The 135941-nt window shown below is 35.1% G+C and overlaps 13 protein-coding genes, 5 long non-coding RNA genes and 2 pseudogenes across 28 annotated transcripts; 9 read left to right on the top strand and 11 right to left on the bottom strand.

Moving 5' to 3' along the window:
• Window positions 1-2513: 2513 nt before the first annotated feature.
• On the bottom strand, window positions 2514-7767 carry LOC125199472 (pectin acetylesterase 7-like). The gene is made up of 10 exons (XM_089065256.1): window positions 7467-7767; window positions 4649-4729; window positions 3890-3943; window positions 3541-3627; window positions 3384-3463; window positions 3191-3277; window positions 2988-3109; window positions 2840-2897; window positions 2690-2743; window positions 2514-2604 (listed from the first exon to the last, which is right to left on the bottom strand). Exons 1-10 carry the CDS (start codon window positions 7765-7767, stop codon window positions 2521-2523), a joined length of 1008 nt encoding a protein of 335 aa, XP_088921382.1. The 3' UTR covers window positions 2514-2520.
• A 6126-nt stretch (window positions 7768-13893) lies between these two features.
• On the bottom strand, window positions 13894-17455 carry LOC125210537 (pectin acetylesterase 8-like). 2 transcript variants are annotated; one of them, XM_048110102.1, is made up of 13 exons: window positions 17374-17455; window positions 17032-17149; window positions 16866-16948; window positions 15864-16002; window positions 15705-15784; window positions 15512-15598; window positions 15306-15430; window positions 15162-15219; window positions 15021-15074; window positions 14851-14928; window positions 14479-14587; window positions 14256-14395; window positions 13894-14180 (listed from the first exon to the last, which is right to left on the bottom strand). In XM_048110102.1, exons 2-13 carry the CDS (start codon window positions 17060-17062, stop codon window positions 14082-14084), a joined length of 1083 nt encoding a protein of 360 aa, XP_047966059.1. In that variant the 5' UTR covers window positions 17063-17149; window positions 17374-17455; the 3' UTR covers window positions 13894-14081. The 2 variants fall into 2 exon arrangements, with proteins under 2 accessions (XP_047966059.1, XP_088921860.1); XM_089065734.1 differs by having other exon boundaries at window positions 15021-15092.
• A 3091-nt stretch (window positions 17456-20546) lies between these two features.
• LOC125202782 (uncharacterized) lies at window positions 20547-22348 on the bottom strand. The gene is made up of 2 exons (XR_007173190.2): window positions 20890-22348; window positions 20547-20803 (listed from the first exon to the last, which is right to left on the bottom strand). It is a non-coding gene; the product is annotated as an uncharacterized LOC125202782 (long non-coding RNA).
• A 52-nt stretch (window positions 22349-22400) lies between these two features.
• Window positions 22401-23619, top strand: LOC125209095 (uncharacterized). The gene is made up of 2 exons (XR_007174301.2): window positions 22401-22937; window positions 23388-23619. It is a non-coding gene; the product is annotated as an uncharacterized LOC125209095 (long non-coding RNA).
• A 7326-nt stretch (window positions 23620-30945) lies between these two features.
• LOC125212141 (Terpenoid synthases superfamily protein) lies at window positions 30946-33581 on the bottom strand. Of its 5 annotated transcripts, none has more exons than XM_048112231.2 (2): window positions 33357-33526; window positions 30946-32124 (listed from the first exon to the last, which is right to left on the bottom strand). In XM_048112231.2, exon 2 carries the CDS (start codon window positions 32053-32055, stop codon window positions 31144-31146), a length of 912 nt encoding a protein of 303 aa, XP_047968188.1. In that variant the 5' UTR covers window positions 32056-32124; window positions 33357-33526; the 3' UTR covers window positions 30946-31143. The 5 variants fall into 5 exon arrangements, 3 of the variants coding, with proteins under 3 accessions (XP_047968188.1, XP_047968196.1, XP_047968181.1); XM_048112239.2 differs by having other exon boundaries at window positions 30946-32061; window positions 33352-33526; XM_048112224.2 differs by having other exon boundaries at window positions 33352-33525.
• A 504-nt stretch (window positions 33582-34085) lies between these two features.
• Window positions 34086-34796, bottom strand: LOC148932848 (uncharacterized). Its single transcript, XR_016135284.1, has 2 exons — window positions 34440-34796; window positions 34086-34297 (listed from the first exon to the last, which is right to left on the bottom strand). It is a non-coding gene; the product is annotated as an uncharacterized LOC148932848 (long non-coding RNA).
• Window positions 34797-35431: 635 nt separating this feature from the next.
• Window positions 35432-36187, bottom strand: LOC148932849 (uncharacterized). Its single transcript, XR_016135283.1, has 2 exons — window positions 36079-36187; window positions 35432-35664 (listed from the first exon to the last, which is right to left on the bottom strand). It is a non-coding gene; the product is annotated as an uncharacterized LOC148932849 (long non-coding RNA).
• Window positions 35509-35971, top strand: LOC125207950 (uncharacterized). Its single transcript, XR_007174042.2, has 2 exons — window positions 35509-35648; window positions 35718-35971. It is a non-coding gene; the product is annotated as an uncharacterized LOC125207950 (long non-coding RNA).
• Window positions 36188-41942: 5755 nt separating the features above from the next.
• LOC125201087 (protein NLP6-like) lies at window positions 41943-45878 on the top strand. 2 transcript variants are annotated; one of them, XM_089065794.1, is made up of 7 exons: window positions 41943-42629; window positions 42724-42774; window positions 42840-44027; window positions 44103-44174; window positions 44264-44375; window positions 44682-45134; window positions 45230-45878. In XM_089065794.1, exons 1-7 carry the CDS (start codon window positions 41991-41993, stop codon window positions 45661-45663), a joined length of 2949 nt encoding a protein of 982 aa, XP_088921920.1. In that variant the 5' UTR covers window positions 41943-41990; the 3' UTR covers window positions 45664-45878. The 2 variants fall into 2 exon arrangements, with proteins under 2 accessions (XP_088921920.1, XP_088921919.1); XM_089065793.1 differs by having other exon boundaries at window positions 44264-45134.
• An 8808-nt stretch (window positions 45879-54686) lies between these two features.
• LOC148932850 (uncharacterized) lies at window positions 54687-57062 on the top strand. 3 transcript variants are annotated; one of them, XM_089063891.1, is made up of 6 exons: window positions 54687-54839; window positions 55183-55307; window positions 55390-55671; window positions 55751-55823; window positions 56336-56498; window positions 56799-57062. In XM_089063891.1, exons 3-6 carry the CDS (start codon window positions 55506-55508, stop codon window positions 56907-56909), a joined length of 513 nt encoding a protein of 170 aa, XP_088920017.1. In that variant the 5' UTR covers window positions 54687-54839; window positions 55183-55307; window positions 55390-55505; the 3' UTR covers window positions 56910-57062. The 3 variants fall into 3 exon arrangements, with proteins under 3 accessions (XP_088920017.1, XP_088920016.1, XP_088920015.1); XM_089063890.1 differs by having other exon boundaries at window positions 55409-55671; XM_089063889.1 differs by having other exon boundaries at window positions 55183-55671.
• Window positions 57063-61800: 4738 nt separating this feature from the next.
• On the bottom strand, window positions 61801-65650 carry LOC148932851 (xylulose kinase 2-like). 3 transcript variants are annotated; one of them, XM_089063799.1, is made up of 11 exons: window positions 65504-65650; window positions 64515-65169; window positions 64329-64417; window positions 63985-64049; window positions 63383-63438; window positions 63058-63178; window positions 62900-62974; window positions 62768-62821; window positions 62606-62697; window positions 62355-62529; window positions 61801-62183 (listed from the first exon to the last, which is right to left on the bottom strand). In XM_089063799.1, the coding sequence occupies exons 1-11, from the start codon at window positions 65560-65562 to the stop codon at window positions 61951-61953; spliced, it is 1674 nt and encodes a 557-aa protein (XP_088919925.1). In that variant the 5' UTR covers window positions 65563-65650; the 3' UTR covers window positions 61801-61950. The 3 variants fall into 3 exon arrangements, with proteins under 3 accessions (XP_088919925.1, XP_088919924.1, XP_088919926.1); XM_089063798.1 differs by having other exon boundaries at window positions 61801-62207; XM_089063800.1 differs by lacking the exon at window positions 65504-65650 and adding an exon at window positions 65273-65427 and having other exon boundaries at window positions 61801-62207.
• A 931-nt stretch (window positions 65651-66581) lies between these two features.
• Window positions 66582-69967, bottom strand: LOC148932852 (xylulose kinase 2-like). The gene is made up of 11 exons (XM_089063814.1): window positions 69780-69967; window positions 68922-69576; window positions 68730-68818; window positions 68548-68612; window positions 68239-68294; window positions 67817-67937; window positions 67661-67735; window positions 67532-67585; window positions 67363-67457; window positions 67110-67284; window positions 66582-67018 (listed from the first exon to the last, which is right to left on the bottom strand). The coding sequence occupies exons 1-11, from the start codon at window positions 69836-69838 to the stop codon at window positions 66786-66788; spliced, it is 1677 nt and encodes a 558-aa protein (XP_088919940.1). The 5' UTR covers window positions 69839-69967; the 3' UTR covers window positions 66582-66785.
• A 1554-nt stretch (window positions 69968-71521) lies between these two features.
• On the top strand, window positions 71522-72341 carry LOC148932853 (kirola-like). Its single transcript, XM_089066233.1, has 2 exons — window positions 71522-71747; window positions 71940-72341. The coding sequence occupies exons 1-2, from the start codon at window positions 71558-71560 to the stop codon at window positions 72200-72202; spliced, it is 453 nt and encodes a 150-aa protein (XP_088922359.1). The 5' UTR covers window positions 71522-71557; the 3' UTR covers window positions 72203-72341.
• Window positions 72342-72639: 298 nt separating this feature from the next.
• Window positions 72640-76418, bottom strand: LOC148932854 (putative cinnamyl alcohol dehydrogenase; annotated as a pseudogene).
• Window positions 76419-78685: 2267 nt separating this feature from the next.
• Window positions 78686-79535, top strand: LOC148932855 (kirola-like). Its single transcript, XM_089066134.1, has 2 exons — window positions 78686-78963; window positions 79143-79535. Exons 1-2 carry the CDS (start codon window positions 78774-78776, stop codon window positions 79403-79405), a joined length of 453 nt encoding a protein of 150 aa, XP_088922260.1. The 5' UTR covers window positions 78686-78773; the 3' UTR covers window positions 79406-79535.
• A 277-nt stretch (window positions 79536-79812) lies between these two features.
• Window positions 79813-81840, bottom strand: LOC148932856 (putative cinnamyl alcohol dehydrogenase). Its single transcript, XM_089064661.1, has 5 exons — window positions 81681-81840; window positions 81487-81600; window positions 81093-81320; window positions 80463-80902; window positions 79813-80292 (listed from the first exon to the last, which is right to left on the bottom strand). The coding sequence occupies exons 1-5, from the start codon at window positions 81755-81757 to the stop codon at window positions 80087-80089; spliced, it is 1065 nt and encodes a 354-aa protein (XP_088920787.1). The 5' UTR covers window positions 81758-81840; the 3' UTR covers window positions 79813-80086.
• A 5692-nt stretch (window positions 81841-87532) lies between these two features.
• On the top strand, window positions 87533-87985 carry LOC125220544 (uncharacterized). Its single transcript, XM_089065257.1, has one exon. The coding sequence runs from the start codon at window positions 87533-87535 to the stop codon at window positions 87983-87985; it is 453 nt and encodes a 150-aa protein (XP_088921383.1).
• Window positions 87986-90708: 2723 nt separating this feature from the next.
• On the top strand, window positions 90709-93949 carry LOC125194776 (putative late blight resistance protein homolog R1A-10). Its single transcript, XM_089064660.1, has 2 exons — window positions 90709-93263; window positions 93540-93949. Exon 1 carries the CDS (start codon window positions 90786-90788, stop codon window positions 93258-93260), a length of 2475 nt encoding a protein of 824 aa, XP_088920786.1. The 5' UTR covers window positions 90709-90785; the 3' UTR covers window positions 93261-93263; window positions 93540-93949.
• Window positions 93950-94162: 213 nt separating this feature from the next.
• LOC148932857 (putative cinnamyl alcohol dehydrogenase) lies at window positions 94163-103643 on the bottom strand (annotated as a pseudogene).
• LOC148932858 (uncharacterized) lies at window positions 96061-96953 on the top strand. The gene is made up of 2 exons (XM_089063766.1): window positions 96061-96073; window positions 96211-96953. Exons 1-2 carry the CDS (start codon window positions 96061-96063, stop codon window positions 96951-96953), a joined length of 756 nt encoding a protein of 251 aa, XP_088919892.1.
• Window positions 103644-135941: the final 32298 nt, after the last annotated feature.

The following is a 135941-nucleotide window of genomic DNA, read 5'->3' on the forward strand; positions in this document are numbered from 1 at the left end:
TGCGGTGGATGAAAGAACGAATTGCTCGAAGAATTGTGTGTTACGAAAACGTAAATTAGCATTATTCCGAGCTTAATCGAATCGAGAGAGAGTGTACAAAATAAGAATGAAAAAAATCTGCAACAAACTCTGAACCGCTATTTAAATACAAAGTCCAACGACTATATCCAATGGTTGAGATTAGATCTATCATTAATTTTAAACTCGATCTGACGGTTGGTGAAACACAGTGTTGCACGCAGCTAAAATCAGCCCTTGATTCGAGCCATCGCTTATGCTCACAGTAACTTTACATGATTGGTCCATTTCCTCAAAAATTAAAGAGGCATCCTGATGAAATTTATATGTTCCAGATATCATTTATGTGATGCTTGCAAGGCCATTGCAATCACATCAAAAATATCTCAAAATATATGATAATTCAAAACTTACACGTACGAAATACTTATCAAATGCGTTAACCATAATATAATAATCTTCAAACACTCACTTTCGTTGTTTTTAGAATTTATTAATAGAAGTTCTGATGGAAGATAGGCCATTGATAATTACACATCGGAATGGAGACAAGATCAATCAATAAGATAATTTCATAATGGAAGCTAGGTTGTCCGTATGATATTACAGATACAAATTTTTGTTATGAAAAATGAATTCATGATAATTAACACTAGATCTAAAGAATAAGAAATTTAAGTATCCATCAAATAATAAAGTAAATTAGGTATTAGTGTCCCTTTATTAATTTCGTAATACCCAACCATATTTCAGAATATATTTCATTGAGTCACACCATTTTACAATAGAACTATTATACTTATTTTTTATTAGACCTTATTTAGTAGTAATAGAAGTTGGTTGGTGCTGTCACGTAGCTCCAGGTCCGTCGTAGATATATCTCCAAATTGTACCTCCCATATCTTCTGATTCATCGCGGCTCAAGTTGCAAGATTTTCCAACATCGACGGCCAATACGTTGATGAAACAACTGATTTCAACTCTATAAGTTATTGGACCACTACATCTATGTATTATTTCTTCGTATGGACCGTTTGGTCCAGCACATATCGCCTCACGAACTATATCAACACAATACTGTGGCAAGTTTTTGTAGCAATCGGGTCCTGGCGGAGTATATGAGTTCGATTCGTATATAATTGTTGCACATATTACAAGGACCGTCACTATCTTGATCATGGATTTGAACTTCATTACAAATCTTTACTTTCCACAATGGTTCAACTATAATTTTTATTAATCTTTAAATGAACATATATACTAGTTTAGATGGATCTGTTACTAAATTAGTGTTGATACATGAATTTTTATCTGTTACTAAAAATCAATGTTAAAAATTAAATATGCATTTAAGTTTGTAGTCAAGAACACATAACGATCAGAGTCGTTATAATTAACACAAGCTAGAAAAGTTTCAATAAGTTATGATAATAATCATATACTGGTACTACATAAAATTTTACAAATAGAAAATCAAACTAATTAATGTCCGCTAATATACAAGATGAGTCCACATTCCACTAAGTTTTTTCCACCCACTATTTTTATCATTTCTTAAAATATGTGTCGTCAAGAAACAGAGTCCTAATGACAGACGGAAGGAGAACTAGCAACGAGGAGACTAAAAATATGTAAAAATTATTGATTTACATTACTACGGCCGTCTCTATCAGATACATATTAAACATAATCAAACAACAAGACCGGCCAATTATTTTTATGAACGGGGATAACAATATTGTGGGTATATATTAAGAGCATATATCTCTTGAAATATACTTCGATCATAAAATCAATCACCAATAGCTTTTCCTACACTCTGCATCACATTGCATGTCAGACCAAATATTAGTACTAGTATATAAGAAAATCGATCACACTAGTATAAATAAGGTAACATTCTTACTTTATTGTTAAGTACTGGGAAGGATATCCAGTTATAGCTTTGCACGATACGTGTATGAAGATAGCACGAATCCAAAAATACCCCTCTACTCGAAGAGTTATTGAGTTTCATTAATGTCTTCTTGAAAATAGGTCCAAACTCTGAAAATATGAATGCCAATGGTGAGAAATTAACATTTGATTTCACAATTTTAAAATGGAAAAACAAATTACTTAAAACTACCTTTTATTATTCCTATTTGTGTAGCATTGCACAGCTCCAAGGAACGTGAGCAATTTTCCCATTGTTTTGGATCCAGACCAGGAACAGTTAATATGAAGTTGTATCCAATCTGCAATATGTTAGAATAGATATAGATGAATAATAGCAGAGGAAATTATTTATATTTGATGGATAAGAAGACATATAGTATTATTAGTTTTGTTTCTTGGAGTAATTTTTTTTTGAATGAAAAAATGTATGCTTAAGCTAAATGACAAGCAGAGTATATCAAGAATGATAATAATAGAAATAATAACAACTTCTTACAACAATATGATGCATAGAGATGTATCGACTTTGTAGTACACGGTAAACAATACTAAATTCATGTAGTTTCATACTTGGAACGTATCAAAAGCTGATTCAGCTATAAAGAGTGGAGTGGCAACATCTTCAACCAAATACTCGGCAAAAAGACACTAAAAATTAATTTCATTAAAATGTGATCATCATTGTTGTCGTAGTATAAAGGAAAATGTTGTAAACAAAATATAATCATCTCACCAAATTTGGGTCCCTCTTAGATGTGCATGATCTAGGCAATAATGATCTAAGTTCCTGTGCCAAAAAACAGTACAAAATAATTTGTTGTACTGTATGAAAACTTAATTACTAATTTAATTACTAATTAAATAGTAAGAATTAGAATAATACATTTGCAGCAATCACTCCAGCAAAATGGCTTTCTAATTGGTTTGCCAATTCACCTTCCCTGTTAGGAATTTAATTAGGTGACATACCATGTAATTTATTTATATTGCGTATGTATATCAGAAATTAGTTTAAATTTGAATTTACCCGCGTATAAAAAAAACCACTATCCGATATACACTTGACTCTGATATTATTCGGAAACAGGGCTTGGAATCTATCACAATGTAGGATTGTGCTCAATCCACCTGCTGAGAAACCCGTCAAGATAGCCTACAAATAATCAAAATAATGAATATATGTTAATAAATATACATAAATTGATAGTAATAGATTTAAAGCGCAGATATGTACATTGTGAGCATTCCCCGTTCCTTTGTTAAGCAGCTCCTCCATTATAGCAGTATAGATCCTCCCACCTCGGAATGTAAAGTTGTTAGCCTGAACCAATTTTAATTGAATATATAAATAAATTATTTTGATGTAAATAATATAATTTTAATAAAATTGAGATGAAAATACAAATATATATATTTATATGTCTTACAGGATCAACTTGGTCGTCATCGGACAAAAACAATGAGCCATCACAGTAGTGAACAAAAACTTTATGCCAATCGTAGAACTAAAAATAACAAAAAGCAAAAAACATAGTTAACTTGGGGTTAAATTAATAATTAAAATAATTAATTTTATAAACTTACCGGGATTAGATAGACTATCTGAGTCAAGGATTCCTTTGAATGGTAGCCCGTTAATAGGAAAATCAATGTCAGTGCTTCCATAATACTCCTTCCGTCCCGGTTAAGATGACACATTGCTTAGCCGGCACGAGATTTTAGGAGTTATTGGTTAAAGTGTTTAATAGGAGATAGAATGTGGATGTAAGTATTAAAGTAGATAAAGAAAGATGGATATTTTAATAGGAGTAAGAAAAGGTGGTTGAGTGTATTAATTGGAGAGAGAAAGTTACCAAAAAAGGAGATGTGTCATCTTAGTTGGGACAAACTAAAAAAGAAAACGTGTCATCTTAAGCGGGACGGAGAGAGTAGGTTTTTGACCTATTTTGACAGGGCTCTTCCTCTAAATCACACCATTTACCGCCTTTACATGATAAAACCAAATTTCTTTTTAATTTGAATAAATTACATTATACACATGCTCAAAATGTTTTTTTGAAACAAATTATTAATATGCCGTAATACACCAAATTTCTCCATAATTATATTGTTTATATACTATATGAGTTATATTTAAGTGAGAAATGTATATGGGCTTGTTTGACACAACGGCCCATAAAATATTTGAGAATAGCTGAATAGATGTGTTTGATAAGTGAGAAAATGTTCCTTTTGCAGTACCTTTTGCAAACTGCCCCTTGAGTATTGGTTAGGAAAAATTAATAACTTATTAATTAATTACCAATAATTTATTTACTTAATTAATGACAGACTAAGGCAACTTAGTGTTTGTGTTGTGAAAAAAGTGAGGTGTGGAGAAGAGCCCATAGCAAACTAAACTGGTCAAGAACACAAGATTTCCGAACTCGTAAAAACTCTTTGAAATTATGAAAAAGTAAAACAAGAAAGAACATGGGAAAAAAAAAAGATAAATGTATCATCATATGAACATGAACAAAGGAACAAGAAATTAATTTGAGGACACATGCACAAAATCTCCATCAGACACGTCAAATTTGGACAACAACAGGGAGGAACTATGGGAATTTCAAATCAACACAAGATATCATAAACTTCATAATTAATTAAAATATAATGTAAAATTACTAATTAAAGAAAGATATAAATACCTCCAAGAGTACTAGCCAGTTTGTAGATCCATCTCCAAATCCCTCACTGTAGGCATATGCAGGTGGAGTTCCATCCAAACAAACTAAATAATAATTTAATCATTGCAGTTAAGTGTATATGATTAGTTCCATGCTTATGCAGAAGTCAGAACTAAATTTGTTCTGAACAAAGATGAAATAAAATAATACTACAACAATCACGAAATCGCTGAATCTCTACCAAAAATATTCATTACTTGAAAGTTGAAAATAATAAATTAAATACATTATTGGAAATACATTTCTATTTCGCCGAACGCCTATATGTTGTATCGAATGGTTGTTTGGGGTCAAAATAAAATTTCTAAGAGAAGTACTTCTCCGTCTCATAATAGAGAGCACACTTGAGAATTGACTCGAGAATTTGGGCGATGTTGTTTTGTGTGTTAGGTGGAGAGAGAAAAATAGTACTCAGTATATTTTTATTAATGAACTTTTTCCAACAAAGAAAATGTGACATCTTTTATATGACAAACTATAAGGGAAAGTGAGACATCTATTATGAGACAAAGGGAGTATAAAGTTACCCAAATATTATAAAAACATCGATGAGATATTTGAAATAAAGTTATATTTCATTCAACCTCTATTTCATATTCACCTCATAAAGTGACGAAGTATTATATTGCGTCATCAAAAAACAGATAAATTTATAAATGACACATATTTTAATGTACAATTAGTAAATAAGATTGAAATGAGAAAAAGTATGAGTGGGAGAGAGAAAAGGTTGTGGCAAATAGTGGTATTGGATAAGTGATCCACATTATTAGTAGTGTGTAATCGGTTAAAAACATTCCATATTTAAACTTTGGTATAATTTTTGGGGACAACTCAGAATGGTAAAACTTGTCTTTTTTTAGGATGAATTAAGTTAGTATATATCAAAGCCTCGCATTAAAATATTGGACTTTAAATAAATATTTGTATAGTCAATTATATCTTATAAGAGCATTTGGTCCTGCACATATGGCTTCACGAACCTCATCAAAACAATACTTCGGCAAGTTTTTATAGCAATCTGGTCCTAGCAGAGTATATGATTCTCCTAAGATTGTTGCACATATTACAAGGAATATTACAAGGAATATCATCTTAATCATGGATTAGACTTCATTATCAATCTTTCGTTTTGACAAATTTTGTTCAACTATAATTTTTTTATTAGTCTTTATATAAACACACTGCTTTGTATGGATCTGTTACTAAACTAATATTGAAACATAAACTTTTATCTGTTACGAAGTACTAAATTAATGTTGAAAAATTCTATATAATGCATTTTAGTTTGTAATAAAGACATACTGATTTGAGTCATTACAATTAACACAAAATATAAGTTTCTCTTTAACTCTTCATAACATAATCAAGACAAAAATCAAATTAAGTATATTCCGTCATTATACTAGTACTGTAGATTACAAGCACGAGAAATCACAATTAGAAAAGGGTAGAAAGTCTCCCAGTGGTTAGACTAGTTTGAACCCGTGACCTAAAGGTCACCACAACTCCGTGCTACCGTACAACCCGTTGGTTCTTTTCCTTTTTCTTTAATTAGACATTTCATTCTATAAGTTCTTTTTCTTTTTATAATATATTAATTGATCTTAATTTATATTATACTTTTTAGCTAATTTTGTAAATATTCATTCCTAATTTTTTCAATAAATACTTTCCATGAATTTATGAATCAAAATTATCAAAATTAGTAGTATTATTTTTGGTCTATCAATTATAAATAAGTCTAACCTGAAAGAAAGAAAGAAATACTTAAACAATCATCAACAAATCATCATAACTATGTAATAACTTTACATACTTATGATTGGGTCCCCATAATTGTAAGAAATGAAGTGATGCGGTGGATGAAAGAACGAATTGCTCGAAAAATTGGGTATTACGAAAACGTAAATTAGCATTATTCCGAGCTTAATTGAATCGAGAGAGAGTGTACAAAATAAGAATGAAAAAAATCTTCAACAAACTCTGAACCGCTATTTAAACATAAAAGTCCAACGGCTATATCCAACGGTTGAGATTAGATCTATCATTAATTTTAAACTCGATCTGACGGTTGGTGAAACACAGTGTTGCACGCAGCTAAAACTAGCCCTTGATTCGAGCCATCACTTATGCTCACAGTTACTTTACATGATTGGTCCATTTCCTCAAAAATTAAAGAGGCATCCTGATGAAGTTTATATGTTCCAAACATCATTTATGTGATGCTTGCAGGGCCATTGCCATCACATCAAAAATATCTCAAAATATATGATAATTCAAAACTTACCCATACGAAATACTTATCAAATGCATTAACCATAAGATACTTATCAAAAATAAGCTTCAACACTCACTTTCGTTGTTTTTAGAATTTATTAATAGAAGTTCTGATGGAAGATAGGCCATTGATAAGTACACATCGGAATGGAGACAAGATCAATCAATAAGATAATTTCAGAATGGAAGCTAGACTGTCCATATTATATTTACAGATACAATAATTTTTATTATGAAAAATGAATTCATGATAATTAACACTAGATCTAAAGAACCAGAAATTTAAGTATCCATCAAATAATAAAGTAAATTAAGTATTAGTGTCCCTTTATTAATTTGGTAATACCCAACCATATTTCAGAATATATTTCATTGAGTCGCACCATTTTACAATAGAACTATTATACTTATTTTTTGTTACACCTTATTTAGTATTAATAAAAGTTGGTTGGTGCATTCACGTAGCTCCAGGTCCGTCATAGATATATCTCCAAATTTCACCTGCCATATCTACTGATTCATCGCGGCTCAAGTTGCAAGATTTTCCAACATCGATGGCCAATACGTCGATGAAACATTGAATATCAAGTATAGCAGTAATTGGACCGCTACATCTATGTATTATTTCTTCGTATGGACCGTTTGGTCCTGCACATATCGCCTCACGAACTATATCGACACAATTCTGCGGCAAGTTTTTGTAGCAATCGGGTCCTGGCGGAGTATATGAGTTCGATTCGTATACAATTGTTGCACATATTACAAGGACCGTCACTATCTTGATCATGGATTTGAACTTCATTACAAATCTTTCCTTTTCACAATGGTTCAACTATAATTTTTATTAATCTTTATATGAACATATATACTAGTTTAGATGGGATCTGTTACTAAATTAATGTTGATACATAAACTTTTATATGTTACTAAATAAATGTTAAAAATTAAATATGCATTTAAGTTTGCACTCAAGAAGACATAACGATTAGAGTCGTTACAATTAACACAATCTAGGAAAGTTTCAATAAGTTATGATAATAATCATACACATACAATTTTACAAGTAAAAAATCAAACTAATTAAAGTCCGTCAATATACGAGATATGCTCATATTCCACTAACCTTTTCCCACCCACTTTTCTTAACAATTGTTCAAACCCGTGCCGCTACGAGACTAAAAATATATAAAATGAGACTTTTAATGGCGGACGGAAGGTGTCACACCCTAACCCCTCTGACGTATATGTTTATAATAAACAAATACAAATTAAAGTAAAGAAATCACATATTAATCATTTCACCATCCAAAATGCTATAATTACAAAATCCATCATCCATCGCACATATAAATGACATCAAATATCATAAACAATTTCATATCCATAAGTAGGGATGTCAATCGGGCCAGCCCATTGGGTTTCGGGCCAACCCTATTCGGGTTGCGGGTCAATCGGGTGCGGGCTAATCGGGCTGTGATTTTTTCGGGTTATAAAAGTTCAACCCTAACCCTAAAAGCTCGGGTTTCGGACTAGCCCAGTTAATCGGGTTGCTAACGATAAAATTAACATGCGCTCAATCCAATAAATAATAGTGAAAATTAGTTATATTTTTAAAATGTAAAATATTTAATTATGATAAATTTGAGATATATGCTTAAACTCAAACATAAACATGACCAAATACTAATATTTGAGATTTATATAAAATAAAACATAAAATCAAGAAATTTTAAAGCATGTTTTAGAAATTTAAAAGTATATTTTTTTAATGAATTTGAAGTTTCTAATTTATATATCTATTATTATGTTAATAAAATTATTTTTTTAGTAATCTATATTATAAAATAACCAATGCATTGTCGAATTAGAGTCAAACAAATAGAACGATAGAAATCTTATCGGGTTTCCGGGCCAGCCCATCGGGTTTTCGGGCCTGGCCCTAACGGGTTGCGGGTTAATCGGGTGCGGGCTAATCGGGCTGTAATTTTATCGGGCTAGAAATTTTCAGCCCTAACCCTGTAAATTTGGCGGGCTATTCGGACCGGCCCACGGGTTACGGGCTACATTGACATCCCTATCCATATGCATATGTCTCTCTATTCAATTGATTATTCTGTGACAAATCAAGCCTGGTATCTGCCTGGGATTTCCATTATATACGACCCGAAGGTCCCTTTTAATTATTTGACCTTTCCACGAAGGCCCCTCTTTGCATATTGACCTTTCCACGAAGTCCCTTCTTTGATTTGACCTTTCCATGAAGGTCCCTCTTTGCATATTTTCTTTGACTCGTAGGTCCATTATCATTGTATATGACTCGTAGGTCTATTTTCATTATCATTGATATCAGACCCATGGCAAGACTGTCACCTATCATCTTTAATCCAATGATGCATATAATTCTAATGCTATATAAAAATATGTCCATTGCATCACTCACATATCCATATCGTATTCGTACATAAGACTCATTTACATTTTCTCTCTCTGTGCCCTATCATCTGAGTATATATCGTAACGTTCCATTCCTTTAGTAGCTCGCTACAAGTGGCACACAAGTGTGAACTGTCCAAATTTTCATGTTGTTGGTCATACCGACGCTTCTAGTTGGTGCATCGTTTCTGGCTGTATGCCTGTCATGTGTATCTATACGAAATTAAGTTTATGCCTTTCATGAGAGTCTTGTGTTAAGAACTCGACGATTAATCGATCAGTCTTAACTTGGATAGGATCTGATACTACATAGAAGAAGCATGATTAAAAATTTCTTTAATTTGGAAGGGCTCTAGAGTAGCCAAGGGGACAAGAATAACATCTCTAGTTCGATTCTTATGGATTTTTATCATCGAGTTGCGACAATTTATTTGAAGGCAACCACTAAGTTCAATTGAACTTATCATGTCCATTCAGAGAACTACGTGGTTCAAATGGTTTTAGATAAACCCATTGAATTGTGAACTCACTTCTGATGAAAGCTTGAAAGAACATAAGATAGATCATGAAAATAGGGTGAAGTTGTATAGGATAGTTCAACTGTATGCTCAAATTGAAAAGATCTGAACATTAAGAATGACGATTTCAACATGTCAAGGCCTGAGATGATCAACCATGGGAGGGTTTAGAAATATACGCAATTGCCACGAATCAATATTGGTCATGGTTCAGCGACATCATACTATGAGATCATGGAAACAAATCAATGGATTCGCAGGTTTGGTTAGAGGCAACCAAGGTTAAAGAAACTTTTTAAAACGATCAAATAGATCCAATCCGTCAAGGAAAATGCAATACACTAGCCTTAACTTAGTGTTGCTGAAAGAAATTTACGAGCTAAAAACAATATATGTGATGGAACTGAGCTAAAAGAATTTCACTCATGTAAGAAAGATATCGCCACAAACATGGTTGCAACATAAAGAGGTGAACAAAGGTTCTAATATAATATGCCATCCTCTGAAGATAAATGCCTGAACGTCGAGATTATTTTGGAGTTTATAAATGGTGGGTCATAAAAGACGACAATCAATCAAGGTGCTTGAGAATATATGAGCAATCCAATTTCGGAAACTGAAAGTGAGTCACTACTTCCGTGGAAAAATGAAATAGTGAATGTATTACTTGCAAAAAATGTCAGTCAATCCAAAGTCTAAAATAAACAAGGGGCACTGTTAAGGAGGTTCAGAATCCAAGTAAGTACTGTTGATTAAAATCGTCTTATATTAACCTCGGAGGTGACATTCCCTTGTTCATCTTTCGAGAGTTGGAACATTATAAGATTGTTCTAGGGAATCCAAAGTTCTAAATTGGGATTTATCGCATTGCTACAACTAGAATTTATAGTTGAAGGTCAAATCTTCATTGTTTTCTTGGAAGTTCATAACGATCTTTCTTGCGAAATCTCATAGCTCTCGTGTGTGCTCGATGTGTAAAAAGGAGGCGTTCCTATGACGCGTCGCCACTGGTAACTTAAAATGAGAGATTAGAAATTTTCATTGGATCGTAGGTACGATCTATCATTGTTGCAGGGATACACCACCTAGCATATTTCCATGTCTCAATTTCCAAATCGTATGCCACTTATTTTCGTATTCTAAGTGTTCTTATCGTTCATGGAAAACGATAGGGAATTGTAATCATTAATCTAAGTTCGAGCTTGAACAAAAATCTCCGTTTTTCCTATTACTTGGGAAAGTGATGTTACAGTTGTCCACTTACAACTACTTGTTCAAACGTGTTGCAGCCTAACATACTTTCTTAGGCGCTCTATGTTCGCATACATAGTCCCGAATACAAGTCATTAACATCGTCACAATATGTTCAAAGATCACATATTTGATCATGCCTAACACATTACACTTAGTGTCAAAATGCAACTCATAAAGTTTCGTGAAAGATACATTTTCCTCAAAAAGGTGGCACAGCTTTTGCATGACTAAGAATATTTTTCCTTAGAAACTTCAAGAAACATAGGTATTTACCTCCTTTGCTGTGGTTGAACGTGACGAGTTGAGGTGTTGGGTCCCTTTAAACTTTCCATTTTAGTTATATTCTAGCCTAGTACTATCATTCTAGACTAAGGCTTGAAAGAAGGTTCTTGGGTCCAGAGCGAAAGAACGGTGCTCTGGTACCACTCTGTCACGACCACAACTCCCTAGTGCTAGTGAGCGTAGCTATTTCGCGACTAAACAATTCTCAATGATCAAGGGACAACATAAAAAGGGTGAAATCACTTAAAGCAATAGTCTTAAAGGCATATGGGTACATAGTCAAAATGAATTCAGCGTATCAAGACTAAGTTCATAACTTTGTAGAACATAACTCTAGATTGCAGCGGAAGAGTCCAAGACAAAATAGCACGTATGAAGACATGCTACTTTGGGCTACCTAACTTCTTAGATAATCATAAAACAAAACATGACATGACTAACATACTTGGAAATAATACTTAATTAGGCTTAAGAAGCCAAATGAACTCAAACGTGAATGCACCCTAAGTGCATGATCATTTTATTCCTTTTTCCTTAATTCATAAGAAGTCCTTGAGCATTAAATAAATCATACGATTTAGTTTGATGTGGAGGTCTACCAATTATTCGTTTAACGAAAGAGCGTTACCTCCTATATAAATTATTCAAGCATAAAAATATTCACCCGAGATCTACTCGTCATTTCCCATAAATTATTCGATTGAGCAACATAGGAGGGCCCGTGATTTAATCAGCAATAAAGCAGCCCAAAATTCAATCTAACTCCGGCCCAAGACTATTTCATAGTTGGCCCAAGTACTAAATTAAAAGAAGGGCATTACCAATACTCTTCACCTCCATCGATCTCATCTCTCCCATTTCATCCGGTCCGGATCACCTACGACTTTTCCTACAACATCCTCTACTCCACCCCTCACAAACATAATTAATAGGCCCACTGGCCCACCATCATATTTTATATTTGTGAGGGGTGGATTAGGGGATGTTGTAGAAAAAGTTGTAGGATCCGGAGTGCATGTCATCTCTTCACTTTCAATTTCCCAATTCACAAAACAAATCCCCAATCTGGTCCCTCACGCCACACTCTCTCTCTACTGCTCCATCGCTCTTGTTCGATCTCCAGCCACGCCGCCACCACCGTCCTCGTTTCGACACTCAATCGAGACCCCGCCGCCGGGACCTCAAGGCAACACCTAGGCGTTCACTTTAACTGACCGGGATTTGGTCGATTTCTCGGCCACCACATAGCTCCGCCGTCAGCCGTCAGCTCTAGGCCTACGACGATAGTCATCTAACCGCAGGAACAAGTTTTCCAGGCCTACGATTTCCTCTTGCAAAAGACAGTGGCTTAAAATCTGATTTCGAAAGTTCTCAAAGTTGTGAGCTTGAGTTGAGCATGAAAATACTTGTGGGAAGGAAAAAGTAATTGTTACCTATGGGTGTGGGAGTTGTCTGTAAGACTCTGCACAGACTCTTCTCCTAGCTCACTCACTCTCAACCTTGCTATGTTGCTGGAAAAAGTTTCAAAGTGTAGGAGAGTGTTCAAAGGTGGTGTGGAGGGGATTTTATAGGCACAAATGTGTACTCGTGTAGCCTTTATTGTATTTCTTTGTTATTTTCCTGCAGCAAATCTCCCTTTTCTTTGATTCTTGCAGTAACTTTAACAGAATTTGGTGGTATCTATGCATTTATGTTATTTGTAGTACTAGATACTTGGCTGTTTACTTCATCTTGTTCTCATATGGCCACCTAGTGACCGGTACATAAACATTTCAGGTGCTGCCATATGGTGTGAAGGATTTCAGAATTTGACTTGCCCTCTTTGCTGAATTTTTGGTCTCCTATTGTCAAAGAAGGGTTGTTTCTTTTTCTTCTAATAGTAGTTCCTTAATTTCCCACAATTAACACTTGTTTTATCTTGTAGGAGGAAGAAACAACTTGGCTGCCACTCAGCTGTCCCAGAATGTGGGCCCGACGGGCTGATCGGATACGGGCCGCGGTGGGGGTGCGACATGGGCTCGGGAGAAAGAGGCCCAAAGAACTTTTCCTTTGTATTTTACATTCTTTCTTCTAATTTCATGTTTCAATTATGTAAGATAAATAGTAAGTCCAGAGATGCGTACATAAATTTTCATTCGTGACATGGACTTTTATCAATGCAATAAACATGGGTTCGTTTTTAATTCACTTGTTGCTCCCTTTCATTCAATGCACAAATATTCTATTTATATTTTCATGCATGTACACCACTATATATATTCATATTAGATAACGAAACTAATTTAATTACTAACTAAATATATATCTATTTTTATGTTTCGTTCATATATAAATAAAAATAATTTGAATACTAACCATGATATATTATGCCAACTCCACATAACGTCTTTTATAATATCGGAAGAATATATTTGAAGAGGCATAGAGAATACAATACGCAATAACAACACAAAAAGAAAATATATATTGCTATGCAAAATTTATGTTTTAGGTTAGAGATGTTACGGAAGATCTACTAAGATCTACTAGTAAGGAGACTAAAAATATGTAAGAGATATTGATATACATTACAACTGCCGTCTCTATCGGATACGCATACTTAACATAATCAAAAAATTAGACCGGCCCATTATTTAGGATAACATGATTGTGGACATAAATTAAGAGCATCTATCTCTTGGAATGCACTTCGATCATAAAACCAATCACCAATAGCTTTTCCTACACTCTGCATCACATAGTATGTCACACCAAATATTAGTACTACTAATATAGAAGAAAATTGATCAAGTAATATTCTTACTTTATTGTCAAGCACCGGGTATTTTATCCAGTTATAGCTTTGGAAGATATGCGTATGAAGATAGCACGAATCCAAGAATACCCCCCTACTTGAAGAGTTATCGAGTTTCATTAATGTCTTCTTGAAAATAGGTCCAAAATCTGAAAATATGAATGCCAATGGTGAGAAATTAACATTTGATTTCACAATTTTAAAAATGGAAAAACAAATTACTTAAAACTACCTTTTATTATTTCTATTTGTGTAGCATTGCACTCCTCCAAGAAACGTGAGCAATTTCGCCATTGAATTGGATCCAGACCAGGAATAGTTAGTATGAAGTTGTATCCAATCTGCAATATGTTAGAATAGAAATAGATGAATAATAGCAGAGGATATTATTTATATTTGATGGATAAGAAGACATATAGTATTATTATTTTTGTTTCTTCGAGTAATTTTTTTGTGAATGAAAATGTATGCTTAAGCTAAATGGCAAGCAGGGTATGATAATAATAGAAATAATAGCAACAACTTCTTACAACAATATGATGCATACAGATGTATCGATTTTGCAGTACACAGTAAATAATACTAAATTCATGTAGTTTCATACCTGGAACGAATCAAAAGCTGATTCAGCTATAAAGAGTGGAGTGGCAACATCTTCAACCAAATACTCGGCAAAGAGACACTAAAAATTAATTTCATTAAAATGTGATTATCATCGTTGTTGTATTGTGTAGTATAAAGGAAAATGTTTTAAACAAAATATAATCATCTCACCAAATTGGGGTCCCTCTTAGATGTGCATGATCTAGGCAATAATGCTCTAAGTTCCTGTGCCAAAAAACAGTACTACAAATTAATTTAGTGTACTATTTGAAAACTTAATTATTAATTAAATAGTAAGAATTAGAATAATACATTTGCAGCAATCGCTCCAGCAAAATGCCTTTCTGATTGGTTTGCCAATTCACCTTCCCTGTTAGGAAATTAAGTAGGTGACTTAACATGTAATCTATTTGTATTGCGTATGTATATCAGAAATTAGTTTAAATTTGAATTTACCCGCGTATAAAAAAACCACTATCCGATACACACTTGACTCTTGTAGTATTCGAAAAGAGGGCTCGGAATCTATCACAATGTAGGATTGTGCTCAATCCACCTGCTGAGAAACCCGTCAAGATAGCCTACAAATAATCAAAATAATGAATATATGTTAATAAATATACATAAATTGATAGTAATAGATTTAAGGCGCAGATATGTACATTGTGAGCAATCCCCATTCCTTTGTTAAGCAGCTCCTCCATTATAGCATTATAGATCCTCCCACCTCGGAATGTGAGGCTGTTAGTCTGAACCAATTTTAATTGAATATATAAATTAATTATTTTGATGTAAATGACATAGTTTTAATAAAATTGAGATAAAAATACAAATATATATATTTATATGTCTTACAGGATCAACTTGGTCGACGTCCGACAAAAACAACGAGCCATCACAATAGTGAACAAAAACTTTATGCCAATCGTAGAAATCTAAAAACAACAAAAAGCAAAAGACATAGTTAACTTGGGGTTAAATTAATAATTAAAATAATTAATTTTGTAAACTTACCGGGATTAGCTTGACTATTTGAGTCAAGTATTCCTTTGAATAGTATCCCGTCAATAGGAAATTCATGGTCAGTGCTGCCATAGTAGGTTTTTGACCTATTTTGACAGGTCTCTTCCTCTAAATCACACCATCTTCCACCCTTACATGATAAAACCAATTTTTTTTTTAATTTGAATAAATTACATTATACACATGCTCAAAATATTTTTTTTGAAACAAATTAATAATATACCGTAATACACCTATTTTAAAAAACAAAACAGCACCTATAAGATTCTCATTTTCTCCATAATTATATTGTTTATATACTATATGAGTAATATTTAAGTTGAGATAAATTATACTGCATCAATTAACAACCAATGTTTCCAGAAAATAGACATCCAGAAATAGACACAATGGCCCAGAAAATAACAGCAAGAATTTATTTGAGAATTGTTTTTAAGTCTCTTAGAAAAGCCTTTTTTTGTGGGTTTGGTAAGTGAGAAAATGTATATGGGCTTGTTTGACAATATTTGAGAATAGCTGAATAGATGTGTTTGATAAGTGAGAAAATGTTCCTTTTGCAGTACCTTTTGCAAACTGCCCCTTGATGATTTGTTAGGAAAAATTAATAATTTATTAATTAATTACCAATAATTAATGTATTTAATTAATGACAGACTAAGGTAACCTTAGTGTTTGTGTTGTGAAAAAAGTGAGGTGTGGAGAAGAGCACATAGCAAAACTGGTGAAAACTTGTGAAAATTATGACTTGTGAAAACTTGTGGGAATTCCAAACTAGTGAAACCTATTGAAATTATGAAAATTTAAAAAAAGAAAAGAACATGAACAAGGGAACAAGAAATTAATTTGAGGAAACATGCACAAAATTAAACTCCATCAAACTCATCAAATTTGGACAACAACAGGGAGGATCTATGATAATTTTAAATCAACACATAATATTATAATTAATTTAAACATAATATAAAATTACTAATTAAAGAAAGATTTAAATACCTCCAAGAGTACTACCCAGTTTGTAGATCCATCTCCAAATCCCTTACTGTAGGCATATGCTGGTGGAGTTCCGTCCAAACAAACTAAATAATAATTTAATTAATGAGTAATTATCATGATAATTAGTACTCCAATATTTACAAAATATATAAGTATAATTAATTACCTGCCCCTTTTGGAACGGCCGAGTATAGCATAGTGTAGTTGACTTTCTCTACGCAGATGCTTCAAGTGTACACAACAGTATCATGAAGCAAGTGATCATCATGTGTTTACCCATGATTCTTCACATACAAAAGAAAAAAAAAATAGATTAGTACAATTGAAATGCTCATTTATAAACAAATTTGCTATAGATTATTTACCACGTCACTAAAATCTTGTGTTAATTAAAAACAAATGACTTTGATTTCATTTTTTTGGGGCTTCTAACAAGTTTCTCTAAACACTAAATTGAAAAAAAAAATATTAAAATCGAAATTTAGGGAGGGCCGGCGGCGGATTGTACCTGCAGGTGGCCGGCGGCAGCGTCGGAGAGTGTGTGTGAGAGAGAGGGTGAGTGCAGAGTTTAGAGTTAGAATGAGAGTGAGGGGAGAGTCGAAGAAGGAGTACTATTTATCAACAAATTGTTCAAGAAGGTCACATGAGCTTTTAATTTGAAATTAAAAATTATTGGGTTTGTATGTGTGATAAATGTAGAATTGAAAATTGAAAATTACTAAGTTTGTATGTTTGGTAGTAATATTGAAAATTTTCGCTTTTATTAAAATGGGGAAAACAATCATTTCTATCACAGCTCCATTATTACTCTCTGTATATATGTATATGCAAATTTTTACTATCACCAAACCTCATTATTTGGTTGGAGCATTATAACATATCAGTATATATGAAGAATACCAGTCACACCATGTATAATAAAATTGAAAATTATTGGGTATGTATGTTTGGTAAATGTTGAAAATTAAAATAACATAACATCATGTATGTTTGGTAAATGTATATCATGATTGGTAAATGTTGAAAATTAAAATAACATAACATGTATATATGTTGGGAACTAATTAAGTTTATATATATCCAAATATAATCCACGGAATCCACCATATGATTCATTCTCACTCTCATATTATTGTCATCATTCTCCAATGAGTAAAAAGCCTCTCATCACTCATCAGGGAAAAACGTACAATTAATGAAAATAGTTCAATCACATTTTTTGGTTATTTAATTAAATGAGAAGTATTTCAAAATATAAAAAAAAATTGGCAACACAATTATTAGAGTAATTTGTGTATCGATTCCCATTTCACTTATCCAGATATATCTAATCATCTTCTAACTACAATATACTTTCAATTTAGGTGTCAAAGACTTGTTGGAACATATTCACAATTTAATAGTAATAGTACTAACATATAGAGAATAGGTGTCAAGACTTATTAGGTACATGAAACAAGACACACATGTAACAAAAATAAAGGACATGCAAATTAATAAAAGTAGACATCTTAAACAATAGTAATAAGTGTATGCATATGATCTGAACAATGATTATATGAAGTAATTTGAATTTTAGTTTACTATATCTATGAATCATTTTGAAAAATTTACATATATTAATTTGTGGGAATATTTTGCCAATGGAAATACAAACAATATTTAAATATTTACTTTAAATCTATGCATACATAGATAAGAAAAAAATCAGAAGGTGCATTTAATTCTTACTATAATAAGCAGGCATCCATTTGATCCATATATCTAGGTCCCCAAAGTGGGTATCACTTTCTAGTGTAATTTCAATTCTATTGGAGTAGGTATAGTTTCTTGTGATTTTTCTGACAATATTTATCATGATTTAGAAATTTCTGTATTAAATTTTTTTCACTAATAGTCTTTTCTACTCTTCACATACCAAATAAAAAAAAAATAGACCAGTACAGTTGAAATGCTCATTTATAAACAAATTTGATTCTACACTCCATAAATATAGATATATTATTTACCACGTCACTAAAATCCAGTGTTAACTAAAACAAATGACTTTAATTTCGTTTTTTTAGGGTTTCTAGCAAGATTCATTAAACACTAAATTGAAGAAAAAATTTGATGGAATAAGAATAATTAAAAGAGGGGGAAAAGAAGTTCAGAAAATAGGAAAAAACAAGTGAACTTAATTACTCGGTTGATTTTTTTAAAGGAGCTTTGAAGCAGTCATGGCAATAATTCATTAGATTTTTAAAAAATTCATTTCCCAGTTTAGAATATCATAAATAAAGTGGTACCTTTTGGATTTTGCCTGAGATTGGTAAATATTTAAACTGTATTGTGTAAATTCAGTCTCATGTCTGCCTAATAATTTAAACACAATAATTGATCCGATGCAAAATTTCAAAATGAAAATTTTAACTCAAAAAAGTGTAGGTGTATTCACTCAATTTTCCTTGTAAAATGAAAAAGTGGTCCATTGAAAAAATGGTTGAATGGGAGAATTTAGAAGTAACTCTCTACAAAGGCTGATTTTGTTAGAACCAAGAAATAGGTCATTAACCCATGCCTAATAATGTACTTATAAACCTAACTTTACTAAAAGTGAGATAAACTACACATTTGGACTCCCCATTCTCCAAATTCTAAAGTCCTGCTCAATAATATTCACCTAATCACCCATGCCTAATAACTATAAATCTAATCACCGTAATAATTAAATTGATATGTTGGGTTTGTAAGTTTGGTAAATATAATTTTTTTATGAAATGGGAAAACACAAATCTAATGTACTTAAAATACATGATTATCATATATTTAAGAAAACAATTAATTAGTCCAAGAACAAAACACACATAATTCCATTAACATGAAATTTTGAATACAGCTGCTGAGACTGCATAAGGAATTTCAAATTGATCATCAACAAGATGTCTTAAATAACAGGAGAATTAATAGGTAGAGATTTCAATGTGTATATGCCATGAAGGTAAGAAAATTTCATCATGTGCATTTTATTAGACGCTATATGCCTATGCTATCAATACTGAATGTCGAGCTCATTTATGTTATTTAATATTTCTAAATCAAATTAGGTCCAAATTAAATATCATTGATTAAGTTAATTTATGCCATAATTGCAATAAACACCTCTTTTTTCTAATATGTGCACGTAAGTATCACCGTAAAAATATTTTTTTATAAAAAGCATAGGAATTACTCAGAGGCGGACCCACATGGTGCCTTGGTGTCCGATGAAACCCCAACTTTGTTATCTTTCGTATATATATATTAGGTTCGAAGTTGGTGCATGTGTGTTAGATGGTACAGGTGGTCTTACCTCAGCCTTCCATTGTATAGGTCCAAGTTCGAATCGTGATGAAGGCAACTTTATTATGTTCACATTTCTTCTTTCTTTTTTAATAGATAAGTTACGTCTTTTTTTTTTTTTTTTTTTTGGGAGAACACTTCCTATTTTGCTATCTTTTTATTTTTATTTTTTAAATTTTATTAACAGTTTCCATTTTCAATTCTCATTTGTAATACCCGCACCCTTACTTTTCTTTTCCCTCGCCATTTTAATATCGAACTAAGGATGTGAAGTTCCCCGTTCATGAAGAATTAATGAAACTCGAGCTTTTGTTGTGAATTTTTAAACTTTTAGTTACAAGTAAAAGCTAAGTAAATCAATTGAACTAAGAATTGGAAATTTACATTGTAGAATATCATGAATTTTCGAATAACATTTCTAATACAATAAACGAACAATTAATGTCAAAAATACTACAATATGTGGATCGAGGCTTCAAAGAAAGAAAACAAAGAAAATAAAATTTAGATGCTTTTCGGGCCTTCCCCCTCAGGCCCAAATCGTGGCCCGTTCGAGCAACCCATCGGCCGAACGGCGGGCCGAGTCCGAGAACATCAAGGTAGCCAAGGTGACCCACCTGCAATATGAGATAAAGCCTTAAGTTTCAGCTAGGGAACAGGAGGTTAAATGGAGTTTTTGTTTAAGGAATTGAGACAATCCTACCTTAGTGATAGAGGACTAAGGACCTATCCAAATGAGGAAAGCCAAATCTGCCTTTATATCTTAGTCACAAACCACCAAAGTGAGTAAATGAGAGGTCCTCTGTCCTTAGCAAAACACCAAGTTCCTTCAAACAAGAGTAGTGGAGATCAAGGAAGTGAGAGATTTCCTGCAGCTTGCAAACAAATAAAGTTATGAACCAAAGTACTATGAGAGCATGTGAGAACAAGTTAAATTAATTAGTCAAACTCTAGTACTCCAAGTAGCACCAAAATGTGTCAAGTAAAGTTGCTGCAAAGGATCAAGAAAAGAGAGATATGCTGCTGGATAGAAACAAGAGTTTCAGCAGCCTCATTTAAGGCTCACAAGTACACCAATCTGCCTATAAATTTCCCTCCACACCACATTCAACTCCCTTTCACACACACTTCAAAATTTCAGCACAAACCGAGAGTAGAGGGTGGAACAAGGTGAACGGCAGCAAAGACAGCCATTCCTTCGATTTTTCCAGAGGTAATACACCTCCATCTTCCTTCCCCAATAGCTTTACATATCATCATATAGAGGCACCACAACTTAGGAAGCACAATCAAAGTAACACAAGCACACTCTCTGCCCTTGTTTAGAACATCATGCTAGCTCAAGGATGTAGAATTTGCTAGAGAAATCTCATAGCAGTAGTAGCCTTTGAAGAACTTTAACTCATAAATGGAACAAGAGCACAATAGGCTGCCCTCATGCTAATTTTCAGTAGCAAACTGTAACCTTTTCAAGATCAATCTCTTTCCAGTAAACTAAAGTATATATCCAAGATCACCACCTCAAATCACAACAATCAAAACGTTTCCAACATTGCTACAGCCCAACTTTTGATCAAAATACTAATAAACAAAAGGGGTGAAAGGACTTAGCTTTTACGATTTGCACTTGGGTTGCCCGATCGGGACGGTGGCGGAGGACTGCAAGGCGGCACTACTCGCCGAAGTTGGGGGCGAGGGCAGCCGCGGGAACATTCACGGCGAGCCTAAGCTCCTGAGGTGAAGAAGGCAGCGGCGAATCGCCGGAGAAGAGGGGAGGAGGGAAATGGCTGGAGCGGCGCCAAGTGACGCAGCAGGCGGCAGCCCTGCTCGTCGGGCAGCCGAGGGCTTCTCCGACCTCGACAGAGAGACGGGAGTTCCCACTGACGGAGCTCTAATTTTCCACCGAGGATGAGCGGCGCAAAACGACGCAGCGGGCGGCAGCCCTGCTCGTCGGGCAGCCGGAATAAGGGCGGCCGCGAGGCGGCGAAGAAATTAAGGTCGGACGTGCTTTGAAATTGGGGATTTTTGTTCTAAGAAGAGATTAAGACCGAGGGTTTGTGAGGAAGGACATCGGAACCTCCGGCGACGCAAGGGAGGCGCCGGCCGGAGCTCCTAGCGACGGGCGACGAGGAGGCGCCGCTACATTTCTTCCGCTGAGGGTTTCGGTCAAGAGGGTGAAGGAGTGAGAGAGAGATGTCGATGGTTATGGGTTAGGGAGAAATTGGGCTTCTCCCCTTTTTCTTTGTTTTGGGCCTCTTATTTATTTTGGATTGGGCCACCAACAAATTAATGAATGCACTAAGAATTTAATTAAATCATGGACTCTCCTATGTAGGGATTTAAATAATGGCCCGCTATTTATTGTCACGAGGATAAGTCTAATTTTCCGGAATTTAGTTTGAGTGCTCAAATAATTAATTCTAAGAGACTACGATACGCTAACGATGAATAGACCTCGAGCTTTTAGTGTGCTCAAATAAATGGCATAGGAGGTAGCACCCTCTGGTTAAGTGGATAATTTTCGCTAATTTAATTAAATCTACTGATTTAATTAATATTTAAGAATTCTAGAACTCTTCTAGAAAATTTAGAGGAAGAATAAAGTGATCCCGCACCTAGGATGCATTCACGTTTAAGCTTAATCAACTTATCAAAGTCTAATTAAATATTATGTCTTTTACTAAAGGAGCGTCTTCGAACGTCGTCTAAGGCCAAGTTAAGGAAATTTCGGAATGAGCTTTAGCTTTTGAGGTGGGCATTCTTTCAAAACGTGATTTCAGTATGAAAATGTGAATTTTTGCTCAAGTATGTTGTCATGCCATGTTTTGTTTTATGATTACCTATCTGCTTGGCTATGCCAATTTAAGTTAAATCAAATTCGGGTCCCAGTAGGGCCGCAAACCCTACTCGGACTAGTGTACACATAAGGGGATCGTGAGCTAACAAAGGAGTTGGCCGGTCCAGTGACCGTCGTGGAATGTGGCCACATTCCCGGTTCACATCAGTTTCAGATATGGTATATCTATGTTATGTGATTGCGCAATCAAATCTTTACTAAAGGAAAAGTATTTTAGTGACTCGGGTCTTTTAAGTAAAACCCCGTGATCACTCAACTGTGGCATTGACAATTAAAGATAGAACCATTTTTGGCAATGTGCCCACTGAGTATATCAAATACTCAGCCCTGCATGTTATTTTCAGGTTGAACGTGGACGAGCAGGCGAAGGTGTTGGGACAGGCTTTTTTTAAATAAGAAGTTAGGTAGCCCAAAGTAGCATGTCTTCATACGTGCTATTTTATCTTGGACTCTTCCGCTGCAAATTTAGAGTTGTGTGCTAGAAAGCTATGAACTTAGTCTTGATACTCTGAACACGTTTTGACTATGTACCCATATGCCTTTGATACTTTTGATTTAAGTGATTTCATCCTTTTATTGTTGTCCCTTGATTTTTGAGAATTGTTTAGTCGCGAAATAGTTACGCTCACTAGCACTAGGGAGTTGTGGTCGTGACATCATTCCTCTTTTTTTTTAAATTTTGTCAACAGTTTCTATTTTTCAACTATTTTTAAAGATCATATATATCATTCATTAGTCATTGTCATCAACATTTTATTATTTGTTAATTACTACTCCCTCCATCCACGAATAGGAGTCCCGTTTTTTCATTTTAGTCCATCCACGAATAGGAGTCTCGGTTCATAATTACCATATATGGTAAAAAGGTCTCACATTCCACTAACTCATTCCCCTCACACATCATTTAAAACTGATATATACAAGTGGGACTCTTTTATCACTAACTTTCTTCCACCCATTTTTCTTAACATTTCTTAAAACTCGTGCCGGAAACAAATGAGACTCATGCATATTCGTGGACGGGGAGAGTATAATCTATATATGCCACAACTTCCTAATCACTCATGCCACAACTACTTGCAGTGAAATTAATATCGAAAAATACTTTGTAACTGTTAATAGTAATTTGGACCCCAGAGTTGAAATCCTGCGTTCGCCACTGGAATTACTTATTTGACTGATATGAGTCTTATCTTATTCTAGGATTTTAATTAATGCTATCAAAATAGGACATACGCAAATAAAATGAATGAAAAATATAATCTACTTATTTTAGGCCTTTACCCTTTCGGAATATGATTATATGAAGTAATTTGAATTTTAGTTTACTATCTATGAATCATTTTGAAATATTTACCTATATTAATTCGTGAGAATATTTTGCCAACAAAAATACAAGCCATATTTAAATATTTAAATTAATGCATACATACTTAAGAAAAAAGAAGCTGCATTTAATTTGTTAAGCATTCATTTGATCCGTATACCTAGGTCATCAAAGTGGTATCACTTTCTAGTGTAATTTCAATTCTATTGGAGTAGTACTATTTGTAGATCGTTGTATAGTTTCTTGTGATTTTTCTAGCAATATTTATCATGATTTAAAAATTAAATATTAATTTTTTTTTACCAATAGTCCTTTCTACTATGTATGTGCTATTCGTATATATATAACCATTTACTATGTCACTATAGTCTAGTATTGTAAATTGGATCCGGTTTGACCAGTAATGCCATTCGTCTACGAATCAAAAGTTGTCGAGTCTAATGTGAGAAATGAATGCAAAGAACAGAAGATAAGAGAGAAGAGCAAATTATATATGATTTCTAACAGGAGAAGGTGAGAAATAGAAATAAAAAATGGAGTAGAAAAATATAAAAGACAAGACTTACATCTTTCAATGTGAAGTACGTAGTAGAACATTTCTATGCAAATATGAAAAGTGTAGGTTTATTAATGTTGATTTTCTTGAACTTTACAGTTTCATTGTAAAATGAAAAAGTGGTGCACTAGAATTATTGATTATGATAGGGTCCCTCCTATGACACAATATCAGTTCACTACATTCCCTTAACTAAAATCACATGAATTAGGTCTGTAGTGTTCTGATATAATGTTACGATATTAAAAAAATAAAGTGAAAAAGAAAAAAACCCCTATAGGAAAATAAGCAATATAGTATACCCAACACATGTTTCTATATTGGGAGATATAATTCAATAGCTAAAAAGAAACACGAATCAATCAAATTGAAATTCAGTATACCAAACTTGTTGCCACTTTAATTTTTCCCCCATCTTTCTATACGTTAATTTTAACACTAGAGGACACATAATTTGATCCGATATATTTTGCAATATTAAAAGAATCTTGTACAAATACATGACAGAATTAAACTATGAAAACATATTAACTACTCTACAAACTATGAAAATGCAGCTAAAGATCCATTTTTCTTGGTGTGAGCCAAGATATCACAATAATTACTTAATTAACTCCAGGAATTTTCAGAGTACCCATCCATTCCTTAGAAACTAGACAACAATCGAAACGATACGAGTTTTAATGCACAATTAGTAAAACATGAGAGAGATTGAAAAAAAAAGTGATTAAAGTTTTGTTATTGGAGAATGAACTCACCTTATTAGAGATAGAAAAAATAAAAAAAATAAAATAGTCTATTTTTATGGGAAATTTCAAAATGACAAATGTGGTTATTTTGAAGGGGGGGGGGGGGGGAGTATTTATCAAATAATGAAGTAAATTAAGTTGAATAGTGTTCATTTATTATTTAATTTAGTAATATCCAGCTGTATTTCAAAATATATTACAATGAGTCGCAACATTTTACTCTAGTAAAAACCTTTACTCTAGTGTAAAGGTTTGGTGGTGCAGACACATTGTATCTTAACAATATCCATAATTGATAAATCTCCAAATAGGACCTACTAACAATGTTGTACACAACAGTATGATGAAGCAAGTGATCATCATCAGAGGCGGAGCTATGGTGGGGCCGGGGGGCCCTTAGGCCCTTCTTCCATTGGCGTAATACCTATATATATTATATGTATGCAGTTTCAAACGTGCTATGAGCTAGAGTAGTTGGTCTGAATTTTAGCCTCATGACCGGGAGGTCGTGTGGTCGATTCCCTCTTGCACTATTTTTATTATTTAGGAACTTGTTCTTTCTATTATGGGTTCATTTTTGTTTTTATAAATTCATATTCTATTAGATTTGAAATACTAGTAAAATTGTTTTAGGAATTTGTTCTTTCTATTATGGATTCATTTTTGTTTATTAAATTCATATTCTATTAGATTTATAATATTAGTAAAATTGTTTTTAAAGCTATGCTTGCAGTTCATTTGCTTTATTTTTTTTTTACTAATTAGTACCTTTTTGTTGATTTTTTCACATTCATTTATATTTCATGGATTTGTTATGCTCGCAGTTCATTTGCTTTATTTTTTTCTTTTCTAATTAGTACCTTTCTGTTGATTTTTTCACATTCATTTATATTTCATGGATTTTCTCACGTCAGAAACTTCCATTAATGTTTTTTACAAGTAATTTTGTATAAATCATTTTATCAAAAAAAATGATTTTTATAGTTTAAGAATAAAAAATAGTTCTTCTATCGCATAAATATTTTAAAATATTATATGATTAGTAAAATCAAATTTAATGTGATGCCCTTTATTATAAAATATTTGGAATAGAAAATAACACTTTGATGTAATAAATATATGTTATTATTAGTAAAATTGGTGCTATGCTCTAAAATTTTTAATGACTAATTACTTTTCTCGTCCTTCATTTTTCACATGTGGCTTTTTATATTGCTCACATTCGAGTTATTTTCGTGCCGTTTGTATTGAACACACTCAATAAACTTTTAAGTGGTAGTTTGAACCCCCCACCATTAAATTTCTGGCTCCGCCACTAATCATCATATTTTTACCCATTTTTCACATACAAAAGAAAATAAAACAGATTAGTAAAGTTGAAATGCTCATTAATACACAAATTTGATTCTACGGGTCTGTAGATGTAGATTATTTACTACGTCACTAAATTCAGTGTTAATTAAAAACAAATGACTTTAATTTCAATTTATTCGGGGTTTTCTAACAAGATTCTTTAAACACTAATTTGAAGAAAAAAATTGATGGAATATAGAATAATTAAAGAGGGAAAGCAAGTTCAGAAAATGGGATTTACTCGGTTGATTTTGGTAGAAGCGTTGGAAGAATAGAACTTGAATAGAGTTGGTTTTTTCAAAGGTTTTTATTGAATACACTATAGTATTCTTAAGAAGAATAATTGGGATATGAGAGAATGAGAGGTTGAGAGAGAGAGCTTCGAAGCAGTCATGATAATAATTCATTAGATCTTTTGAAAATTCATTTCCTAATTTAGAATTTCATAAATAGAGGAGTAATTTTTGTTTTTTGTCTGAGATTGGTAAATATTTAAATTATATTGTGTAAATTCAGTCACATGTCTGCCTAATAATTTAAATACAATAATTGATCCGATGCAAAATTTCAAAATGAAAATTTAACTCAAAAAAGTGTAGGTGTATTCACTCAATTTTCCTCGTAAAATGATAAAGTGGTCCACTGAAAAAATGGTGAAATGGGAGAATTTAGAAGTAATCTTCTACAAGGGTTGAATTTGTTAGAACCAAGAAATAGGTCATTAACCCATGCCTATTAATGTATAAACCTAACTTTACTATAAGTGAGATAAACTACACATTTGGACACCCCATTCTCCAAATTCTAATGTCCTGCTCAATACAAATATAATATATATATTCACCTAATCACCCATCCCTAGTAGTAATAACTATAAATCTAATGACCGTAATAATTAAATTAATTGGGTTTGTAAATTGTAATTTTGGTAAATAGATTTTTTTTTAATAAATGGGAAAACACAAATTCTAATGTACTTAAAATACATGATTATCATATCATGTACATATTTCAGTAAAACAATTAGTCCAAGAACAAAACACACATACTTTCATTGACATGAAATTTTTAATACTGTGATTGCATAAGGAACTTCAAATTGAATATCAACAAGATATCTTAAATACCAATTAAGAGATCAATTAATAGATAGAGATTTCAATGTATATATGCCATGAAGGTAAGAAAATTTCATCATGTGCATTTTATAAGACACTATATGCTATCCTATCAATACTGAATGTCGAGCTCGTTTATGTTATATAATATTTTTAATCTCAATTTAGGTCCAAATTAAAGATCATTGATTAAGTTAAGTAGACACTCCGGGTTAATTTATGCCATAATTGCAATAAACACCTTTCTTTTTTAATCAATTGGGTATGTGCACGTCAGAATCACCGAAAAAATAATCAATTTTCTTTTTATAAAAAGCATAGGAATTACTTATTTGATTAATATGACTCTTACCTAATTGTAGGATTTTAATTACTGCCATCAAAATAAGACATACACAAATAAAGTGAATGAAAAATACAGTCTTCTTATTTCAGGCCTTTACTCTTTCGGAATATGATCATATGATGTAATTTGAATTTTAGTTTACTAGATTATATCTATAAATCATTTTGAAATATTTACATATATTCATTCGTGGGAATATTTTGTCAATCTATGCATACATACATAAGAAAAAAATATATAGAAGGTGCATTTAAGTCGTTACTATAATAAGCAAGCATCATTTGATCCATATACCTAGGTCACCAAAGTGGGTATCACTTTCTAGTGTAATTTCAATTATTGGAGTAGGTGTATAGTTTCTTGTGATTTTTCTGACAATATTTATCATGATTTATAAATTTAAAATTAAACTTTTTACCAATGGTCTTTTCTACTAATAGTGTAATTTCAATTCTATTGAGTAGTAGTACTATTTGGTAGATCGTTGTATAGTTTTTTATGATTTTTCTGAAAATATTTATCATGATTTAGAAATTTAATATTATATTTTTTTTACCAATGATCTTTTCTACTATGTGTGTGCCATTCGTAGATATTAGACTATTTACCATGTCACTAAAGTCCAGTGTTGTAAAATCAGACCCGATTTGACCAGTATGCGATTCATCTATGAATCAGAAATTATCGATTCTAATATGAGAAATGAATACGAAGAACATAAAATAAGAGAGAAAGCAAACAATAGATGATTTCTGACAGGAGAAGGTGATAAATGGGAATAAAAAATGGAGTAAAATCGATATGAAGTTTCTATGCAAAACTAGAAAGTGTAGGTGCAGTAATGTTGATCTTCTTGAACTTTATAGTTTCATTTTATCACATTATAGGTCCAAATTAAACAAAGTTGAATCATTGATTTAAGTATAATTAGTAGACACTCCGGGTTTATGCCATAATTGCAATAAACACTTCTCTTTTCTAATCAATTGGGTATGTGCATGTCAGTATCACCGAAAAAATAATCAAATTTTTTTTATATAAAAAGCATAGGAATTACTTATTTGATTAATATGACTCTTACCTAATTGTAGGATTTTAATTAATGCTATCAAAATAAGACATACACAAATAAAATTAATGGAAAATACAGTCTTCTTATTTTAGGCCTTTACCCTTTCGGAATATAATTATACGAAGTAATTTGAATTTTAGCTTACTATGAATCATTTTGAAATTACTATGATTATACGAAGTAATTTCGGAAAATACAGTCTTCTTATTTTAGACTCTTACCCTTTCGGAATATCTATGAATCATTTTGAAATTACACATATATATTAATTCGTGGGAAAAATTTGACAATGAAAATACAGACCATATTTAAATATTTAAATCTCCTGCATACTTAATACTCCCTTCGTCTGCCAATGGAGTCTCATTCATGGGCGACACGAGTTTTAAAAAATGTTAAGAAAAGTGGGTGGAAAAAAGTGAGTGGAATAGAGGTCTCACTTATATATATTAGTTTTAAATAAAATGTGAGTAGAATGAGTTAGTGGAAGGTGAGAGACCCTATTACCATTTATGGTAAAAGTGAACCGGGACACCTATTCGCGAACGGATTAAAATAGAAAAACGAGACTCCTATTCACGGATGGAGGGAGTAAGAAATAAAGAGAAGGTGCATTTAATTCATTACTATAATAAACAAGCATTCGTTTGATCCGTATACCTAGGTCACCAAAGTGGGTATTACTTTATAGTGTATTTCAATTTTATTGGAGTAGTACTATTTGTACCACTAATTTCAATTCTATTGAGTAGTAACTATTTGTAGATTGATTCTATAGCTTTTTGTGATTTTTCTACAATATTTATCATGATTTACAAATTTTTAATCTTAATTTTTTTTACCAATGGTCTTTTCTACTATGTGTGTGCCATTTGTAGATATAGACTATTTACTGCATCAATAAAGTTCAGTGTTCTAAATGGGACTCGGTAGTTCAGTGTTCTAAATGGGACTCGGTTTGACAAGTAATGCAGTTTGTCTACGAATCAAAAGTTGTCGATTCTAACACGAGAAATGAATACGAAGAATAGAAAATAAGAAAGGAGCGAATTATATGCATTTAAGTTTGCATTCAAGACACAACGATTGGAGTCATTACAATTAAAACGAACTAAAAATAGTATTTCTTTAAATTGTGTTTTGCCATTAAAGTGTTTAAACATTTTTCTGCCGAACTCCATTGGATTAAATGTGTTTTGGGGTATAATACAGCTCATTTCTCTGCCAAACTCCATTAATGTGTTTTGGTAACTTTTACTGTGATCTTTCTTTACAAGACCGAAGTAACAAAGACATCAACATCTTTTAACTTTAATAAAATGGGAAAACAAATAAAATGGGAAAACAGACACCAAACAATTCCATTTGTGCTCTGTGTATATATTATATGCAACTTTATCATGGAGTAGTTTGTTATTAAACTGCAAATGATACAATGTGGCTTATTGAGAAGATCTGGATCATGTTCAACAAAAAGAAAAATGCTCTTGGTATAGTCATTAAAAAATTCCACATTATTCATGTTAAAATGGAATTAATTTGGGGAAAAGCCATCCCAATTCACAAAACTGGACAGCTCTCAGTATTTCCCTCTCCATGAAAACCACTTGAGTTTCAACTGATACCACAAAGGAGAAACCCCTAACACACCTTGTGCCAGTCTTGGATCAAACACATCAAACTGCACGCGGCTTAACGAATCGAGAATCACCTGCGTGGGCACAGCAGGCAGCAGTACCGGATGAGCCTCACGGGGCACTGTCTTAGCCAATGCACGAGCTTTCTGCATATGCGCGTTGGCTACAGATGCCATCTCAAAGACAGCATTGCACAGCTCCTCGCGAGAGTCCATACGGATTTCAGATTGTCCACTCTGATTCACCAGCAGCCCGTGTTTCTCTGCGATCTCAGCGGGTATGTAGGAAAAATGGCGGTTCCGGCTGGCATGATATGGCAAGGATTTGATAAGCAATGCGAGGCCACTTGCCTTGCCGATGTGAGACGCAGCATGGTCTGCTGCAGAGGACTTAATACCGCTTGCTTCGAGCGTCGAGTATAAGATGGTTGACATGGTGTCCTCGCCATATCTCTCCAGTTCTTCCATGGTTTTTGGAATATCAGTAGGCTCTCTTCGGGCATCGATGATCCTAGCTTCGACCGATCTCTTCAACCAGATCTTGCTAGCTTTGTTTTGGGATGCCACGGAAGCAAGCGCCTGCGCTACTGGATGCTCGATTAACTTGTTGGAGAAGATCTTGTCGATGGCTTCTTGCCACCAAAGCAACCGCATCAGACCAATTCTGGGGTCAGAAGCCACATCCATTGCTCTCGCTGTCTCAACATTAAACGCCCGGAGCGCGAAGGCGGATTTACGCACGTTTGGTGGAAGCTCGAGAAGGCACAGGTAGTGGTGGTAATCATAGTTTCGTACTTGTTGAACGCAGTAGGAGAGAGCTGCTCGTACACCACTTGAACTGGAAGCACTGCTCATTGATGTCTGATGTCAGATGTCAAGTTCTCATCAGTTTGGTGCTTCACAGAAGCTGTTATGCTGAAGGCACTGGCATTCAAGCAAATTATTGTTCAATATTAAGAAATGATAGGTTTAATGACAACCAAAGGCAGCCATGAGACTCCGGCCGAGAAAGATATGAGGCAGGACAAGAAGCAGTCAAGAATATTAGACAGCTGAACCCCTAGCAAGAAATATCACCTTCTTTTCAGTACTGCAATGTTAGGAGGAATTTTTCAGAATTTTAACACTTAACTGGTAATTTTACATGACTTTTAAAATGATGCAAGTGCAATTTCGAATGCAATTGTTCATTTTTCATATCAGTCAACATACAGCTACTAATGTGGAATTCTTACTTGCAAAAGTAGTCTGCAATTTTTATGACTCCATACAATATACAACAAAAGATGACATGATCCATATAACATTCAAAACATAGCAGTAACACAAAAAGCACATGATACTTGCATGATCACAAAATTGTTGCAGATTGTTATGAAAGAAGACTAGTAAATACAAACAACAAGATGAACACACAGATTTTCATAGAAACCAAGACCCAAAAAAGCCACCGGCAAAGGAGAGTTTCACCATGAGTCGAAAAACAAGGCATAAATCATCAAAAAGTGCATAACGCTAGAACCTAGATTTAAGTCCTGCTCTATTTATACAGGTCCATAACGCGGGGGCCTTCCTCGACCACGTAGCGGAAAAAGGTCTCTCGGACTCAACCTAAACAATTCGGGTAACTAATAACAACAATAGTCCTTCTACAGCTACTATACTACCAAACTTACAAAATCAACATAATAGGGCATTTATTCAACAGTTAAAGAGGGGAAATGCTACCAAAAGCTCAAATTAGATTAAGACTTGATGGATCTTCAAAAGCAACTAAGTAAAATGTCGAGCAAAGTCATGTTATCTACAGGAACAACTCTGAATAAAAAACAAAAATATTTGCTGCATCGCAATTACCTCAACATTGCAGTTTTTTTTCCCAATACATGTGAATTCAGCTATGGTAATTTTGGGTGAAAGTTCAGCTAATCCATTTTCTTCTACAAATTCAAATTGCAAAACCTAAAATGCAGTAAGAATTTTGCTCCAAACCAGTCCTATTTGCGTTTTTCAGCTAGTTTTGAATAGTAGAATCGCATATTGGGGTTTCTACTATTCCAAACGCAGTCAATTTGTTTAATTTTTGAAATACTGAATCCAAGTATCAAATGCTTTGTGAATTGAAAAGCTCAGAGAAGTGAAGAGAAATACCGTACTGAAGAAGACGAGGAGAATCTGGTGAAGAAGAGCTGCTCGGATCCGATTTTAAGGATTATTTCTGATTTTGATAGAGGAAATGGGAATTGAAATGGACTTGCTCAAAGAAGACGAAAGCTTCAGGTTTTCTTCTCTTTGTTTACGTCATTGCAAATTTCTTTTCTTTTCCTTTTCGAAGCAAAATTGTGATTTAAGTTAAATAACATGGTAATTTACGAATCATTAATCCATTTAAATCTCGATTTTTTAGCGTATGCAATAATGAAGTAATTTACTAATCATTTACAAATATTCACAATATTTTTCAACGTCAAAATTTACTTTGGACATAGTACTTATTTTGAAAGAAGGCTTAATTTTCTGAATTTAAATTCTTTATTTCAACTTTAATTTTGTCTGCAGATAAATCTCTTTCTTGAGTCCATACTCGTATTCTCTTTCATTTATTTTCGAGGCCGGCCGACCATTTGCGCTCCCTTCACTAGCCTTAAAATTTTCCGTGGTAGCCCGTTCTTTCCCTTTTCTCTATCTTTATTCAACCAAGCCCCCAAATACCAATCTAATTAAATCACTCTAGGCCCAAATACCAAAATGAGTTCGCAGCGGTCTGTCCTTGTCACGATCGCACTTTGCTAAGGATAGCAAAGCCGGGAACCCGTGACTAGGGGTGGGGAGTAAGAATAGGGGAACAGAAAGGGGATAAACAATGGCTAATATTCATTTAGAAATAAAGGGGAAAACAACTCAAACAAACTCTTAATCACCAGAACTTAAATATAAATCTTACTTTTCAATAAATAATTATCAGAGTATAGAAGAACAATACGCAGCGGAATGAACACGGTCACATGTATGGAGACATGCACCTCTGAGAGCCTCTACTTAAAATATAAAGAAAATCATAAACTCTGCTCAGCATTCCCCACCGTCACTGCTCAACCTGTACATTTAGAAATATATGCAGGGCTGAGTATAAAAATACTCAGTGAACACATTGCCGAAATATACATACATAAAATAAAAATATTGTCATGCCATCACAGTAACACTCGAGGATTTTCTCTTAAAAGGCCCGAGCTTACTAAATTCTTTGTGAGTTAAAGTTCGACTGATCAGTCTAAGTTCTTTCTGTACTTTTGCCATATCTGAACACCAAGTGTCGTGGAGATGTTGCTCTCCCACGGTCACCTACCTTTTTCTCCAACCGGGGAGGTGGCCACCTCCCAACGGCCTCCACTATATCATCTTTGTGCCGTGGAAGGTGGCCACCTTCCACGGTCACCTGTGTACACTAGTCCGAGTAGGGACACCACCCTCACTCGAACCCGAATTCGATTCTTACGTTCCAACCAAACAGATAGGCATAAAACAAATCATTTATGGCAAGACAACATCATTTTCACAAATAACAAAACATAAGTTTATATTTTTATCCACATTAGTATGTAGGATAAAAAAATTCACCTTTTTGCTTTTCCACGATTCTCGTAAATCATTCTCTCATTTCTCATCATTTCTTTTCTCAAGAGTCTTCACATTTAGAAATAAAATAACAAGCTAACTTCAGTTTCAAGAAAGATACTAGCTTGATGATATGCATTCTATTCTCTTCTACGTTCCCTTTTAGTTTTGAGTTGCAAACTAATCCGTGAATTAATTTATAAAAATGTAAGACCGAAACAAAGGATTTCTCATTCTCACATCTATTCTTTACTTAGAGATTCGATCTTGTATAATAAGAAATTACTTTATTACTGTCGGGGTGATTGTCCTTACTCGGATCCAACACTTTAATTTCACGGATCACTTATTAATTCAAAATTAATTATTTAATTAAATAGGAAGATTTAATCACGAAGGCGATAATTTATACTAGCTCATGGATTTATTTTAAAATTAGGCCAAGGAATTATTTGGTTTATTTAACAAGTAAAACCAGCCCAAATCAAAATTATTATGGCCCAACATTGAGTCCAATTAATACTCGCCCTTCGTCCTCTCGACTCCTCTCCGATCAAATCCCTAGCTTGACAAATCTGGTTTCTCTCTCTTTCCTTCGATTTTTGCTGCGGCCATGGCATCACCGGTGGCGACGCCGGTTGCCTCTCGCGATCTGTCTACCGTACCTCTCGATCGCCGCCATCGCTGCTCTCTCTCTTCCCTCCATCAACACCACCGCCATCCAACGCCTTCGACCACTCCCACCGCCTTCTGCCCTCGTCGGATCTACTCGACGCCGCTATGGCCAGCCCCTCCTTCACGTAATCACGTGTGCTGTCAGCCTTGTCAAGGTGAAGTTCTTTCCTTCTGTTTCATTAAATTTTAGCTTTAGATCTATTCATTTACATCCTAAAACTCAGATTGGATAGATCGTGAAACTGTCGCTATCGGGATTGGCTCGGCGTAGCTGCCGCCCTCTTACTGCCGGTGTGCCGTCGCTGGAGCGCCATGCCGGAAATCCGGGAAGCCCTCTAACCATGTAGTTATTTAATTCCATAGGCCTTTGCTTATTACTCTCATGTTTTTAGGCTACTTAGAGCATATTTATTGAATATTTATTGAACAAATCATAAGTTTGGTGTTCTTAAATCTTGGTTTGGAAGTTGTATGTAAATTGTGTATTACTGTTAGAATATTTAGGTTTTAGGCAGATTCTCTATTTTCTTCATATGCTGCTATATGATGCATAATCATACAAAAAGAACTCTACCAATTACTTACTTAAACTTATTGAAGAAGAACTTGCTCTCTACTTCTCTGAAATTCCCCTCCATGTTTCTCTCGTTGCTCTCTACTTCTCTAAAATTCCTCCTCCATGTTTCTCTCGGTTATCATGTGTATAGCAGCTGAAAATCGGGAAGGCTAACTTCTTTTATATCCAAGGATAATTTTGACAAGTGTCCCTATTCTTGACAAGTGTTAAATATTCTGACATGTGGCATTTAGGAGAGCTCCAAGAAAACTTTTTATTTAATATAGGAAATTTTTTTATGTCGTTTTCCAGGAGTTATAAATAATAACAATAATAATAATAATAATAATAATAATAATTTGTAACCTAAGATTCATAGCTTAAGGAGTCATACAAAAACTTGGGATGTTACAGTCCTTGCCGACGGATGCCGTCCGGGCCAGCGGCAAGGCGACCGCTACTTGCCGCTGCACATTGTCCGTCCGTGCCAGCGGCAGGGCGGTGCTCTTAAATAAGAGTACGTTCGTGCCGTTGAGCAGGCTTACGTGGCGGGCTGCGATTGGCCAACGAAGTTATTTTTCAATTTCCTCCCATTCGAAGTTATTTTTCAATTTCCTCCCATTCAATTTTAATTATGTAATTTTTATATTTTAATATATTTTTATATTGTAGAAATGTTTTTAGTAATTAAAGTATTTAAATTGAATAATAGAATGGTGGGGCCTTGTCCTCGTAGAAGAGCAAGGATGTGGATGTTGTGTTTTTGTCTAAGGACAGAGAGTAAAAGTGGATCCGAACCACCTCTTTGTTGTTAAATAAGAGCATGGATGGAGATGCTCTTATTATTGAAAAGTCAAATCATCAACACATTGTTCTTTTCTTCTCCAAAGCTCACGTCTCAATTTCTACTTCTCACTCACTCCGTCACTGATCTTCTCCCTCAATCTCAAAAGTAAATCCCAAAACTGTTTTTTTCCAACCAAATTGAGAATCTCAAACTCTCCATCGATCACGCTCCTTTCTTCTTTCTTTTCCCTTTTATCGTTGTGAAAATCGTGTGAGAGATGATATACGTGTATATATACTTGAATCTGTTGCCGATATTCCTAATTTTCGGGTATTGTTGATGATCACATATTATGGCCAGATTTCTTGGTAAGAGATTTGAGTGGAAGAATATCTCATGTGTTTAAATTTTGATTGGGCTTCTCCAAAATTGGACTAAAAAATAAGTGTTTTGGGCTCTTAATAATTGGATTTCAAATTGGGCTAGGAAATAATAATTGTTTGGCTCAAAAAAAAGTAAAATCCTTCTCTCGACAAAAGAAATAAAGGCGAAAAATTTTGCAGGTGCACAAACGACGTCCTCTCATGAACAATTAAAAAGGTAGAAAAACTCGGGGTGTTAATTATGATAAGGGAGAAGAATTGGTAAAGTAAGATAGAGGAAATGAAAAACGAGTCAAGTAAGAGAGAGGAAGAGAAAAAGTAGTGAAAGTAGAGTTAGTGGATTGTGGGATCCATGTCATAAAATAGAAAGATTCTAAAGTTTCTATTTTTAAGGAACGATCTAAAATGAAAATAGTTTTTATTTTTAAAAAATGGAGGGAGTAAGATATATACATAAAAGGATGCCGAGCAATGGTCAAAGAGAAAATATATCTACACATTCTATAATATATCTACACATTCAGATGCGAGTAATATATCTACACATTCTATATAATCTACAGTACTTGATATTTATATATACTACTGTCTTTTATCCAAAGTAGTAATACATAAAACTAGCTAATCCTAGCCCAACTATTGACCTTCATTATATGCTACGTGCATTCCGTTTAATTCGATTATATAAATAAAATTTATAAAATCTCAAAATTTATGTGTTTAGATTTTTTAAATTAATAGGCAAATCTGTTATGGTCATGAACTTTGACGCAGATTACCCAACAAATTGATAAAAATAGTTTGGTAAAAAGAGTTTAAAAAAAATTATGTTGATCCTAACAAATAATTATATTGATCCTCTCACACATTCACGCATTTAGTTTTCACTTTTGAAAATTCCAGATTTCTTAATTCTTATATGCCTATTTGATTCGAAATATTGAAACTTTTAAGCATTTTTGTACATTTAATAGTACATCTTAATTTTTCTTATAAAAAGAATTTTAAAAATATTAATATGGACTGAATTGAAAATCCATGTCCACTGGGCTTTTGTTAAGCCCAATCGTAAAAAGACATGGAGTTGATGTCACATTAAGCAACCAAATTTTATGGACTTCAAACTAGCTGGAATTTTCCTTTTTTTTTTCTTCTGAAATGTGTTCGAAGATAGTATATAGCGAATAGTATCAAGTAATATAGTAAACGATTAGATTTACAAAATATTTGAAAAATAAAAAAAAATGCACAAGGCCATTTTTGGAAAAAAAAAATGTTTAGGATAAATTATTACAATGCATGCTTGAATTTTTTCGGTTAGATTTATCAAACATAGTACTATCATTCGAATAGGCTACGCGTTATATATTTTTCATTTGAATAGACTACGTGTTATATATTTCAGTATCAGTTCATATTGGCTACTCCTATTTAAGTTTCGAATAGATAAACATAGTACTATCATTCGAATAGGCTACGCGTTATATATTTCAGTATCAATTCCTACATATCATGATAGACTATGACTGATTATCATGATTATTCATTTAGAATTCAGTTGTAAGATTCATTCTCATAGCCCAAATATACTACTGTACAATGGCGGACATATGTAGAGCATTGGGGGACAAGAATTTCAAATTTCGTTATGTATATTTTATATCCATTAGATTTATGTGTTAATTTATCAGCCCAAGTGGTCTTTTTTATGATTTCAATTTGTCTTTACACCAAAAAAAAAGTAATACTCCTCCTATATTAGTACTTCATTAATTAACCCATTTCAAAATTTATCCATAATTGATAGTATCAATTTTTCCTTATGTTATTTGTGATTGGCTTTTATTATTTCAATGTCTTTACACAAAAAAAAAATAAAAATAAATCATACTCCTATATTAGTATACTACATTAATAAACCTATCTTAAAATTTATCCATAATTGATAGTATCAATTTTTCCTTATGTTATTTGTGATGATTTTTTATTTTTCTACAACTATTATAAATAAAAAAATTCAGATTTTATACTTCATTAATTAAATTATTACAAAATTTATATCGAGTTTTCGTATTATTTAATTATTTCTATTCCATTACTTATTTTTACTCGCAATTTTCGCCAATGCTAGCATAAAAAATATATCCTATAATTGTTACCAATAAATTGGACCCCCCAACGTCAAAATCCTGCGTCCGCCACTGCTATTGTACATATTTAATCACGAGATATAATTTGGCACACCGAATAACCTTGTAGTGTTATCATTATACAATAATTCGATTTTGGAAACCATTCCTCCGATCTTCAAATGGCATTCCGCATTCAACAACAATTTGAATATGAATGTCACTTTGCATCAGTCATCAGACAAAGAAAAACAACGTAATTCAGTAAATGATTATATTAAAGCAAGGACAGCCTAATTGTTTAAAGCATGGATTTAATAATTCAACTCCCACCCAATTATTTAAAGCATTACAGCTATCTTCCATTTGGAATTAACAGTGTCTAAATGTTAATTCATTATTTCCATAATTAGACAGCCTCAGTTTAAAAAATATGCACGCCAATCCATCATCGTGCCTAGCACGGGATAACATAAGATACTACCACGGTTCCTTATTTAATTCTATTGTAAAATTTCAGATTTGCTCGCACAAATTTGAGAGATTTCGGAAAAAGGGACTCCATTCGCAGGCCTTTCGATATTTAGGATTAAATTCGCTGACCTTTCGGAATATGAGATTGTGGCATGCGAATTTTTCGGAATAAGGGATTTTCGAATTTTTATGTGTTTTGTTTTCTTTTTTCTTATTATTGCTCTCACAATATTTATGAATGGTCTAAATTATCCCTAATATTTCACCACAATTTTAATTTTTTACTCCAATTTTACTAAAGCAAGGACAATATATTCATTATTCACTACAGCTATCTTCCATTTGGAACTATCAGTTTCTAATAGTATATTCATTATTCAGTATTTGCATTGTTAAAAGGTCTCAGTTTTCAAATACATGCACGACATTCCATCATCGTGCCTAACACGGGATACCATAGGACACTACCACGATTCCTTATTTAATTCTATTGTAAGATTTCAGATTTGCTCTCATAAATTTTTGTTTGTTGTATTCAAAGATATTACTCCCTTCATAGTCCGAATATGCACTCTTTCATTTTTAGTCTGTCTCACAATGATGTGCACTTTCCAATTTTGAAAATTCTTTTCACTCTCTATTTAAATGAGACTCGTTCTCCACTAACAATACTTTAATTACATTTTCTCTCTACCTTTCTCTTACTTATTTTCCCAATTTTACATTGAAACTCGTATCGAATCCAAGATACATATTCTTCAGGAACAGAGGGGAGTAATATATACACTCGTTTAAGACCAACTTTTTATTCACATTTACGATACTTACAAATTTGTTGTGCATGGCCCACCATTTTTCACTTTCCACACACTATACCTAATAAAGTTTTGCAGATTTCTTAAAAAAAAAAAATTTGCAGATATAAATTTATTATGCATGACCCACCATTTTTCACTTTCAACACACTATACCTAATAAAAGGGGCATTCTTCTCCACTTGCAATATAAATTTGCTTAATATATCTACTATGTAAACATGTGTACTTTGTCTCTATAGACTCACATCATCACCATACATTATGGAATTTAATTTTAACCGGAGATTACGAAAAAAGGAATCCAAAGTGCATGACATTTAAAATTAGGAAAAAGTTAGATATAATATGGAGTACGTACTCCCTCCATCCGCGAATAAGAGTCCCGTTTTTTCATTTTAGTTTGTCTGCAAATAGAAGTCTCGGTTCACTTTTACCATAAATGGTAATATGGTCTCACATTTCACTACATTTCATTTAAAACTAATATATGTAAGTGGGATTCATTACCCGCTAACTGTTTTCCACCCACTTTTCTTAACATATTATAAAACTCGTGCCGTTAGAAAATAAGACTACTAATAACGGACGAAGGGAGTATATCATAATTTTAGGAAAATTATTCTAAACCATTGATATTTTCGATACAATAGAAATACACCAACTTTTTGAAAGCCGGCAAAAATACAAAGTTGCTCAACAGTTTTTCACAATGCAACTCCATGAACTCATCTACCAAAAACTCATAGCCAAATAGACCCACAACAACTGAAAATATACAATCAAGATTCATCAAAGATGAATATCATAAACCTAACTTAAACTAACAAAAAACATTGTATGATGAGTTATCATACTAATTTAAAGAAACAAACACCAACAAGAATGGTAAAAAAAAGCCTCACACTAAACAAAAAACACAGCGGATCTACTCATTTTATATTTTTTTCTATCTAAACTAATTCTTGAAAACTAAAAGTAATTAGTAAACAATAATTATAGTAATTAGACTCTAAAGATATAGAACTATAATGCCTCTTTCATATATAATGTTGCTAAAATGACTTTTCAACTATTTCATGATCTTTTTATCTTTTTGGTATATTTTTTTTATCGATGAGACATTTTTATACTTTTGCATCAATTATTATCTCTCCGTTTTATATATTATTGGATAATTCAAAGACTAAATTTGTAGTTCTTATAATTGTATATATACAAAAATGTCCATTAGATCGAAAAGGGTCAAAGAAATAGTAGACAGTGACTTACAATAATAATTAAGCTATAAAGTCAGCTTCCTTGGTAGAATTAATCGCAGCAAAACACTTTCCCTCAATTATTGAGTTTGAGATGGATGATGAACTCAGAGGTGTGTTGTCAATCTTAAGAGGAGAAGACGGATGGTCTGACTTGTATTCTTCAATAACAGATTTCAAGCAGAATTTGGGTGAAGAGGCTTTGCTACATGAGGAATTAGCAGGAGGATGGGTTTTGTATGAGACACCATTAAGCCAACTCAAAATCATGTTTCTGCTCAGATTCATTGCATCGCCAAGCAATTGGATGATACACTTTCATTGTTTGATGCAATTTTGGAGAGTCGTGGAAGTGGAAGGGAGCCATCACTACCTCTCTTGTTCACACCACCCTTTTTATGCTAGAACTCTCACCAAGGGATTATGTAGGCTCAGGAAGCTATGTATCGATCAGCAGTATGTTGCCGGAGGAGATGACGGGCAGCAGCGTGGAGGAGTGGGACGAGTGTATCGGAACATGCTACCCGAATCCACACCGGATCTGAGACTATACTCCGCCAATGAATTTCCGATGCGGGATGAAGCTGTTCGCTGCGGTTTCAGAGCTTACATGGCACTGCCTCTATTTGATTCCCACACATATCAATACTATGGTGTGTTGGAGATCTTTCAAAGATATAATTCTCTTGAACTGATGAATCATTTACTATCTCTGCTGGATGGAGCACTGCAGGTACCTTTAATTATAAGATTTGCCAACTGATTTGTGCTTTATCGTCATTTATAACATGCTAATTCATTACTAAAACTAAACGGGCATACATCAGTTCGCAGGGTTGAGATGCAATCACAAATCCATTGCTATTACAAAAGAAATGGTAAACATAGTAGTTTCTCATTTCAGTGATTGCAGTTTCTCATTTTGTAACCTTAATATAAACAGAGGCAGCCTGAAAATGAAATATCAAAGGTACTTGAATTGGCTATGAAGACAATCCCGCAAATATATATGGCACAAGTTTGGATCCCTTGTAACAAGCAATGTGTTAACATTACCAACTTATGCTGCATGGAGATGGTGTCATTCATAGATTCTAAAACTAAGATATTCAATTCGTGGTTTGATATCGATAATGATATGCGTGACTATCTTCAAGCTTGTGAGTTTCACAGACTTCAAATAGATCTTCACAGTTTCCATTCAACTTTATGTGGTCTCACTATATCTGAAAATTCGATGGCTCACTATGTCCAACGGGCTAGGATGTCCCATTGTATTGCAGTTTCTCATGAGAGCAATGACAATAACTACGTCATTCAAATTTTTCTTCGACCAAAGTATACACGAGATGATCATTCTCTACGCTTGCTCTTAAGGATATTGGAGATCAATCTCAAGAGTGTGAGTGTAATGTTTGTATCTGGAAAATCACTTCTAGAGGAATATGTAAGGCCTAATGCAATTGAATGCGAGTCAATTGATAGTTTCTGTTTGTCAAAGTCTTACAAGCAAAACCTTTTGGAGTTGGACATGACAACATACTTGAAGACGATCAACTCATGTTGCCTAATACCGTCCTCTGTGGGTACGGGCAAAGGATGGGTTTTTTGTTTACCAGTTGAACAAAGTGTATGCGAAGAACATGCTGAAAGTGACTCGTCGTTGGTCAAGGAGAAGATGGAAGGTTTAATGGAGAAAATAGCAACAAAATCTTGGAAACACAATAATTGGATAGTCCAATTTTGGGTGCCCAAAATGGAGAATAATAGGTGTTGTCTGAAAACTTCAGATCAACCTTATGTTGTTGGCTGTCTTGCAAAGGGTGTAGCTTCCTTTAGGAAACAATGTATGGAAAATTACTATTACGTTGACGACAAAACCAAACAAGATGAACTCGGACCCCCTGGGCGTGTCTTCACATTTAAACATCCTGAAATTAGCCCATACCTCTTCTACTACACTAGAGAAGAATTTCCAATAAGAAACTTTGCTATGCTTTGTTGCAATCGTGGATACTTGGCTTTACCTGTATTTGAGAATGAAGGTATAGCAAGTCACAAGATTGTGGGCGTGCTAGAGTTCCTAGGATTTTATCATTCTGACCTTCCAATCATCAAAAAACTAATGAAGGTATCATCTCTTGCCATTTTTGATTTGTTATTATATACTAAAATTGTTGTGAAAACAATGTACCTGTCAATGCAGGCAACAAAACTATGCTCGACTCACATACACTACCACCCGAGATTCTTAGCAAATGAACCTGTCAATGTCAATGTATGCTATAATACAATAGCTTGTAATTCTATCACTAACATGTTTGTATGCATGTCTTTATTCGAGTTAATTTGTTTTATTTGAATCAGATTTTCAATGGCACGGAAAAAGCTTTGACCGAAATCGATCATGTCCTTAACATAATCAAACCCATTCCCCAACTCCATATGGCAAACGTTTGGGTCCCTACGGGAGATTGTGGTAATACTACTAATAGTAATAGTAGTTGCATGAAGCTAACATTGTCTACTAATTATTTGATGAAATCTACGGCTACAAATTCAGTTCACCATATTCATGTTCAAGGTAAAAAAGGGATGATTGGGATGGTATTGGCATCTGAAAACAAATCATGTTTTTGTCCAAATTCAAGTGAGTTTAGCATAGTTGACCAGCCCACGTCACACTATGACATGCTTGATCGACGTGATGTTTGTTTTACAATTTGTTTGCAAAGTTCAGATACCGGTAGCCTTGTTTATGTTATGGAGTTCTTTCTCTACCCAGGTCCTGCAACACATTTGTATGTTGGGTCCTTCTTGAGCCTTCTATTGCCAATATTAAAGCATGAATTAAAATCATTTAAGCTGGCATGTGGGAAGCAACTAGGAGAAGAATTGGTGGTTGAAGTTATTGAATTTTCTGATGCAAACAAACTTGATTCCTTTGAATTAGAGCCTGCATGTGTGTATCCAATCATATTTAAAAAGGTGCAGTACAATCAAAAGGGGTGCCATCACACTGAAGTACAACAACCGAATGAGTATCATCATATCGAAGAAGAACAACACGCAGGAGAATGCAATGAAGAACAACAACATGCAGAAGAAAGGGCCGTTGGTTATTCATATTTCAGTACACGAGAAAGAGAGAAGAGAAAAAACTCCTTCAGTCTTAGCGCTGAGGTTCTCGAATCACATTTTGGGAAGAAGCTAAAAGATGTTGCTAAAGAACTTGGTGGTGAGTATATAGTACTATAAACTATGGTTCAGTCTGTTGTGAAACTAAATGTTGATTATCTACTTACATGAATGAGTATTAACTTGTTCTTACAGTTGGAAGGTCAACAATAAAGCGCGCATGCCGGGAACATGGCATTCGGAGGTGGCCAAATAGGATAGAGCACAAGAAAAATCCATCCATTTTTGAAGAACAAAGTGCTGCAAATTCAGAGCAAGACATGTTGCCATCAACCGATAACTTTCATCCGTTGAATAATGTGACACAAATAAACACAGGAAGGGTGATTGTAAAGGTGAATTATAAAGAAGATTTAATAAAATTTGAGTTGTCTCTGTTATTATTAGGATTGGCAAAGCTTAGTGAAGAAGTGGCGAAGAGTCTAAATCTGGAGATGGGTAGTTTCAAGTTGAAATACATGGATGAAGATGGTGATGAGATTTTAATAAGCAGAGATGTTGATTTGCAACTCTGTCCAAAGACTCAAACAGCAACGGGCGAGACACTCATCCAACTGTTGGTTCGATGACAATACTAGCTCCACTTTTTTCTTTCATTTCATTTATGAACAAACGTCTTTATAAGTTTCTGGACTGATTTGGCTTACACATTCTGCTCTGTCAAAACTTTGTTTGTATCTTTCTCTTCATAGGAACAGATCTTGAATTAGTTCATTACCGATTATCTTAATACATATGTGTGTCAGTTTCTAATCTTCAAATAAATGTTCTTCCTTCTATGCTATACATGCTGCATTGTTCATAATTAAAAGAATCGTGTTATTTCTAGATCGCATTTTCATGATTTTTTGTAGCAATTTTATTGTGAATAAATCTGTGTAGAATACAATGGTGGAGATTTGGGACTCTGTTTTTATTGTTTTCTCAATTTTAGCTGAGGATTGCAATTTGAATCACCGCTATTGGCAGTTGGTCATATCTGAGTTAGAGTTTAGGATATTGGATCTGCATTTGAGTATAAGTATTGCTGAACAAGGTTTTAGTAATTTTTTTTTTTGAAAGTTTAAGCAAAATTTGAAGAGAGCAATATCTGGTTTTTGTGGTTTTCTACTTGTTTTGAGTTAATATCTATTTATTACCTGAAATGTAAACAGAGGGAGAACATTTCTTTGAAAATTTGGAATCCACACACATATGTGAAAAGATAAATTGTCAATTAACTAATGAGTTAAGGCCAAAAATGGTCCCTAACATATGGTTGTTTTACGAATTTGGTCTCTAACATTACCTTTTTGATTATTTGGTCCCCCACACATTAACTTTGACCCGAATTGGTCCCAAATTGACGGGACCTCTATTAGAAATGGGTCACTCACCCCTTAAAAGGCTTCATAGGGGGAGGATTATCCACACTTATATAGAGAAGCTAAGATCATCACCAAGTCGATGTGGGACAATGATTTGGAGAATTTAACAACCTTCAATAATAGACGGAGCAGCGGCAGCGGATGAGCGACGGTGATGTCTGGTGAGGGTGAGGCAACGACCATTGGTGGTGACCGGCGACGAAGGCAGCGGATTTGAAGAGTTTGAAATTTGGGGATTTCCGATTTGGTCAATCTGGGGGAAGATCTCTTCGAATTGGAGATGCACCTCAACCGACGGAGGCCTGAACCATCGGAGTACCTCCGGCATGGCGTCGGAGCAGTGATGACGTAGGGAGGACGACGGTTGTGGAGTTCACCTCCTTGAGGAGCTCTGATTTGGGAGCAGATGAAACAAGTTTCTAACCTAGAAACTTGTTTTACGAAGTCGGCGCAGCGGCGGCGGCGGGCCGATGACAGCACCGGCAGTTTTCAGCCGGCGGCGGTGCCGCTGCTCCGTCTATTATTGATGGTCCTGTCAATTTGGGACCAATTCGGGTCAGAGTTAATATGTGGGGGACCAAATAATCAAAAAGGTAATGTTAGGGACCAAATTCGTAAAATAACCATATGTTAGGGACCATTTTTGGCCTTAACTCTTAACTAATTCCAGTTCTGGTCCGTGTGCTAAAATAGGCGAGTTCTCCTAAACCATGGCCGTCCTTTTCATGGCGTGGCTTTATTTCCTATGAGATTCAAGTTTTGTTACATTTCATTGCTTTTGATCAACTTGAATTTATGTTTAACTACACATGTTATGTCATTTAGTAACCTAAAGACTATGTGGATACATGTATCTGTTCATATGTATATATGTTTTCTCTACAATTGTTGGCATTCAAAGCAATATTCTGTTACTTGATTTTTTCTACAATTGTGTTTGACCATCTTTTCTATGGCATTTGTAGTGACTGAAGCCTCAGTGAGATAGATCATTGATTCTTCAATGTTTCGTGTTGGCAAAGGTAATCTAATTATTCCTTAGAAAACATTGCATACCATCTGTATTGATATTCATCATCCTATCTGTAATAATTTTTGGGCTGTTCTTTTTTGTATTCTGTCCATGAATCTCTGCACAATTCAGCTCCTTACTATTTATGATTTTCTGTTGATTAATCTAAGGAAATTTTATTTAATTAATGCTCTTGTAAATGTTACCCCTTAGAGAAATATTTAAATTTTGATAAATTTGCATGATACTAAAAATACGTCTTTGATTGAACTTGCAATCTAAAAATTGATACTCCATCCGTCCCACAACTGGCGGAGCTCCCAAGCCATTTTTGTGTTGGATAATATATATATTCAGAATGTGAACTGTAATAAATTGGTAGCACAGCTGGCATGCGATGTTGGCTACATATCATTGTTCCAAGGGAGGTGGTGAGTTCGATTCTCACCCATGACTGACTTCCATTTTTTTAAGAATATTTGCCCAATGTTAGTAAGTCATTTTTTGTCAAATTATGTGCTATAAGTATTTACCCAATAACTTTTACTGTCAATTCATATTTTAGAGACGTGTTCACTTCATGATTTTTAAAGGGTATAGTTTAAAAGGATATTATTTATTCAATAACTTGTATTATAAATATTGTAATATAATTAGAAGTTTTATCAAAAAAAATTTAGAAGGTGCATTTAAACAATTTGCTTTACCTATTAAAAATTAACTTTATTAGTAGGTAAAGTTCTTTTTAAGATCATCACAAAGTGCTTATACCAATTATTCTAGATTAGATTAAATTTTTTTGATATGCATTTATTTCTTGGGTACTAAATATCTGAAAACATTCCTTTAAGATCTTCTAATTCTAAATGATGAAAAAAAGGTAAAACATAAAAGGGTTCCTACGACTAATTTCGATGACAAAATCATCGAGAGATAGCGAGATACCTATAACTATTAACAGTGAATGCTAAAAAAAAATTCTTCTTGGACCCCCCCACCACAAAATTTCTGGCTCTGCCACTGGGCACGGGTTTTACGAAATGTAAAGAAAAGTTGATTGGAAAAGTTAGCGGAACGTGTGACTCACTTTTTTATATTGATTTTATAATAAAATGTAAGTGAAGTAAGTTAGGGTAATATATGACCTACTTATTATTTATGGTAAAAATGAAGTGTGACAATTATTGTGGTACGGAGGGAGTACTATATTAAAAATATGTATTCGACACAAATTGCTTCATCATTAGATATAAAATTTTCATAATAATAAAAAGAAGAGAAAAAAAGAAATCGTTGCTAATATAATAACCACAAATCAAGACTTATACTTACTAAACTTAACAATAACTCGAACAAAACTGAAAATATTGCACAGATTTATTCACAATAAAATATGTAGAATCAGCACGATACACTTTATTATGAGCTTGTACTCCCTCTATCCCAAGGAAGATGATCCCTTTCTTGGGCGGCACGAGATTTTATGCAACTTTATTTTGTGTACTAAATGGAGAGAGTAAAGTAAGAGAGAGGGGATAAAGTAGAGATAAAAGGGTTTCCATTTTAAGTAATGGGTCATCTTGGTTGGAACAAACCAAAAAGAAAAGTGAGTCATCTTTAATGGGACGGAGAGAGTATAACATAATAGGAATCTCACGAGAACTTCATGTCTACTTTAATCACATTGAATCAAATCCAATCCAATCCAATCAAAATGGATAACAAACAATAGTGAGTGCTATGAATCTCAATTGAACAATCATTTCATCGATTGCATTAATGAATGATGAATGGAAAAAGGTAGAATTAAAAAGGCGAGGAAGGAAGCATAGTGGTGATTTTGGAGTAAACGGCGAGGCGAAGAGCCCAAATATCGAAGAATCCGAACCACAGCGAAACTAATCGGAGAGTGCCCACCAGCATCAACCACCACCCTATTAATCTGTCATCCCACACACATAGAAGCAAGTATCAATATTGCTCAACAGTTATAATCCCTCCGTCCCGAGTATTAGACTCACTTCTTTTGGGCACATGTTTTAAGGAATTGATATTTAAATAGTTAAAGTGGAGAGAGTAAAGTATGAGAGAGGGAAAAAGTAGGGGAGAGAAGAGAGAAAAAAGTAGGTAGAGAATAAAATAAGATAGATGCTTTTTGCTAAAAAAAGAAATGAGTCTAATATGTTGGGACATCCCAAAAAGGAAAGTTGGTCTAATACCTTGGGACGGAGGGAGTATTTGTTTCCTCAAAATCGACTTCATAAACATCACAAATGAAAGCATGAAAATGGTTCATACTACAACAGATGATGTCCTGTTATTCGTCAGCATCGAATATCTAAAAAGCACAAACCTACTTATGTAAGAGCTCTGTTGGCAATTGAAACTAAAAATTAATATACTTAGAACTATCCCACATCGATGTACAAAGAGAACTGAAATCATCAGTATATAAATCTCATAGGCCCTCCTCCTATCACCAATTGGTTTTAGGATGGAACCCATGGATTTCTATCGTGGTACCCGAGCAAAGGCTCAGAACAAAATCATCATAGCCTGAGAATACCAAAATCTCGGCCATGGCAGATCAAGAAGACAACAAGGAGAAACCAAACAATCATAGCCTGAGAATACCAAAATCTCGGCCATGGCAGAAGCTGATGAGAATAGCAATTGGAGGCAGGAGAGCACTCCAGCATCTCACGGGCATATCAGCGCCACCAGAACCGAGGGCGAAGGGCTACACCGAATGGGAAGAAACTGACATGATCGTGTTCTCATGGATAATCGACAATATCGAAACTGATATTGTTGTCGACTTCGCGCACCACCGACTACGCAGGCGCTATGGGAGAGTCTATCTGTCACGTTTGCAAGCACCACCGATCCTTACCTGTTGTACGATTTGGAGGAAAGAGCAAGTAAGATAGTTCAAGGAGAGCCGATCCTTACCTGTTGTACGATTTGGAGGAAAGAGCAAGTAAGATAGTTCAAGGAGAACAGGGACTCGAAACTTACTGGCGTCGTCTCCATGGGATCTGGATAGAGATAGATCGATGTGAGAATGGGATCTGGATAGAGATAGATCGATGTGAGAATCGCCCAATTGATTGCTGCGACAAAGGAGTCGGCCAATTCCGGATGTATATAGGAACGAGACGCTTGTTCAAGTTCCTCACAGGATTGAACGAACGATATGATGGGATCCGGCGCGACATCCTCAAAGAAGATCCACTACCCTCAGCCGAAACCGCGTACGAACGAATAAAACGAGAGGCTACACGGCTCAAAATCATGCCGCCGGCAGCAAACTCGAATTCTCCATCCGACACGGCTAACGACGACCCATCATCGGGTCAAGTGGGACTAGGGTTCGCGGTCAGGAATCAACAACAACAACGCCCAAATCAACCACCGTCGCAACGGACCGCCACTCAACCGCCCAACCGCAGAGTAGGTTTCAAAACCGACAAATCCAGATTGTGGTGCTCACATTGTGCGAAGAATAAACATACCAGAGAGACATGCTTTCTCCTCGTCGGATTTCCGGAATGGTGGGATGAAAATCAAAAGGCCAAAGCTCGATTGGCGGTTGGAATCGAGGACGGCAACAGGTTGTTCCCGCAAGGGGGAGGCAATCGGGAGATTCGCCGTCGCTCGTGGGAGGACGGGAGAAGCCGTCTAGCAGCCGGGCGGAGGCGGCAGGGCCGACGACGGGGGTGGAATCGGAGAGGCAGGATTTGGAGGTACCGGACCCCAATTTAATTTACAAATTGGACCCTCAAATGTTTATGATACTGAAATTAGACCCCATGGCATGAATTGTTCTCATTTTAGTCCTCTTAATTCTAAGCATGTGCAATTAAGACCTCATAATAGGGAAATTCGGATCAGGCCCCCAAAACTTTCTGAAAAATCCTTTTTTAGCCCTAATCGTTTTGCACTCTTAGAACATATTGGAATTGCTTGTGTTGCTCAAAATAAAATTGATCCAAAGGAGAGCGGGTGGATTTTTGATTGTGGAGCCACTGATACGATGTCTTATGATAAAAATGATTTTTCTGAATTTGATGGAGCAACCAAAAGCCATATACAAACTGCCGATGGAGAATTAACTGTTGTGGGTGGGAGTGGAACCATTGAAATTTCTCCTGCCTTGAAACTCACAAATTGTCTCTGTGTGCCCAAACTGTCCCATAAACTCATGTCTATTAGCCATGTGACGAAAGAATTAAACTGTACATTACTGATGCATCCAAACTTCTGTGTATTACAGGATATCAGGACGAGGAGGATAATTGGGCGTGGCACTGAGCGTCAAGGCCTCTATTATGTGGATGAGATTGCTCAACAAGGTGGCACCGCGATGCTTGCTCACGGATCTGCAAATCGGGAAGCTTGGCTGTGGCACCGCAAATTGGGGCATCCATCCTCGGGTTATTTAAAATTGCCTTTTCCGAAGTTTTCTCATTTTAAAAACATTACTTGTGAATCTTGCGTTTTGGCAAAAAGTCACAGACAATCCTTTAGATCTAATGATACTCGCGTTGAGACTATTTTTTCTTTAGTGCATGCTGATGTTTGGGATCCGGCTCCTATTTTAGGAGATCATGGTTTCAAATATTTTCTTATTTTTGTGGATGATTGCACTAGGCTGACTTGGATATATTTTCTCTTTTCCACGACCTCAATTGAATCCACTCCACTCCAATTCAAATTATTCAATTCCGCCTCAATTGAATCCCTAATTACTCAATAATTTCCCTTTTCCACCAATATTTCCACATCCAGATCGAAACAATTATAAACTGATAATCATTAATCACCTCTTCTTCGTATTTATCGGTATAATTTTCTTCCTCATTCGCGTCCTCGTCCATTTCCTGGTCGATTTTGCGCTTCTTTGAGGGCTTTCCGGCCCTGTCGGAGCAGGAGGCGCGGCGATCAGTTGACTCTTGGAGCTTGAGCAGGAGGTCGAGCTTCTTCTCCCTCCGGCTCTGGTCATCGTCGTCGACATGACCTCATCCTCGTCGAAGTAGTCGTCGAGGTCGAAGACGTACTTGACGCTCCGGCGGCGGTGGCTCCGGCGCAGGTCGCGCTCCGCGGCGCGATCTGCCTTGGGAGGTCTACCTTTCTTCTTCTTCTTCACGATCTGTTTCTCTCTCTAAAAAAAAAACCCTAAACAATTATTTATTTCTAATTTTAAATGAAAATTTACTAAAATAATTAAGGAATTAATTTTTGAGTAAAAAATCAGAATTAAAAGTCTAATTTGGTCAAAATTGGGATTAAGTCCGTTGACCGTTAGTTTTTTAACGAAACAGTTAGTCCAGGACCAAAATGATCAAATTTCCATATGTTCAGGACCAAAAAATTCAAAAGATAATATTTAGGACAAAAAACGTAAAATAGCCATATATTCAGTATCAATTTTGCCCTTTACTCTAATCTCGACTTTTTAGTCAAGGGTAATAGTACCGTAGGTAATTTGATTTTAAAAAAAATATATTAAATTCAAATATACAATGAGAATATAAAATTCAATAACTGTAAATTTAAAATACTACATTAAAAGTTTATTTTTTATTATACCAACTTCATCCATAAAAAATAAATTAAATTACGTTAAAAAATGAATTAAATTACGTTGATGTGAATTTTAACGTATAATTGATAAAGTAGAAAAATAAATTAAATTATGTTGATATGAATTTTAATGTATAATTGATAAAGTAGAAAAGATCGAGAAGAAAGGTAATTCATGTATTGTTAAAAAAAATTAGACTCGTAAGATTGAAAAAACACAATGACTAAAAATAGATAAAGGTCAATTTTTATGAATAACCAAAAACAAAAAATATTAGTATTGTTTTTTACGAACAGATGTAGTAATAAAGTGGAATGTATATTAGGGGAAAAGTTAAGCTCCTGTAGTTGATTGTATTGAATTAGGGGTTAAATTTTCGACATTATACCGAATTTGACGCGAACACGAACTAAAACAAAAATTAATGGGTTTAGTAAATTCAGATAAAATAGTGAAATTTGGTTAAAAGTTACCAACTAGTTGCCCCAGATGCTGATACGTCTAAAGAGGAAGTCGTCACCAAGGAAATGGTCAAGGCTGAGGCCGAAGGAGCCGAGGACAGCGGATGCGGCTCGTGTCGTGCTCGTGTTACACGTTAAGAAATAATATTAATATATTATAATATTATTATTTTTTAATTATTTTAAAATTTAAATTAGGTTTAGTCTAATGGAGCACAGAGCACACAGTATTAGCATGAAAATAGATTTTTCACGCTAATGGGTTCGTGTTCGTGTTTCGAGTTTTTTTAATGAGCCGTGTTCGTGTCGTGTTGACCCAAAGTGGTTCGTGTCGTGTTCGTGTGTGAGAATAGTGGGTCGTGTCTGTGTTCGTGTTTGGAGTTTTCTTAACGAGTCGTGTTCGTATTTGTTGTAATCGTGTCGGCACGATTTTCCACCCCTACTTGACACTGTCAGGTTCCTGAAGGGCATTTTTGGGTTGTTGGGGATAACTCAGCTTGTAGCCTTGACTCAAGATCTTTTGGCCCGGTATAGTACTACAAACAAACACATCTCTTCCCAAACAAACACTAAATTGTCCCCAACTCAAAGTCAACACACTTCATGAAGCATGCCGGCGGTTCGTCACTCCCGCCCGGCGCGAAGCTATCGTGCGTGGAATCCTCTCCTCTTTCCTTGGCTATCTCCATCCCAACTAAGCATCTTTGTGATCATCGAAATACATGTGTTCAAAAATATACGGAGCTGTTGTGAGGACTTGATTGAATGAATTATAGTTCGGTTTGTGCTTTGGATTCCAAACTAATCCTCTCTACTAATAACATTATAACTTACACTTTTGTTTGAGAGGTTGGGTTTGTAATCTTATTGTTTTCTCTTTTCCGAGTGAACTTTGTTGCATTGTTCGTGGCGTTAGGTTGCATCCCTCGTGCTTGTGTTTTTTTAATAAATTCCGATTAAAAAAATTATTGGTATGAGCCCAACAATTTAGCATTACATGTCATTTAACCTTATTCGAATATATAAAAAAAAAAAAATTTAAAAATCAAGAACATCACTTAGCTCTTTTATTATGAGTATTTATATAGTCTAAAATTGATCTCGTATAATATGATTATATTATTTGTATTTTCTTTTACTAATAATATTTTAATAGTAGAATTTAATTTAATCTTATCCGTTACCGATAACATAAACCCGCGGCTCAAACTGAGTGCCCTAGCCGTGCCGCCGCTCATCGCCGATGCGCTTAACAACTTGATGCAGCCGTAGTTGCGCCTCCTTAACCCTCTCCTGGAGACATCCTGTAATTTTGGAGGTGAATTTTGTTACTGAAAATCAACAATTTAATAGAGTGATGAAAACTGCGTTCTGATCAATATGATGTAAAATTTCCTAATTTCTGGAATATGAATCAATTAATAGAAGAAATGTTTTACATTTAGACATCGCAGAGCTGTTGTATTGATGGCGCACTGAAATTCCTTTTCAATTTGCAAAAAAATTAGTTTTAGGAACTTATTAGTGGTTTTGCTGAAACTTGATAATTTATTCCAGGCTTGTGATTTTTTAGTTGCTAAGGAAATGCTTCAAGAGAAATGAGTTTGATATTTGCGGTATTCTACCATTTGTCTCATTATCTTGTGCAAAAACTGATACAGATGAAGTACTTGAAGCCATTGAAATGGTAAAGAGGCTGTTTGCTTGGCTTGGATTGGATGTGGGTGATAAAGTACCCAGGCCTCTCTGTTTCTTATGCTAATAAAATAACTGCATCGCCCTTAAGGTTAAGGACGTGCTTGTGTAGTTTAATTGCTAGCTCTTAAGTTTAATTTTTAACATATCTAAACACCTTGACTTTGCCCTAGTTGAAACCTCTGATCTCAGGATTTTTCATACTTGAAGTCATCCCCAAACCAAACATCTCTCATCCGTTCCGAGGTGGCCAGCTGCCTTCTTGGGCAGCTATTCCTGAATTCGAATTATGTCTCCTAAAATATTTCTATTGGATTTAGCCAAAAAATATTTCACCGCAGGCGTAGTTTGCCTCACGATTTCCGACCGATATGCTAGCTTTACTGCTGTTCGTGGTTCGTCCATGTCTCCGACTTTCAACCCCCATACTGACAGTACTACCGGAATTTCATTTGGTAAAATTTCTAATTCATTTTTCATAAATGTCCCTTCATCTCCCCTCAATTTGGGGCTTGATTGTGTGTTTGCTTGCAGATGACTGCGTATTGGTTGAGAAATTCTGCCTTATCAAGTACAAGTTCACACGTGGCGATGTCGTCGTTTTTCGGTAATTTTTTGTTTCTCGAGCGACATTATCATATTGCTTGATGCTTTTGTTTCAGATTTATAGGTGTTATTTTTTGGGGAAATGTTGATAAACAATATATGCGCTGTAGAATTAATTCTTAGATTTGTAACATAGTTTCGTTAGAGCTAAACATTGGTTTGGTGTTATCTGTTTCAAGAGTCATTATAGCTTAAATAGATTGCTGCAATTTGATGCAACACTTTGAATCTGTAGAGTTTGATAATGTGTTCAGTACAATGTCATCAATGATTCCTTCGAATGCACCTGAGTTACTTCATATGGTAAAGACATAATGTTTTCCTCTCGAGCCTTTTTGTTGTCGTTGTAGGACTTATATAAAGATACTCAATTTGTTCTTTGTTTAAAATGACTAAGATTTACATATACCATGAAGTAGTAGTACAATATGCTAATTTTTTAAGACTAACTTTCTTCTATTTTCACTTATGAGATGCCATGATGAGTACGTACGTGTGTGTTTCTCTTTACAGTTCCCCAAGTAATTATAAGGAGAAAAACATAAAAAGAATCGTTGGCTTGCCAGGCGACTGGATTGATGTCCCTTCACTTGACACTGTGAGGGTTCCCGAAGGGCATTGTTGGGTTGTTGGGGATAACTCAGCTTGTAGCCTTGACTCAAGATCTTTTGGCCCGGTATGGTGCTCGATATTTGTTATGAAAACATATTTATATGTTTGTGTGCAAGTCAGTTTAGGAAGAATTAAGTCACAAGAATGTCCTAGAAAGTGTTAACTACAGAATTTTGACCATCTTGGTATCTTGCTTTCTTTCTACCATGTTAATGGGTGATTAACATTATATTTTCGATTAGTTAAGATATGCCTAGTATCCAGTGGCGTTGTTGGTGTTTGCTTGTGTTCAGAATCGTATATGATAGTTTGACGGGCTTTTGCACGAGACTCTTAACTTTCGTCTCCCTAAATGTTGTGGCAGATTCCTCTGGGTTTGATTTGCGGGCGTGTCACGCATACTGTGTGGCCTCCTCACAGAATTGGTGGAGTTGAAAACAGAACCCATACGTTGCCAGTTCATGTTGAAGAATAAACTTTTCTTTTTTAGTTCTTTATTTAACAATAGAGGCTTTGATTAATTTATTGATACTAGTATTCTTATGAATTTTCAGGATAAGTTTCATTTGTTTCATTGTAAATTGTTTTATTGATGCAAGTTTATATATTGATTATTTTTGTTCGGATTGATTAGGTAAACATAGTATCTCCTTTTTTGTTGATAGATATACAAATGTCGAGCATATTACGCCTTGTGTATAAGAAAAAATATTTAAACCAAGAGACTTAGGGAGCTTATAGTCCATGCAAAGCAAAATATAAAAATACGAAAGATAAGCTAGATGACAACTAAATCAACATCTACTACCATATTTTAAAATTATTATTTATTTTCAAAAGATAATCAACAGTTATTCTAATTTACTTTGCTAAGATTTGAATTTCAAACTTATTGAATATAGGAAAAGTGTTTTACTAACTAAATTCTGCATCCTCATCGTCCTCGTGACTATTTTATTTATTGGTCTACTTTTTATTAATATTTATGTTTGTTTTTAACTATTGCAATCGATATTGCGCGTTTACATATGTGTCCAAGGAGAGACTTGTAGTTAGGTTCGATTTTATGATTTTCAGTTTTTTTTTCAAATATAAATAAATTAATTAACAAGTCCCTAGATAAATCATAAAAATCAAATTTATCTATATAAATTTCAAAATTCAAGGAAGTTTTGTTATACAACTAAAAGTTTTCAGCGGCATCTTTCTCTTACAAACAAATAATGACATTTTCTGAGAGCTAACGTCGTATCTGCTGCACTGCAATAAGTGAATTAATTGGAATACTTATCATTTAAATATTAAAAATGCAATACTTAAATGATTTCCAAAATTATATAGTAGGATGATTAGTTATAAATAATTACTACGAAGTAAATTAAACTATAGTATTTTTTAAAATTTCAAAACCAGGAGCATTAAATACGTTAACCTAAAATATCTACTACTCCTATATGGGGAGTAGTAAGAAACTTTAGACATATAACATTGTAGTAAAAAGAAAATGGAAAATGGAAAATGGAAAATACAATGTAATAGTACTAATTACAATATACACCTAGTAAGTCAGATTGTGAAATTAATTATTCTGATTTTAGTCAAACTTTTTTTTGCAGAAGCAGATTGAAATGTCAATTGCGCCCTCACTTGTCGGTGTTGATCTTTGCTCAAAACTAATTTGACTACAAACTGCAAATAAAGTTTGTGGTAGGCCAAAATTAAGTCCAATGACTTATCATCAGTTAGCATAGTCATGTCACAATTCATATTGAATTTACAATTGGTAATAAGAACGTACAATATTTATAAAAAATAATGTTATTGTAACGCATTTACATATCACTTTATGGTCTTTTTCGTATATGATTCATGTCGCTACAACAATACGTTTTTATTTTGTGTAAAAGTACTAACCCAATGTTGGATTTATAAAATCGTAATAACATGATTATCGTTATATAATGTAACTAGGGCTGATAATTCAGTTAAGAAATTGAGAATCGAACTGAATTTTTTCGCTTAGAGCATCTCCAACGGCGGACGTCGCGGAAGTCCGACCGGACGTCAGCCGTAGTGAAGAAAAAGGTAGGACACGGACGTCCCGTGAGGACGTCGGATGGGCTCGGATATCAGACCGACGGGCGGGCGGACGTCCGCCATTGTGGCGTGGGTTGGACGTCGAGGTCGGACGTCCGACTAAAAATTATTATTATTATTTTTATAAAAAAACTATAAATATGGCTCGTTGAACTTCATTTAATTCCGTAAATTTTAATTCCGTAAATTGAATAATTGTGAATTTAATTGCGGGAAGTCCTAGTGATGTGGCAGTGGAATGAGAAGTCCTAGTGATGACGTGGCAGGAAGTTTTTGTGGGAAGTCCTAATGGGAAGGGCGCCACCGGAGATGCTCTTATGGCGGGACAAATAACTGATTTAGTGGTTTTCAATTCGGTCTTGATTCTGCATTTCTGGGTGCGTCGGTCGTACTCAGAAGCTAGAATTAATTTGTAATTATTTTTGTGTGTACAATTAATTTTAGTAATTTTGTTTTTTAAATATAAATATAGTCTTACAAATAATTATCACACGGATGAAAATGGTCTAACGATATAGTTATTGCTTAGATAGCCCATCCTTATTTTTTTTTGGAATGAATTTTGACAAGAGGAATATGTAGTTAGTTAAGAATAAGGGAACATCATTGAAAATGGCCTTTCACCGGCATTTCTCCATTTAAACTAATTTCCTCAATCTCTCCATCCTAGAATCTCCAATCCCAACACACACACACGCAAACACAGTTTTGACGTTTACACAAACTAATCAAAATCCAATCTTTCTCTCTCTAGCATTTCAAAGACTAGATTTTTACAGAGTGGAGTGAGAGAGAAGGGAAATCTTGAAGCCCATTTGCTGAACAAGAATGGAAGGTGGGGCGGCGGCGGTTCTTGGGTGGAATGACGAGGTTGCCCTTTTGATGGAAGACTGTAACACTGTGAATCTGAGGTGTTTATGGGGTCTTTCATAGGTGATGGAGAAAGAAATGCTTCCTTTTTTTTAGCTGGTTGAAGGCAAACAGGATGGAGCCAGGCATTTTTACAGTTTTTTGTTCTCTAAAATATTGGAAATTGAAAAAAAGGAGACTCTTTTATGGAGTTTATATATATTATTGGCCCTCTTTCTTCTCTTTTTTCCTATTGGCTAATCTAATGAGGAGAAATAGAGTTAATTTGGAAGTTTAACATTTTCATGGAGAGTGCTGATGAGGAGATAGGAGGATTTGCCAATGCTCAGAATTTGGAAATGAAGCATTTTGGGATTTGGTGGTATACATAGATTTTGTGTATTTATCTCAGGAAAAAGGAGACTAGACAGTACTGTACTTGAATTGAAATGATGATTATGATTAATTGATGATGATGGTATCTAGTTTATGCTTTCATTTTTCATGTCCCTTTTTCTAATTCTTCTTGTTGGTTAATTTAGCTACTTCCTTTCTGATAATGCCGGCCTTTGATCATCCAATTTCCTTTTATTTTCTTTGCCTTTTGAGTAAAGGAAGGGTGCTTCTGCTTCTTCAACAAATTCAAATGTAATCTTGGTTTCCAAATGTTTTCAATTAGACCTCTATGATTTATTGAAAGGCTTCATCTTAATCTTTAGTATTGATATTTGGAGCAATGGCTGCAACAGATGGTTTTATTTCAATGAGCAAGTTTTGGATTTATTGTTAAAGAATCAAACAGAAGGATGCTTTAGTTTAAGGGCTTATGAAGTCACAAATTCACTTCCTTCCACTTGAAGGTTGGGAGTCGTTTTCCGATAATAGAGGATAACGAATCTGGTTAACATCTGTATTATGCTAATCAGTTGGCCGGGGCATTGTGATGCCGCCTGCAGCCTCTATTGTAGACAACTTCACATATTAGGTGAAATTCATTTGCCAATCATGATGATCAATCTTGCATATCTTGATCAGATGATTATTAATATTTCTAGCTTGCATTTATATTTCTTGGTTCCGTGACCATGTTTCTTTAGATTCAATATCATATGATCTGTTTTGTTCAAGCTGCATCTTTGTCTTCTATATATACATCTTAGAAAATGACCAAAGCGAACTTGAGTCATCGAGAGTCTATAGCTCACTTGATTACGTTTTGAGGTCTCGAGCTCTTTAGCCGTGCTAGTTGATGATATGTTTTACTTTGTTGCATTAGCATGAAACTTTTTCTGCAATAACTTATGATCATAAATTCATATGTATAGATGAATCAACAAACATCTGCTTTGTACATGATGCCTCATTAAGGAGTTCTATAAAGGTATCCAACTAAAATTTACCATGGCATTAATGCAGTGAAAATTTATGAGATCAAAGATGTTTATTCACTCATATTTAATTTTTTTCTGATGTAATTTGAAGTAGTAACTGTGCACAATTTGAAATCAGTTTTCAGCAGCTCTGCCACAAAAAAAGGACTCTATTAATTCTTCTGTTATTATAGTTCATTGTTCTGTGCAATTCTTACAGCTACGGATAAGAATGCAGGTAAATGTCTAATTCCACTTTTTGCCTCCTGCAGTTTGTGGAATTAATTATTTTTGTATTCTCTTTTTTGTGGTTGTGGGTTAATACTAATAATAATAATTAGTATAATCTTGGAAGACATGGAATTTAGGAAAGTGTTTTCTTGACCTAAAAGTAATTATTGAGACTTGACAAAGATGAGCTCTTATTTTTCTCCCAAAAATAAATGGGATATGAGAATGTATAATTTTTAATTTTGGAAACAATATGAGTTGAAAAAACATTGTTAGAATTAGTAAGTTTTTTTTTAAAAAAAGGGAATAGAATCAATATGATATATAAAGATAAAGTTGATAAATTTCAAAATTTGGATTAGATTTGATAAAACAATGATGGTCATGATAAATTTGATCATTAACCATTACCAAATAAATTTAAACAGATGAATCCATTTACAAGACTATATATATTATACTATTGTTTCTAAAATAGCAAGAAGTGTTTGAAGGAAAAAAAAAGATATAATATCTTTAGATTTTCTCCCCAAAGAAAAGAAAAAACAAAAACAAAAACAAGATCCAGTGAATTTATCCTCTTATATATCTTTAGTTTTATTTTTAATTCAAATTCTTACACAAGTTGAACCTTGGAAATGAACCACAAAAGGATAGATAAGAGGTTCAAATCTTCAATTACTAAATGAAGAAACAAGCAGCTGTGGTCCAGGAATTTAGGTATACCTTGATTGATTTTATTATAGGTGTACGTTTTGTGAACAAAATTAAATTAAATAGATTTAATTATTTCCAATAATTATATTCAAATAGCAAAGATGAACACAACTAAGTTAGATGGTTTTGAAATTCTAACTGTAAGTAACATTATTACTACATGAAACACAAACATAAAAAATTGATGCAAACAACGATCATAACAAACTATGGCAAATGGCAATCAACTTACCTTGTCAATCTTCAATCTTTTCAAACCCGTCCTAGTTTATGAACCAGGTCCTTCTCGATTTCACCTCGTTTCTTCATCATCAACGTGTACTTATCAACGAGTTCTTGATCACCAGCCTGTGCTGAAAGCTTGCAGTTGAGAGAGGTGTGCTCCAATCTATCCGTATACATGCTTCTGATAGGAACGAAAGCTCCCTTCTCGTTGCACAACCATCCGTGCGCAGCCCTCAACGCAGCCCCTAACGAAGCTGAGTCTGCCAAGAACATGTGATCTAATCCTAATCAAATCCTAATTGTGATTAATATAAGTAATTATTTGTCTATAAATACATGAACTTTCAATCCGAAAATCCAAAGTTCATGTATTAAAAATTTAAAATCAGAATCCATTTCTCTTATTTTTCTTAATTAAATGTAAGCATTACCTGGCCTTTGAACTGTATACACATTGCACCCAAAAATGGAAGCTATCAAGCTTAGTATGCACTCATTTGCAGATGCTCCACCGGTGGCGATTATTCTCCTTGGAGGAGAAGGCATCCCGATTCTTTCTGCATGAGCACGCATGGAGAGTAACTGCCCCTCGATCAATGCTCGAATCTGCAAAGTTGTAGCTATAGTAGAGCTTTTCAGTTAATAAATTCAATCGAATTAGTATCATTGGATGGATGCCAACCTCAGAAGGAGGATCAAACTCCGCGACACTGACCTCCTTTATTCCAGAGAGAGGGTCGTTAATGTTTTCAAGAACGTAACGATGCTCACCAACTGCATTCATTGCAGCAAGAAAATATTGAGCAAGCAAAAAATTGATAAATATAAAGAAAAATACACTAACTTGGAAGTGGTGGAAGAATTTCATGCTCCTTGTAGTAAAAGCCTATCTTCCCATCTGTAGCACGAAACGGGATTAGAACTAACAAAACCGAAACATTTTCGTTTTGATATGGTAGTAGCATGCTTTACCAACCATTCAGAGGCGGTGTTTGGTTCAGATATGTATTGAAAAGTTCCCATGATTCTTGGGCACACCTATTACGAATGTCTATCAAGTCGTAGTCACATTACCAAAACGGACCTCCAAAATAGATTTCTCATGAATGTAAGCACCGGACATGAGAATGGTACCTTCACGGGTCAAGGACCCGTTCTTGTAGACCAACATTACCATATAGTCTTCTGTATCAACCGGATTAGGAAATGTATGCCCGTCGAGGCTGGGCTTATGTTCACTGGATATCCCAAACACCTGAGATATTGTTTAAGCCAACACATTTATAGTCATCCACTATTTGTTTCCTTCCACAGGTAATCAAGTGAAGACGAGCGTCTTTGATGTATGCATAAAAACCGATGATGGTTAACGACTAAGTAGCATAATATTAATGACCTTGTAATGTTCATACATATCTAAAAGGAAAAAAACGAACCCAACTCTCGATGATTGACTTACAGTATCGCTAGTGCCGAGACTTATAGCCAGATCTCCGGGAGTATTAAGAGTCAACCCTATGGATATGCCAAAAAAGAAAATGCACCATACACAGATAAATTAGTAAGGAGTATATTAGAATTGGTGGAACAATTCTAGAAACATATTGTTCATTTGAGAAGATAGGGAATCATCAAAATACATTTCTTCGACTTCTTTGGTCATATTATATTATGCAACTATACCATAGAACAAAATTGAAAACAATCAACGAACATATAAGCAGGAAGCAATGGCCAAAGAGTCCATAGGCATCGATCAGATATTCATTTTCGACGATTCAACATCTTTGATTAGTATCAGGTAGAAGTTAAGCACAGATTCTGTCAATTATGTTTGAAATGTTGATGAGACTTGAAAAACCAACGAATATTTTCATTAAACACTAAAATGCATTTTAGAGCATAAACACTTGCATTGATTTAGTTATGTTGAGGTAAATATTCGATTTTTCAATGTAGCACATAGAAAGGGATTACTGTCTTACGGGTTGTTAGCATAATTTAATCACGATGGCGAGTCTCTTTAGCCAAGATCATTTCAATCAGTTATGGATAACCCACCTGCCAAGCTATTAGGATTGTCCCCGGACCATTGAACAACAATACAACTTCTCTTGAAACGATATCTGAAAGCAATACCGAACATCACCTTAATTAAGCCAGTAGATATAAGTATCAATGCTCGTGAATGCGTCAACCTCAAATCAAAATGACTAATTTTGTCATTAGCTTATCACAAGGGATGCCCTTTAAATCATGGGAAAGCATATGTGTAGCAATATTCAGATTACAAGACATAAGTAAGCTAAAAATCAATCTTGATTTTAGAAATTGCTGCCTTCAATATTTATATAGACAATGTATTAAGGACTATTGAGTAGACTGTGAATAGAAGAGTTTCCAACCTTTGCACGAAATAGTTCGACAAGAAACCAGCAACAGCATGTGCTGGTGCTAAATCTCCAAGTTTCTTCTCCAAACCTGGAGCTACGGCCTGAAAAATCGAAAAACACCAACATTAACAAACTACCAATAGCTTTAACATCACAAAAATATGATGAGAAGTCGACCACATCGTGCATGACACAGACCTCCAACGCTATCTTAGACCAAGACTTTGATTTAATATCCATTAGGTTCATTCCCGCCCCATCCGTGTGGTCTATACAAGCATAACCCCCAATCAAAAGCAAGGCCATGAAGGAGCTAACAAGCGAGACCCTCTCTGTATTCTCATAAACCTCCGGCTGTGTCTCAAATATCTTCCGAATTTGTGGTCCCACATACCTCTCATGAGCACACGAACCGGTGAGCTTGGACAGCTCCAACGCACCTCCAACCGCTTCCTCAATGGCCCTGCACTGTCGCGTGGTGCTACAGTCCATCCAAACAGGCGATTCCTCAGCCGAAAACGCACCACCAAGCTGTGCCACCAACGGCCTCTCAGAGTCCAACGATGCTAACACCACCGAACTCCCCTTCTTCCAGTACACACTTCCGTGTTGCTGTGCACTGCCGGAAACAGCCACAACCCTTCCGAAATCAAACTGCGATTTCTCAAGCTTTTGCAATATGAGGTCCAACGCTTCCACCCACATCAAAGGAGGCGAAACGATCCTCCCATCGACCACAGGGTCCCGATGAACACCACCCTTGGTTTTGTAATGGGGCAATTCATCATCAAAATTCACAACCTCTGTAGCAAATGTTCTGAGGTTTTGATCTAAGACAGTTGCCTTCAGCGACCTAAACAAGAAATCAACACCATATATTCAACCTTTGCACTCATCATTCCAAATTCATTAACAAAATTCACAACCACTGTAGCAAATTAAATTAATTTTTTTACCTAATAAATTAAATAATACAATCATGCGCTCAAATAATTAAAGATTCAATTTTTGCACAAGTTTCTTTATCATCATCATCATCATCAAAGATTTCTGCAATTTTACAAGCAACAGAATATGCCGTTTTAAACAGGTGCAAGTGCTAAAGCAGAGATGCATAAACAAATAGTACTAATAAAACTAGTGTAAATTAGGTGGTGATTAAGATTTTAAGGGAAGAATTGACTCACTGAGTGGAACAGTCAAAACCAAGAAACAGAGACCGCAGAGGGAGAGAAGAATACTCCATTAGAATCTGAGATGAATCAAAATGTTTCAATTTCAATCAAATTTCAATTGCATATATTCTCTAAATTTTAAATTAAATTAAATGCTGATTATTCTTCTTAATATTCCTATGAATTTGTTTGTTTATTTCTTAGACTAGGGTGTCTATGTATGTTAATGTTTGTTTTTCTCTTTGTTTAATTAGGATTTATCAAGCTTTATTTAATGGTAACATTAATTTTCAATTACACAATCATCTAATTTTGGCACATCCAGGTGATTAGGTATTTCATAAATGTGAATGGCGTCTGGTCGAAATGATTATGTAGTTTGTTTACTAAAAGAAAGTAGTCAAAATAAAATAAAATAAAATGTTTGATAGTAATAGACAGTCCTTAATTTATTTCGTAATGACATACAGTATTTCTTTGTAGGCTTGATACTAGACCTTTTTCTAGTTTAATAAGTAAATATTTTTTAAAATCTGAAATATTTGAACACTTATTTTATGATTTTGATGTATATCACCTTTAGTGTTCGGTTTGTAAGATTGTATCCGGGATTAAATTTGTAGTGTGTTTGGTTCATAAGATTCAACCCCACAACTCAATCCTAGATGGATAATCATGAGATAATTAGTCATAGCTAACCCCATATGACTAAAATAATCTCACAATTCAATCATAAATTGTATCTTGATATTATTTTATCTTGGAAACCGAACACCAATTTAATATACTCATAAGAAAATACACGAACCGTGGATTATTTTCAAAACCTTAAGTTCAAAAGATAATCAGAGTTTTTCATTGCTATGTTAGCGTTAATTTGATATTTCTTAGACCATATTCATTTGCATCCCTCATTCAACTTACTCCTAATTAGACTTTTAATAAAATATTTATTTTTCTCTCACCCACTTATAAAACCTCCAACTAACTAGTAATTATTTATTCCATAAGAAAATAATATGCAATATAAAAGGGATCGTGCTAGAGATTATCAACTTTGTATCTATTATATTTAACAATAATATCATCATAAACAAATGGGTTATCCATAGTAATTACTACTACTTTTAAAAATCGAGTTATTTTTAAGACAAACTGTAATAAAATATAAAGAGAAACCAACATCTATACAAGTTGGATTATTGGAAAAAGTTCATCAAAATCCCAAACCTAAAAACTAAAAAGAGCATAAGTAACTCATGTGAACCCAGTGTATTAAAAACCGGACCGGTTTTCACAATCGCCCGAGCTTTTGCACAAGGCGATTTTCGATTTCTACTCTCTTCTTCATCAACAAACCATACTTGGAGACGAGGTCGTGGCCTCCAGCAGCAACGGCGAGTTGGCAGTTGAGAGAGGTCTTTTCCAAGTTGCCCGAATACATGGACGAAATCGGAACAAAACTGCCCTTCTTGCTGCACAACCAACCATGAGCAGCCCTTAAAGCAGCTCCCATGGAAGCCGAGTCTGAACAAGACATTCCATAATCAAATATCAATACCCATCACCAGAATCCCATATTGATATGGTGGAAAGAGAAGATTGAGCAAGAACTTGCCTGAGCTTTGGATTTTATAGACGTTGCACCCGAAAACTGAAGCTACTTCCTTGAGAATGCTGTTATTTGCCGATGCTCCACCAGTTGCAATTATGCGTTTTGGTGGTGAAGGTAGTCCGAATCTCTCAGCATGAGCTCTCATAGAGAGGAACTGACCTTCAACTAATGCTCGAACCTGAAGGAGCCTCGGTTAAGTGTGTGGTTGAGTGTTACTCCATAATGTATGTTAAGAGGCAAATTTTAATCCACCAACCTCGGAGGCAGCATCAAATTCCGTAACCTCAGTTTCTTTCACTCCGTCTAATGTATCTCCTTTGAAGTTCTCAAGAACATAGCGATGGAACCCAACTGCAATTATAGGACAATCATGTGTGTATCTTTGATGGAAAATACAGCACATTTACTAAGTCGAGTATGCTAACCTGGTAACGGGGGAATAATTTCATGGTCTTTGTAATAAAATCCCAACTTTCCACCTGAAAAAAGTAGACATTATAAGCATCTCACTAATGCAAAATTTGATTAAGTAGGCATAAATTAGATGCACTCACCGTTTAGAGGTTGTGTCCGCTGCAAATATTCGCTGAAAACATCCCAAGACTTATCCGCACACTTGTTCCGTATCTCTGCCAGTTAAAGCAAAAAACTCAATGTACGTCTCATTATACTTTCAGGAAAGATAGCATTGTGTTAGTGTTTGTTCTTACCTTCACGGGTCAAGGAGCCATTCTTATAGCATAGCATAACCATGTAGCCTTTTGTATCCACTGGATTAGGAAAAACATGCCCTTCTAAGCATGCCTTGTGCTCATTAGTAATGGCAAAAACCTATAGAAAAAGCGTGATAGATCAAGCTCTACCCAACTGAATTCTTGAATGTCATATATCCAGACTTTTTAAAACTCCGCATTCTAATGCAGATATATAAACACTATATTGTCGTATGCATGAACAAAAACAAATCAAAAGAAGTGCGAAGAAGATCCTGATTTAGATTGGTAAAGAACAGCTTTATCTTTCTTACTCACAAATTTCACAGTATGAAGACCCGAGATAATGGACAAAAATGGAAAAAATCAATGTCAGGAATATCATAAGGGGAAAAGGGGACACGACCAAGCTAACTTACAGTGTCACTGGTGCCAAGACTGATTGCCAAATCCCCAGGACTGTTGAGAGTCAAACCTGACAGAGTAAAGAAACACAATTTGTCGATTAATTCCACAGTTCAATCCCCAATAAAACTATAAACTAGTATTACTATCTCATCATCAGGTAAGTAAACTGAAACAAATAGAAAAGTTCAATCAACAACTAGGAATCAACAAACTGATGCAGTGTAATTGGGCAAGTAATGAAAGGTCGGAGCAAGTAATATATTCATTATGAGTGACTTACATTTTACGAGGAAGAATGATACACATAAATAAACATTTACCTGCTAGGCTGTTAGGATTATCACCAGACCACTGAATGACTAGACAGTTTTTGTCGAAATGATACCTGAAAAAATTTACGAGAAGACATAGATAATTAGTATCGAGAAAGAAATGCATATCACATTAAAATACTGCATAGGGCCGTCATTGAGATTCCAGATTAGGATGCGATGCCACCCACCTCTCTACAAAGTAAGGAGCGATTTTACCGGCAACATCATATGCAGGCGCCAACTTCCCTAGTTTTTCCTCCAAACTCGGTGCTGTGGCCTAAGAAAATCGAAGATTTAAAACTGAGATTAGAGGCTAGCTGCATACAATATTACAATTGACCTGAAAACCTCACAAAATCACATAATGCAGCAAAAGAGACCTCCAAAATCTTCTTCGACCAAGCTCTCGCCTTAATGTCCATCAAATTCATCCCGGCTCCATCAGTGTGATCGATAGCAGCATAGCTCCCAATAAGAAGCGAAGCCATGAATGAGCTAACCAAAGAGATTCTCTCTGTACTCTTATAAGCCTCAGGCTGCGTCTCAAAGATTCTCCTAATCTGTGGGCCGGTGAACCTCTCATAAGCACGCGAGCCAGTGAGGCTCGACAGCTCCATGGCGCCACCCACAGCTTTCTCAATGGCCCTACATTGCTCCGTGGTGCTGCTGTCCATCCATATAGGCGACTCCTTCACCGAGAAGGCGTCGCCAAGCTGATCCGCCAACTGCTTTTTCGGATCCAGGGACGACAACAGCCTCGAGCTCCCGGTTTTCCAATACACACTGCCGTGCTGCTGCCCACTGCCGGAGACAGCAACGATTTTCCCAAAATCAAGGCCCGATTTGTGGAGCCTCTCAAGGATTAGGTCTAATGCCTCCACCCACATTATGGTGGGAGAAACGATTCTACCATTAACACTAGGGTCTCGATAAACACCATCTTTGGTCTTGTAATGTGATAATTCTGAATCAAAATTGACAATTTCCTGAGCTACAATGTTTAAGCTCGCATCCAAAACAGTTGCTTTCAGTGACCTACATGGCACCATGATCATCAATTTCATCTCAATTTCAAATCAACATCTTATATTCAATAACAGCATATCAATTTCAAAGGAAGCCCTATTTTAGAAACAATACGCAATTTTATGATCATCAGAGTGTTAATCACCATACGAAAATCGCTAATTTCAAAAAATTAATGATTCCAGAAGTGAAAAAATTAAATTCAGACTTACTGAGTGGAACTATCGAATCCAAGAGAAAATGAGCCTTGTGGGAGAGAGAAATCATCCATCACTGAGAGAAGAAGAAGAAGATTGGGAGACTGCCGTCAAACAGAGAGACCAAAAAAATTTACCTTGGAAATGAAATCCGAAAAAAAAGAGAAAACATTGAAATGAACAAATATATGGGACATAGTTTAGTGTTGATTTTGGATAAGAAATTGATTAGATAAAGATGATGACACGGATTTGCGAGATAAACGGATTAAATCTCTAAAATCCAAAGGAATTATCTACAATCTCATAAATTATTTGTCATATTAATATAGTGTATGTGTTTATAAATAAATACTAGATGATTGGAAATTATTTACTCATTCATATTTATTTTGTAATTTTGAAATTTATCCAGATTACAACCAAGTTACAAACTTATAGTTATTTGACATTTTAAATATTTCATAAACTCATGGATAATTTGATGAATAATTAATGTACTACAAATTATGGTACTTTTATTGGAATTGAAACATATACAAGTATATAAATTATAAATGAGTTCACGCATTAATCTATCTATATATGTAGAACTTTTTTCATTACATTTTATATTATAATTTTTATTGTTTGACCACATGTAACCGAACTCGTATTTTGCATAATTCGACTAATCATGTTCGATCGAGTTCGAGTTGTGGATTAAGGCCGGAAATTTCGCTCACTGCGACGGGTATATAATTTATCATTAATATTTCCTTTGTTGCATTCATGTTGTCGTTGTGACTTGTAAGAGTAACAAATTATACTACATAGTACTCCCTCCGCTTCACTATAGTTGAGGCGGAACTTTTCAGCACGAAGTTTTAGAAAGTAATGTTGGGTGTGTTAAATAAATAGATAAAAAAAAGTAAGAGAGAGGAAAAGGTAGAGAGAATAAAGTATAAAATGAATAAAGTTAGAAGATAAAGTAAGAGAGGATAAAGTAAGAGAGAGTAAAGTAAGAAAAAAAAGAAAAAGTTAGGAGTACCATATAAAGAAATGACTCAACTATGCAGAAACTTCCCGAAATAGTAAAATGACTCAACTATGGTGAAACGGAAGGAATAATAACAATATATAGAACTTAATTTCATGATTGCAGTCACCATTTCTATTTTTATTATAGTTTAATATTTAAACCCTATACCTCCCTTTCACACATTATCAGATCATAATATTGGGCAACTCATTAAAAATGTGATTACCAACAACCTAATGTGACATCCAGCAACCTAGGTATAATATATTAAGTGAAAAATTGATAATCCAACAACCTAGGTACTCCCTCTGTCTCAAGTTACTTGAGTCGTATTTCATTTTGGATTGTCTCAAGTTACTTGAGTTATTTATCTTTTTGGCTAAAAAAACGTCTAATTACACCTACTTTATTTTTTTTAATTTACTCTCTTCTCTCTATTACTTTATTCTATCGTCAACTTTATTTTACTTTATTTAACTTACTAAATACAACTTTCTTAAATTTCATGCCAAAAAGAAAATAAACGCCTCAAGTAACGTGAGACGGGGAGAGTATATGAATACATGTGAATCATGCATGAAAGTGACATGAAGATACATTCATTGTCCAACAAAATAGATATACGAATACATGTGAATCATGTCAAATGATTGAAATAATACAGCTTCTAGACTTCATTCACACATATATATATAAGGACTTGACAATCAACAAGTAAATCATCTACAATCTTGAGAAACATAATTAACTACATACATATATTTGAAGAATCATGGCTGGCCTACCATGCAAGCTTGTGGCTCAGGTGCCGTTTAAGGCCGGAGGCGATGTGTTTCATCATCTCATGTCGAAAAACCCTAAACACTTCACCAAAGTCTGCCCTTCCCACATCCAAGCTTGCGACCTCCACCAAGGAGAGTTCGGAACTTGTGGCTCCGTTATTCAATGGAATTACATACTTGGTAACTACCTATGCTCTCTCAAATTTTCGTAATATATTTGATTTTGTCATATTAATTTCCGTTTTGACAATTATGGGACAATTTATGATTTTATATTTTAATTTCAAAATTTATAGTACTACTATCATTTAAGTGACAATTATTTTTTAAAGAATAAAAACTTATAATCGGTGTTAATCTTGATACACGCAGATGGGAAAGATCAAAGATCAAAACAAGTTATAGAAGTTGATGATGAGAAGAAACAAGTAAAATTCAAAGTTATTGAAGGAGATGCTTTGGAGCTTTACAAAAACATGGTGATAAGCTATCATGTTGAGACCAAAGGAGGCATAGATTTCGTAACTCGGACTATAGAGTATGAGCTGCTCAAACCAGATAATCCACATCCAGTGGGGCTCTTGAATTTGGGACTTGAATTATCTAAACAAGTGGAGGCTCATATATTTGGATAAAGTAATTTCACCAAGTTAATCTATATATGTAAAGTAAAAGTAACATCTATAAATTTGTAATGCTAAAAAATACTGTGTATGTGTGTAGTGAATAAAGCATTGGAGAATGAAATAAATATGTATGTTCTTGAGGTTTTTATTCTTCACTCTTTCATGATTGTGTCATTATTACTTCAATTTTAGTTTATTATAGGAAATTTGGATTTTAAGATGAACTAAACAATTTAATGATGAAATTCTAAATGAACTAGGCCGATTAAAATCCGAACTTTCTATAGTGAAACAAAGTAACAATGACCTTATGTGTTCTCTTATAATGACCTACTATTTCTTTTTAGTTTTGCATTCTGCGTTTAAAATTAGTTATGTGTTGGTCACATTCCATGTTAACAATCCATAAGCATCACCAAAAAGAAAAAAAACACCACTACGTAATATTGTTATTAGAAAAAGTGCCGACGAAAAGTTGTAGGGAAACAACACAAGAAAACACACGAGACAATAATCACCAAGTTCAGTACAACGAAAATAACACAAGAAAAGCACCTATAAACGGTCACCTACTTTACTTGTAGAGTGTCTCGTCCAAGGAAAACGATGCAATATGAAACCTCGATGCGATCATGCATGAAAACTTCATCACACATTCTTCAACAAAGAACAAACATGAATTCAGCCATTACAAGGTCAATGAAGTTTGTTGGCCCATGCAGCTACATCAAGCACAAATCGGTATCTCACATCGTTTCTCTCCATCCTCTCAAACGCCTCGTTAACATATTCAGCATTCACCACCTCGACCATGGTCACCAGTCCCTTCTCCCGCCCACAGATTCAGCAGCTCTTCCACATCCTTCATGCTCCCCATCAAACTCCCCTCCATCGCCTTCATCCCTTCATAACAAATACGAGGGGCAGTTTGGTAAAATAGATAACTTGGAGTTAACATGTAACAGCCCGCCCTCCTAGGGTACAATAAATGCGGCGCTGCTACCAAAACGTACTTAAGAAATCCAACAAAGGCTAGGGTTGCATTTAAAAATTTTAGACCAAAGGAATTAAATGAGGAAAGAAAAGGGCTTCATAAATAACGGTCAAAATCTCAAGAGTATGACATAGTTTAAAGACAAAAATAAATCCTCAAGAAAAAGGGCGAAGGCCTCAAAACGAAAGAAGAGTGCCAAATAATCGAATCAATATCAGAGTATAACAAAAACTCAGTGGAAAACAACCAAGAGAGAAAAGCAGCTGTGTATGAAGACACAACTACGCTTGAAGTTCAAAAACATCCATTTAATTACTTAACATGCTCAACACCCGCCACCGCTCGTCGCCGTTCAACCTACACATAAGGAAAACACATGCAGGGCTGAGTATTTTGAAATACTCAGTGAGCTCATTGCCAAAACGTTTTATAAGTTATGCCACCCTTACCAAGTGAACTCGAGTTTTAAACAGTTAAGAAAGATATCACGAGTATCACAAAATATATTTTCATAGACTGGCCAGTCAAAACATTACCTCCCATTTTCTCATCAATCATAAGTTCCATAGTGCGACGAAAGTGTGGCCACACTTTTCGCCCACGAGACCGGCCGACTAGCAAGGACGGCTCACGATCCCATCGTGTACACAGCCTGGTAGGGCTTGCGGCCCATACTCAGGCCCGAATTCGTATAAGCATATCCAATAATCACATTTAATCAAATATAGGCATGGCATAACAGTTAAACCACCCTTATAGCTCCAATCAATATTTTTAACAAAATAAGAGAGAGAGAGTTTTTAGAGTAAAGCCCACCTCGACTGCTTAAGTTTCAAGTAGTTTCGCTTTTCCGTTATCTGGCTTCGCAACCGAGGTTTCACCTTTTAATTCATATAGGCACATATTCACAAATTAGGTTCAATTATAACTCTTAACTTATGCATGTCTCAATACTTCCCTCTTTCCCATCGACTCATCTTAATCATCATAAATCATTAATTTCAAGTCACGCTTATCATATATACATATTTTCCTTAGTATCTCAACCTTAGATCTATCATCATATGTCATACAAGAATATTTAGCCATCAAGCACACACTACACAACACACACACACGCACTTCGACACACACACACACACGCATAACACACACACACGCACAACACACACCACATGCATACATATTTCTACATCCCTTTTATCCCACTCTCGCTCAATTAATATGCATGAAGGTTCAAGAATACCGATTAATCGGTTGGGAAAAAAAGAAAAGAAGAGGTAGAAGAACAAGCATAACTCTTAAACAAAAATACCTTTTTGAGAAAAACGATCGGTAGAAAACAAGTAAAGGCTTGGTTCTTCAAGAATTCTTGGATCAAACTTCAATTTCTTCTCAAAGGATGAAGGATTAATGGAGTAAAGTAGAAGAAAATTGAGAGAGTATGAAGAAGGGGAAGGGGGCGTGTAGTATGGGAGGGGGTGAAAATATGGGGCTAGGGTTAGGGGGTTCTCTTATTGATAGAGTCCAATGAGATCTTTAGGTAATAAGAATAGAATATTTGGTAAGATCTTATGCCTTATAAATAAATAAAATTAATATTGTGAAGTAGGAAAGAAGAATTAACAAAAATAGAATATGACAATTTCTCCTAATTTTCGAAAATTAGGCTAGGTAATTAGCCATGGTTTTGTTTTTGGTATATTTTCCAAATAGAATAAAATATCATGGAGCAAAATAAAAATAAGGAAAATCCTCCATGGAACAAGGCAAGGGGCGATTTCTAGCCTTTTAAAATAAGGCATGGATTTTTGGAATATTAACTAAAATAAGGTATGGTAAGGATCTCTTGAAGTATGGAAAGATTTGGTAGAATAATTAAATTCTAGGTATGGAAAGAAATCAAATAGGGAGTCAAATAAAATAAAATAATTCTTTCCTTCCCAAATATAGTGATTTTCGAAAATCACTATTAGATAAAAGGGGGTTTTCGATTTTTCTCTAGAAGAATAAGGAATAATTGGGTCTTGGATTTAATTTGGATAAATATCCCAAGAATTAAATTAAATCCGAAAAAATAGAATTTCTTCTTCAAAAATCCAAGGGGGTCGAAAATCTCAAGAATTAGGGTGACAAGTATTTATGGAAATTTTCTCTAATATTCTCACTCACCCTTAGACAATTAATTTACCACATAATCACATAGTTTAATAAATCACATGCCACATCATAAAATCAATAAGTTTGACTTTTCAAACTTTCAACGCAAACCCTAGACTCAACTCGGCCATAGCATCACGTGAAATAAATGCATTCACGACTCCACGTCATCACTAATAAATTCTAGGGTTCAAATTTTAGGGTTCTAAATTTCGGGGTGTTACATAACATGTTTCGTATCCCAACTTTTAGTGTTTCTTAAAAATGTTATGGTCAAATGGGAACAAAAGTCAAACTTTTCTAAAGTTGTTGACTAGTCATTTTGTTGTCGTATCATATTTATTAAAAAGGTGCATACCTAGAATGAGATGCGAAGTGATAAAGTCAAGTGACCTAGGAGGTGCCCCCACTAACAACATCCTCCCCTGCGCTTTGAGAAGCGAAACGTAGAGGTCGAGGGGATGAAGAGCAAGGACCGTGTCAAGGATATAGTCGAGGTTGTCTACAGCTTCTGCCATCGCAGTCTCGTCAGAGCTGACTAGGTAGGCGTCCGCGCATAGATGCTCCATCGCCTCCTCTCTCTTCTTATCAGAGGAGCTTATCACGGTCACGTGATGCCTCATCACCTTCGCTATCATGACACCCAGGTGACCCACTCCGCTCAGCCCGAGGATTCCCCCTCTCACAATCCCACTACGATTCATGAACTGTTCCAGTGGACTATATGTTGTCACGCAAGCGCATAGCTGCGGCGCAGCCTGCGCCGGTGATAGCTTTTCAGGTATTTTTACTACAAATCTGTAGAATGACACGAAATTTTAGATGAATTTAAATATAATTGAATATTTTAATTAACAGAGAGGAAATAATATTTTATTATATAAAGAAGTGGATATTTTGATTTGAGACAAATTAAAATTGAAAGATTGATATTTTTAATGGGACGAAGAGAGTAATAGTTATTGACCTGTGATGGACAATCATGGCAGATGAAAAGCCGCCTTGTGTGATAGTTTCTTCGCCCAAGGCGTGGTTGTAGGTTAAGATCTTGGCGCGGCAATACTGTTCCATATTGGAGTTGCAGAGATCGCACTCTCTACGTGATTGAAAGTATTCAACATGGGCGGACAATGTGTTAACAATATGCAACAACCGTTTTGACATGCGAAAACTGCGCCGAAAGTAATCTTCTGGAAACCGCGGCTCGTCGAAAAAATAGTCGGCAACGAGCCTTTCGTTGGCTCCCTCCCGGTCACGATGGATGTAGTGGCGAGTTGATCTAGTTGGTCGAGGAGGAGGGGCGGGGGGTATTGGCGGCAACATAGGCTTCATAGGCGGCACAATATTTTTCATAGTATTCTTGTTCTTCGCGCTCCGCTTCCGCCATGATATCGGTGAAACTCATTTTTGAATATTTTAGAGAGGATTTGAGTGAGAGAGGAAGATGTAGATGAGTTGTATGAAAAAAATATGAATGAGAGAGATAATTTGATGTGAAAAGTGGATGATAAATGTGTGTATTTATAGATGATTTTGGGATTAAAAAAATTCAAAATAAAAAAACGGGTAATAAACGGCTCTATTTTTTGGGAATCCATTTTTTTTTTAATTTTTGGTATTATTTTTTATTTTTTTTTAAAAAAGGAAAATCCAACGGCTAAGCCGTTGACCAATCGCGTGCCCCCACGTCGCCTGCTCAGCGGCACGGACGTGCTCTTATTATCGAGCAGTGCCGTGCCAGCGCCGAGAGCGCAGCGGCGGACGGCTGCGCGCCGCGCTGTCTGCACGGACGACGTTCGTCCGTAAGGACATTGTTGCGGGTGCTTTTATCTACAATCTCATAAATTATTTTATTTGTCATATTAATATAGTGTATGTGTTTATAAAAATATATTATGATTAGAAATTATTTATCATTCATATTTATTCCTATTTTGTATTTTGAAAATTATCCGGATGACAACCAAGTGACAAACTTATGGAGTACACTTATTTAACATTTAAAATATTACATAAATTCATGGATAATTTGATGAACAGTTACCCTTCAGTACATGTAACATTTCCAAAGTTCCCTCTCACATCAAATATAAAATTATATTTTTTCTCTCACCACTTAACACACGAAATAACATCTCCTAAAATCACATGCTATCTCCCAAGCGTGACATCTACTATGGGACGGAGGGAGTACAAATTAAGGTGGAGTATTTACTTTCATTAGAATTGAAACATATACAAGTCTATAAATTATATTCCCTCAGTTTGACACGAGTTTTAATACAAAATTGGTAAAGTAAGAGAGAAGTAATGAGAAAATAGTAATTAAAGTATTGTTAATGGGTAATGGGTCCCACCTCATTAAAGAGAAAATAGTTTCCAAATTAGAAAGTGCATATTCTTGTGGGACGGAAGGAGTAGATGAGTTCTCGCATTAATCGACATGCCTATGTAGAACTTTTTTCATTACTACCTCAGTCCACCAAAATTTGTCCCACTTTGACCCGACACGAGTTTTAAAAAATGTAATGAAAAGTGACTTGAAAAAGTTAGTGGATTGTGGGTCCTACTTTTATATATTAGTTTTATAATAAAATATGAGTAGGAATGAGTTAGTGGAATATGAGGTCCACTACCAAAAATGGTAAAAGTGAAATGAGAAAAATTTTGGGTGACGGACGGAAATGGAAAAATAAGACAAATTTTGTTGGACGGGGGTAGTACATTTTATGTACATATATTTTTTTGTTTGACCACATGTGTACCGAATTCGTATTTGGCGGAATTCGACTAATTCTACACGATCAAATTGCATATTAAAGCTAAAAGTCTCCCAATGGGTGGCAGGTATATCATTTATTATTAATTTTCCCTTTATTGCATTCATGTTGTCGTTGTGAGAGTAACAAATTATAGTACTATATATAGTAATAACTTGGTACTTTTAATGTGATTGGTTTTCTTTTGATGGAAGAATCTCTTCATTTTTATCTTTTAACTGTTTTTTTAATGTGATTGGTTTTGTTTTTTTGAAACCATCATTAACTCTAAACAAAATATAGAACTTAATTTCATGATCGCAATCACCAATTTCTATTTTTATTAAAGTTAATATTTTAACCCTATATCTCTATTTCACACATGAGATAATAATATTGGGCAACTCATTAAAAATGAGACTACCAACAACCTAATGTGACATCCAACAACCTAGGTATATGATTAAGTATAAAATTGACTATCCAACAACAAGGTATATTATTCATTGTCCAACAGAATAGATAAACAAATACATGTGAATCATGTCAAATGATTGAAATAATACAACTTGCAAACTTCATTTACACATATATATAAGGACTTGACAATCAACAAGTAAATCATCTACAATCTTGAGAGAAAATACATACATATATTTAAAGAACCATGGCTGGGCTACCATGTAAGCTTGTGGCTCAGGTGGCGTTTAAGGCCGGAGGCGATGTGTTTCATCATCTGATGTCGAAGAACCCTAAACACTTCGTCAAAGTCTGCCCTTCCAACATCCAAGCTTGCGAGCTCCACCAAGGAGAGTTCGGAACTTGTGGCTCCATTATTCAATGGAAATACGTCCTTGGTAACTACCTTTGCTCTCTCAAGTTTTTGTTATACTATATTTGATTTTGTCATATTAATTTCTGTGTTGACTGTTACAGGACGATTGAGAAAGACTAACAAGTTATGATTTTGTGTTTTAGTTTCAAAGTTAGTACTATCATTCAAATGACAATTCGGTCTTAATCTCGATACACGCAGATGGAAAGGAGCAAAGATCAAAACAAGTTATAGAAGTAGATGATGCGAAGAAACAAGTAAAATTTAAAGTGATTGAAGGAGATGTTTTGGAGCTTTACAAAAATATGGTGTTAAGCTATCATGTTGAGACCAAAGGAGGTGTAGATTTCATGACTCAAACTATAGAGTATGAGCTTCTCAAACCAGATAATCCACATCCAGTGGGGCTCTTGAATTTAGGACTTGAATTATCTAAACAAGTGGAGGCTCATATTTTTGGATAAAGTAACTTCACCATGTTAATCAATGTAAAGTAAAAGTAACATATTTTAATTTGTATTGTGTGTATGTGTGTAGTGAATAAAGCATTGGTGAATGAAATAATATGAGTGTCCTTGAGGTTTTTATTGTTCACTCTTTCGTGTTTGTGTCTTTATAAGTACTTCAATTTTTAGTGTAATATAGCAAATTCAGGTTTTAAGATGAATTAAACAATTTAAAGATGAGATTCTGAAAAAGAACTAGGCCAATTTAAAATCCGAACTTTTTATAGTGAAACAACAAAGTAGCAATGACCTTATGTGTTCTCTTATAATGACCTACTATTTCTTTTTAGTTTTGCATTCTGCGTTTAAAATTAGTTATGTGTTGATCACATTCCATGTTAACAATCCATAAGCATCACCAAAAAGAAAAAAAACACCACTACGTAATATCGTTATTAGAAAAAGTGCCGACGAAAAGTTGTAGGGAAACAACACAAGAAAACACACGAGACAATAATCACCAAGTTCAGTACAACGAAAATAACACACGAAAAGCACCTATAAACGGTCACCTACTTTACGTGTAGAGTGTCTCGTCCAAGGAAAACGATGCAATATGAAACCTCGATGCGATCATGCATGAAAACTTCATCACACATTCTTCAACAAAGAACAAACATGAATTCAGCCATTACAGGGTCAATGAAGTTTGTTGGCCCATGCAGCTACATCAAGCACAAATCGGTATCTCACATCGTTTCTCTCCATCCTCTCAAATGCCTCGTTAACATATTCAGCATTCACCACCTCGACCATGGTCACCAGTCCCTTCTCCGCCCACAGATTCAGCAGCTCTTCCATATCCTTCATGCTCCCCATCAAACTCCCCTCCATCACCTTCTTCCCTGCATAACAAATACATACAAGGGCAGTTTGGTAAAATAGATAACTTGGAGTTAATCATAGCGTTTTCTAAACAAATGTCCTTACTTAATGAGAACATAGGTCAAACTTTTCTAAAAGTTGCTGACTAGTCGTTTTGTTGTCGTATCATATTTATTAAAAAGGCGCATACCTAGAATGAGATTCGAAGCGATAAAGTCAAGTGGTCGAGGAGGTGCCCCCACTAACAACATCCTCCCCTGCGCTTTGAGAAGCGAAATGTAGAGGTCGAGGGGATGAAGAGCAGGGACCGTGTCAAGGATATAGTCGAGGCTGTCGACAGCTTCTGCCATCGCAGCCTCGTCAGAGCTGACTAGGTAGGCGTCGGCGTGAAGATGCTCCATCGCCTCCTCTCTCTTCTTATTGGAGGAGCTTATCACCGTCACGTGATGCCCCATCGCCTTCGCTATCATGACACCGAGGTGACCCACTCCACCCAGCCCTAGGATTCCTCCTCTCACAACCTCTTTACGATTCTTGAATTGTTTTAGTGGACTGTATGCTGTCACGCCGGCGCATAGGAGCGGCGCAGCCTGCGCCGGCGATAGCTTTTCTGGTATTTTTACTGCAAATCTGTTGAAAGACACAAATTTTGGATGGAGTTGTTGAGTGTACTAAAATAGAGAATTTAAATGTAATAGAATATTTTAATCAATAGAAAGAAAAAATAATATTTTATTATATAAAGAAAGTGGACTTGATTTGACACAAATTAAATTGAAAGGTTATATCTTAAATGTGACAGAGAGTAATAGTTATTGACCTGTGATGGACAATCATGGCAGACGAAAAGCCGCCTTGTGTGATAGTTTCGTCGCCTAAGGCGTGGTTGTAGGTTAAGATCCTGGCGCGGCAATACTGCTCCAGATCGGAGTTGCAAAGATCGCATTCTCCGCAACTCCCGATGATTCCTCCAACTCCAACCACATCACCAGCTTTGAAATTCTTCACTTCTACCCCTACTTCAACTACTTCTCCCACTATTTCATGACTTCATCATTCATTGCACATTCATTAATTGCTCATGATATATGGACTTAATATCAAAATATTCATTTGCTATATTCTAAAGAAAATAGCCACCTCATAAAAGTATAGTAGATATGTTACTTTATTAAATAAATTTAATGCATGTATTACAAATTATTTATACTTACCCCGGAACCAAAGGATAGCTGGTCTTGCCTATCTGACCCCGGACCTGAAGAAGATCAGTGTGGTCTACTCCACAATATAGTACGCGCAATAAAATGTCATCTGCGCGTATTTCCCTGTTAACAACAATTTATGAGCTATTAGAATCGGTATAAACGCAAAAAGAGAAGGGAAACGCGAGAGGTGCTATCGGAACCTGAGATTAAAGGAATAAGGAGAAAGGTGACCGGATGAGTCCCGGGCAGCCCAACCATTGGCTACTCCTCCAACCATATTGTTCAACTTTATATTTGTGTTGATGAATTAATGAGAGAAATTTGGTTACACAATATTCATGAAGTCACATACATATATACTAGAGACAATTGTGATATTTCATCATCTATGAGATCAGAGGTTGAGAAAACCAAATAAAATATGGGTCAAATCTACAAAGCAGAATCTGAATTATTGCAAGGAGGCAAAAATGAGTGGTCTTATATATTATAATATTAATGGAGTATGATGCATAATTATAGATTGGTGGTTGAAAGTTGCCGTGATTTGACTCTATATATATTTTAATATTGTGATTTACTAATAATAGAAGAAAAGGAAAGTCTTCATTTGGATAAAAACTCAAAGAAGAGAAATTGGATTCGGATTCATACTTCTGGAAATAATAAAATTGTACTATCTGAACCAACGTGATAATTTTAATTTGATTTTTAGTTAGTTCTCTCTTATTCGCATTTCTTAATTATATTTGAGATTAAATCAATATCTCAGCTTAGGCCCAGAAGATCAAAATTAATCAAATAAAATCATCTATTTATAATTTAGAGCTCAATAGCAAAACGACTATATAGATATGCTCAAATCTATACAATATATAAAAAGGGAGATTTGGAGAAATTTACAAAATTGTCATTTAATTTAAAAAATTATATTAAATTAAATATATATAATTTAAAGGCTATTAAATGTGTGATTAAGTGGAGGGAGTGGGAGGTTTTATATAGTCATATGTGATTAAGTGGAGTGAGTGGGAGATTTTAGGTATGTCATTTGGCATTCGGATAAAGAAAGGATTTTGGTCATTGATCTATCATTATCAATACGCGCGGTACCTCGGGAGCCAAGGCTGAGGCAGCCGGATCCCTCTTGTGCGGCTCCACAGATAGAAGAGTTTCCACAAGGGAGACAGCAGACTCGGGCAGGTTCTTGAAGGTTTGCCATAGAGAGCTCTTATACGGATGTTGCGGTTTAAACAAGGTCGCATGAGGAATCTTTAAATCCATTTGTAACTTCCTTCCCTTTCTCACTTCTCTTCTAAACGTTTCTACATTTCTATCTTCTTCTTCTTGGAAATTTAAGAGAGAGAGGAAAAATGGGAACAACAACTTTCATCAACATTATTATGCTTCAATGTTGATTTGTATAGATTTTTTATTCTCATATAACTAAAATTGTTACTCATACTGAACGTTATTAATATTAATTCTAATTTTTTAATTAATTTAAAATTTAAAATTAATATTTTAAAAATATATTAATCTGTGCATAGCACACGTGTATATATTTATATTTTAGAAGTATAAGTCTAGGGAACAATTTTTTATAGGCATATACATTTTCCATAGTCAGCTTCGAGCTGCCGGCGAGGATCGACTCACTTATTATCATGTTTTTCCCATTATATGATCATTAACATTGTGCAATTTTGTAATGATATTACATTGGTTATAGTGAATGTCGAGTGGAAAGAGTAATTATCATGTGTGTAGTGTAGATGATGCATGAAGATAGAATCAGCAATTTGGCAACCGATATTCTCGTCTCTATAATCTCTCGATTAACCATCTATGAAGCGATTTCTACTAGCATACTTTCATCTCATTGGCGGCATCTTCATGCCTACATCACTCATCTCAATTTCACAAAATATGCACTCGATAACATAGATCAAATCATTTACAGGGATCGATGTCACACAGATATAATCAATCATGTCTTGAATTCACATAGAGGCAGTCGGATAAAAGAGTTAAGGTTGGACCTTTATACATGTGACATATTTGTGATTGAGAGGTGGTTCGAGTTTGCCCTATTTAAGAGAGCTGAAATAATTCATATTTCACTATGTGGTCTAACATTTCATAGACTTCCGGATACGAATGGTCTTGAATGCCTTAAAAATTTGTCTCTAATTGACATTGAAATGAACGATCAATACTTTCAGTTTTGGTCTCCAATTGTCTTGTTCTAGAATATTTGTCAATTAAATATTCTAGCAAGTTGGAAAATGTGTCAATAGTTGGCCCCTCCAAATTGAAGCATTTAAACTTGTCTTTCCTTGCAGGAATTAGATCCATGGTGATTCGCAATGCTATTAGTTTGGTTTCTTTGACATGCTTTGAATGCAGAAGTGATTGTAGTATGCAGCTTAGTAATATTTCGAACCTTACGAAACTCGATCTTAGAGATTGTAGTAATAGTCGAACTCAAGTTGAGTTCCTTTCCCAAATGCCATTTTGCATACGCGACCAACTCCAACTATTGCGTCTCTCATTTGATTACTCTTCAGCTTCACATATGTATTAGGTAATGCTTCATTTTTTTTTTGTTTTTTTGATGTTTCTTCTACACTTGTCAAATATCAATGCATGTGATTTTAATTTGCAGGTGAATCTTGAGTTGTTGAATAATTCATGGCTTCAATTCGTTAGTAGTATAAAATATCTAGAATTGGTGCTAGATACAACGACCATTCATGACTGCTACTCCCTCCGTCCCGGCTAAGATGACACATTGTTTAGCCGGTACGAGATTTTAGAAGTTATTGGTTTAATTGAAGAGAGAGAATGTGAGATTAAGTATTAAAGTAGAAAGATAAAGAATGATGAATATTTTAATAGGAGTGAGAAAACGTGGTTGATTGTATTAATTGGAGAGAGGAAATTACCAAAAAATGAAATGTGTCATCTTAGTTGGGATAAACAAAAAAGGAAAACATATCATCTTAAGCGGGACGGAGGGAGTATTATGTTTCACGATATGTTTGCTGTTTGGTTGAAGCGTGTGATTCATTAGAAAAACGTGTGATAAAGGTAAGCATTAATTTAGGTATATACATGCTGACGCAATAGTCATTAATATTTTTTGGTAGTTTGTACCCTGGATGATGATATTATTGAACAGTATTGGTGAGATTGAATTCAATGCAAACACAGATGACCATCGTCCTAGGTGTGATTTATCTCAAAAGTAGTTGGAAATTTCAGGATATTCGGGTTCTTCATCGGAGAAGGAATTGATATTGTATGTCACAATAATGCTGCATCTCTTCAAAAATTGATCCTAGGCAGGACTTGTCTCAAAAGTATTTGCGACATTCGATTTTTTCGTGGGAACGGGAAATGGCTTGTGTCAATAATGCTACGACTATATTTCTTTGACGCCCATGCGTTCTGTGATTATATTGAATCAGTTTTTTCATATTGTTTAATTTTTCTTTTCTTATTGACCATTTTATTATGTTATATTTCAATAGGAACATAGGATAAGAGGGGTCATATTCTAATGCTTATAGGACCTTAATCCAAAATCAATGTCAAATCTCTACCCTTAGATTTTAAAATAAGTGGATGAAATTAAATCTTACGAATCTCAATAAATAGTAGGCAAAATATCAACAAAAGGGTAATATCGTCATTATGTTATCATATGATAATTTTCGTGAATGTTTTTTTATATCAACATAGTGTATTACAAATATCAACTATCAACACTAGTACAAGAAAATATCAACACATATTTATTGAGATTTTTACTTGGTTTAATTGAGATTTTTTGATGTATTTGTTGATAAAAATCTGGTTATCAATATTTATGAAAACTAAAATAAAAAATATTAAATTTCATCATCCGAACGTCGTCAGAACATATGCAATTGAGATCTCGTTGGAATCCTTATAAATTATCTTTAATTTGATATATTTTTTGCGAAAAAATAATTTAAATCGAGAGAGTTACGTAAATTTTAAGCTTTAAGATGATTTGAATGAGAGGAAATTGACATTAATACCCTCTAATTTTATTTATTAATTTTCTTAATTAAATATATAATTCACGTGGTTATTATTTCAACCACTAGATATTCTAATTTAATGGCTAAAATTTAGCCTTAGTTTGGGATTGTTAATTAGTTAGCAATTGATCAGTTTTGGAAATATTACTTATTTTTATTAGTTTTTTATACCGTCATTTAAATGCGATTACGTTTTGGATATTTTGTGTTGGATTTTGAGATTTATGGATTTATATTTTGCATCTTTATTCTAAAACGAGAAAACACAATAACAGGGAAAAGAAGACATGAAATATTTGAGTGATGTAAGTCATGTAATTTCCATGGCTATTATAGTTTAGAATTAATTATATTACATACAGAAGTTATTTAAATGTAATGAAAGAGCAAATTCGTGATTCACACAGAACAATGATATTGGCCATTGGGTTTCAAGATATTATATGAAGTCCTTAAGTACTCCCTCTGTCATTAACAAGTAATATGAACTATTTTTTTTTAATTCATTCTCGAAAAGTATGAAATTTTTAGTTGTGGAAACTTCTTTCTCTTTAATGAGGTAAGACTTATTTTTCACAAACAAACTTTAAAAACTTTTTCTTTCTATATCTCTCTTATCTTTTCAATTATGGATTAAAACTCGTGGCGAACCAAATGTTCATACTTTTTGAGAAATGGTGACTGCAATCATGAAATTAAGTTCTATATATTGTTATAACTATATAGTACTCCCTCCGTCCCAAGATAAGTGTCTTACTTCTTTTGGGCACGAGATTTAAGGAATGTTATTTAGATAAGTTAAAGTGGATAGAGTAAAGTAGCATCCACAATGGATGTCCGATCGCGCGCCCGATCGGCCGAGATCGGGCTTGGGCGTGGTCGGGCATCCATTGCAGCCCTCGGTCACGCCCGAGCGCGACCGAACTATCGGTCGCGACCGATCCTGAGCCCGATCGATCGGGCGTGAGATCGGGCGCCCATTGCAGAGGCGCGCCCGATCACGCGTTTTTGATTTTTTTTTCTTTTTCAATTCTGTAAATATACCTTAATTTCACTCATTTTTCACACAACTCGCACACATCTCTCTCAACTCTTTCTCCATTGCAATATCTCTTTCACTCACTTTTCCAAAATGTTTCCCGGGGAAGATATTGGTCGGTCTATGGAACGCGCAATGTTTGCTTTCGGGAACCAGATTCTCGCCGGTATTCGTGCAATACATGAGCAAGAGCAAGCCGAACAGCAGGCAAGAGCAGGTCCCGAGGCCCATCCGCCGACGGACATCCGTCCGTCGAGAGCACGTCCTAGCTCATCAACGTCTGTTCGAGGACTACTTCGCCGAACATCCCTGGTGGGGCGCGCCGGTTTTTCGCCGATGGTTTAGGGATGCGGCGAGAGTTGTTTCTCCAGATTGTTCACGCGTTGGAGGCACGCGACGAGTACTTCCAGTGGCGGGAAGATGCGGCCCATAGAAAGGGTCCATCCCCGCTGACGAAGTGCACTGTTGCGCTTCGTCAGTTGGCATACGGCACTACGGCGGACATGTTCGACGAGTATCTTCACGTCGGGGATACAACTGGCCGGGAGTGTCTGGTAAATTTTTGTGCGGGCGTTATTGACGCCTTCGGCGCCACATATTTGCGCAAGCCGAATGCCTAAGACTGTCAGGACCTGCTGCGGATGCACGATACGGTGCACGGCTTTCCTGGAATGTTAGGGAGTGTTGATTGTATGCACTGGAAGTGGAAGAATGTCCTGCAGCGTGGAGAGGCCAATTCACCAGTGGGTATAAGGGTACCCACCCGACGATGATCCTTGAAGCAATCGTTGACCACAGTCTTTGGATTTGGCATGCTCACTTTGGCGTGGCGGGGTCCAACAACGACATCAATGTGCTGAACTCGTCCAGTCTCTTCACCGAGCAATGCAATGGCAACGGTCCGGTTATCAGCTTCACTACCAACGGATGACAACATCATATGGGGTACTACTTAGCCGACGGCATTTACCCGAGATGGCCAGTTTTCTTGAAGACGATCTCCTGTCCAACGGGTGCGAGGAGAGAGTTTTTTGCGGCAAAGCAGGAGGCTGCACGGAAGGACGTGGAGCGAGGATTCGGTGTGCTTCAAGCGCGTTGGGGAATAGTGAAAGGTCCGGCTCGTTCCTGGTACATGCATCATATCGCCAATGTCATGTACGCGTGCATCATCTTGCACAACATGATTATTCACGATGAAGGTCGTGCAGCTAGCCAGTGGTCCGACGATGAAGCAGCTCCGAGCGCAGGTCATGCAGCCCCGCCGGTCGTTCGAGGTTTACCCTATGGACTCAGCGAGAGATTACAAGCTCAAGAGAGCATGCTCAACCAACAAGCTCATATTGATCTCATGAACAACATGATTGAAGAAGTTTGGGCACGTAGTGGTCGTTGAAATTGTACCTCTTTATTGTAACTTAAAAAAAAAAATTAAGTAATGTATGTTTTTTTCTAGTTCTTTAATTTAAAAGTCTAATTTTGCTATTTATAATTGGTAAACATAAAAAAATTAAAATTAAAATTGAAATAAGAAATTGATAATATATAGGGCATGCACTAGGGCTCCACCATTGCAGAAAGATGGGGCATGCTGACGTGGCAACCACTAGGGCTCTCACTGGGCATGCACTAGGGCATCCATTGTGGATGCTCTGAGAGAGGGAAAAGTAGAGGAGAGAAGAGAAAATAAAGTAGGTGGAGAATAAAGTAAGAGATATGACTTTTTGCTAAAAATGGAAATAGGTCACTTATAGTGGGACACCAAAAAAAGAATACAAGTCACTTATCTTGAGACGGAGAGAGTATAATTTGTTACTCTTACAAGTCACAACGACAACATGAATGCAAGAAAGGAAATATTAATAATAAATAATATACCCGTTACTCACTGCGAAATTTCCGACCTTAATCCACAACTCGATCGAACTTGATTAGTTGAATTCTGCAAAATACGAGTTCGGTTACATGCGGTCAAATAATAAAAAATTATAATATAAAATGTAATGAAAAAAGTTCTACATAGATAAGTCGATTAATGCGTGAACTCATTTATAATTTATATAGACTTGTATATGTTTCAATTCCAATGAAAGTAGATACCATAATTTGCAGTACATTAATTATTCATCAAATTATCCATGAATTTATGAAATATTTAAAATGTCAAATAACCACGGCTTAATTGCTAACTACAATTAAATAATAGTCATTAGATATTCAAATTAAGGGTTTAGATCATTAGCTCCGGAATGTCAATACGATAACAAAAAACGTCAATATGGATATAAATGTCAATTTACAACAAATTAGGTGTAACTAACTTTTAATTTAAAAATATCTCATAACTTTAAAACGCATATAACTTTTTCGATTTAAATTATTTTTTCGCACAACATATATCATATTAAAGATAATTTCTTAAGAATTCTAACGAGATCTCATGTTCCGATGTCAAAATTTGAAATTTTTTTCGAAAATCTTCAATTTTTTCGTACAACAACAAGTGTCAATATGATATTATAAAATATGTCAATATAATACATGTAGAATGTCAATATAAACAATGTGTTAACATTTTCTGTGTTGACATTCTTAAAGCATTGTGTTGATATTTACGAACCACTATATTGATATTTTTATCCAAAACTCTAATTTGGTAGTTTTTTTTATCCTTTTCGATTTAATTAATAAAAACAAAAATTAAACGTGACAAATTGTAGACCACAAGTTTTCTAAATTCCTATGGTCTTAAATTAGTTGTAGTTAGCAATTAAATGATTAGTTAGTAATTGATCACTCTCATATCATATATCTCTCATATCATATATCGAATTTGAATTTGGCTCTTAATGTAGTGATTGAACTAAGAACACTAATATTTTTTAAGAAAAAGAGAAATTATTAACTTTATAGCTTTAAACTATAGTATTATTAAATAGACAGGTTAAAAACAGAGAAAAAATAGTGAAGAAAGTGCTTCAAATAATAACGACACTAAATTTTTGGACGGGCCAAAATGATCATGACTGAAACAACGAAGTATTGAATTTGTAGTTTTATAAAATTATCAAAACATTTGACTTTTTAATATTATAAAACTAGTTGTTTTGCTATTTTTCTCATTTTAACAAAAAAGAGGTAAAATTGATAAAATTTTTAAATGAACTTCGTTAAAAAAAATTATAATTATAAGGATCGCAACTTCAATAATCTTCTAACTTCTTTAGGAATATATTTAAATATTAGTGTTTTCCATACTATATTTTCCATAACCAAGCTATCGATCATAATTAATACTCCCCCCGTCCCGCAAAGATTGTCTCATTTTTCCATTTTCGTCCGTTCCACAAAGTTTGTCCCATTTCATTTTTACCATTTTTGATAGTGGACCCCATATTCCACCAACTCATTCCTACTCGCATTTTATTATAAAACTAATACTTTAAAAGTAGGACCCACGTCCCACCAACTTTTTCAACTCAATTTTCATTACATTTCTTAAAACCCGTGTCGCGTCAAAATGGGACTATCTTTGTGGGACGGAGGGAGTACTCCCTTTCTACAAATATTCTGTTTTCTAGATATAGGGGCAAAAATATACATTTAGAAAATATATATTTTATTGAAAATAAGATATTCCCTCCGTCCCAGTTTTATAGTCACATTTTGCCATAAAAGTCCGTCCCACATTTATAGTCACATTTAGAATTTTTCATATTTGGACATAAAATTTTACCCCATTATTCACTAAAATTACACCTAAATGCCATTATCAACACAAAAATAAACCAAAACAAAAATAAAAAATCAAAAAGTCAAAGAGGGACCCACCTTCAACCAACTCACTTCATTTATTACACACTCTACCATCTTACTCCTCCATCTCACTTCATTTATTACACACTCCACCATCTCACTTCATTAATTACACACTCCACCAATTCCTTAAAATTCGTGCCATAACTAAATGTGACTATAAATATGGGACGGAGGGAGTATAATATAATATTACAATGCCATAATGTCAAAAAAATATCAATTTCATCAGTCTCATTTTATTTAATGCATATTTAATGTTATTTATTTTATTGATTAGTCTCCTTCACAACTTGCCAACTTGGTTTCAGTCTCTTGATAAAAACCAGAACTTTTTTTTTGTTCAATTTGACATCATTTCAGTCAAATTCTGAGAAGAAATGGCGTATGCTGCAGTTGTTTCACTCTCAAACACCATAGATATCTTCCTTGATTATCATCAACATTCCATTTCCCCTCAATTGAAAGACGCAATCACCTCCCTTCATAAACTCTCTGTTTTCCTGCAATCGTTTTTCGACGATTTCCCAGACAAAACCTACCCCTGGGAAGAAATCATCAGCGAGGCGACATACATGGCAGAAAGGATCATCGAGCTTCAATTGTCGGATTCATTGCTCGAATCGACTGCTGGATCGTCGAGATCTAAGCTTGAACAGAGGAGACATCAACTCCCTTACGGTTTTAAAGAGCTGAAAATAGCATCAGAGCAAATCCAGTCGATCGTTGGCGAATTGAAAGGGGAGAGACGCGTGGATGGTCCCGACGACGAGCTAATCGAAATAATTTCCCGACTCCGTGAAGGGTGGACGAAAACGATCGCAATTTACGGAGAGGAAGGCGTGGGGAAAACAACTCTGGCCAGAAGCGCTTACAATGATCCATCAATTGCTGAGCATTTTGACGTCCGCGCTTGGGCCACAGTATCCAGCGAATACGATCGGCCGCGTGTGATTCGAGACCTTCTCCGATCCATGAATGTCGAGAGTTCATCGAATGATGAGGATGAACTGACGCAGACTTTATTAGAGAAACTAAGGGGGAAGAGGTATCTTATTGTGCTTGATGATGTTAGGGTTTTCAATTCTTTGGATAGGAAAAAATTAGCAATGTTGCCCAACGAAAACTATGAAAGTCGAATATTGTTAACCACGAGATTGTTTATAGGTTCTAAGTTTGTAGATCATTTTCACAAGATGAGTTTTATGGATGAGGATAATGCTTGGAAGCTGCTTGAAGAAAAGATATTCAAACGGGATCCTTGTCCTTCTCAATTGGTGGCTGCCGGAAAGATGATTGCTAGAAGCTGCATACGGGTTCCAAGGCTTATTGAGGTGGTTTGTGGAATACTCGCTGCTGCTGACCAAACTGAGGCTGCGTGGGAAGATATTTCAGAAAACATCAGGTTTGCTGCTTTTGACTATCGTAACAGACATTCTCGTATACGATCCCTAGGTTATACATACTTGCCTCATCATTTAAGGCCGTGTTTGTTATACTTGGGAATCTGTGGGAAGATACATGTTTCGAAACTTGTTAAAATGTGGGCTGCTGAGGGTTTTCTGAATGAAACTGAATGCAAAAGTGTTGAAGAGACAGGGGAAGAGTATGTGCAGGATCTTGTCCGGAGAAATCTTGTTTCGGTCTGCAGTTGGAAGTCTAATGGCAGAATCAAGAGTATCAAAATAGATTATTTCATGCTTGATTTGTGCGTAAAGCAAGGCCGTGTAGATAGTTTCAGTTTTCTTGTTGATAGCAGATTTCGCAGTTGTAACTCTCTTGAGGAACTGAAGTCGTGCCGTGGTCGTGTAAGTTGCCGTATTGATGATTTCTATAAATGTCCTGATTTCCTGAAAGGTGTGTATGGCTCTACTATCCGAACTTTGATGTTATACATGTCGAAGAGTCAACGAGGGTTTGGATTGTCGATGGGAAATGTTAGACTGCTGAGAATACTGGATTTGTCAAATGCACGCCACTATGATTTGCCAAAGGGAGTGTTTGAGCTTTTTCATCTCAGATACCTAGCCTTTTATTGTGGGTTCAGTATTTCGAAAGCCATTTCAAACCTTGTGAATCTTCAAACCTTGATCATTTGTCCAAGGGAAAGTGACAGTATCTTTGCTGAATTTCCTGATGGGATATGGAAAATGCCACAATTGAGGCATCTTCTCGTATCTTCTTTCAAGTTACCCACTCACAGCAATGCAACTTCTGCTCTGGTGAACCTGCAGACGCTTTCTAGTGTAGTAAATTTCATATGCTCGAGAGAGAACCTCAAAATGGTACCAAATTTGAAAAAGCTGACTCTGTTTTATAGCTTGAGAAACATGGTGGATGATTATGAGCTCCACAATCTTATACATCTGCAGAAGCTTGAAACTCTCAAGATAGAGATGGATTGGTCTTCTCGAAAACAGCTGAAGAGCATGAGGTGTGCTTTTCCTCCAACATTGCACAAGTTGAGTTTGAGTAGTGTGAGACTTGGCTGGGATGATATGAAAACTGTTGGCTTGTTGCCTAATCTTCAAGTGCTTAAGCTAAGAAAGCACGCTTGCACTGGCGACACGTGGGAAACGAGTGAAGGAGGATTCTCTCAGCTTACCTATCTGCTGATTGACGAATCCAATCTGGAGAATTGGGTAACTGAAACCTCTCATTTCCCAAAACTCAGGTCTTTGTTGTTGCGGTGTTGTTTGCGTCTGTTAGAGGTCCCGAATGATATTGGAAAAGTTCCCTCACTCGAATTGATTGAATTGGATGGGCAGAACAACTCTCTGTTGCACTCAGCCAATATGATTCAAAAGGATCGGCATAGTTTGGGAGATGATCGCCTTCAAGTTCGTGTTGTTTGAAAGGTACAAAGTCATCCGTTTTCGAACTATTATTAACACGGGTTTGCTTGCTGTTTGTGATTTGTTTATCATTTTATGTGATGTTTAATTTTCATCGATGTTGTGTAAGATCAAGAGAACCAAAACTCTCTCCTGCTGATTTTTGTATTTCAATAATGTGGTATCAGTTGAAATTCACGTGGTTTTCAGTAAGTTAGTACTATCATTTAAATGACAATTAGTGGAGTATCTCTTCAAAGAATAAAAACTTATGATTTGTCTTAATCTCGATACCTGCAGGGAAGAGCAAAGAGCAAAGATCAAAACAAATTATAGAAGTAGAAGAGGAGAAGAAACAAGTAAAATTCAAAGTGATTGATGGAGATGTTTTGGAGCTTTACAAAAACATGTTGATAAGCTATCATGTTGAGACCAAAGGAAAGGAGGCACAGATTTTGTAACTCAGACTGTAGAGTATGAGCTGCTCAAACCAGATAATCCACATCCACTGGGGCTCTTGAATTTAGGACTTGAATTATCTAGACAAGTGGAGGCTCATATATTTGGATAAAGTAATTTCATCAAGTTAATTTACATATGTAAAGTAAAAGTAACAGCTGTAAATATGTGATGCTAAAAATACTGTGTGTGTGTGTAGTGAATAAAGCATTGGTGCATGAATGAAATAATATGAGTGTTCTTGAGGTTTCTATTGACTCTTTCATGTTTGTGTCATTATTACTTCAATTTTTAGTGTATTATAGGAGATTTGATTTTAAGATGAAATAAACAATTTAAAGATGAAATTCTGAAAATGAACTAGGCCGATTTAAAATCCGAACTTTCTATAGTGAAACAATATAAAGATCTTACGTGTTCTTTTATAATGACCTACTAATTCTTTTTAGTTTTGCATTCTGTGTTTAAAATTGGCTCTTCTCCGCCCACAGATTCAGCAGCTCTTCCATATCCTTCATGCTCCCCATCAAACTCCCCTCCATCACCTTCTTCCCTGCATAACAAAAATACATACAAGGGCAGTTTGGTAAAATAGATAACTTGGAGTTAATCATATCGGGTTTTAAAAAAATGTCCTTATTTAATGAGAACATAGGTCAAACTTTTCTAAAAGGTGCTGACTAGTCGTTTTGTTGTCGTATCATATTTATTAAAAAGGTGCATACCTAGAATGAGATGCGAAGCGATGAAGTCAAGTGGCCGAGGAGTGCCCCCACTAACAACATCCTCACCTGCGCTTTGAGAAGCGAAATGTAGAGGTCGAGGGGATGAAGAGCAGGAACCGTGTCGAGAATATAGTTGAGGCTGTCGACAGCTTCCGACATCGCTGCCTCGTCAGAGCTTACTAGGTAGGCGTCGGCGTGAAGATGCTCCATCTGTTGGAACATTTTAATATGGTCCAACATAATAGTCTAAAGATTGTATAATATTAATGACTATTTATTGATTGACTCGATTACGTGATCTACTAAGGTTATATAACTTACAGGGTCAAACGATTATCTATAAAAAATATGAGGACTATTGTGCAGATACTACTTTGGATAACTTTAATTTTGTTATGGGTGAAATTAGAGTTATAATAAAGTTAAAGACTTATTCCTAAATAAATGGTTATGGTCCCCAAGTGCAACTCTATAAATAGGTCAATAGATTCCCATTCCTATTGATCTTACGTATCAAGACTCTATAGATTACAGAGAATCTGTGAGAGGGCGTTGTCACTTGGAAGACTAATTTCTATACTTCAGAATCATCTACAACATCATGAATCCGAATCCATGTACGCTTCCGCTTTATGTTTATCAATCGTATTCGACATGTGTGATTGGTTTATGAATTGAGAGTTTATATGCATGAAAACTTTTGCGATTTGAACTTTTGAAAATTGGGTTTCAACATCATTCATGTTCTTTGGACGAATTAGTTGGGAGAATTTCAGATCAAAATTTTATGCTGGATTATTCAAATTTCTGCACTCCTATGTTTGAGAAAAAGGCTTGAAGCCCTGAATGAAAATTTGATAGTTTCAGTAATCTCTCAAATTTTTTTTTTTTATGAAATCAATCTGTATGAATCTGTTTTCAAAATTCATTATACATTTAATTCTGGCCGCCATCCATTTTTTTTACCTACGAACGGAGAGTCGACAAGTTCCGACGATGTCGGAGAGGTTGGCGACAGTTGTGGCGGTGAAACAGTGCTTTCTTTCGTGAAACGGCGCGATGGCCGCCATTCTGAAAACTGATTTTAGTTTCTGGTTTTAACTTTGGGGTCCACTGCAATTTAATTTCCCTCAGCAGCATCAAATAATTTATTTTATTTGGGCCATCTACAATCAATTTTTTTTTTTTTTGAAAGGGCGTATTTTAGTTTTATTGGCCTCAAAATTAGATGATGTTTGTTTTTTTTTAATATATTAGTTGTTTGCGTCACAGTACAAACAATTACTTAAAACAATTAATCGCATTTAATTGTTTTGATTATTAAATTATTAATTAAATAATGACTTAAATTTATATTTTCTATTATTCTAATCAAATTAATTGAAGCGTTATCTTGTCAAAGTAAGCTCTAATGTGTAAATTAATTTATTTAGAATATATAGAATATTTATATACTTGAAATACATGTGAATAATCAATCGGCCCAAAGGAAGATAGTTATTTGGCCGTATTTCTTGTGTACTTTGTGGTAATAATATGAGATTATCCTTAAGTCATTGTGGATACTAAGTCGGCCCAAAGGAAGACTTATTGTTTGACAGGAAATGATTATCTATATTTGATTACTACGTGTTAAGATGTCACTTGCGAGTTGTTATTTTTGTCCAAAGATGAAATTTTAATGTTGTGCCGACATCTTGAAATGGGAATTGTCATTATTTAATTTATTTACTTATTATTTACGTGAGCTAATTATTGTCCTACTTGTTATATTTGTTCTTTACTAGCTCAAGAATCTGCTATTGGTTTTCTAAATTCCATTCCTGTGCTAAAAGGAAATACCTATGCATCATGGAGAAGCAAGGTATTGATTGGTTTGGGGATTGCAAGTTTAGACTATGCACTTCGGATGGAGCAACCCACCCCTCTTACTGATGAAAGTTCTGATGAGGATAAACGGAATTTTGAGAGGTGGGAACACTCCAATCGCATGAGTCTTATGATTATGCAACATGCCATCCCTGAAAATTTTCGCGGTACTGTCCCGAAAGAAGCAACTGCTAAGGAATTTCTCGAGGCCATTGATATGAATTTCGCAAGCAATGAAAAGGCCGAAACGGCTTCATTGATGCATAAACTTGTGACTATGAGGTATAATGGCCGAGGGGAAATTAGGGAGCATATTATGGAAATGTCAAACACTGCTTCAATGCTTACGACACTTAATTTGACGATCAATGATGATCAACTAGTGCATTTGGTTATGATATCTCTTCCTCATCAATTTGATCACTTCAAAGTTAGTTACAATACTGTGAAGGATAAATGGACATTGAATGAGTTGATTTCTCATTGTGTTCAAGAGGAAGAGAGGTTAAAGCAAAGTAAGACAGAAAGTGCTCACTTAGCAACAAGCTATAGGGGTAAACGAGGAAGGGACAAGGGAAAGAGGATTCTTTCCGAGTTCGCTAAGGGAAAGAGGATTCTTCCCGATTCCTCCAGAAATGTTGCGGGTCCATCTGCAAAATAGTTTAAGAAGGAAAGATCAGCTTCAGTTTGCTTCTTTTGCAAGAAAGATGGACACAAGAAGAATGATTGTGAAGAATATCACGCTTGGCGCGTGAAGAAGGGTACATTTTTCACTTATGTTTGTTCAGAAGTTAATTTAGCTTCTGTACCTGGATATACTTGGTGGATAGACTCTGGTGCTACTACTCACATAAGTGTGTCCATGCAAGGTTGCCTCCAGTGCCGAAAGCCGATTGATGCTGAAAGATTCATTTATGTGGGCGATGGCAAACAGGTTGAAGTGGAGGCAATAGGCACATTTAGATTATTACTAAAAACTGGTTGTTATTTGGATTTAGAACAGACATTTGTCGTACCGTCATTTAGACGGAATTTAATTTCTATTTCTGTATTGGACAAATCCGGTTATACTTGTTCATTTAGAAATAGTAAATTTAGTCTTTATCTAAATTCAACTTTGGTTGGCACCGGTTCTCTTTCTTATGGTGATAATCTTTATTTGCTTAATACTATTACTTCATTTAATGAAGCCCTGCATGTGAACTCACGAGGTACAAAGCGTAAATTAATGAGTGAGAATTCTGCAACAATTTGGCACAAACGTTTGGGTCATATCTCCAAAAAGAGAATAGAAAGACTTGTGTCAGATGGAATTCTTACCATTCCCAATATGGTAGACTTTCAAGTCTGTGTTGAGTGCATTAAGGGGAAACAAACAAACATTAGGAGATTTGAAGCCAATCGGACTACAGACGTCTTAGAACTTATCCATACAGATATCTGTGGACCTTTCCCTACTGCTTCTTGGAATGGTCAACGATATTTTATTACGTTCATAGACGATTATTCCCGATATGGTTATTTATATCTAATAAGTGAAAAATCTCAAGCACTGGATACGTTCAAGAGTTATAAGGCCGAGGTTGAAAATCAACTTGCCAAAAGAATTAAGAACGTCAGATCTGACCGTGGTGGAGAATATTATGGTAGATATGACGGCTCAGGTGAGCAACGTCCAGGACCTTTTGCCAGATTCCTTGAGGAATGTGGAATCGTCCCACAGTACACAATGCCTGGTAGTCCTACCATGAATGGTGTTGCTGAAAGACGAAATAGAACTCTCAAGGATATGGTTAGAAGCATGATCAGTCATTCTACTTTGCCAGAATCCCTTTGGGGAGAGGCACTTAAGACCGCAACATACATCCTAAACCGAGTACCTACTAAAGCAACTGCCGTAACCCCTTATGAATTATGGACGGTCAAAAAGCCCAGCTTAGGTCATTTACATGTTTGGGGTTGTCCAGCTGAAGCTCGGCCTTATAGGCCACACGAGCATAAATTGGACTCTAAAACGGTAAGTTGTTATTTTGTAGGTTATCCTGAGCGGTCTAGGGGTTTCAAGTTCTACGATCCCACAACTAGATCATTTTTCGAGACGAATAATGCAAGGTTCTTTGAGGAAGTTGAGTTTGGGGGGGAAGATGGCATAAAGAATGTTGTCTTCGAAGAGGAAGCGATTTCACTTCCCTTCATTCCAGAACAAGACGACACTCTTGTAATTCCTGTTCCACCTCCCGAACAACAACATGAAGAACAACCACAACCTCCTCAAGAACATGATGAAGTAGAGCCACTAAGGAGATCCACTAGAATGAGGAGACCTGCAATATCTATGGATGAATACATTGTATATCTCCAAGAGCATGAGATAGACATTGGAGTGATGGAAGATGACCCAGTCACTTTCCGCCAAGCCATTGAAAGCCCTAATGCTCAAAAGTGGATCGATGCTATGATTGAAGAGATTAAGTCTATGCAAAGCAATGACGTTTGGGATCTTGTCACATTGCCTGAAGGTGCGAAACCCATTGGTTGCAAGTGGATTTTTAAGACCAAACGGGATTCGCAAGGCAATGTGGAGAGATATAAGGCTCGTCTTGTAGCAAAAGGCTTTACTCAAAAGAAAGGCATCGATTTTACCGAGACTTTCTCTCCAGTTTCAACGAAAGACTCATTTAGAATAATCATGGCACTAGTAGCTCATTTTAATTTGGAGCTACATCAGATGGATGTAAAGACAGCGTTTCTTAATGGCGACATTACAGAAACAATTTATATGGTGCAACCTGAAAACTTTGTGTCCGGTGACCCAAAGAAGATGGTATGCAAACTTAAGAAATCCATCTACGGTCTTAAACAAGCGTCTCGTCAATGGTATGTTAAATTTCATCAAGTTGTTGTTTCATTTGGTTTTGAGACGAATCCAGTTGATGAATGTATATACTATAAGTTCAGTGGGAGCAAATTTATTTTCTTGGTTCTATATGTCGACGACATTCTACTTGCTTGCAACGATGTAGATTTACTACGTGACACCAAGAAATTTCTCTCGAGAAAATTCGAAATGAAAGATCTTGGTGATGATTCTTTTGTATTAGGAATCCAAATACATCGGGATCGTTCCCTAGGTGTACTTGGATTATCACAAAAGAGCTACATCGATAAAGTGTTGGCAAGATTCGGCATGAAAGATTGTAGACCAGGAGATACCCCTGTGGCTAAAGGTGATAAATTCAGTTTGAATCAATGTCCCGAAAATGAGCTTGCTAAAAAGGAAATGGAACTACTTCCCTATGCATCGGCTGTGGGAAGTCTTATGTATGCACAAGTATGCACGCGTCCGGATATTGCGTTCATAGTGGGCATGCTAGGCAGATACTTGAGTAATCCCGGTATGGATCATTGGAAAGCAGTCAAACGTGTTTTGCGGTACATGCAAAGAACAAAGGATTATATGCTCACTTATAGGAAATCGGATCAGCCTGAGATCATTGGGTATTCTGATTCGGATTTCGTGGGATGCCAAGACAGTCGTAGATCCACGTCAGGTTATGTCTTTATGCTCGCCGGAGGGGCTATATCTTGGAAAAGTATTAAACAAACATTGATAGCTACCTCTACAATGGAAGCAGAATTCATAGCTTGTTTTGAGGCATCACAACATGGAGTATGGCTGCGAAACTTTATTCAAGGACTGCAAATTGTGGATAGTATTGAAAGACCACTCAAGTTATATTGTGACAATAAGTCCGCAGTCATGTACTCCAACAATAACAGGAGCTCGTCGAAGTCTAAACACATTGACATCAAGTTCCTTGCTGTTAAGGATAGAATTCAGAGTAGACAATTGCAAATTGAACACTTAGGTTCGACTTCCATGCTTGCGGATCCTTTTACAAAAGGTTTACCGCCTTCGGTCTTTCATGAGCATGTATTTCACATGGGTATTCGACCTTGTGATACTTTGGTTTAGTGGGAGTTTATGTTCATCTATGTAATAACATTGAAATTCAGTTATATTAAGTGCACTTTAGTTACTTTGGTTTTAATTACTTTGAATTATGCTTTGGTATTTTCTGATCTCACTACAGTTTCAGAGGACCAGTTGAGAATAGACATGCAAAAGATCACATAGCATGTAATTTTCATGCTGCACACTCATATTTTGATTTGTGTTGCTAGATGTGTTGATATTTGTGATCACTGATGAGTTTAGTCATGTATACGTGTTGTGACTTAAATTTCTTTAGTTCTATATTAACATGTTTAGTAGACCGGATCGGTAAAAGATGATTGATATAAATAGTAAGTGCGCAATTTCAGTAATGTACAATCATTTGGCGACTTTTATGTTGGCCCAAGTGGGAGATTGTTGGAACATTTTAATATGGTCCAACATAATAGTCTAAAGATTGTATAATATTAATGACTATTTATTGATTGACCTGATTACGTGATCTACTAAGGTTATATAACTTACAGGGTCAAACGATTATCTATAAAAATATGAGGACTATTGTGCAGATACTACTTTGGATAACTTTAATTTTGTTATGGGTGAAATTAGAGTTATAATAAAGTTAAGGACTTATTCCTAAATAAATGGTTATGGTCCCCAAGTGCAACTCTATAAATAGGTCAATAGATTCCCATTCCTATTGATCTTACGTATCAAGACTCTACAGATTACAGAGAATCTGTGAGAGGGCGTTGTCACTTGGAAGACTAATTTCCATACTTCAGAATCATCTACAACATCATAAATCCGAATCCATGTACGCTTCCGCTTTATGTTTATCAATCGTATTCGACATGTGTGATTTATGTGATGAATTATGTGAATCATTAATTTGATTCCAACACCATCGCCTCCTCTCTCTTCTTATCAGAGGAGCTTATCACCGTCACGTGATGCCCCATCGCCTTCGCTATCATGACACCGAGGTGACCCACTCCGCCTAGCCCGAGGATTCCTCCTCTCACAATCCCACTACGATTCGTGAACTGTTTCAGTGGGCTGTATGCTGTCACGCCGGCGCATAGGAGTGGCGCAGCCTGTGCCGGTGATAGCTTTTCATGTATTTTTACTGCAAATCTGTTGAATAATACGAAATTTTAGATGAATTCAAATATAATTGAATATTTTAATTAGCAGGGAGGAGATAATATTTTATTATATAAAGAAAGTGGATATTTTGATTTGAGACAAATTAAAATGGAAAGATTGATATTTTTAACGGGACGAAGAGAGTAATAGTTATTGATCTGTGATGGACAATCATGGCAGACGAAAAGCCGCCTTGTGTGATAGTTTCGTCGCCTAGGGCGTGGTTGTAGGTTAAGATCCTGGCGCGGCAGTACTGCTCCAGATCGGAGTTGCAGAGATCGCATTCTCCGTAACACCCAATGATTCCTCCAACTCCAACCACATCACCAGCTTTGAAATTCTTCACTTTTACCCCTACTTCAACTACTTCTTCCACTATTTCATGACTTCATCATTCATTGCACATTCATTAATTGCTCATGATATATGGACTTAATATCAAAATATTCATTTGCTATATTCTAAAGAAAATAGCCACCTCATAAAAGTATAGTAGATATGTTACTTTATTAAATAAATTTAATGCATGTATTACAAATTATTTATACTTACCCTGGAACCAAAGGATAGCTGGTCTTGCCTATCTGACCCCGGACCTGAAGAAGATCAGTGTGGTCTGATCCACAATATAGTACGCGCAATAAAATGTCATCTGTGCATATTTCCCTGTTAACAACAATTTATGAGCTATCAGAATCGGTATAAACGCAAAAAGAGAAGTGAAACGTGAGAGTTGCTATCGGAACCTGAGATTAAAGGAATAAGGAGAAAGGTGACTGATTTACTTGGATTTTAGATGATTTTAGAGGGTAGTTTAACTTGATTTTGATCGTATATTGTGTATTTTGGGACATGTTTATAGCTACTTCTCTATTATGTTGGTATTTTGACCATTTTGTGAAGAATGTGTAGAAAATGTACAAAATATGTGGATGTGCAGCTGCTCAATGTTCGAGATAGCTTTTATGGAGATTTTGAAGTCCGATTCGCATGTAATTCATACCATTCTCTCCGTCTTCGAAAGAGTTTCGCGTGGATATCTTAAATGTCTTAATTGGAGTTCGGTAGAAGAAGTTATGGCCGTTTTACCAAGACTGCGCAGTGCAGTGACATAGCTGGCGACCCGCCAGCAAAAGACGAGAAAAACGCCGTAAGCAGCTGGCGACTCGCCAGCTTCGACGCACACCCAACCTGGCGAGCCGCCAGCTTCTTCCGACAGTTTACTTCGGGCCCAAAGTCAACCCTAGGTATATATATGCCTAGGAAACGCCTCCAATATCATTCTACACGCCTTCACCCCCAAAAATACTACTTTTTCACCTAGGAAGAAGAGAAGAACGAGCAGAGGACGAGTATTCATCGCAAGATTGAAGACGAGACCTCCAATCCGCCCAATCCAATTCTAGGAGTTTCTACTTTTAGCTTTATTTTTGTTCAAACAATGTTTTTGAATATTTCTTTGAATATTTCTTTGAACATGAGTAGCTAAATCCTTCGTAGAGTTCTACGGGGGAGATATAATGATTCTTATGTTTAATTGATTTCCTTTTTCTATGCCTTGGCTCATGTGGTTATTTTGATTTCTTCTGTGCTTATACATTTATTTGACTGATCACCTTATAAATGCATGTGGATTTTACTACAAGAACTGAGAAGTGAGTAGTTTTATTTGAAAGAGAAGAAATTGACGTCTTTGCCAATATAATCGAGAGATTTGAGCCTTTGAATGAAGCTAAGTATCTTAGGAGCTATTAGGAGTTGTTGCCTTAGTTCTAAGAAGGAGACTTCGGTTCTAGGTAGCAATCTACAAATTATATGCTTTGAGAAAAGATATAGTTTTACCTTAGTGATAGCTTAATAACCCTTGAGACCCTTTGTTGGCATAGTTAGGAAGTTAGTTGAGCATAGGATAGTTGTTATCGATCCCGTAGGATTCTACCCTTCTCATCCTTAATCTACATTCGTTTTATTTGCTTTTAGTTCCTTGGTTGTTTTTAATTGTTTTCACTTTGCTTTTAAGTAGATTTAGAAAAACCAAAATTTCGATTCATCTAGATAGTAGTTGAGGTTGGTTCGTGGTAATTAGGTTGACACTCATTGTCTCTGTGGATACGATACTCTTTGCTTACTATTTGTTACATTAGCCACGTACACTTGCGGGTATACTTGTGTTAAAAATAAGTTGAGTCAGTGACCTGATGAGTCCCGGGCAGCCCAACCATTGGCTACTCCTCCAACCATATTGTTCAACATTATATTAGTGTTGATGAATAAATGAGAGAAATTTGATTACACAATATTCATGAAGTCACATACATATATATACTAGAGACAATTGTGATATTTCATCATCTATGAGATCAGAGGTTGAGAAAACCAAATAAAATATGGGTCAAATCTACAAAGCAGAATCTGAATTATTGCAAGGAGGCAAAAATGAGTGGTCTTATATATTATAATATTAATGGAGTATGATGCATAATTATAGATTGGTGGTTGAAAGTTGCCGTGATTTGACTCTATATATATTTTAATATTGTGATTTACTAATAATAGAAGAAAAGGAAACTCTTCATTTGGATAAAAACTCAAAGAAGAGAAATTGGATTCGGATTCATACTTCTGGAAAAAATAAAATTGTACTATCTGAACCAACGTGATAATTTTAATTTGATTTTAATTAGTTCTCTCTTAAATATTCGCATTTCTTAATAATATTTGAGATTGAATCAATATCTCAGCTTAGTCCCAGACGATCAAAATTAATCAAATAAAATCATTTATTTACTCCCTCCGTCCCGCTTTAGGAGTCCCGGTTGATCAATTTTGGGCGTCCCGCTTTAGGAGTCCCGGTTGAGATAAATTAATAAAAAATGCCTACAAAGTGTTAAAAGTGGATCCCAACATCCACTACAACTAATAAAAAAGTGTTAAAAGTGGGTCCAACATCCACTAAAATATTTATTTATTGGACACTCAACTAAAAGTGGGTCCCAACATTCACTAAAACATTTATTTATTACACACTAGACACTTTTTTCTTAAAACATGTGTCCGACTCAACTGGGACTCCTAAAGCGGGACGTAGGGAGTATAATTTAGAGCCCAATAACAAAACGGCTAGATATGCTCAAATATATACTTATATTTTAGAAGTATTAGTCTAGGGCACAATTTTTTATAGGCATATACATTTTCCATAGTCATCTTCGAGCTGCCGGCGAGGATCGACTCACTTATTATCATGTTTTTCCCATTCTTATTGGATAGATCAAAGCCTCGTGGGGCAAGCATTATATGATCATTAACATTTTGCAATTTTGTAATGATATTACATTGGTTATAGTGAATGTCGAGTGGAAAGAGTAATTATCATGTGTGTAGTGTAGATGGTGCATGAAGATAGAATCAGCAATTTGCCGACCGATATTCTCGTCTCTATAATCTCTCGATTAACCGTCCATGAAGCGACTTCTACTAGCATACTTTCATCTCGTTGGCGACATCTTCATGCCTACATCACTCATCTCAATTTCACAAAATATGCACTCGATAACATAGATCAAATCATTTACAGGGATCGATGTCACACAGATATAATCAATCATGTCTTGAATTCACATAGAAGCAGTCGGATAAAAGAGTTAAGGTTGGACCTTTGTACATGTGACATATTTGTGATTGAGAGGTGCTTCGAGTTTGCCCTATTTAAGAGAGCTGAAATAATTCATATTTCACTATGTGGTCTAACATTTCATAGACTTCCGGATATGAATGGTCTTGAATGCCTTGAAGATTTGTCTCTAATTGACATTGAAATGACCGATCAATTCTTTCAGTTTTTGGTCTCCAGTTGTCCTGTTCTAGAATGTTTGACAGCAGGTTGGAAAATGTCTCAATAGTTGGCCCCTCCAAATAGAAGCATTTAAACTTGTCTTTCCTTTCGGGAATTAGATCCATTGTGATTCACAATGCTATTAGTTTGGTTTCTTTGACATGCTTTGAATGCAGAAGTGATTGTAGTATACAACTTAATAATATTCCGAAGCTTACGGAACTCGACCAACTCCAACTATTGCGCCTCTCATTTGATTACTCTTCAACTTCACATATGTATAAGGTAATTATTCATTTTTTTTTCTTTTTTTGATGTTTCTTGCACTTGTCAAATATCAATGCATGTGATTTTAATTTGAAGGTGAATCTTGAGTTGTTGAATAATTCGTGGCTTCAATTCGTTAATATAAAATATCTAGAATTGATGCTAGATCCGACGACCATTCATGACTGCTACTATGTTTCACGATATATTTGTCATTTAGTTGAAGCGTGTGATTCATTAGAAAAACTTGTGATAAAGGTAAGCATTAATTTAGGTATATAATATATGCTAATGCAATAATAGTCATTATATTTGACCATGTTATAATATTTATTTGTAGTTTGTACCCTGGAAGATGTTGGACAGCCCTTGGGAGTTTCAATTCAATGCAATAACAAATGACCTTCGTCCTAAGTGTAATTTGTCTCAAAAGTAGTTGGAAATTTCGGTATATTCGGGTTCGTTAACGGAGAAGGAATTGATATTGTATGTCATCAATAATGCCGCATCTCTTCAAAAATTGATCCTAGGCGGGACTTGTCTCAAAAGTATTTGCGACATTCGATTTTTTCGTGGGAACGGGAAATGGCTTGTATCAATAATGCTACGACATATTTCTTCTACGCCCATGCGTTATGTGATTATATTGAATCAGTTTTTTCGTATTGTTTAATTTTTCTTTTCTTATTGACCATTTTATTTTGTTATATTTCAATAGGAATATAGGATAAGAGTTTCGGAAATGTTACTGATTTTTATTAGTTTTTTATACCTTCATTTAAATTCGATTACGTTTTGAATATTTTGTGTTGGATTTTGAGATTTATGCGTTTATATTTTGCATCTTTATTCTAAAGCGAGAAAACACATGCAATAACAGGGAAAAGAAGACATGAAATATTTGAGTGATGTAAGTCATGTAATTTCCATGGCTATTATAGTTTAGAATTAATTACTATATTACATACTGAAGTTATTTAAATGAAATGAAAGAGCAAATTCGTGATCCACACAAAAATCTTGCTAGAAACACTATCATAAAAGGGAGAACAATGATATTGGCCATTGGGTTTCAAGATATTATATGAAGTCCTTAAGTACTCCCTCTGTCATTGACAAGTAATATGAACTATTTTTATTAATTCATACTTGAAAAGTATGAACTTTTTAATTGTGAAAACTACGTTCTCTCTAACGAGGTAAGACTCATTCTCCATTAACAAACTTTAAAAACTTTTTCTTTCTATATATCTCTTTCTTATCTTTTCAATTATGCATTAAAACTCGTGGCGAACTGAATGTTCATACTTTTTGAGGATGGAAGGAGTAGAATAAATTAATTTTGTTAATGAGTTCAAATATGTTCCTTTATTTGGGTTGGTTTGAACTTTTAACTATTCAAATTTCTATGCCACGTTTAATTGATCATGATCCATTATTGCACTGTTGGCTGGGATGATATGAAAACTGTTGGCTTGTTGCCTAATCTTCAAGTGCTTAAGCTAAGAAAGCACGCTTGCACTGGCGACACGTGGGAAACGAGTGAAGGAGGATTCTCTCAGCTTACCTATCTGCTGATTGACGAATCCAATCTGGAGAATTGGGTAACTGAAACCTCTCATTTCCCAAAACTCAGGTCTTTGTTGTTGCGGTGTTGTTTGCGTCTGTTAGAGGTCCCGAATGATATTGGAAAAGTTCCCTCACTCGAATTGATTGAATTGGATGGGCAGAACAACTCTCTGTTGCACTCAGCCAATACGATTCAAAAGGATCGGCATAGTTTGGGAGATGATCGCCTTCAAGTTTGTGTTGTTTGAAAGGTACAAAGTTTTCCGTTTTCGAACTATTATTAACACGGGTTTGCTTGCTGTTTTGAAAATCACAAACTTTGGTTGGCCCTGTCAAAACTTGAGTTTCAAATTGGGGGAATTAGGCATATCTTTGGATTGTGATTTGTTTATCACTTAATGTGATGTTTAATTTTCATCTATGTGAGAGATCAAGAGAACCAAAACTCTCTCCTGATGATTTTGTATTTACATAATGTGGTATCTGTTAAAAGAATAAAAACGTATGATCGGTGTTAATCTCGATACACGCAGATGGGAAAGAGCAAAGATCAAAACAAGTTATAGAAGTAGATGATGAGAAGAAACAAGTAAAATTCAAAGTGATTGAAGGAGATGTTTGTGGATAAAGTAATTTCACCAACTTAATCCATATATGTAAAGTAAAAGTAACATCTATAAATTTGATGATGCTATATTGTATGTGCATGTGTATGTTTGTAGTGAATAAAGCATCGGTGAATAAATTCAAATGAGTGTTTGTGAGGTTTTTATTGTTCACTCTTCATGTGTATATATATTATTCTTATTTTGTGTCATTATTATTTTAAAATCCGTATAGTGAAACTACGGAGTAAGAATGACCTTGGGTGTTCTCTTATAATGATCTATTTCTTTTTCGTTTGGCATTGTGCTTTTAAAATTAATTATGTGTTGATCACATATATACCATGTTGAAAATCCATAAGCATCGCCAAAAAGTAAAATCAATACGTAATATTGTTATTATAAAAATTGTCAAAGTAAGTTGTAAGAAACAACACATGAAAAGCACACGAAACAATAGTCGCCTAGTTTAGTATACAGAAACAACACAAGAAAAGCACTGGGAAAAATGGTTGCCTAGTTTACATCAAGAGTGTTTTTTAAGGAAAATGATGCAATATGAAACCTCGATGCAATCATGCACAAAAACTTCATCACACATTCTTCAACAAAGAACAAACAATTCAAGCATTACAGCTTCAATTAAGTTTGTTGGTCCATGAAGCTAGATCAAGCACAAATCGGTATCTCACATCGTTTCTCTCCATTCTCTCAAACGCCACGTTAACATGTTCAGCATTCACCACCTCGATCATACTCACCAATCCCTTCTCTGCCCACAGATTAAGCAGCTCTTCCATATCCTTCATGCTCCCCTCCATCGCCTTCTTCCCTGCATAAAAAATACGAGGGATGGTTTGGTAAGGTAGATAACTTGGAGCTAATCATGTTTCGTAACCCAACTTTTTAGTGTTTACTTAAAAAATAAAAATGTTATGGTCAAATGGGAACAAAAGTCAAACTTTTCTGACTAGTCGTTTTGTTGTCGTATCATATTTATTAAAAAGGTGCATACCTAGAATGAGATGCGAAGCGATAAAGTCAAGCGGCCGAGTGAAATTCTCTTATCTATAATCTCACGATTAACCATCCATAGCGACTTCTACTAGCATACTTTTAGCTCGTTGTCGACATCTTCATGTCTACATCACTCATCTCAATTTCACAAAATATGCACTCACTAACATAGATCAAATCATTTACAAGGATCGATGTTACACAAATATAGTTAATCAAGTTTTAAATTCACATAGAGGTCGTCAGATAAAAGAGTTCAGGTTGGACCTTTATCGATGTGACATGTTTGAGATTGAGAGGTGCTTTGAGTTTGCCCTATCTACGAGAGCTGAGATAATTCGTATTTCACGACGAGGTTTTACATTTCATAGACTTCCAAATACGAATGGTCTGGAATGCCTTAAAGATTGTCTCTAATTGACATTGAAATGACTGGTCAATGCTTTCAGTTTTTTGTCTCCAATTGTCCTGCTCTAGATTGTTTGACAATTAACTATTCCAGCAAGTTGAAAAATGTCTCAATAGTTAGCCCCTCCAAATTGAAGCATTTTAACTCGTCTTTCCTTTCGGGAATTAGATCCATATATAGTGATTCGCAACGCTACTAGTTTGGTTTCTTTGACATGCTTTGAATGGAGAAGTGAATGCACTATGCAACTTAGTAATATTCTGATGCTTACAAAACTCGATCTTATAGATTGTAGTAATAGTCGAACTCTAGTTGAGTTCCTTTCCCAAACACCATTTTGTATACGCGACCAACTCCAACTATTACGCCTCTCATTTGATACTATTCAGCTTCACATATGTATATGGTAATGATTCATTTTTTTAATTTTTTTTAATTCTAAGTTTGATGTTTCTTCTGCACTTGTCAGATATCAATGCATGCGATTTTAATTTGCAGGTAAATCTTGAGTTGCTGAATAATTCTTGGCTTCAATTCATCAATATAAAATATCTCGAATTGGTGCTTGATACGACGACCATTCATGACTGCTATTATGTTTCACGATATGTCTGTTGTTTGGTTGAAGCATGTGATTCATTAGAAAAACTTGTGATAAAGGTAAGCATTAATTTAGATACATATATGCTGAAGGAATAGTAATTATATTTGACCACTTACAATATTTCTTGGTAGTTTGTACCCTGGATGATGATATTATTGGACAGTATTGGGGAGTTTGAATTCAATGCAAACACAGATGGCCATCGTCCTAGGTGTGATTTATCTCAAAAGTAGTTGGAAATTTCGGGATATTCGGATTCTTCATTGGAGAAGGAATTGATATTGTATGTCATCAATAATGCCGCATCTCTTAAAAAATTGATCCTAGGCAGGACTTGTCTCAAAAGTATTTGCGACATTCGATTTTTTCGTGGGAACTGGAAATGGCTTGTATCAATAATGCTACGACTATATTTCTTCGACGCCCATGCGTTCTGTGATTATATTCAATCAGTTTTTTCGTATGGTTTAATTTTTCTTTTCATATTGACCATTTTATTTTGTTATATTTCAATAGGAATATAGGATAAGTGTTTCGGAAATGTTACTGATTTTAATTGTTTTTATTTACCTTCATTTAAATGCGATAGCGTTTTGGATGGTTTGTGTTGGATTATGAGATTTATGCGTTTACATTTTGCATTTTATTCTAAAATGAGAAAACACAGTTACTGGGAAAAGAAGACATGAAAATAGTTGATTGATGTAAGTCATGTAATTTCCATGACTATTATAGTTTACAATTAATTACATACAGAAGTTATTGAATTATAAGAGCAATTTCGCGATCGGTGATTCACACAAAAATCTTACTAGAAACACTATCATAAAAGAGAGAATAATGATATTGGGTTTCAAGATATTATATGAAGTCCTTAAATATATAGTAAATTAATTTTATTAATGACTTCAAATATGTTCAAATCACTACATAATAATGATATTTAGGATTTCATTGATAAGTTCGCGTTCAAAGTTATTTAAGGCACCGTCTTTTACTTTATTAATTAATTAATTAAATTGAATGTTGTAAATCTTGTTTAATTTAATGCGTATTTAACGTTATTTAATCTTATTGCTTAATTTCCATAGATCCTGATCGGCTCAATATACAACTACCGAGAATAAAAGAGACAGAAAATAATATTTTTTATTAAAATTTCCATTCCCCACTCTCTTTAGGAGTGGGCGTGTCCCTGTCTCTCTTTAGGAGTGGACGATTTTCTCAGCTCTCGTTCGTGAGATTCTTCTTTATTTAAGTCCTAGTATCTCGATGAGATCAGCCCATACTAGTATCTGAATACAAAGTTCAAGAACCAGTCAGAAGATCCGTGGTCTTCTACTGCTTGACTTCCTCACGTGGAGAAGTAGCTAGCCATCGTCGATTCTTTGGAGAATCAACATGGTATAATTCCTATTCACCATCGTCAATTCTTTGCAGAATCAACAAGGTATAATTCCTATTCCGTAGAAAAGCATGTTTTAGGTTTCAATTATAATTAAAGCATGTTTAATTGAAGTTATGAGCATGATACATGTGATAATTACGCGAATAGAATTTTTGTCTAAATAATCTGCTAAAATAGATATGAATTATTATGTGATTTATTTGTACGTGCTTCCGCTGCCAACCCTTCAACAAAGTCATCCGTTTTCGAACTATTATTAACACGGGATTGCTTGTTGTTTTGAAAATCACAAACTAATTTGGCTGACTCTGTCAATACTTGAGTTTCAAATTGTGGGAGAGCGAAATACTGAGAGCTATATTGGGACTATTCCATGAGCTGTTTATTGTTGTTGAACATATAAGTATTCATTAAAACTTTTGTTAAGAAGTTGGGCTTAAATACCTACTCTCTGTTTTGAGCCGAATGATATTGAATACTAGTAATTGATTAAGTAAGATGGTCTTGGATATAGTTTTAATTTGTTACTGGGCCTGTTTTATCTAATTGATGGGTTTGGTCTAGATTATAATTAGTTTAATAAATATTTATAGATCAAACAAAAATATTTTTTTGAGAAACAAAAAAAGGGAAGAAAAGAAAGTTGGCGATTATATTTGAGATTAAATCAATATCTCAGCCTAGGCCCAGAAGATCAATATTAACCAGATAAAACCATCTGTTTATAATTTAGAGCCCAATAGCAAAACAACTAGATATGCACAAATATATATTTATATTGTAGAAGTATAATTCTTGGGCACAATTTTTTATAGGCATATATATTTTCCATAGTCATCTTGGAGCTGCAGGCGAGGATCGAATCACTTATTATCATGTTTCTCCCACTCTTATGGGATAGATCAAAGCCTCGTGGGGTAAGCATATTATGAACTTTAACATGTTGCAATTTTGTAATGATATTACATTGGTTATAGTGAATATCGAGTGGAAAGATTACTTATCATGTGTGAACTGTAGATGGTGCATGAAGATAGAATCAGCAATTTGCCGAGCGATATTCTCGTATCTATAATCTCTCGATTAACTGTCCATGAAGCGACTTCTACTAGCATACTTTCATCTCGTTGGCGACATCTTCATGCCTACAACACTCATCTCAATTTCACAAAATATGCTGTCAGTAACATGGATCGAATCATTTACAAGAGTCGATATACCCTAGATATAGTCAATCATGTCTTGAATTCACATAAAGGCAGTCGAATAAAAGAGTTTAGGTTTGACCTTTATAGATGTGGCATGTTTGATGAGATTGAGAAGTGCTTCGAGTTTGCCCTAACTAGGAAAGCTGAAATAATTCATATTTCACCATGTCGTCTTACATTTCATAGACTTCCGGATAGCAATGGTCTTGAATGCCTTAAAGATCTGTCTCTAATTAACATTGAAATGACTGATCGATACTTTCAGTTTGTGGTCTCCAATTGTCCCGTTCTAGAATGTTTGACAATTAAAAATTCTAGCAAGTTGGAAAATCTCTCAATACTTGGCCCCTCCAAATTGAAGCATTTAAACTTGTCTTTCCTTTCGGGAATTAGATCCATGGTGATTCGCAACGTTATTAGTTTGGTTTCTTTGACATGCTTTAATTGCAGAAGAGAATGTAGTGTGCAACTTAGTAATATTCCGAAACTTACGAAACTCAATCTTAGAGATAGTCATAATAGTCGAACTCAAGTTGAGTTCATTTCCCAAATGCCACATTGCATACGCGACCAACTCCAACTATTGCGCCTCTCATGTGAGTACTATTCATCTTCACATCTGTACAAGGTAATGATTCAAAAAAAAATTTTGATCGTTTTTTCTACACTTGTCGAATATTAATGCATGCGATTTTAATTTGCAGCTGAATCTTGAGTTGTTGAATAATTCGTGGCTTCAATTTGTAAATATAAAATATCTAGAATTGGTGCTAGATACGACGACCATTCATGACTACTATTATGTTTCACGATATGTTTGTCGTTGGGTTGAAGTGTGTCATTCATTAGAAAAACTCGTCATAAAGGTAACTAGCATTAATTTAGATGTATATATACACACACCTATATATATATATAAATGCTGATGCAATAGTCATTATATTTGACCATGTTATAATATTTCTTGGTAGTTTATACCCTGGAAGATGTTGGACACGACTGGGGAAGTTGAATTCAATGCAAAAACATATGACCATCGTCCTGGGTGTGATTTGTCTCCAAAGTGTTTGGAAATTTTGGGATATTCGGATTCTCAGTCGGAACGGGAAATGATTTTGTACATCATCGATAATGCTACGACTCTTCAAAAATTGATCATTAACAAGACTTGTCTCACAAATATTTGCAATATTCGGTTTTTCCGTGGGAACTGGAGATGGCTTGGATCAATAATTCTACTACCATACGACGCTCGTGCGTTCCGTGATTGTATTGTAACAGTTGTGCCGCAAATTTTACTTCTTATTTGCTTATTGACCTTTTTATTGTCGTCATTATATTTCAGTGTTATTAGTTTTTTTTATACCTTCATTTAAATGCAATTACATTTGGGATGGAGATTTATGCGTTTATATTTTGCATTTTTATTCTAAAACGAGAAAACACAGATACAGGGAAAAAAGACATGAAAATATTTGAATGATGTATGTAATGTAATTTCCATGACTATAATAGTATACGATCAATTACAATTCACACAAAAATATTACTAGGAAATAATGAATGAAAATAATTCACACAATAATATTTGGACAAGTTACATCACTCAATTTGATTGAATTGGATGGGCAGAACAACGCTCTATTGAGCTCGGCCAATATGATTCAAAAGGATCGGCATAGTTTGGAAGATGATCGCCTTCGAGATCGTGTTGTGTAAGGTACAAAGTCATCCAGTCTTCCAACTGTTATTAACACGGGTTTGCTTGTTGTTTTATAATATTCCAAACTTTGGCTGGCTTTGTCAAATACTACTCGAGCTTCAAATTGTGGGAATTAGGCATATCTTTGGATTGTGATTTGTTTATCATTTTATGTGATTTTTAATTTCATCTATCTTGTTTGGTATCAAGAAAACCAAAACTCTCTCCTGCTGATTTTGGTATTTAAATAATGAGTTATCAGTTGATAGTTGATACTCAAGTGGTTTTCAATAAGCCACATTGTAATCATTAGAACTTTTGTAAAGAAGTTGGGCTTAATTACTTACTTTCTCTTTGGGCCGAGTGATATTGAATACTAGTAATTGATTAATTAAGTAAGAGGTTCTTGGATTAAATTTTGTTACTGGCCTGTTTTATCTAAGTTTGGGTCCATTTCAATTTTTTTTTCTTGCTATTATATATCAAAACTTATTTGAAAGTGTACAATTTTATATTTTCATTTTTCCCTCAACACCTAATTTTTGCAAATGATGACATATAGTATATTTTTTAGCTTTAAAATCATTTTAAACGTTACTGAAAATAAAAATTAAAAGAAAAAATAAAATTAATCAAATCTCACGACCAAACATTCCCCTGATTTGGCTAAGATAGATGAGAGTTAGTAGCTAGTTCAAATGTTGCTTTCTAGATTGGGTACCTTGTTTGTTTTCGTTTTTTGTCGTGATATTATTTAAGAAGATAATATCACGCGAATAGGATGAAAAAACAAAGAGATAATTTTGGAATTAATACGATGAAAAATAAGAAAAAGTAATGGTATTAGTATTTTTGATGGAATATATTAATTTAAAACACTAATCAAACTTTTCTATAAGAAGGCAGTGTGAATTAATATTACAACCTCTACCTTTTATTTGAACAGAGGGAGAAATAACTTATAGATATCGATATCATATATTGTACTTATCTAATAAAATTAGGATTATAAGTAAGACTAGGAATAGGAGGGTCATTTTATATAGATTATAGCAATATAATCCGACATTAATAATACATCTACACACTTACATTTTAAATTGAATGGATGAGATTAAACTTCTCGAATTTCAATAAATAGTAAACAAAATATCAACAAAGTGGGAAGATCGTTATTCTGTTATCATATCATAAATTTTGTGTTTTTTTACATCAGATTACAAATATCAACACAATAACATGAGTATTTCAACACAAGTAAACGAAAATATTAATACAGTTTTATTGAGATTTTACATACATTATATTGAATTTTTTTGATGTATTTGTTGATAAAAAACCTATTTATCAACATTTTTATCAACAAATACGAAAACTGAAATAAAAATTATCAAATTTTATCATACGAACATCATCGGAACATATGCAATTGAGATCTCATTAGAGTCCTTGTAAAATTACCTTTAATTTGATATATTTTTTGCAAAAAAAATAATTTAAATTGAGAAAGCTACGTAAATTTAAAATTTTGAGATAATTTTAATGAGAGAAAATTGACATCAATATCATTTAATTTTATTTAATAATTATTTAAATTTAAAATGTAATCAGTTTGACATTATATCAATCACTAAATCTTCCAATCTAATAAATCTCCCAATCTAATAGTTAAGAATTAATCTTAATTTTAGATTACTGCAATTGATCATATCTTGTGAATTGGATTATATATCTAATTCCCTATATAAAGGGGAACATAACCCCTCATAATAAAATATAGTCTTTGATTCTTCCAAGTCTTTCATTTTTTTTTTTTTTCGCATAATATTTTCCAACATTTTTTAATGCGATTAATCTCTAGGACGGAACCCATCGTATTAATTACAGATGGTTTCATGAATAAATATTATTGCAATAAATTATCCCAATCAAACTTCTACTCCATATAAGAATGTAAATATAGCTAGAAATATTCAAAACAAATATGTCAACCCAATCTATGGCTGAATCTTTGTTGGTAGTAAGTGCAATTTTTGTTATGATGGATACCCAACTTGCAACAGCACAATTGTGATATAGATCCTACGAATGTAAGAGTGAATTTCAAAAGGATTTATGTAAAGATGTACTTGAACCAGTAGTCTTATCTAATACTTGTTGCATCTACATTCATAATAAGTTGCCTTGGTTTGACTCTATATTTTTATATTGTGATAATTGAAGAAAAGGAAACACTCCATTGCAACATGGATAAAAACTCAAAGAAGAGAAATTGTAATCGGATTTATTCTGCTGGAAAAAATAAAGTTGTAGCTAATCCAAATTATAATTTGATTTTAGTTAGTTCTCACTTATTCGCATTTCTTAATTATATTTGAGATAAATCAATGTCTCAGCTTAGGCCCAGAAGATCAATATTAATCAATATTTTAGAGCCCAATATCAAAACAACTGGATATGCTCAAACATATATTTATATTTTAGAAGTATAAGTCTAGGGCACAATTTGTTATAGGCACATATATTTTCCATAGTCATATTGGAGCTGCGGGCGAGGATCGAATCACTTATTATCATGTTTTCCCATTCTTATTGGATAGATCAAAGCATCGTGGGGTAAGCATTATATGAACTTTAACATGTTGCAATTTCGTAATGATATTACAATGGTTATAGTGAATATCGAGTGGAATGAGTAATTATCATGTGTGAACTGTAGATGGTGCATAAGATAGAATCAGCAATTTGCCGAGCGATATTCTCGTATCTATAATCTCTTGATTAACCGTCCATGAAGCTACTTCGACTAGCATACTTTCATCTCGTTGGCGACATCTTCATGCCTACAACACTCATCTCAATTTCAAAAAATATGAATTCGTTGACATGCATCTTTACAAGAGTCAGATATGAACTCGATAATGTCAATCATGTCTTGAATTCACATAAAGGCAGTCGGATAAAAGAGTTTAGGTTTGACGTTTATAGATGTGGCATGTTTGATGAGATTGGGAGGTGCTTCGAGTTTGCCCTAACTAGGAAAGCTGAAATAATTCATATTTCACCAAGTCATCATACATTTCATAGACTTCCGGATAGAAATGGTCTTAAATGCCTTAAAGATCTGTCTCTAATTAACAATGAAATGACTGGTCAATACTTTCAGTTTGTGGCTCCAATTGTCATGGTCTAGAATGTTTGACAATTAAAAATTCTCGCAAGTTGGAAAATGTCTCAATAGTTGGCCCCTCCAAATTGAAACATTTAAACTTGTCTTTCCTTAAGCGAATGAGATCCATGGTGATTCGCAACGCCATTAGTTTGGTTTCTTTGACATGCTTTAAATGCAGAAGTATAATGTAGTGTGCAACTTAGTAATATTCCGAAACTTACGAAACTCAATCTTAGAGATAGCCGTAAGAGTCGAACTCAAGTTGAGTTCCTTTCCCAAATGCAATATTGCATACGCTGCCAACTCCAACTATTGCGCCTCTCATATGAGCACTATTCATCTTCACGTATGTAGAAGGTAATTATTCATCTTTTTTTTTCCCCCCTTTTTTGACGTTTCTTCTATACTTGTCAAATATTAATGCATGTGATTTTAATTAGCTGTTGAATCTTGAGTACTTGAAAATAATTTGTGGCTTCAATTCATAAATATAAAGTATCTAGAATTGGTGCTAGCTAGATACGACGATCATTCATGACTGCTATTATGTTTCACTATATGCTTGTCGTTGGGTTGAAGTGTGTGATTCATTAGAAAAACTCGTAATAAAGGTAAGTATTAATTTAGGTATATAAATATATGCTGATTCAATTGTCATTAATTTGACCATGTTATAATATTTCTTGGTAGTTTCTACCGTGGAAGATGTTAGACACGACTGGGGAAGTTGAATTCATTGCAAAAATATATGACCATCGTCCTAGGTGTGAATTGTCTCAAAAGCATTTGGAAATTTTGGGATATTCGGGTTTACAGTCGAAAAGAAAATGATTTTCTACCTCATCGATAATGCTACGTCTCTTCAAAAATTGATCATTAACAAGACTTGTCTCACTAATATTTGCAATATTCGGTTTTTCCGTGGGAACTGGAAATGGCTTGGATCAATAATTCTACTACCATACTCCTTCGACGCTCGTGTGTTCCATGATTTTGATTATATGGAATCAGTTATGCTGAAATGTGGAGTTTTTATTTTGTCATTGACCGTTTTATTGCTACTCCCTCCGTCCCGGCTAAGATGACACATTCCTTAGCCGGCACGGGATTTTAGGAGTAATTGGTTAATGTGTTTAATTGGAGAGAGAAAAGGTGGGTGGAAGTATTAAAATAGAGAGAGAAAGAAAGATGAATATTTTAATAAGGGTGGGAAAAAAGTGGTTAAGTGTATTAATTGGAGAGAAAAAGTTTCCAAAAAAGGAAATGTGTCATCTTGGTTGGGACAAACTAAAAAGCAAAACGTGTCATCTTAAGCGGGACAGATGGAGTATTATATTTCAGTACAGATATAGAATAGAGTTTCAGAAATTGTTCTGATTTTTATTAGTTTATTATAAATGCAATTACGTTTTGGATGGTTTCTATTGGATTATGAGATTTTTGAGTTTTAATTTTGCATTTTTATTCTAAAACGAGAAAACACATACGCAAGGAAAAAAGACTTCAAAATTAAGTAATGTGTAATTTCCATGACTATAATAGTAAGAGTAAATTCGTAATTCACACATAAATCTTACTATGAAAATAATGATATGATAATAATTCACACAATACTCAAATTGATTGAATTAGATGGGCAAAACAACTCTATATTGCGCTCAGCCAATATGATTCGAAAGGATCGGCATAGTTTGGGAGATGATTATCACGGGTTTGCTTGCTGTTGTCAATACTTGAGTTTCAAATTGTGGGAATTAGGCATATATTTGGATTGTGATTTGTTTAGTAATATGGTCTTTCTTGGATTTAGTTTTGTTACTGGGCCTGTTTTATCTAAGATTGGGTCCATTTTAATTTAATCGATTGGTTTGGTCTATATTATAACTAGCTTAATAAATATTTATAGATCAAACAAAGATATTTAAAAAAAAAAACAAAAAAAAGAAGAAAAGAAAGTTGGGGACATTACCTGTCTGCGTGGGCATTGAATTGAGCTATTACGTTGCAGAAAATACAAGTAGCAAGACGAAGGCAGCATGGATTATTGCAATTTTATATTTCATTTTCCCCTCGACACCTAATTCTAGGATGATTCAAGTTGCGAGTCGAGCTTGTAATGTATCGATGCATCAACTGCGTCAGTCTATTCCCGATGTAATCTGGTTTGAGGATGAAATTTGTTGAGTACAAACCCACCCCACATCAGGTGTCCGAAGGAAGTTGAAAAGTGTATATAATTCTTGTTCAACCCCAATTAGTTTGAGGCCTTATAGAAGTGATCCAAAAATAAATCTGTGCGGGAGACAATATCAAACTGCCGTTGTTTTTTTTTTTTTTTTTTTAATCGAACACCTTCACGGTGGAGGGTTGAGTAGGTCCCTCATCCCATATATATCATGTAAACAAAATTCATACAGAGACCATTCCCGAAAGTGGAGGGCCCAAGGAGGAAGCGCATTACACCAACCTACAACTTCCTCTACACCAAACAAACCTCAATCAAAACAAAAGAAAGCAACCTCAGAATCTAAAGCTAGGCATGCCGAGCTGGTCGAGCCTTGCCATGGCTCTCACCTGTGCCGGGATTGTATTACCCTCAAATCTTACCAAGTTTCGGCACTCTTTCCCTTTTGATGCAAGGAAGTCCGCCACTTTGTTTCCTTCTCTTCGAATATAAGAAATTCTCCAATGAATCCCTTTTAGCTCCATGTAGATTTTTAACATGGTGTGCCTTGTTCCTGCCGGCCCCCACTTCCTTTTTTCCAGTAGCAGACACATTATTTCTGCATCCGTTTCGATCCACAGGTTGTTGCCATGACGTTTGGCAATTTCCACTCCCTCTAGCAGAGCCTTTAGCTCAGCCTCAAACCCCGAGGAAGCAGCCAGTGGTAGACAGAAAGCTTCCACAGTTTCTCCAAGCTGATCTCTCACAATGCCACCCCCACCTGCTCTACCTGTCAGCCCCTCAAAGGCGCCATCCGTGTTAAGTTTTATCCACGGCCAATCTGGGGGTTTCCATAACACTTTTTCTACCCTTCTCATCTTGCAATTTTTATCTTGTGAAACCATGAAGTCGACTTTTGGATCACATTCCACCCAATGTTCCGGGCCGAGATGACCTGCCACGACCAGGTTCCTCATATAAATGACAATTCTTTTACAGATATTGTCCACTCTAAAATCCTTTTCAAGGTGGACACAACCATTCCTTTCTGTCCAAAGAAACCAGAAAATTAGACAAGGGATCAAGATGCAAATGTGGCGTTTATTCTTACTCCCTGTGTGTCTCTGCCACCACCTCAAACGCCCCTCTAAATTATACCCTCTTCTAGAAAGCTCCGGGACTTGTGGAAACCATCTCGAGAAGTGTTTCCACACTCCGGTTGCTGCCTCCCCATTTACAAACAGGTGCATCCTTGTCTCCATATCAGGCTCCGCGCAGCATCGACATTTAGAAGCAAGGGAGACTCCTCTCCATTGTAGTTTTGCATCCACAGGGAGACGGTTAGCTAAGAGTCTCCAAAGGAACACCGATATTGTAGGGCTAATATCTTTACTCCAAATGAATTCATACACTTCCATCCTCTCTCCTCTATGCCTTAGGAGCTCCCATGCCGAGGCCACAGTAAAATTACCATGTGGAGTCAAAGCCCAGCGGCCAATGTCCTCAGCATCTGTGTCAACAGGTATCTTCATTATTTCCTCGCTCACCTCCCTTGGAACGCCCCACTCATTCAGCAGATTTAGGATAGCCTCCCCTCTCCATCCTGTATCTGTCCAAAACTCCTTTACTCTGGCAAACGGGGGAATCCCTGGCTTCGAACAAAAGGCACTAATCGGCTGATCTTTCAACCAAATATCATCCCAAAAGCTAATCTTACCTTCTCCCACCATCCATCTAATGAGGCTTTGGCATTTCATCCCTGCCTTAAACATTCTTCTCTATATTGGGCTGAATCTGTTGGATCTATAGATAATTAAGGAGGGAGAGATAGACCAGTATTTCTTATACATATATTGAGCCCATAAAGAGTTTTGTTCCCGGAATCTCCACCACAACTTGTAACTACAAGCTTCCACCGTATCAGCCATGCATCGAATTCCAAGGCCACCTTCAGAGGTAGGTCTACAAACGTCTTTCCATTTAATCCAGTGAGTTTTATTTGTTGTGTTGCAAGAACCCCAGAAGTACCTTGCTAAGACTTGCTCCAGCAATCTAAGAGCTCCCTTTGTTGGCTCAAGGACTTGGAAGATGTGTACCGGGATAGCTTCAAGAATACTTTTAACCAAAGTGAGCCGACCTCCAAATGAAAGATATCTGTGGCACCAACAGAGGATTTTTTGTGATATCTTTTCCCGAATAAACATGAACAGGTTTGATTTCTTTCTCCCGCGAAAAATAGGAACCCCAAGGTAGGTGCAAGGAAGGTCGCCTTGCTGAAATCCTCCCACCGAGGTGACTCCCGCTGCCCATTCCACATGTTTTTTATCCATGTAAAAACAGCTCTTCCCCTCATTGATCTTTTGCCCTGAAACTTCCATATAATGCTTGAGGCAGTCTTTAAGCTTTCTGAGAGAGGCGCGCCTAGCTTGTGTGAAGATAATAATGTCATCCGCATAGGCCAAGTGAGAAATTCCCATTGTATATCTAGCTGTACAGTATCTCATCTTTTTGTTTCCCAGAATAAGGCGGTCCAAGGCTCTAGAGAGGTAATCTGCCGCTAGAATAAACAAGGATGGTGATAGAGGATCCCCTTGTCGCAGCCCCCTTGAAGATTTGAAAAACCCAGCTGGGGATCCATTAATAAGTATTGAAAACCAGCACGAATTTATACATCTCTCAATCATCCCCAGCCACATTTCTGAGAATCCCATCTTCCTCAACACTTTTAATAAAAACGGCCATTGAACGCGGTCATAAGCCTTAGCCATATCTAGTTTAAGAGCCAGATTTGGTGAAGGGTTACACTTCCAAAGTTCGTGAAACAATTCCTGGGCAAGCAAGACATTATCGCTCAGGAGGCGGCCTTTTATAAAGCCACTCTGGTTAGGAGCAGTGAGGGCAGGGAGAAGAGGTGCCATTCTTTCTGCCAACAGCTTTGAGATGATTTTATTTGAAACATTGCACAAACTAATCGGCCTGAAGTCAGACCAACTAGTAGGATTTTTCTTTTTTGGTATCAAGACAATCATGGTTGCCGCCAATCCTCTTGACATCTGGGTTCCTTGGAAGAAATCGATTACTGCATTAGTAACATCAGTACCAACAATGTCCCAGCAGGTTTGGAAGAAAAGGGAAGAAAAACCATCCGGCCTCGGTGTGCTATCTGCCTTTATTCCAAAGACTACCTTCTTAATCTCCTTTTCTGTAGGTAGCCTTTCCAAATCATCCATATTTACATCAGGAGGCAGGGAGGTCAGAATCTCTAAATCCGGCTCTTGTAAGTGTTCAATGTCAGAGGTTAACAGATTCCGGAAAAACTTGGTTGTCGAGGCACGCAGCTCTTCATCATCTGTTATGGTTCTACCTTCCTCTTCAATAGAGTGGATCCTAGATTTTGCTCTTTTCTGCTTTACCCAACCTTGAAAAAATTTGGTGTTTCTTTCCCCTTCTACTGTCCATTGAATGGCTGCCTTTTGCTTCCAATAGTCTTCCTCCATTCTTAATCTTAGAACTAATTCTGCTGAAGTTCTGTTCATCTCCATTCTAAGGAAAGGAGACTGGTCTTGTTCAAACTTTTTGAGGGCCTCCTGAGCTTCCATGTCAGCCTGTTTAACCTTTTCAAAAACATTCCCAAACACATTTTTGTTCCACCACTTCAAGCATTTTTTTGCACGTCCCAGTTTCAGTTGTAAGTTCAACATGCCTTTTTCTCCCATGGGTTCAGACCAGCACTTCTGCACTTCTTCCAAGAATGTGTGATGCCTAACCCACATATTTTGGAATCTAAAAGAAGGCCGGATAGGAGGTCCTGGTGTCTGACATTGAATAAGCAGCGGTCCATGATCTGACATCACTCTAGGGAGATTGGTTACCCTTGTAGCTGCAAAGAGATCTGGCCACCCTTCTCCAATTAGAGCTCTGTCCAGTCTTTCAAAGATGCTTCCTCTGGCCCAGGTAAATCTTGCCCCGTCTGCCTCAAGGTCCAAGAGTTGGCAGTCACTTATAGCGTTAGCAAAATCTGCCATCTCCCTTGATCTATTCTTGTTGGAGCCTTGTCTCTCTTCTTCCGAAAGGAATATGTTAAAATCCCCTCCAACTAGCCACGGAAGTCCTTCCATCTTAGTAGCAAGGTCTCTAAGTTTGTCCCATAATGGGATTCTCCCTTCCCTCCAACATTTCCCATACACCACTGAAATATGAAAAGGAACAGGAAAGAGATTAGATGAAATACGAGCATGGAGTACCTGTTCTGAGCTATCCCAATCATCAGTCACCAATCCATTCTCAGCAAAGAGCCAAATTTGTCCATTATCATTTACTCCCTTGAACTGAAGACCAAACATCCTGCTGAATAAGTCCGGGTTTGGTTTTATAAGTGGCTCAATGATGGCCATGATCGAGATCCTGTGAGCTTTAATCAAGAACTTGATGGTGCTCTGTGTACTTTTGTTAGCTACACCTCGAGCATTCCATATTAGAATGTTGAAAGTCATCAGAACAGTTGGGCTGTCTCCGAGGTCTCAAACCTCCCCTTCTTGTGCGTATTATCATCAATCCGGGCTCGAGGGTCCTCTGTCTCAGCCTCCCTCTTTTCCAAGGGATAACCGAGCTCAGATTTTTCCATCTCGTCTTGTTCATCATCTGGTTCCCAATCCTTTTCATCCTCATAAACCTCATCCTCGAAGTCTCCGTTAGGCAGCATCTTGAGAAACCTGGAATTGGAGAGGGGGTTTTGCACTAAGACCCCAGGATCCTCACTCAAATCCTTCTCTGTTGTAAGGCCAAGATATCAAACCTCCCCTTCGAGAAGCTCTCCACGCTCTCCACTGACATACCTCTCCCTCCTCTTGCCCCCGAGCTCCCACTGGCCCCACCTCGAGGAAAACCTCTCCCTCCCCTGCCCCTGTCAAAAGAATACGATCTTCCCATGCCCCTACCCTGACCCCTTCCTCTAAAAGCACCAGAACTACCCTTTTTGCTCCAAGTAGTCTTGAACCCATCATCATCTACTTTCACCAGAGAGGCCCTCTGAATTTCCATCTTACTAACCACCATTCCTTCCCCCATGATTTCGACCACAGAGTTATCCATTGGTGTTTGAAGTCCAGCCATCACAACCTCCATTTCCGTCTGTTCCTCACTATTTTCCTTTTTCTTGCCATCTTGCTGTTGCCGTTTCTCATACTGAGTATTGTAATTTCTTCTTGCTGGTTTTTCCTTATTTCCGTTTGCATAGCAGACCTCCCTTGCATGTCCCACATGTTTACAATCCTGGCAATATTGGGGGATTCTGTCCCACACTACCTTCTGACGTATCTCCCTTCCTTGAATATCTATGATTATTTCCTCTGGAGGTACTTTAGAGATATCAATTTCAATGCATATCCTTGCAAAGGATAATCGTTTTTGAGAGAAAGTGGCATAATCAACCTGTATTGGTGTACCTAGAAGTCCTCCAATGGCAAACAGAGCTGATTTTTCAAAGAGGTGTATGGGAAGCCCTACCAAATTACACCAAATAGGAGCTATAGGAGACTCAAAGAAAGGGTCAAAATCTGGTGACCACTTGAACACTCTCATAGGTGTCTGTCTATAAACCAAACCGGCATACCATTCGGCCCGTTGAGGAGTTTGGCATAATCTGCAATCAACTTAAGTTGTACTAGAATGTGTTTTGCATTGATATAACTCCAAGAATACTCACCCACAAGTTTCAACCCTTGGAGAGCTTTCTGGATTTGTTGGGCCGTAGGTATGGAGTGTGAGAACTTTCCAACAATCGCATGCCCCAGTTTCTCCGCGAGGAAGGATGTGTCTGAGCTAGAGAAATAGATGGAGGGTAATCCTGAGGATTCTCCTACTATGCCAATCTTCTTGATCTTCTCCGGCTCAAAGAAGATAGGATCCTTCTCACCATGCTTAATCATATTCGCAAAAGACTGCCTCTGCTCGATCCCATTTTTATTTTTAACAGCCCCGTTCTTGATGTTCTGTTGTGGCACTGAGGAACTGCTGTCACGCAGTGTAAAGGAGGGATGTCTGCTTCCACCAGGAGCTTCAAACTGAGGCTCTCCTGTCCCTTGTTTGCCCTCCCCCTTTTGTTCAGATGAGGATGAAACCTCCTTGCTCTTAATCGGTTGTGACGTATTTTTGATCAGAGGAGGGAAGTCCTCATTTGAAAAAATCCCACCCATTAGATGATCCTGCAGATTTCTCTCTTGCAACTTTGCCCATTTACCACCACCCTCCTCAGATTCCAGCATCTCTGTGCTTTCCCTTACCTCCATACTTTCTTTTGGATGTAAGAATTCCATGTTTTGCAGTGGTTGTGCCTCACAAAGATCCAGCGCATTATCCATTTCTGCCATCGACACCATAGATTCAGTGACAATCAGGTTCGTAGTCTCCTCATTACACACACTAACCACCATAGCTTCCTTTGCTGACAGCAAAAAGTCATCATCTCCATCATTCCCTTGAGGCAAATCATCAAACACCTCATCAGCAATACCACTCTCAACATTCACAAGCCTACCATCCACCTCCCCTGTCAAGGCAACTCCAGCTCCATCTTGAACACCCTCAATGCCACCTGCATTTCCCTCTAAGCCCAACCCCTCCATAAGACCACCATCAGCATCGCTACATTCCGAAAATCTCATCTGCAAATGTAGGCCCCTGCCTGCACGACCCTTCTTTCCCTTGCTAGATTTCAGATCGTAACCCTCCGTCTCCTTCATCCCCGTGTTGCGCAGAGCTCTGCCGCGTAATCCTCCCTTTCTCATTTCTGCCATTCTCATCATCGGCGATTTTGGCCCTGATTTTTTTGGGCGACCACGCGGAGCTTTCTTTCTTTCCAACTGCCGAACTGGGGTCAAATCTAAATCACCACCCTCATTCAGTAGAAGATCTTCTTGCTCCTCACTTTTACTCTCCAGAACTTCCGAAATGCCCACATCAGCCATTTCCCCAAAACCTCAAACAACAGCGAGCAAAAATTGGTATCCGCAACTTCACCACCGGCGGAATTGTCTCAGTACCGAGAAAATGACAAGGAACACACCACAAAAAAGCAAATCTCAGCAAAACAGTCACCAGCAATGGAACAGTAACACGAAATCGCAGCAAAATCCGAAGAAATTTACTGTGTGAAAATCGCACCTACTGAGTGTGAAAATCGTCTCTCATTTTTGCGCTAAAAAAAGGATGGTTGTCTCTCTTCCCACTCTCTATCAAACTGCCGTTGTTGTTGACAATCCAAACACAAATTTTGTGAATTTGTTAGAATGATCTAATTATATTGCCCAAACTTCTTTTTTTCCAAAGTGTTAATTTTCATTGAAATTTGTGTTTGCTGATAGTTAAGATTTGGCATATACCAATATGCAATCTCAATTATTTTCAATTTCACATCACATGGTGTGACTGGTGTATATAGATTTTAAGGACTGAAAAAATAAGTATGCGTCATTCCATCGAGTGACCTATTGGTGTATATTGATTTTAAGGACTGTAAAAGTAAGTATGGGTCATTCCATCGAGTGGTCTATAGGTGTATGTAGATTTTAAGGACTGAAAAAGTAAGTATAGGTCATTCCATCGAATGGCCTATTGGTGTATGTAGATTTTAAGGAGTGAAAAAGTAAATATGGGTCATTCCATCGAGTGGCCTAGAAATAGAGATATGATATAGAAATAAATTAATGAATTCGGTAGAAATAAATTTAAATGGTGTTAGAGTGACAGTACGTGCTTGTATTTTTTCCTCTATTGCTATTTTTCATGCATATTAAAAAATTATGTGATTTTTATTGGTATTCTTCATACATTATACATACATATGATATAGTGTATAAATATATAGTCCACACAAGAGCTAAACTGCTACACTCTGCCTTTCTCCCTTCAGCCTTTCACTTACCCGTAAATTCTCATGCTTTTTCATTATTACACTATATCATTCCTATGATTTTTATAAAAAAGAAAATTGATTATTTTTTCAGTGATACTGACGTGCACATACCTAATTCATTAGAAAAGAGAGGTGTTTATTGCAATTATGGCATAAATTAACCCGGAGTGTCTACTTAACTTAATCAATGATGTTTAATTTGGACCTAAATTGATTATTAAATAACATAAATGAGCTCCACATTCACTATGATAGCATAGGCGTATAGTGTCTAATAAAATGCACATGATGAAATATTCATACCTTCATGGCATATACACATTGAAATCTCTACCTATTAATTGATCTCTTGGTATTTAAGACATCTTGTTGATGATCAATAAATTCCTTATGCAATCTTAGCAGCTGTATTCAAAATTTCATGTCAATGGAATTATGTGTGTTTTGTTCTTGGACTAATTGTTTTACTGAAATATATACAATATAATCATGTGTTTTAAGTACATTAGAATTGTGTTTTTTCCATTTCATAAAAAAAATTCTATTTACCAAACTTACAAACCCAATTAATTTAATTATTATGGTGATTAGATTTATACTTATTAGGCGAATATAGTATATATGTATTGAGCAGGACATCAGAATGTGTAGTTTATCTCACTTTTAGTAAAGTTAGGTTTATAAGTACATTATTAGGCATGGGTTAACGAATTATAAGTAGGATGGCTAATGACCTATTTCATGGTTCTAACGAAATCAACCCTTGTAGAAGAGTTACTTCTAAATTCTCCCATTCCACCATTTTTTCAGTGGACCACTTTTTCATTTTACGAGGAAAATTGAGTGAATACGTACACCTACACTTTTTTGAGTTAAAATTTTCATTTTGAAATTTTGCATCGGATCAATTATTGTATTTAAATTATTAGGAAGACATGTGACTGAATTTACACAATATAATTTAAATATTTACCAATCTCAGACAAAAATCAAAAGGTACTACTTTATTTATGATATTCTAAATTAGGAAATAAATTTTTTTAAAATCTAATGAATTATTGTCATGACTGCTTCAAAGCTCTCTCATATCCCAACTATATATTCTTCTAAAGTACTACAGTGTATTCAATAAAAACCTTTAAAAAAATCAACCGAGTAATTAAGTTCACTTGTTTTTCCTATTTTCTGAACTTCTTTTCCCCCTCTTGTAATTATTCTTATTCCATCAAAAAAATTTTATTCAATTTAGTGTTTAAAGATCTTGTTAGAAACCCTAAAAAACGAAATTAAAGTAATTTGTTTTAATTAACACTGGATTTTAGTGACGTGGTGAATAATTTATATTTACGGAGTGTAGAATTAAATTTGTTTATAAATGAGCATTTCAACTGTACTAGTCTATTTTTTTTTTCTTTGGTATGTGAAGAGTAGAAAAGACTATTGGTGAAAAAATTTAATACACAAATTTCTAAATCATAATAAATATTGTCTGATAAATCACAAGAAACTATACCTACTCTAACAGAATTGAAATTACACTAGAAAAGAAAGTGATACCCACTTTAGTGACCTAGGTATATGGATCAAATGAATGCTTGCTTATTATAGTAAAGACTTAAATTGTAACATCCCGACTTTTATCATCTTGTTAAGGTGGATAGAATGTAACATCTAAATTTTTTTTAATTCTCGAAATGACCTCGAATGTTTAGCTAAAATTTCAAAAGAACTAAAGAATAATAGTATAAGTTATTATAATTGTAGTAAAAGAATGTTATACATAACTGAGAAACATGGTCACACTAATGGAACCAAACCTTTTATTTTACAAGTCTAACTACCAGTGTACATCTCTAAAAACTATGAAATGGAATACAAGAAATAAAATGGTGTACATATGTGGGCCTATAAGTTAAATCCCAGCCCACTTCAAAATTTTTGGAGTCCATGGAAAAGCCCAGCTCATCTACTCTTTCTTGCGTATTGCAGCCCAATATAGAGGGGAGGGGACACCGCCGGAGGGAGGCTGGCCGACGGTCAGCAGCTGGCAGGAAGGGGAGAGCTCTTTTCTCTTCTTGTTAGTCACGATGGAATGTGGTGGAGAGGAAAGGCTTCTAGGTACTAGTAGTGGATTCATAAATTGGGCAAAGGAATTTAATTGTTTGGGCTAGCATTTTATTTTGTTTGGACTAAGGAGTGGAGTAAATAATTTGAGACCAACTCTAATTTAAATATTTGAAGCTGCAGTAAATATATTAAGGAGGCCCAATTCTGAAGGTAATTGCTTTGGATCTAAAATAAAATAATTGAATATGCAAAATATTCCCAGGATTTAATATATGTAAATATTTCAAAATGATTCATAGATATACTCTAGTAAACTGAAATTCAAATTACTTCATATAATCACATTCCGATAGGGTACGTAGAGACCTAAAATAAGAAGACTGTATTTTTCATTCACTTCATTTGTGTATGTCCTATTTTGATAGCAGTAATTAAAATCCTACAATTAGGTAAGAGTCATATTAATCAAATAAGTAATTCCTATTCTTTTTACAAAAAGAAAAATTTGATTATTTTTTCGGTGATACTGACATGCACATACCCAATTCATTAGAAAAGAGAGGTGTTTACTGCAATTATGGCATAAATTAACCCGGAGTGTCTACTTAACTTAATCAATGGTGTTTAATTTGGACCTAAATTGATATTAAAAATATTAAATAACATAAACGAGCTCGACATTCAGTATTGATAGCATACGCATATAGTGTCTAATAAAATGCACATGATGAAATTTTCTTACCTTCATGGCATATAAACATTGAAATCTCTACCTATTAATTCTCTTATTATTTAAGACATCTTGTTGATGATAAATTTGAAATTCCTTATGCAATCTCAGTAGCTGTATTCAAAATTTCATGTCAATGGAATTATGTGTGTTTTGTTGTTGGACTAATTGTTTTACTGAAATTTTAAGTACATTAGAATTTGTGTTTTCCCATTTCATTAAAAAAAATTCTATTTACCAAACTTACAATTTACAAACCCAATTAATTTAATTATTACGGTCATTAGATTTATAGTTATTAGGGATGGGTGATTAGGTGAATATATTATATATATGTATTCAGCAGGACATTAGAATTTGGAGAATGGGGTGTCCAAATGTGTAGTTTATCTCACTTTTAGTAAAGTTAGGTTTGTACATTATTAGGCATGGGTTAATGACCTATTTCTTGGTTCTAATAGTATCAACCCTTGTAGAAGATTACTTCTAAATTCTCCCATTCCACCATTTTTTCAGTGGACCACTTTTTCATTTTACGAGGAAAATTGAGTGAATACACCTACACTTTTTTGAGTTAAAATTTTGCATCGGATCAATTATTATATTTAAATTATTAGGCAGACATGTGACTGAATTTACACAATATAATTTAAATATTTACCAATCTCAGACAAAAAACAAAAAGTACTACTTTATTTATGAAATTCTAAATTAGGAAATGAATTTTCAAAAGATCTAATGAATTATTATCATGACTGCTTCGAAGCTCTCTCTCTCATCCTCTCATTCTCTCATATCTAGGGGGTGTCAAAATGAATATCTGGAACCCAATATACAAACCCAAAATATCAGGTAATTGGATACTCGATACCCGATTTTTCAGGTTTCGGGATCGGGTTCGGGTATATGATTTTTGGATTATCAGGTAATGGATAACCCGATACCCGATCGGGTATATCCAAATTACCTGAATTACCCAATTTTTTATAATTTATTTTTTAAATTTAATAAATAATGTATTAATTCTATTATTTAAAAATTAAATAATTATATGTACTCCTAAAATCCTTAACTCTTAAGTCATATTTTGGGTTAATGTATGAATTGGGATGTTTATTATGGACGGATAAAGGGTGTTATAACTTATGAATTTTTTATTTCTAAAAATTTGTAGTAGTTTTTCTCTCTTAAATTTGAACTACTTTAAGTTTGTATCAAATTCGAACTACAAATTTGTATTTTTAAAGGTTTGTAGTTTATTTTCTTACAAAAATAATAAAATAAAATAAAATAAAATAAATTAAAAATTCAAAATCGGGATTGGATACCCGATTTTTCGGGACTGGATACCCGAGTCGAGTATCCGGGTATCCAAAATCATTTTCAGATCGGGGATCGGGTATTAAATTTTGGAAAATTCGGGACCGGGTGTTCGAAATATTCGGATCGGGTATCCCCGGGTACCCAATTTGACACAACTATTCTTCTTAAGAGTACTATAGTGTATTCAATAAAAACCTTTGAAAAAACCAACTCTATTCAAGTTCTTTTCTTCCAACGCTTCTACTAAAATCAACCGAGTAAATCCCATTTTCTGAACCTGCTTTCCCCCTCTTTTAATTATTCTATATTCCATCAATTTTTTTCTTCAAATTAGTGTTTAAAGAATCTTGTTAGAAAACCCCCAAAAAATTGAAATTAAAGTCATTTGTTTTTAATTAACACTGAATTTAGTGACGTAGTAAATAATCTACATCTACAGACCGTAGAATCAAATTTGTGTATAAATGAGCATTTCAACTTTACTAATCTATTTTATTTTCTTTTGTATGTGAAGAATGGGTAAAAATATGATGATCACTTGTTTCATCATACTGTTGTGTACAACATTGTTAGTAGGTCCAATTTGGAGATTTATCAATTATGGATATTGTTAAGATATGTGTCTGCACCACCAACCTTTACACTAGAGTAAAATGTTGTGACTCATTGTAATATATTTTGAAATACAGCTGGATATTACTAAATTAAATAATAAATGAACACTATTCAAACTTAATTTACTTCATTATTTGATGAATACTCCCCCCCCCCCCTCTAAAATGAACCACATTTGTCATTTTGAAATTTCCCTTAAAAATAGACTATTTTATTTAATTTTTTTTTTCTATTTCTAATGAGGTGGTTCATTCTCCGGTAACAATACTCTAATCACTTTTTTTTTCAATCTCTCTCTTGTTTTACCAATTGTGCATTAAAACTCGTATCGTTTCGATTGTTGTCTATTTTTTAAGGAATGGATGGAGTACTCTGAAAATTTATGGAGTTAATTAAGTAATTGTTGGGATATCTTGGCTCACACCAAGAAAAATGGATCTTTAGCTGCATTTTCCTAGTTTGTAGAGTAGTTAATATGTTTTCATAGTTTAATTTTGTCACGTATTTGTACAAGATTCTTTTAATATTGCAAAATATATCGGATCAAATTATGTATTTTAAGTACATTAGAATTTGTGTTTCCCATTTCATAAAAAAAAATCTATTTACCAAATCAACTTACAAACCCAATTAATTTAATTATTACGGTTATTAGATTTATAGTTATTAGGAATGGATTATTAGGTGAATATATTATATATGTATTGAGCAGGACATAATATAATTTGGAGAATGGGGTGTCACAAATGTGTAGTTTATCTCACTTTTAGTAAAGTTAGGTTTATAAGTACATTATTAGGCATGGGTTAACGAATTAGTAGGATGGCTAATGACCTATTTCTTGATTCTAACAAAATCAACCCATGTAGAAGAGTTACTTCTAAATTCTCCCATTCCACCATTTTTTCAGTGGACCACTTTTTCATTTTACGAGGAAAATTGAATGAATACACCTACACTTTTTTGAGTTAAAATTTTCCTTTTGAAATATTGCATCGGATCAATTATTGTATTTAAATTATTAGGAAGACATGTGACTGAATTACACAATACTATAATTTAAATATTTACCAATCTCAGGCAAAATCCAAAAGGTACTACTTTATTTATGATATTCTAAATTAAATTAGGAAATGAATTTTTAAAAAGTCTAATGAACTACTATTATCATGATAGCTTCAAAGCTCTCCCTCTCATCCTCTCATATTCCAACTATATATTCTTCTTAATTAAGTACTACAGTGAATTCAATAAAAACCTTTAAAAAAACCAACCGAGTAATTAAGTTCACTTGTTTTTCCTATTTTCTGAACTTCTTTTCACCCTCTTTTAATTATTCTTATTCCATCAGAGCATCCACAATGAGGCGGAGGATGCGACGGACGATGCATCCTTCGTCCCTTAGTCTGCCACTGCAGCAACACGGACTATGCACATTTTATCCTCCGCGCCCTAAGCATCGTCCGCGGACTATGACACGGAGGATGCATCCTCCAGCCTATCCTCTGTCTCATAGTCCGCCATTGTAGGGGGTGCGGACTATAGGGCGGAGGATGCACACATTTTTATTTTTTATTTTTTTTGTATTTTTTTCTAATATATATCACCAATTTTTTTACTTCATCTCACACCTTTCATTCCACTTTCTTCCTCATCTCAATTTCTCTCTAAATTCAATAATGAATTCCGACAATTTTTCATTTTTGCAAGCACAAAAAATAAAAAATAAAAAACAAATATTGATAATAGGATTTGCCTTTAATTTATAATGTTTTTATATTTATTCTTGCTAATTGATACGTTTGCAAACATAAAAAATAAATATTGTAGTGTTTAAATATTCAAATAATAAATAAAATATTTAGGGCGAGGTTTAGGGCGAGCTATAGTCCGCCCCATTGCAGGTGGAAAGGGCGGAGGATAAAATGCTGATGTAGCAGCGCATAGGGCGGGGCTTAGGGCGTCGCATCCTCCGCCCCAATGTGGATGCACTCAAATTTTTTCTTCAATTTGTTGTTTAAAGAATCTTGTTAGAAACCCTAAAAAACGAAATTAAAGTCATTTGTTTTAATTAACAGTGGATTTTAGTTACGTGGTGAATAATCTATATTTACGGAGTGTATAATTAAATTTGTTTCTAAATGAGCATTTCAACTGTACTAGTCTATTTTTTTTTTTCTTTGGTATGTGAAGAGTAGAAAAGACTATTGGTGAAAAAAATTTAATACACAAATTTCTAAATCATGATAAATATTGTCTGATAAATCAAAAGAAACTATACCTACTCTAACAGAATTGAAATTACACTAGAAAGTGATACCCACTTTGGTGACCTAGATATATGGATCAAATGGATGCTTGCTTATTATAGTAAGAATTAAATGCACCTTCTGATTTTTTTCTTATCTATGTATGCATAGATTTAAAGTAAATATTTAAATATTGTTTGTATTTTCATTGGTAAAATATTCCCATGAATTAATATATGTAAATATTTCAAAATGATTCATAGATATAGTAAACTAAAATTCAAATTACTTCATATATCATATTTCGAAAGGGTAAAGACCTAGAATAAGAAGACTGTATTTTTCATTCACTTTATTTGTGTATGTCCTATTTTGATAGCATTCATTAAAATCCCACAATTAGGTAATAACAGTCATATTAACAAATAAGTAATTCCTAATGCAGTCTTAGCAGCTGTATTTAAAATTTCATGTCAATAGAAGTATGTATGCTTTGGTCTTGGACTAATGTTTTCTTGGGAAACATAGTTTTTAAAAAAGTTTCAATTATTTTTATAATTGTATTATCATTGTTCAGATTGTATGCATACACTTATTACTATTGTTTAAGATGTCTGCTTTTATTAATGTGCACATCCTTTATTTTTGTTACATGGGTGGTCTTGTTTCATGTACCTAATAAGTGTTGACACCTATTCTCTATATGTTAGTACTATTACTATTAAATTGTGAATATGTTCCAACAAGTCTTTGACACCTAAATTGAAAGTATATTGTAGTTAGAAGATGATTAGATATATCTGGATAAGTGAAATGGGATCGATACATAAATTACTCTAATAATTTTCTTACCTTAATGGCATATACACATTGAAATCTCTAGCTATTAGTAATTGTCTTGTTATTTAAGACATCTTGTTGGTGATGAATTTGAAATTCCTTATGCAGTCTCAGCAGCTGTATTCAAAATTTCATGTCAATGGAATTATGTGTGTTTTGTTCTTGGACCAATATGTTCTCTTTGGAAACATAATTTTTAAGAAAGTGTCAATGCGTAATTATATTTTAATTCAACTGGCAATATAGCATAATTTGCATTGCAATCTACAGTTTATGTACACTAATTACTACTGTTAATTTAATATATCTGTTTTTATTAATTTTCATGTCCATTTTTGTTACATAGGCGTCTTGTTTCATGTATATACCTAATAAGTCTTGACAATGACACCTATTCTCTATATGTTATACTATTACTACTAAATTGCTAATAGGTTCCAATAAGTGAAATGGGAATCGATACATAAATTACTCTAATAATTGTGTTGCCATTTTTTTTTTTTTTTAATTTTTGAAATACTTCCCATTTAATTAAATAAACAAATAAATGTGATTGAACTATGTTCATTGTACATTTTTCCCTGATGAGAGGCTTTACTATTAGGAGAGTGAGAACGAATTATTTGGTGGATCCCGTGGATTGGATTGGATAAACTTACTTACCAATCACGATATACATTTTACCAAACATACATGATGCTATGTTATTTTAATTTTCAACATTTACCAAACTTACATACCCAATAATTTTCACTTTTATTAAACATGGTGTGATTGGTATTCTTCATATATACTGATATGTTATAATGCTCCAACCATTAATGAGGCTAGCTAGATGATACA

The sequence above is a fragment of the Salvia hispanica genome, chromosome 2 (genome assembly GCF_029641045.1).
Source record: "Salvia hispanica isolate PSC_SH4W2 chromosome 2, Shi_PSC_v1, whole genome shotgun sequence".
NCBI lineage: Eukaryota > Viridiplantae > Streptophyta > Magnoliopsida > Lamiales > Lamiaceae > Salvia > Salvia hispanica.

Excerpts from the sequence above, each read along its gene's own strand:
- LOC125220544 (XM_089065257.1), top strand. The coding sequence starts at position 87,533 with ATGGGGTACTACTTAGCCGACGGCATTTACCCGAGATGGCCAGTTTTC.
- LOC148932852 (XM_089063814.1), bottom strand. The coding sequence starts at position 69,838 with ATGGATGATTTCTCTCTCCCACAAGGCTCATTTTCTCTTGGATTCGAT. Across the intron at positions 69,577-69,779 it reads GGATTCGATAGTTCCACTCA|GTCACTGAAAGCAACTGTTT; the intron begins GTAAGTCTGAAT and ends GGTGCCATGTAG. Across the intron at positions 67,458-67,531 it reads AATTATTCCCCCGTTACCAG|TTGGGTTCCATCGCTATGTT; the intron begins GTTAGCATACTC and ends CTATAATTGCAG.
- LOC148932856 (XM_089064661.1), bottom strand. The coding sequence starts at position 81,757 with ATGGTTGGAGGAGTAGCCAATGGTTGGGCTGCCCGGGACTCATCCGGT. Across the intron at positions 81,321-81,486 it reads AGCTATCCTTTGGTTCCGGG|TCATGAAATAGTGGGAGAAG; the intron begins GTAAGTATAAAT and ends TGAATGATGAAG. Across the intron at positions 80,903-81,092 it reads GCCATGATTGTCCATCACAG|ATTTGCAGTAAAAATACCAG; the intron begins GTCAATAACTAT and ends GTCTTTCAACAG.
- LOC148932853 (XM_089066233.1), top strand. The coding sequence starts at position 71,558 with ATGGCTGGCCTACCATGCAAGCTTGTGGCTCAGGTGCCGTTTAAGGCC. Across the intron at positions 71,748-71,939 it reads TCAATGGAATTACATACTTG|ATGGGAAAGATCAAAGATCA; the intron begins GTAACTACCTAT and ends TGATACACGCAG.
- LOC125194776 (XM_089064660.1), top strand. The coding sequence starts at position 90,786 with ATGGCGTATGCTGCAGTTGTTTCACTCTCAAACACCATAGATATCTTC.
- LOC125201087 (XM_089065793.1), top strand. The coding sequence starts at position 41,991 with ATGGATGATGAACTCAGAGGTGTGTTGTCAATCTTAAGAGGAGAAGAC. Across the intron at positions 42,630-42,723 it reads TGCTGGATGGAGCACTGCAG|TTCGCAGGGTTGAGATGCAA; the intron begins GTACCTTTAATT and ends GGCATACATCAG. Across the intron at positions 42,775-42,839 it reads TTGCTATTACAAAAGAAATG|AGGCAGCCTGAAAATGAAAT; the intron begins GTAAACATAGTA and ends TAATATAAACAG.
- LOC148932850 (XM_089063889.1), top strand. The coding sequence starts at position 55,506 with ATGTCTCCTAAAATATTTCTATTGGATTTAGCCAAAAAATATTTCACC. Across the intron at positions 55,672-55,750 it reads TACTACCGGAATTTCATTTG|ATGACTGCGTATTGGTTGAG; the intron begins GTAAAATTTCTA and ends GTTTGCTTGCAG. Across the intron at positions 55,824-56,335 it reads GGCGATGTCGTCGTTTTTCG|TTCCCCAAGTAATTATAAGG; the intron begins GTAATTTTTTGT and ends TTCTCTTTACAG.
- LOC148932851 (XM_089063798.1), bottom strand. The coding sequence starts at position 65,562 with ATGGAGTATTCTTCTCTCCCTCTGCGGTCTCTGTTTCTTGGTTTTGAC. Across the intron at positions 63,179-63,382 it reads GTCTCGGCACTAGCGATACT|GTGTTTGGGATATCCAGTGA; the intron begins GTAAGTCAATCA and ends ACAATATCTCAG. Across the intron at positions 62,530-62,605 it reads AGTTTGATCCTCCTTCTGAG|ATTCGAGCATTGATCGAGGG; the intron begins GTTGGCATCCAT and ends ACAACTTTGCAG.
- LOC125212141 (XM_048112231.2), bottom strand. The coding sequence starts at position 32,055 with ATGAGCAGTGCTTCCAGTTCAAGTGGTGTACGAGCAGCTCTCTCCTAC.
- LOC125210537 (XM_089065734.1), bottom strand. The coding sequence starts at position 17,062 with ATGCTATACTCGGCCGTTCCAAAAGGGGCAG. Across the intron at positions 16,003-16,865 it reads ACTGGGTAGTACTCTTGGAG|GGTGGAAGATGGTGTGATTT; the intron begins GTATTTAAATCT and ends TTATCATGTAAG. Across the intron at positions 14,588-14,850 it reads CAGCTTTTGATTCGTTCCAG|ATTGGATACAACTTCATACT; the intron begins GTATGAAACTAC and ends AACATATTGCAG.
- LOC148932855 (XM_089066134.1), top strand. The coding sequence starts at position 78,774 with ATGGCTGGGCTACCATGTAAGCTTGTGGCTCAGGTGGCGTTTAAGGCC. Across the intron at positions 78,964-79,142 it reads TCAATGGAAATACGTCCTTG|ATGGAAAGGAGCAAAGATCA; the intron begins GTAACTACCTTT and ends CGATACACGCAG.
- LOC125199472 (XM_089065256.1), bottom strand. The coding sequence starts at position 7,767 with ATGAAGTTCAAATCCATGATCAAGATAGTGACGGTCCTTGTAATATGT. Across the intron at positions 3,944-4,648 it reads AAACTGGCTAGTACTCTTGG|AAGGCGGTAAATGGTGTGAT; the intron begins AGGTATTTATAT and ends TTTTATCATGTA. Across the intron at positions 3,278-3,383 it reads ATGACGACCAAGTTGATCCT|GCTAACAACTTTACATTCCG; the intron begins GTAAGACATATA and ends AAATTGGTTCAG.